This window comes from Lepus europaeus, chromosome 15 (genome assembly GCF_033115175.1).
Source record: "Lepus europaeus isolate LE1 chromosome 15, mLepTim1.pri, whole genome shotgun sequence".
Taxonomy (NCBI): Eukaryota; Metazoa; Chordata; class Mammalia; order Lagomorpha; family Leporidae; genus Lepus; species Lepus europaeus.
This window is the reverse complement of record NC_084841.1, coordinates 13,645,149-13,789,327: the sequence shown is the minus strand read 5'-3', so window position 1 is coordinate 13,789,327 and position 144,179 is coordinate 13,645,149. Positions and strand designations below refer to the sequence as shown.

Below are 144,179 nucleotides of genomic sequence, written 5' to 3'. Positions count from 1 at the left end.
CAACAATTTGTTAACTCTAGCTGGGTTGAGACATAGGCATTCATTCACGTATTCTTCCAATTCTTCTGTATCTTTGGCCTTTCTCATAACAAACATTGCAAAACAGTTACCTATATAAGTAGAACAAAGACGACCTCCTCAGTCCTGAAATCTTTCCTCCCAAAACTGCCCATGCTGTCCCATCTTCCTTTGGCCAGTTATGGCCTTCCTCTTATTGCCATCTGAATTTTTTGTAAAACTTTTCCTTCTTGCCGGCGCCGTGGCTCAACAGGCTAATCCTCCGCCTTGCGGCGCCGGCACACCGGGTTCTAGTCCCGGTCGGGGCACCGATCCTGTCCCGGTTGCCCCTCTTCCAGGCCAGCTCTCTGCTGTGGCCAGGGAGTGCAGTGGAGGATGGCCCAAGTTCTTGGGCCCTGCACCCCATGGGAGACCAGGAGAAGCACCTGGCTCCTGCCATCGGAAAAGCGCGGTGCGCCGGCCGCAGCGCGCTACCGCGGCGGCCATTGGAGGGTGAACCAACGGCAAAAGGAAGACCTTTCTCTCTGTCTCTCTCTCTCACTGTCCACTCTGCCTGTCAAAAATAATAAAAAAAAATAAATAAATAAAATAAAATAAAATAAAATAAAATAAAAAAAACTTTTCCTTCTATACTTTTTATTGCTATGTCTGCTACTCAAGCCGAGCCTTTCTTTCTTAAGAGGTACATGTGCATATAAACACACACCACAGCATTCTCTCCCAACTACACCAAGTCACAGCACAGCTGACCCTGGAAGAATCAAACAGTAAGGTGATGAAGCAGACACAAATACTCTAACTCTGGCTTTTTGGAAGAAACTGAAAATCCATTCACATTTCCCTAGAGAAAAAGTAAAGTAAAATGATATTCTCATTCACATAATTAAATTAATGTGAAATTAAAACCAAAATGAAATATTGGTCTTCATGTCAAAAGTGGTTCACAATCCATGTATGACTGGTTTCCTCTGCAGCACATTAAGTGATTTAAAAGATTAATTCTAACACATATCAGTTTCAGTGGTTATGAGGCCAGCATTAAGCAAATAAGCACACTGCCTCCAAAGATGTTGATGGTCGCAAGGCAGAGGAAAAGAACAGAGCTGTCTTGTTTTGCCACTGACTGACAGTACAACTGCTTTCCTATTCTTTGCTTCAGTTTGCAGTGTGTGGATATGTCTTTGCGCAATATTAGGAGAACTTCTCCAGGAAGTGGGGGCCTGAACTTGGCAGACATACAATCTCATATAATGTAATCTATAACACATAATCTCATCTAGAATGATAACTGTCAAGTTCCCGAACCACAAATATTCATTTCAACAATCTGCGATAATCTATCATATGCATTATAGACAGAACAGTAGCAGGCCTGTATTCCATCCCACAGTACTTTCCTCTAAAACCAGATCCATAATCAAATGCTAAGAAAATATGTGCCTTAAATCCTGCAACAAAAATGTGAATGCAAACTACTCGGGAGTAGTGTTCTGTCTGGACAGATACATGCAAATTTATTTGCATATGAAAATCGAGGTTGCTTTGCTTCCCTGCACCAGCATAGTCCTAAAACCAAGGTTAACAACCTCTTTGACTGTGAGGTTCATCAGCACATAGGAGACTCTCACAGACACTGAATGAAGTTAGCCTCAGTTGGGAGTGGGAGGTGCAGAGGGAGGCTTCCTCCAAAGAATGAAGGGTCTAGGGCCCAGGTAAGGTAGGAGATGGTAAATATCTTTGTCTCTGTTGCAGCTACCCTGCTCTGTTTTTGCACTGCAAAAGCTGCCATAAGCCATGACATTCTGGAAATGAATCGGCATGACTATGTTCAAATAAACCTGTATTTATAGACACTGAAACTTAACTTTTAGATAATTTCAACATCACACAAAATGCATTTATTCTTTAAAAAAAAATTTAAATATAAAAACCAATCTTGGTTCACCAACAATCAGGCAACAAACAACTTGCCCCATGCACCAGTCTGCAGATCCCTCATCTAGAACATTAATTTACATGCTTAAAGTCAGTCACCTGGAGGATGAGTTAAAACAGATCCATGGGTCCCAACCCAGAGTTTCTGATCCTATAGGACTGGGGTGGTCCTAACCATATGAATTTCTCATTGGTTTCCAAGTGATACACATGCTATTGAGACCTCTGTGAAGCATGGTTCCAAGACAAATCAACCAGCAGGAGAGAGGGGTTAAAAAATGCCCATGTAGGTCAAGACAAGGCTGAAATAACCATTCTGATGTCACCCAGGTAAAGCTGTGCAAAATTTGCACAGAAATTGAGGAGCCAAAAAAAATTAACACAATAGAATTTTAATAATTCACAACTACCATCTCTGCCTCAGCCTAAAATTCCTGTAGATGTCTGAGGACTTACTCAGATGAAGAATAACTCCCTCATCTCCTTCAAACATTTCCTCAAGTGATGTTTTCTCTATGAGGCAAACACCCACACACACCTGCTAACTTTGTGATCTGCCCTCACTTCCCACAGCCCACTCCCAGCCCTTTCCTGTTTCTTAACAATTATCAGCTCTAAGGCATTACCTAATTCACCTGGTTATTACGTTTACTGTTTATCATCTGTCACACCACTCCTATGTTCCTAGAAGAGAAACTTCTCTAGGAGAAAGGAAAACATGAGTTTATCTGAATCCCAAGAGTTGAAAACCATGCCTGGCATTTTTCTAAGTATTTGGATATAAATCTATGGGTCTATAAGTGATATCAAGCTATTGATAAGAAAACATAATATGACTCAAAAGCTTTGATACAACCTTTTACTTGTTCATAGTGCATCTAAAAGTCCAGGGAAAAAAAGTGTTATTTTCTATAAACTTTATAATCTGAAGTTGCAAATATAGTCTCAAGCCTCCCAAATGAGCATTAGAAAGAGCTGGGGTAGCACTCCCATTTAATCATTTCCTGTTACAGAAGTTCCATGTCCTTAACACAACAATTTCTAATTTCATGACCTATCTTAGTCTGCTTGGATTATCATAAGACAATACCATTAACTGCTTGGTTTAAGTAACAGACATTTGTTTTCTCACCATTCTGGAGGCTGGAAGCCTGAGATGAGGGTGTCAGCATGGTTAGGGTCTGTTGAGAGCCCTCTTCCTGTCTCGCAGACAACCTGATTTTCTCTAGGTATCTGCAAGGAGAGAGAGCTCATACAAGCTCCCCAGTGCCTCTTTTTATAAGGGCATGATCTCATCATGACCTCAGATAATCCTAATTACCTCTCAAAGGCACCATCTCCAAATTGGGGGATGGCCTTTCAACATTGAACTTTGATGGGGGGTTGCGGGGACAAACATTCAGCCCATAACAACTGCCTTTTCTCCTTCTATCCTACTGCCCATGGTTACCAATCCCAACAATCACCTAGCACCAGAAAGGCTCACAGCACACCAAGCCTATCACTTTCCACTGTACTCTTTTTCTAGGTGTTCTCACTTCTATGCCTGCATAGCATGAATTCCATATTTATTTATTTATAGTATCCCCTTAAATACATTCTCAACCACCAGAATCCCCTTCCATTATCCTATGTGATAGGTATTACTATCCCCATTTTATAGATAAAAGAATTGAGGTACAAAGAGAAAGTCCCAGTCAAGACTCAAACCCAGACTCCACAGCCTCCACTGCTTCTTGTTTGATTAGCACTTATCCACCTGGTCTTTCATGCGCTTGGTTTACCACTGATTACACTGCAGAGTTGTTTTAGCCAGTGCCACTCCAAGTGTGGCCAGAAGGCTTCAGCCTGCAGTGAGCTGTTCATGGTTAATCCAGGAAGAGGCAGGTTCAGAAAATGAGAGTTAACACTGAAAAACATACATTGGCAGAGTAATTGTATGTCTGTTGACTCTAGTAATAAAAATCAGTGCTTATACTGTATACATCTATTCTATCCTGTTTTTCTAGTAATTAATTTAATTGTATTTTATAGACGTTAAAGTCCAGGATGGATCTGGATATTAGAAAACAAACAAAAAGTCACCATCCTTCTTTCATAGATTTATGAAGCATTAAACAACTAAAAAAAAAAAGGTTGGTTTACTGCAGTACGTTCTAGATTCCAGTAATATTAAAAAGAGACAATGTCTCTTGTGTGATTATAGTGTTTTTAAACCAAACTGTTCAAATTCAACTGCATGGAAACTCAATCAAAGCTTTTAAAGCAAAAATATTATTAAATCTCTTTCCCAATGTTGTTTTTTCTCAACTCCTCATAACTTGCTTATGTTAAGTCCTTTCATCTTATTCTGTGAATTATCATTATAACCATATTTTCAATTCCATGAAAAATAAATTTGACTTTTTCATTTTGCCTACCAGGCTATATATATGTATATATCCCATATTTTTTCTCATTGAAATTTGAAAACTACTTATTAGAACACATGGAAAGTACACAGTCTCATCTTCCAGTTTCACTTAGATTGGAGCGTCTCAGATTTAAACATATATAACACCTGATGAGCTAGTTAAGGCACTGACCCTGGGCCCCTACAAAATTCTGATTCAGTAGTTGTGGACCAGGGCCCATCAATTTGCCTATTTAGTAGCCTCCCAAGTAGTACTCATGCCGTGGATATGTTGACCAACATAAAATGTCAAAAACATGGATTATTTTGTGAATTCAGTCAAAATATCAGTTCATTCAATAATATTGCATGGTAAATATTTTTAATATTATTTTACAATTTGGAAATGCAGTTAAAACACAAGACATTAGAGAAGGGCAAGCTCTTGAAGATGACTTATGCCAGTGATAAATTTCAGACTTTCCAGTGCAGGGCATTAGACACTGTACGTGTTTGCTAAATGTTCTCAAAGAAAAGCTGTCAGGAGTGATAGAAAGGGCATGGGGCCTAATTTAGCTCAATAAAATGATTGTGAATGGGGCTACTGATATTTGTGATCATGCCTATTTTAATCTATCCTAGCATAATGATGTAAATAAACTGTAGTTTGCCAAATAATATTTTCCCTTAAACTTGACCCTTCCTCCAATTAAAAAACATTGGCGAGAACATCTAGCATTGTTGAAAATGTCACAAACCCTCAGGTCACAACGGCAGTTCTGAGGTTTCCTGTTCTCTGTCTACCCCTTTCCCAAGCGTTTTCCCAAGGAACACCCCCGAAGACCTCCCCTCCCCTCCACTTCACACAGCCTTGCATCTGTTGGAAGTTGCTGCTAGACCACAGTGTTGCGTCCAAAATCAAGCCAAACCATCAAGAGGCGCATTAACTGTTCCAAAAGGCACACTCCTTCATCTTTGAATTACATATGATTTATACAAACATATTTCATTTTTAAAAAAACATTTCTGGGGCCTGCACGGTAGTGCCAACACCCCATGTGGACACTGGTTTGTGTCCTGGCTGCTCCACTTCCAATCCCAGCTTTGCTACGGCCTGGGAAAGCAGTAGAAGATGGCCCAAGTGCTTTGGCCCCTGCACTCCCATGGGAGACCCAGAAGAAGCTCCTGGCTCCTGGCTTTGGATTGGCCAGCTCTGGCCATTGCGCCATTTGGATAGTGAACCAGCAGAGGGAAGACTTTTCTCTCTGTCTCTCCCTCTCTCTGTCTGTAACTTTACCTCTCAAATAAATAAATAAATAACATTTTAGAAAACAAATTTTCCCACCTTGATGACCATGAGACTATAAATTACCTGCAAGGAACAGTTGTTAAGAAATGTAATAGTAAGCTACCTATAGTTCCTTCATCCTTCCCTTCTTCAGTTCCCTGCTGACTTTGCTTGGTAGTGGATGTTTTATAAACTGAGAAAGGAATTTCATTTACTTGGTTATTAACCCATCAGTCTCCATAGAAATTGATGGGAACTCTTGGAAAAGCAAAAATGACTCAAAGTTCCAATGATACCATTAAACCCCAAATGACAAATGACAATTTGTTTTAAAAGAACTTCTGGCTGTCATTAGCTTTAATATAAGGCAGTGACCCTGCATTGGAATGTTTGGGTATTGCAAAAAAAAAAAAGTAACGGCAATTTCCACTATCTCATATTGTTTGGCCAGGTAGAGCTGTTTTGTTGTCCCCAGGAGAGACTTCATTAAGAATGTACTGCACTGCATAAACATAAATGAATAGCTCTTCCTTCAGAGCTGACTCACTCTGACACAGAAGCCTAAAAAGGCCTATTCATGGTGCCATTGGTACAAACAGGTATGATCCTTTAGCCAAATGCATCATTGGCTGGAGCACTCAGTATTAATCTCAGGGTAGTAAAATTTTAGGTCAAGCAAATTAACTTTCCTCCATCTGGGTAGCACTTACTTAGTTAAATAATGAGTAACCTGAAAAGTTCATACCCCTCCAAGTCCTGTCTTCTAGTCTCATGCAACTGCCAAAGTCTTTAGAATTGAAAATGCTCCTTCTAACAGGAGAGTGAGCACAAACTCTATGTGTAAATACCCAGGTCCTCCATTAAACTGATTTAAAACTCTCCTGGGAAGCGGTTTTACCCAGACATAATCTGACACCTTTCCTAAGGAGCTGCCCATTCACGCTTATTTGTGAGGTACTATCACAGGGCAAAGTCAACTTGTGTGTCGCTTGTCATGACTCGTTCTTAAACACTCACCCTGATTCAACTGCAATAGCTGTTCAGTAGCAAGCATCTCATCTTTCCATTTGGAGGCTTCTCAGATGAATTTGATTACAGCAAACTTGACTTCCAGGAAGGTTGTTAAGCTTGGGCTTTTGTGTTTTAGGATTCTGTTGCTGTTGTTTTCAGTTTCTTATTTTCTGAAACTGTTTTGGTTTCAGTCTGGCGTTTTTTGGGTGATGCTATTCACTCTGCAGGATCCTTCAGTGATATCTGTAGGTAGCAATTCCATCTCAGAAGTCATGTGGTTAAAACACGGGGCGCCAACCCTGTCCTCACGAGGGTAACTTGGTCTCTAACTCAACCTCTAGTAACAAGTATCCTTTCTAACAATCTCCCAATGGATGTGCTGAAGTCTTCTGGATTAATTCAAGTCACCAGTTTATCATTAAAGAATATTTGACTTTGCAAGCAGGCATTTTCAGCACATATATATAAAAATACTTCAAGCATTTTACCTTAGGGCATCTCAGATTTATCATTAACCCGAGATGTCTTTTACAATCCCTCCGCTATATCCTGTATGCCCAAACAACTAAGCATCCAATTTACGCTAAGAACTCACCAGACTGCCATGCCACCATCAGCCACCCTTGCCACACCACTGTCATTTTTTCTGTGAGTTGCTGACAGTCAACAGGTTACCTTTCCATACTCTGCTGCTTCCAGATTTTATAGAAAGGGAAACTGAGGCCTAGCAGAATTAACTCATTTGCACAGTGGAACAGTCATTGTGAGTATTACAACCTAGTTCTCATTCTCACTCCACGTGTTACATAAAGGCAAAGAACTCCATCAAATATTCAGCCAAAGAGTCCATCTAGGTGGGAGGTGGCAGGGAATTGGGAGTGAATTCTACCCCTGAGGAGAGAGGAGGGGAAATTATCTGTACACAGGGATCTCCAGAAGGCTAACAGAAACATCAACAGTGTGAAAAAACCTGAATGCGTTCCAAAACTTCTTGCACCAAAGTAAATGTATCTTTTAATTCCACTTTCCATGAATTTTAGAAGTATCTTCATGTATTTATATATATACATATATATATATACATATATATCTTTTTATATAGATAGAATGGAAATAGTATTTTTAAAAATAATATGAATCTATACATGTAAATAATCTGGAACAGCATTTAAGAAAAAGTTAAAGTATTGTGAAAAATGACGAAGTATATTTCAAAAGAATATAGAAAGAGGAAAAAGTACATTCTGTATGAGAAAAAAGCAGAAACATTCCCAAAAGGGAGAAAAAACTAAGAGAGGAAAATTATTCCTATATTGGTCACATTTATACCATGACCTTTAGACTTTCTGTAAAATTCAATGCAATTTTTTTTTCACAGCAGAACAGTATGTACTCCAGAGAATGTGCCCAATCAATGTTTGTTGAATTGAATTTAAATTGCTTTTGTTTGGCAAGATTATTTCTTTTTCATCATGCTTGGAGGGAAAATTCACTAAATGGATTTTTATCCTGCCTTTCATAAATACCCTCATAGTGCTTCCCTGGTTGACTTTGCCTTTGCAAGATTACTGTGTGTTGCTTCTGTCTGTTGTCGTGGCCTTCTCTGGTCCTGTACCAACACTGCACGAAAGAGAGACCTGCCAAGTCCCCACTGTCAAATTTCAAAGACTTCTGCAATTACACCCAGGGTCTTGACACCAGCCAGCTTCTGGGAGGAGTCAGGTGAACCCTGCCCTTCATTTGGAAGACGTTGCTGTTTGCTGTTGTTCCATGTCAACCAACTCAAGCAGCGATGAGCAGAGTCCCTCCTGGGACTTCCAATTCCGTGTTCATATATTTTTGGAGTTTGCAAATGCCTTGCACATCATTAGAAACAGGAGAAACCTTCGGGGGGTTTTAATCTGTAGAACTCCTGTTGGAGAAATCAGTTGCAATCAGACCTTTCACTGATGGACAGACTTAATGACCCATTTAGGATCCTATTAGCTTTCAGGATTTTCTAAAAGGCAGAATTAAGTTTCTTGAAAACATTTACACCAATAGGTTGAACTTCATGACCTCACCACTTTGCTAAGTAAGGACTCTTATCTCAAAGGGCTTAAAATGTACGAGACCTCATTATCACACACAGGCCACAAAAGTGTACTAAGCAGACAATTTCAGGTTTGGAAAACATTTTCTTCAGGTTTCTTCTTTGTGCTTGTCACGTGATCTGGGTATGGGAAGAGGACTGGCCTGACCTGGGGGGATTTTCTCCATGGTATTTGTCTGTTCTCCACATACGTGCTTAGCAACTTTAGAATGCAAAAGAAAGACAATCCAGCCTCACCTAAAATTTACTAATGAGAAAATCAAGGCCCAGGGAGATTGAAATCCTCTCCTGAGTAAAGGATTCATAATTAGAAATGAAATCCGAAGGCTCTCAGATGATTCTTCCTTCCGCAATAACATGCTATTCTCCCACCCTGTCATTTAACTGTTCGGTTATCTGTCTCATCTTGCCAACTAGATGGCCCTTAGTTTAGTTCCAAAACTATCTAAAGAGCATAATCTCTATGACATCTGGGATGTTTAACTTTGCATGTCAATTTGATTGGGCCGATCCTGGTTTCCTCACACGACATGATCACATGAACCAATACATGGTAAAAATCTCTTTTTATGTATAAACGTATTCATTTACTTCTCTGGAAATCCCTAACTAATACAGAAGCCAAGATGCCTAATATTGAAGAAAAACAGAATTCAATACAGATCCATAAAACTATATACTTAGTGAAACAAGCCAGTCCCCAAAATACAAATAACATGTTCTCCCTGATCTGCGGTAACAAATAGAGGACCTCCAAGGTAAGCTATAGAAGTGAAATTGACACTTTTGAGATGCGATGATTTTGAACAGCCCTTGTCTTGACTATTGAGGAACAGGTTTTTTTCTTTTCATACTATTTGTTGAATGTTTTACTTAATGTGAGGTTCATCTTATGTGTATAAAGTTAATTCAAAATAGATATTTATAAAAAATAGAAATGGAAATAGGAGAGGGAGGAGGAAGAAGGGTGGGAGTGTGGGCAGGAGGGAGGGTAGGGTGGGAAGAATCACTATGTTCCTAAATTTGTATATACGAAATGCATGAAGTTTGTATACCTTAAATAAAAAGTTTCTGGCTAAAAAAAAAAAAAAAGATACTGATCCATATATTGCTTCACCAAATATGTTTTGAGCATCTATGTTTGGGTAAGGCACTGTTGTTTTTTGATTTTTGTTTTTTTAAAAGATTTATTTATTTATTTATTTGAGAGGTAGAGTTAAAGGCAGAGAGAGGGAGAGACAGAAAAAGGTCTTCTACCCACTGCTACACTTCCCAAATGGGCACAACCTGATCCAAGGCCAAGAGACAGGAGCCTCCTCCAGGTCTTCCCATGCAGGTATGGGAGCCTGAGCACTTGGGCCATCTTCTATTGTTTTCCCAGGCAGATCCAGTAGAACAGCTGGATCTGAAGAGGAGCAGCAGGGACACAAATCGGCACTCATATATGATGCCGGCACTACAGACAGAGGCTTAGTGTACTATGCCACAAGCCAGCCCCAAGGGTAAGGCACTGTTTAAGGCACTATAGTGAACACCAACAATAAAGTTCCTGGGACCGGCATTGTGGGGTAGCATGTTAAGCTGCCACCTGCAGTGCCAGCATCCTATATGGGGGCCGGTTCGATTTCCGGCTACTCCACACCCCATCCAAGCACCTGCTAATGGCCTGGGAAAGCTGTGGAGAATGGCCCAAATCCTTGGGCCCCTGCACCCACGTGGGAGACACGGAAGAAGCTCCTGGATCCTGGCTTTGGTTTGGCCTATCCCTAGCCATTGCAGCCATTTAGGGAGAGAACTAGAGTTTGGAAGACCTCTTTCTCTCTCTCTCTCTCTCTCTCTCTCTCTATCTCTCTCTCTCTCAATCTCTATCTCTCCCTCTCTCTTTCTGCGACTCCAGCTTTCAAATAAATAAAATAAATCTTCAAAAAATACCTATGCCATGATAGAATGTTACTTCTTTTTGGAATTCATTTAAATACAGCAATAATAATAATAAAAGTCTTATTTCACAGAGATTATATTCAGTTGGGATGAGTGGCAGAAGAATTATGAAACAATCTATGTCAGTTTGTAAAAAGTGCTCAAAAGACAAGCAAAAGATGAAGGGGACAAAAGGGGCAGGGGCCTGTTACAGATTGGGCAGACGTACCTTCCTGATGAGGTGACCTTTGAACTGAGACCTGAAGCAAATAAGACGAATCCAACTGCTTTTCTAATTCCACTGCGCCTGGCAGGAGGGCTGCAAGATGGAAATGCAAAGGTGTAGGAAAACAGACTTCAATTTTATTCTAGGTTTATTCTTTCTCATTACTAGGGAGATGCAATTTATGGAACATAGGTTCAGTGGCATTTAATCCATTCACAACATTGCACAACCACCACCTCTTCCTAGTTGTAGACCATTTGCATTACCCCAAAAGAAAACTCCATGCACATGAAAAATCACTTCCTGTCCATTCTTGTCAACCATCAACCTGCTTTGTGTTTCTTTTATATTTTTTAGGTTTTTATTTATTTATTTTCAAGGCAGAGTCACAGACAGAGAGAGAGACAGAGACATAGAGAAAGGTCTTCCATCCACTGGTTCACTCCCCAAATGGCCACAATGACCAGAGCCCAGCCAATCCAAGTTAGGAGCCAAGAGTTTCCTCTGAGTCTCCCACATGGGTACAGGGGCCCAAACACTTGAGCCATCTTCCACTGCTTTCCCAGGCCATTAGCAGAGAGCTGGATCTGAAGAGGAGCAGCTGGGACATGAATTGGCGCCCATATGGGATGCCAGTGGTGCAGACAGAGGCTTAGCCTACTATGCCACAGCACTGGCCCTGCTTTCTCTTTCCATGGATTTTCCTACTCAGGGTATTTCATATAAATCTTGCCATATGTGACTTTTTACTTTGGGCTTTTTTCACCCATCATAGTGTTTTCAAAGTTCATCATGTATCATTACTTCATTCCTCTTGTGGCTGAATAATACTCCATTGTATGGATATGCCCCAATATGCTTATCATTTCTTCCACTGATGAACCTTGGATTGTTTCTACCTTTTGGCCTATAAATGAGAGCCTGGTACATAAGAAGCCCTCTATAAATGATAGCTTAATAATAATTAACACTGCTAACCTAGCCAAATATAGCACTTAGAGAGCTGTCAAATCCGAAGGGTGGGAGTGCATGAGGACCAGACCATGGTGGAGAATCCAGGTCTTCCCAGCCTGCCAGCCTGCCGCTGTTCCCCCACCTCATACAGTGGTTGGAGAAACCAGCTGGAAGTCTTTCTCAGTGTTCATGTCACTTACCTTTCCATCCTAGAAAATTATCATTAGCCCCCATCTTTGTCAACAGACTTGCTCTGGGCTTGGCCCTTAAGTTACACAAACCTAGTTGTACAAAGCAAATAAAGGAGATTGTAGTGTTTCTGATTGTATAAATTGGCATTAAAGAAATCTCTAATTTATTTAACACACAACTGCTGACATCACTGCCTGAAGTAATACCTACCAAGTCTTATCCCAGCTTGTTTGCCACCCAAAGTCAACACCATTTAAAAGAACTGTGACAAAATTTCCATGTTTATCTAGAGAAAGTATCTGCTCAAACAGTCACTTGACTATCCTAGGATCACATGGGGGATGCACTGAGCTGGAAGTCAGGAGAACTTGAGATACTCTTCATTGTGTGGTGACTTTCATTTCTCACCTCCAAGTGCCCACCCCTGGCACAAATCTACTTCTCCATTATATGTGATTATTTTCCTCAGACTTGTGCGCCTTGCCTAATGTCACAAAACTTATCCTATTTATGTTTACATAAGCCATCCAAAATGGTTATGAGCTATTTGAATAACCACTTAATTAAGAGCATTTTTAGATTTCTAACATCAACTATGACTTTAAAAAAAATTCCACAATACCCTGTTCCTTTATTTATTACAATATTGGTGACAGAGAATTGTGACAATTGGAGTAACTCTGTAATTTGTGGTTCCTATCAATGCTAGTTTCATATCCTCCCAGAAGTGACAGTCTTCAGAAAGACAAGCTGTCTTCTTTTAACAAATGACACATTTCTCTTTACAGTAAGTAAGAGCCTTGTCAATGCATTTACTATTATGGTTCCTCCTCTTGTAAGAAACAATTCAAGCTGTTTTCAATTACTGAACAGATCTACCTTTCCATTGTATCATACTATAAATAGACAGAAGCTTTTAGAAAATTCTTCCCAAATGTTAAACAAGAAACACACCAACTAGGGGTCTTCATTATCCAAGAGCTGACTGACCCAGCTAAGTTGACTTCATAGCTTTGGTCAAACTCCAAATAAAACAAACACAAAAGCAGAGCAGAGAGTTTTGTTTCCACTTTCCTATTGAAGAAGTTGCATCTCAGAAAGGCTTTATGCTCCAAATACCTCAAAGTATGGAGCAGAGACTTGAATCCATGTCTTCTGATCCTGGGATCTTTCTGCTGGACACTGTGCCATCTTTCTTCATTTTACTTTATTGTGCCAACTGAAAATTCCTAAGGTGAAATAGCACGTGTACAGCAACAATCACTGTAGCAGTGTCTATGGTTAAAAAAGTAAAGTTGGTTAATTCCAGTCTTTTTTTTTTTTTTTTTTTTTTTGGACAGGCAGAGTGGACAGTAGAGGGAGACAGAGAGAAAGGTCTTCCTTTTTGCCGTTGGTTCACCCTCCAATGGCCGCCGCGGTAGGCGCGCTGCGGCCGGCGCACCGTGCTGTTCTGATGGCAGGAGCCAGGTGCTTCTCCTGATCTCCCATGGGGTGCAGGGCCCAAGCACTTGGGCCATCCTCCACTGCACTCCCTGGCCACAGCAGAGAACTGGCCTGGAAGAGGGGCAACCGGGACAGGATCGGTGCCCCAACCTGTTGAAATCTTTATACTAAATTGATCTTCTGTATATAAAGAGAATTGAAAATAAATCTTGATGCAAATGGAAGGGGAGAGGGAGCGGGAGAGGGGAGGGTTGCGGGTGGGAGGGAAGTTATGGGGAGGGAAGCCATTGTAATCCATAAGCTGTACACTGGAAATTCATATTCATTAAATAAAAGTTAAAAAAAAAAAAAGTAAAGTTGGAAGTTTCACAGTAAGGGACTGGATAGATAAATTATACCTTGTAGTCCCTAAAAACATGAGACAATTGGATGTGCCCTGCCATGGTGTGATTTCCAAGACACTAATATATTTATTTACAAATTAAATGTGATACATAGAAGCCTGTTAAGGCTCCCAAGGATGAAGGCCTCTCAACCAAGCTGTGAAGAAGAGGGTTTGCCGCCACTATACCCAGCCAGAATTCACAGTAGCTCTTCTGCCCCACCCTGCAACCCCAGTGGTGATCAGTATTGCCAAGCAGCTCTTGGCCAGAGTCTTGGTTACATACCTAGAATGAGAATCAGGTTTTTTACAAAGACAGAACCTCAAAATAGTCACTCAAGGTAGATACCATGAGGTGATAACAAGAAAGCAGTAGTCTTTAGCAAGAAGATCCTGCTGCAGGCAACAACCTAAGGCCTTAAGACTGAGCAGAGACAAGTAGATGTCAACAGGTTTCATTGAAACCACAGGGTGTGAGCAGAAGTTGGAGTCTTGGTATCCAAGAGGTGGAAGTGATGGTGGTGACCTCATGGTGACAACCAATGACTGCTCAGCTCAGAACTCAGCAAATCTACTTCCTCCCTTTTCCAGTCTGCATCATTAAACTGCATTAACATGAAATGTCTGCCACTAAGCCAACCAAAGGCTGATAAGAAGATCCCAAAATGCTATCAGCCTGAGAACTGTATCAGTTGAGGCTAAATTTGGGGTTCCTGATACATGCATCAGAAGAAGTGAAAGGAAGTTATTAGTAGAGAGATGATAATGTGACTGAAGGCAAGAACATTGCAAAGGGGTTCATATGAGACTAAAACACTTACGCATATCAATAGAAACAATTGATGCACTAAATCATGTTGTAGATAATAAATATATGCAATTGTCAATTTGAAAAATTAAATTTTAAAAAATGATAATTGTTGATTTTCCAAACAAAAATGCCAATAAAATACTTCTCATGATTGACATAATCCACTTGGATTTTCCTCTTTCTGTGATTTGATTAAATACCTGTTTCTTGTATTTAAAGACTTGACCATAATCACACTTTACTTAATCAGAATTCTACTGCTAACATCCTAAATTTATCTCAAGCTACATGTTCATAATTGAAAAACATTTAAAACCACTGATGAATACAAATTAAAGTTTTCTTTTGTTTCATTATGAATCCAACTTTTTTAAGAACAAGTTATACATCAGTCTTCTTCCCCCTAATATACCATTTGAGAAATATATCAGTAGCCAGTATTACACTACTATCAAATTATACATAGAGATGTTATAATATATTATCACACAAAAATGGTTATTATAATTAAGCTTGATGTCATACCTTAATATACATCTTTGTCCTTAATATATCTGAAAAGACACATGTAAGGAAGGTGGACAGACTCAAATCTGCAGTCCAAATTTTTCTCACAGTGTTGTTTGGCCCAGACATGTTTAGGTATGGCTCCTGGAGCACCTGAGTTGGCAACCAGTGGGCCACAGGATAAAGCAATATTAGGGAACAAGGAAGGCTGAGAGACAAAGAGAGATGAAGGCAAAGTCATGGGTGGGTAGTTCTGTATATAGATACTTTGTGTAAAGCACAATGTTACAATATGATGTGGCACCAGAATGTTCTGCTTAATGTCCCAGACTGCTCGGGGCTTTGCCCTGGTACCTGGAGATAGGAAGATCAAAGGAAGAGGAGAAAGGTACTCCGCATAACAGCATAACCAAGAACAATGAGTGTCTGGTGGGTGACATGAAAAGAAACTGACGCATGAATGGCACTGAGCAAGCATACTTTGAGCTTCTTCTTGTGATTCAGTCATCTTTACGCACATCAGATCTTTTACTGTGCACTGTAGCACAAGATGCTTTCAAGACTTCCTAAGACCTGTGGCACCATTGCAGAATGCTTGATGGGTTTCTATCAACTGCTTACAGCTGCCTCACCTGTCTCCACAATCATCACAGTCTAATCAGCCCACATCGCCTTAGTTTTCTGTTGCTATAGTGAAATACCTGAGACTGAGTTCTTTGTAAAAGAAAACAGGCTTATTGGAATCCTAAACAGCAGGGCTCTTGTGAGAGTCACCTGGCAGCAACATGGAGAGGGAGCACTTTCAAGAGGGAGAGATCACATGGATAGTGAGACATAAAGCCAAAGCAAAGGGAGAGGGCCAATAACAACCTCTGATGAGCCCCCACCTCTTAAAGGGGGACCTTCACCACACTGGGGACCAAGCTGCCAACCCATGAAACTTTGGAGGACACACTCAAGTCACAGCTAAATCATTGCATCACATTTCTCACCCACTCCCTTACTTACAGACAACTGTCCAAGCAAAGGACTGAGAACTTCTGGAGAATAGTGCTTAGACTTCTTTTATTTCTGGATCCATGTCTCATGAGTTTCCATAAGCCTGACCCCATTCTCACCTCCCCATCCTCAGGTAAGGGGGATGTCATGGTGCTAATGTGTCCACAAACCCTACAGTTTGATCTTCATAAAATATATATTGTTCACTAGTTTTAAAAGGATGGCATCTTAAACTTTTTTTTACTTTTTGATAATTCATACAAAGGGAATAAATTTCATGTATTTCATATATACAATTTTAAGAGTTTAATGAGGCCGGCACCGTGACTTAACAGGCTAATCCTCCACCTTGCAGCGCTGGCACACCAGGTTCTAGTCCCGGTTGGGGTGCCGGATTCTATCCCAGTTGCCCCCCTTCCAGACCAGCTCTCTGCTCTGGCCCAAGAAGGCAGTGGAGGATGGCCCAAGTGCTTGGGCCCTGCACCCACATGGGAGACCAGAAGTACCTGGCTCCTGGCTTTGGATCAGCACGATGCGCCAGCCGCGGTGACCATTGGAGGGTGAACCAGCGGCAAAAAGGAAGACCTTTCTCTCTGTCTCTCTCTCTCTCTCACTCTCTCACTATCCACTCCGCCTGTCCAAAAAAAAAAAAAAAAAAAGAGCTTAATGATACTTCTCTCCCTACATACCCTCCTACTCCTACTTCCACCCTTTCTCCTTCTTCTTTTCTCTTAATTTTTGCAATGATATACTTTCAATTCACTCTATAATTATAAGTTTAACCCTCTACTAAATAAAGAATTCAACAAGTAGTGAATAGAAAAAAACACTTTACCTGAAGGGTAGAGACAAGGCAATAAACAATAGTCAAATCTCAGAATGTCAATTTTGCTCATATACATTACATTTTTCATACTCTGTATATTAGCTACCACAAATCAGGGAAAACATATGATGGCTTATTTCACTAACCATAATTGTCTCCAGTTGTACCCATTTCATTGTGAAATATAGGATTTCATTCTTTTCAAAGGTTGAATAGTATTCCATCATAATTTCTTTATCCAGTCATCAGCTGATGGACATCTGGGTTGATTCCACATCTTAGCTCTTGTGAATTGAGCTGCTATAAACATGTGGGTACAGATAATTCTTCCATATGCTGCTTTTATTTCCTTTGGGTAAATTCCCAGGAGTAGAATGGCTGGATCATATAGTAAACCTATTTTCATATTTCTGAGAAATCTCCATACTGTCTTCATGATGGTTGCATTAGTTTACACTCTAACCAACAAAAACTAAAAGATAATTTTTACTGTTGGAAATGTGCATGTGTATGGCTACCAAGACACTTTAGATTATAACTGTTTACAATTTTAATTCCAAGTATGTATTTATGAAAGGCACTGTCCCAATTTGTGACTGATCCAAGATAACAAATATATTTTTCCTAATGGCTAGACTATTTTAAATTAGAACCACTTTAGAAGATCTAATTCTATTTTCATTCTTATTTCTACCCTAAGTTTATGGGAAAATGTAAATTGATTCTTCCATAAATTACCACTGACATAACAATATAGCAATAGAATTTTTTTAGACTCTGCCAGCCATAAGGACAGAGAAGAGAAGGACAGCCATGTCATTGTCATTTTCCTGTCAGCAGCATTTTGATATGATTGTTCAGTTGCATGTTAACTATTCCCTCCTACAGTGTATTCATTTTTCCAAGGACGCATAGGTACATATAAACATACATTTACAGACATGCTCTCCGTTAATTGTCACTTGTCTACCCACATGTGAACTTAAAATTATCTGAAGTGCATGTGTGAATTTGCAAGGTCCAATTTCTCTTTCCTCTTCCTATCTCTAGTAAATATGGACCTATCAGCCCCACCCTTATCTGAACCCATTATCTAGAGATAATAACCCCTCCCAAGCCTTATTAGTACTTCTCTGGGAATGCTGCCCTTTGAGAAGTTTGATTAGCAAGACAAATACAGCATGGAACTCCAGCTGTATTTGAAACACAAATAATCACCTTTTGTTTTAAATTACTATTTTTGCCAGTGAAAACAGTGACTATAATGTATGAAAACTAAAAGTATAAGTCCTCAAGGCAGTAATTTGATATCTGTTACCCTAGAGGTGAGCTTTTTGGAAAACTGAGCCATCTTGAACGCAGATATGAATGTAGACATAAGCTAGGACTTAGTATGGAAAAGTCCAGGAGATTAAGTCAGAAAGCATACCTACCATTGTATTCACTGATCCAGCTGCTGTGTAGCATGTACCAACCATAATCTGTGCTCACTACTCTTTCCCCCACTTTCAACAATTCAGAAAAATTTTCTTTCAAATAAAATGGTTGTTATATCAAGAACAAGAAGGATTTTGAGTCAGATTTAAACCAAGACACTAGTCACAAATCCACAGAAAGTCAGGATGTTGTAATATGGCAACATGAACATATTTGTAGGCTGACAGGTATCCATATGAGATTGAGATTTTTATATAGTAAAAAAATAGCAAAAAAGTGGGCTGCTCTTTTCAAAGGCCTACCATTACTAGCACTATTCATCCCCACAAGAACCCCACGGGGTGAGCACTGTTATCATCTCCATGTCACAAATGGGATTATCAACAGTTACAGACAGAGCTAGACTTTAAACCCAGTGAGTGATCCCTGCACCAAATCTGTTACCAATCACCGTGCCATCTGCTTACCTGTACAAATGAGCGAGTTTTTACCTATTCATGGTGCTTTCTGTAGGGACTTTGAAATGTGAAAATATTGCTTGTGGGACTATACTAGGATACTTCCAAGAAACAGAAGCCACGGAGATAATATAAAGATGGTAGATGATACTAATGATGGTAGGTAGATAGATCGATCGAGCTATCAGTGAATAGGAGGATGCCACCTGCTTTACTCAGTCTACAAGTTTAACTGCTAGGCTCTTCACAGATACACTTAATGTCTCATATTTTACCAGCCATCTGAGCATCCCTTAGCCCAGTCAATTGACATCAAATTAACCATCACAGACAATTTTCTTAAAAACCACTACTGATGGGAGTCTGCCTCTCTTGGAGCCCCCCATCCCCACCCCCGCTTCCTGGCTGTGGCAGGAGGTTTCTGACTTCAATAAATCTTGCTTTGCTTAAAAAAAAAAAAAAAAACCACCACTGACCTTTCCTCCAGGACTTTTTTTTTTTATTAAACTTTTATTTAATGAATATAAATTTCCAAAGTACAGCTTATGGGTTACAATGGCTTCCCCCTCCCAAAACTTCCCTCCCACCCATAACCCTCCCCTTTCCCGCTCCCTCTCCCCTTCCAATCACATCATGATTCATTTTCAATTCTCTTTATATACAGAAGATCAGTTTAGTATATATTAGGTAACGATTTTCCTCCAGGACTTTTATATACTGTCCAGCTTCCCCACCCTGAAATACAAGCACACATCAGAAGTGTCAGAGTGTTTAGGATAGGCCTTTCCACTAGGCAAAATAAGGTACAACGAGATTTGAGGATGTCTACTTCCCAAAAACTCTCTCATCACATGATCACACTGCCTAAATTGGACCATCACAAAACTTGTGGGAATAATCATATGTATGCAACTTAATGTAAATGTATCCTTTTTTTTTTTTTTTTTTGACAGGCAGAGTGGATAGTGAGAAAGAGAGAGAGAAAGGTCTTCCCTTTTGCTGCTGGTTCACCCTCCAATGGCCACTGCTGCCAGTGCATCGTGCTGATCCAAAGCCAGGAGCCAGGTGCTTCTCCTGGTCTCCCATGTGGGTGCAGGACCCAAGCACTTGGGCCATCCTCCACTGCCTTCCCGGGCCATAGCAGAGAGCTGGCCTGGAAGGGGGGCAACCGGGATAGAATCCAGCACCCCAACCGGGACTAGAACCCGGTGTGCCAGTATCTCAAGGCAGAGGATTAGCCTGTTAAGCCACGGCACCGGCCTGTAAATATATCTTTAAACTGATTTCTTCCATTCCAATTATTCCACAGCCAAGGGCACTGGAATGATGACATGTAATACAAGCGGTGTCATCTCAAAGATGATATTCTAATCACCTCCTCTTGACTTTATTGGTGAGAAAGGTATTCTTGCCCATGAGTCACGAGGATAGATATAACTTTTTTAAAGGAACCAAAAACTATCTAAATGTTTGATTTCTAAAGGATAAGTTGCCAGTGCCCTGTTAAGCCTCTATTTCAGAAAAGAACACTTTTTCCTGAAAACACAGCAGTTGCTCAAACACACATATTCTATAACCATTTCTAGAGATGGTTAATAGTGTATGAAGAAGAGAAGCTTGATTTCCACAATAATGAGAAATATATGGTTCTGAGCCTGAAAACAAACAAATGGAAAACAAAGCCTTTGTATAACACTCTCATCTCACAATTTCAGGACATGTCTCTTTTAGCTGGTAACAGCATCATCAGACACCCAGAAGCTTCACAGTGTCCACCTCCTTGGCATCCATGTCTCAGGACGATGTCAGGCAGAGGCAGGTTATTGTGGTGGGAAGAACAGACTGGGGGCGATGAGCCTAGGCTTACTTTTTTTTAAATTATTTTTAAAGGGATTGATCCTTTTAAGGAACTTGATCCTCAGAGAGCCCTGACTCCTGCCAGTTCAGATACAGAGCCAGGTCTGTCAGTAAAACCCAGTATTCAAGAGAATTTGGAAAATTTTGACCTGTCCAGGGAAGTGGTCCCATTGTTAGAATGTGTAGACATAACAATAATAATGAGATCACTGGGACTGGCACTGTGGGATAGAGGGTAAAGCCATCACCTGCAATGCTGGCATCCCATATGGGTGCTTGTTCAAGACCTGGCTGCTCCACTAATAATCCAGCTCTCTGCTACGGCCTGGGAAAGCAGTAGAAGATGCTCCAAGACTTTGGGCCTCTGCACCCACGTGGGAGATCCGAAAAAAGATTCTGGCTCTTGGCTTCGGATTGGCCCATCTCTTGGCTGTTGCGGCCATCTGAGGAGTGAACCAGCATATGGAAGATCTCTCTCTCTCTCTCTCTCTCTCTCTCTGCCTCTGCCTCTGCCTCTGCCTCTGCCTTTGCCTATCTGTAATTCTACCTTTCAAATAAACAAATAAATCTTAAAAAAAAAAAAATAATGGGATCATCTACACAGGGAGTGAGGAGGATCCAGGAATGGGCAAGAATCAGATTCTGCAGGGGTTCCCTTAAAAGATTTTGGGAAGCCTATGTTTGTTGCTGCTGGGATCCCGCCTCTGGCAATGGGCTCAGGATCAGGGTTCCCAATCTAGGAGATCAACAAGAACAGGTGAGCCTTCCTTCTGGAGAAGTGCAGTTTAGAAGGGCACAGGCTTTGGAAAATGCTTCTGATCCTTACTGTAAGTGGCGTCAAAAGGGAAACTGAGCCTTGGGACCAAGGCCATGGTGCCGCTCACTATCCTCAGTGCTGGGGTAAGGGTTCCTAAGTCCTCAAATTTTCTGTGACCAGGAATTGTCCTCTATCCTGGCATCAAAGATGAATTTCATGTGAAAATTAAGAGTTCCCAGAGGCAGATAGGGTGGGACTCCCAGGATGAGAACATAGCAGCAGCCATTCATGGAATGAACAGTATCTTCCCATTCTTACATGGAATGATCCTTGCGAGGCGCAATGATCTAGTCTTCTAAACTGGGTATGTTTATGCTCTGAATCAGAGGTTCTAAAAGGCAGGGATTAAGTTAGGATTTATTCTCCATGAAAAGATGGCTCAGGAATGAAAATTCATGCATGTCCCAACATTCTGTAAGTTCTACTTTATGTGCAAGTCTTAATGTAAGACTATTTCTATTTCATGGTCTTAGTCTGCTTTTTGTTGCTATAAAAAAATACTGAAACTTGTAAAGAAATACTGACACATATAAAGAAAAGAAGTTTCCTGAAAATGTCCTACTTAGTAATTAAGAATTTATGTCAATGGCACATGCGTTTCTTGGAATAAATATATCATTCATTTCTCCTGAAAAGAAAACAAAGGAGGCTTACTGACGCCCAGTTCTGTGTATCCAAGAGGGTGTTGCCAGCACCTGCTCAGTTAATGTTGAAGGTCTTGTGTTGCAGCACTGCAGTGGGGAAGTGGAAGAGGAAGCAAAGGTGTGCAAAGAGCAGGCACACGAGAGAGAAACAGACAAGAAGTAGATGTGCTTCGTAATAACACACTCGTGTAATAACTCATCCAAATCTGTGAGATCTAATTCAGTCTTGCAAGAACCAACCAGTGTCTCAAGAAAGACTTTAAACCATTCATGAGGATGGTTTCCCATGACCTAATAATTTCCCATTAGGCTACCCCTCTTAAAAGTCCCACTACTTCTCAAAATCATTATTTTGAGGACAAAGCTTCCAGGACATTAGCTTCGGGAAGACAAGCCACCTCTAAACTGTAGCATAATCCCATTCTTTGGGAAAAAGAAAACAATAACTCTACAAGTACTTCCAGTTACAAAAAATGTCATTTAGCTGTTTCTTTTTGGATACCAAGCAATATCCTTTCAACATGTTACCACTTAAGCCCAATAGTCATTCAAATATGAACAGCATGGCCAAGGAATAAATTTCTAATTACCAGTCAGGAAGAAATTACATACATATAACATATTTTCTGAAATAAATAACCTCCAATTATATAGAATAGTATTAATTATTTGAAGTCCTCTAAAACCTTACTACTCAATGTTTGAAGCAAGATCAGAAGCATGGACATCTCTTGGGAGATTTTCAAAAATGAAGAGTCTCCCAGCCTAGTCCAGATCTACTGAATCAGAATTTGCAGCAGTCAGGTTATTTATATGTATATTGAGAAATACTCCAGCTATATATAAGCACATTATTTCTCCCTTTAGTATACTCAAAAACAGTGAAGACCTTTTGAAAATTCATCTCTTTTTATGAAGCTCTCCATTGTAATTACCATTAGTTGTGTTTAAAGTCTTTTTTTTTTCTGACAGACAGAGTGGACAGTGAGAGAGAGAGACAGAGAGAAAGTGTTTAAATACAGTTGTTAATAGGTGGAGATGAATATGTGCAGCCAGTCTTCCCATCTCCACTCTGCACTCCCACCATCTCATAATGGTGAAAACACCCTGACACCCAGCAAATCCAATATGAGACACACAAGTGGAATGAGGAATGGTGCTAGCAGCAGCAGGGCAGCCACATGTTCAGGAAAGCATGGAGGACTGGAGAGAAGACCAAAAGCAGAAGATACACTGGGAAGAAATTGAACGCACTGAGAATTTAACTTAAGTGCATATATAGTTGAGTGTTCCATTTTACAAATAACAAAGGTCGGGGGCTGCACCACAGTGTAGCAGGTAAAGATGCCACCTGTAGTGCTGGCATCCCATATGGGCACCAGCTCAAGTCCTGGCTGCTCCACTTCAGATCCAGCTCTCTGCTGTGGTCTGAGAAAGCAGTGGAAGATGGCCCAAGTCTGTGGGCCCCCTCACCTACGTGGGAGACCTGGAAAAAGCACCAGGCTCCTGGCTTCAGATTGGCACATTTCTGGCCATTGCAGCCATTTGGGGAAAGAACCAGTGGAAGGAAGAACTTTCTCTGCCTCTGCCTCTGCCTCTCTGTAACTCTGCCCTTCAAATAAATAAATGAATCTTTATCTTCTTAAATATCTATATTTTTGTTTAAAGATTGATTGATTGATTTATCTATCTATTTATTTATTTATGTATTTGAAAAGCAGAGTTACAGAGATGCAGAGGCAGAGAGAGGGAGGGAGAGAGGTCTTCCATATGCTGGTTCACTCCCCAGATAGCCGCAACGGCCGTAGCTGGGAAGAGCCAAAGGCAAGAGCCAGGACTTTCTTCTGGGTCTTCCACATGGTACAGGGGCCCAAGGACTTGGGCCATCTTCCACTGCTTTCCCAGGCCACAGCAGAGAGCTGGATCGGAAGTAGAACAGCCAGGACTTGAGCAGGCACCCATATGGGTTACCAGCACTACAGGCAACGGCTTTACCTGCTAGGCCACAGTGCCAGCTCTGATAAATAAATCTTTAAAAGGAAAACAAAATAACAAAGATCTCTGACTCTGACCTTGTCTGCAGACTGGTGCTCAAGTAGGTTACCAGCTTCTTATGGTGGTACACTCCTTTCTGAGTCCTGCAGCTACTCAGACATCTACCCTGTCAAAAACTAACGCCCCAGGACCTCGACCTCCTAACTTCAAAGAACATGTAAGACTCTCTTCTGATTCTTCCACAAATCCAATACCATCTTAAGGAACAAAAAAGCCATAATTTAAGACATAAAAATAAAAAGGACCAAAATTTCAAACTTAATGTATCAATACATTCAATACATCAATACTGTGTCTGTCTGGTTCAACATCAACATCTTGGTCTCCTCTCACATTTGACAGTGGCGTGTAACTGGCATTAAATGTTTCATAAACAAGAATTCACACTTTCTTCAAAGAATTGGAAGATAGGGGCCGGCGCCGCGGCTCACTAGGCTAATCCTCTACCTTGCGGCGCCGGCACCCCGGGTTCTAGTCCCAGTCGGGGCACCGATCCTGTCCCGGTTGCCCCTCTTCCAGGCCAGCTCTCTGCTGTGGCCAGGGAGTGCAGTGGAGGATGGCCCAAGTCCTTGGGCCCTGCACCCCATGGGAGACCAGGAGAAGCACCTGGCTCCTGCCATCGGATCAGCGCGGTGTGCCGGCCACAGCGCGCCTACCGCGGAGGCCATTGGTGGGAGAACCAACGGCAAAAGGAAGACCTTTCCCTCTGTCTCTCTCTCTCTCACTGTCCACTCTGCCTGTCAAAAATAAAAAATAAATAATAAATAAAAAAATAAAAATAAAAAAATAAAGAATTGGAAGATAGGGCAAATATATCAGAAGAAGGACTTTGCATGAGTGAAGTTCAGCCGTGGATAGAAATGGTTGGGTAGGCATAAATATCCAACCAACAAGATGGTGGCTTCAAAAACAGCAAACCAAGGCAAATCTAGCCAGCTGTGATTTAGAGACCATTGATAGCTGCAGATGTTTCCCTAAGACTGTGATTAAGAATATCAAGCAAGCAGGGAAGGTATCACAGTAGCCTGAATTTCTCTCTAAACTTGAACTCCCAGTTTGAATGAAGATCCTACTGATGCAAATTTGTGGTCAAGAAAAAAACACTCTGTTAACTTTATAAACATACACATATTATTTTTATTGCTTTATAAATTTGATAGTTAGGCATGCTTATGTACAATAATAATTATTTCCTTATGAAAATTCAACATACAGGGCTGGTGTTGCGGCACCAGTGGGTTAAGCCGCTGCTTGAAACACCAGTATCCCATAACAGAGTGTAGGTTCAAGTCTTGGCTACTCTACTTCTGTAATTTCCCTACTAATGAGCCTGGTGAAGCAGTGGAAGATGGTCCAAGTGCTTGAGCCCCTGTCAGCCACATGGGAAACTCAGTTGGAGTTACAAGCTCTTGGTTTGGGCCTGGCCCAACCCTGACTATTATAGCCATTCAGACAAGGTGAACCAGTGGATGGAAGATTTTTTTCTTTCTTTCCCTCTCTGTCACTTTGTCTTTTAAATAAATATAATAAATCTCTTTAAAATTCTCAATATATTTGCAGCATCTTTCTGTGTGTTTCTTATAAATAAAAAATAATGTTTTTATTTACTAAAACATATTGAAAATGTGGGGATATGTACACTAGTGTGCATTTCCAGATACAAATAATGAGCATAGTATTTTTTCCATCAAGAAAGATAAAACATCATGACAAATAAAGAGAAAATTTGTAAGAAAATAATTAATAATAATTATTAGATGTTTTTAGAAAGTTAGATAAGTAAGGGTTGGCAGTGTAGCGTAGAGAGTAAAGTCGCTGCCTGCAGTGCCAGTATCCCATGTGGGCACCAGTTTGAGTCCCAGATGCTCCACTTCAAATCCAGCTCTCTGCTATGGCCCAGGAAAGCAGTGGAAGATGGCCCAAGTCCTTGGACCCTTGCACCTGTGTGGGAGACCTGGAGAAAACTCCTGGCTTTGGAATCAGCGCAGCTCTGGGCGTTGTGGCCAGTTGAGGAGTGAACCAGTGGATGGAAGACTTCTTTCTGTCTCTGATCCTCCTTCTCTCTGTGTGTAACCCTTTCAAATAAATAAATAAATCTGAAAGAAAGAAAGAAAGAAAGAAAGAAAGAAAGAAAGAAAGAAAGAAAGAAAGAAAGAAAGAAAGAAAGGAAGAAAGGAAGGAAGGAAGGAAGGAAGGAAGGAAGGAAGGAAGGAAGGAAGGAAGGAAGGAAGGGAGAAAGAAAGAAAGAAAGTTAGGTAAGAAGTAAATGCCATCTCTTCTAATCAGTCTACAGCACCCCACTGAACTTCCAGTAAGTCTTTCAGGAAAAGGCCAAAACTGAGTTTCTCAAACAGATGTCCAACTATGAAAAACTCAACAAATATTACTTTATCCAAAGAATATTAAGCAATATACAGACATTTCTAATTGCATTTACATTGTCTAAATTTAAATTGAATAACAGTGTTTTCTGCAGGATCATTACAATGCTAAATGCTCCATTATTTCCCAGTCTCTGATGAAAACTACTGGAGCACCATGGACATATATTCAGAGATAAGAAGATAGTGGAGGCGAGTCCATGCAACACCTGTGTGAAATAATAATGCTTGTCTTCAAATTGCAAGTCAGAGAATTTTTTTCAGTTGTAATATTCTAATCAGAACAAGCACTTACATCTATTCCTTTATAAACACCAGAGATCATATTTTTAATTCCTTAATAAGATATCACAAATTGTGTTGCCAAGTATAAGATGGGCCTTATTAATTGAAGGAGTTAAATATGGCCAAAAATTGGGACTGGCACTGTGGCACAGCGAGTTAAAGCCCCAGCCTACAGCGCCAGCAGCCCGTATGGATGCCAGTTCAAGTCCCGGCTGTTTCACTTCTGATCCAGCTCTATGTGAAAGACCCGGGAAAGTGTAGAAGATGGCCCAATTCCTTGGGCCCCTGCACCCACATGGGAGACCCAGAAGAAGCTCCTGTTGCAGCCACTCTCTCTCTCTTTTACTCTCTCTCTCTCTTTCTGTCTGTGTGTGTGTGTGTCTACCTCTCTCTGTAACTCTTTCAAATAAATAAAATAAATCTTTTAAAAAATGGCCAAAAATGATAGTGCAGTTTCAGTGGTTCTACGATGATCTTTACCAACAATACTAGCCCCCTCTTCAAAGTCACCTTACACTTTCCCAAACAAATACCTTCTCTATGGATCATTATCTGAAATTAGAAAACTGAGAGCCATATTTACTTAGTGTTTACCTCCTTTTAAAAGGCAATAAAGTCTGGGAGAATAAACATGAGTCATAGGAGGTAACTTGTTTGTATCTCCACAAATATTTTGCAAATTTTTGGTGAGTGTGAAACAACATTCAAGATAAGAAAATGGGGGTGTCTCTGCCCTCAAGTCACTCACAGCCCAGTGAGGGAGACCCACCAGCTCATGAGCTGATGGTGATGAGTTGAGGGTTCATACAGAGGAGCTGTGTGTGGAGAAGCTGTGTGTGAGTGACAGAGGAACAGACGTACGTGTGATTATGCTTCAGTCCTCCTGACTCAAGAAGTGCCCCAGACCGGCTAACAGTCAGGAAATCTGCAGAAGCCTACAGACACGTGTTGAGCAGCAATAACATGGTAAAGGCAGAAAATCCACAGAGGCAGGGATAGCAAAGGAAAAGAACTCCAGGCATGTTCAAAGGCACAATGGTGAGAAAAGGGTAGGCGTGAAAAAGTCCCATACGCTTGGAGCTTAGAGAATGACAGAGGGATGAAGCTGCGCATTTCCTTGAGTCTTACCAGGTTCTGTGCATTAGCTTAATTATATCATTGGATCCTGGTGACGACACTATGAGTCATTATCATGTCCATTTTGCAGTTAAGGAGGATAAAGTTTAAAGTTCAAAGAGGTTAAGTAGCTTGTCCAAAATAACCGAGTTTGTAAAATCTCAAAATCGGGCTTCAAATTGGGGAGTTTTCCAGCACCTTCTAAGTGCAGGTCATGAGTGTGAGTCAAGAATCAAAAAGGCATGGGAGGTCTTAGGAGATATTTAAGGTGACCAAACAGAGTATGCTAGCCCAAGAAGAAGTTGGGCAGGCCCACTCCACTTGGCTTGAGAACCAGTCTACTAGGCCCATAGATACAAAGTGGAGGATATCGTAGAGAAAATTAAGGGCTTCCTCCATTCTACTCATTAATATAGCACCAGGGGCAGGTGCCAGACACAGTGATGAAGATGTCACTTAGGACACCTGCATACCATAATACAATGTCTGGGTTCAAGTCCAAGCTCCATTTCTGATTCCAGCTTTCTGCCAATGCACACCCTGGGTGTCAGCAGACGATGGCTCAAATACTTGGGTCCCTGCCACCCATGTAGGAGACAGAGTGTGTTCCCGATTCCCAGTTTCTGCCTGGCCCAGCCCAAGCTGCTGTCCGCATTTGGAGAGTGAACCAGAGGATGGAAAATCTCTTTCTCTTTGCCTTTCATGTAAATGAACAAGTTTTTTAAAAAGAAAGATAGCATCAACCTCCAAGAAGTTGCTGCTCAGAGCTGTGAAGGCCCAGAATTCATCATCTACCTAGGAGCTTAGAAGGAACTCACACCCCCCACCCCCAGATCTTTAATCATTAGGTCCAGGGCTCACCTTCCTCCAAAGGACTTCTGAGCCTAATATCTATTCTCCATGTCCCTCATCTCCAATTATCACCAGTCAGCACCCAAGTGTAAGCTACCCTGGCGAGCCTGCTACTGCCATGCCATCATGCCCACACCATACTGTATCTTCTTGCCCCAGACTCTTCCAGACTTTCCTACCACCTCCCAAACAATGCCACTGTGCCCCCAAAGCTGCTGCCTCAATACAAGCAAACTCCTTTTTACCCCAACCCTCCTCTTTTAGAGCATCCGTTCAGCTCACTCTTCCCCTTATCTAAAGCCCCTGAGGCTGCTGCTTCCACAGCATCCTTCTCAGATGAGCCAAACTTCCTCCTTGCCCCCTACTGCCACGTCCAACTTTCCCGTAAAAACAACAAGGACAACAGCAAGTCTACTGTGAGGCTTCTGCCCTATGACCAGACTGTCCTCTTCTCCTGTCTATAATCACAGACTCTTGGCCATCCGGTCTTGGCCATCAACCTCCTGAGTAGCATTGCCTTCTCCATGGACAGTTTACCCCATGTTCTATGGCTTCTCAGCATTTTGACTTCCTCTTTCTAAGAATCCTGCATTCTACCTCAGACACTTTCTTCCTCAGTCACCAAAGAGATGTGCCATCCAGAACTTCTCCACTGTCGAAATTCCCAATTCCAGTTCCCTGTTCTATTTCCCCCATGGGCTTGTTCTGCTGCTATTGCCAGGACCGGTCCAAACTCCCAACACTCTTAACCCATTAACTGCCGCACTTTCTCTCAATCCAGCAATCTCTCTGTTCTTCACTTCTCTATCTTTATGCCATTCTGTGGCAACTCTATCAACAATGTTTGCCAATTCCCTAACTGCTTTTAGTTTTTGTCATGTACACCTAGAAAAATCCCATTTTGGGGTCCTTCCACCAGGTTCTCTTGATGTGTCTGCACTAAGGTAAACAAAGAATGCTGGGGGGGGGGGGCAATGTGGTGGCACAGTGTGTTAAAACCCTGGACTGAAGTGCCAGCATCCCAAATGGGCACCGGTTCTAGTCCCGGCTGCTCCTTTTCTGATCCAGCTCTCTGCTATGGTCTGGGAAAGCAGTAGAAGATGGCCCAAGTCCTTGGGCCCCTGCACCCACGTGGGAGACCCAGAAGAAGCTCCTCTCTCCTGGCTTCAGATCGACACAGCTCCAGACGTTGCAGCCAATTGGGGAGTGAACCAGCGGTTGGAAGACCTCTCTCTCTCTCTCTCTCTCTCTCTCTCTCTTTCTCTCCCTCTCTCCCTCTCTCTATAACTCTGTCTTTCAAATAAATAAAATAAATCTTTAAAAAAAACAAAGAATGCTGGGAAAGTGAAAGACTACAGCAATACCACTCATGATCAGCAGTCTCCAGTGGGCTCTCAGATGATGTTACTGCCTTACTATATTTTGGAGGAGTCAAATTTCAGGTCCTTTTCTCCATCCTCAAATCTCCTACCAAGCTATCTGCTCAGACACCAGAGGCCCTCCTCAGAGATGGGGAATATTCTTGCCTCATATTTCACATAGAAAATTAAAGTCCTAATGTGATTATCCCTAAATTTCCTTCTACCAAATGTGCAAAGCGGTCAATACCAGCAACTCTCATTTTGTCCTTTCTGTTGTATTCAAGGAGGTATCTCATTTCATCTCCAAGAGTCATCCTTCTATCTAAGCTTCAGATTCTGTCAAAACAAATCTGGTGTATTTACCACCTAAATAGCAACACCATCAGCCTGACTTTCTCTATCTTGTCTACCATTGCTGTCATCGAAGAACCCTCAACCCTCACCCTGTTGATCTCACCCTGGAAAAAGACTTCCTCACGAGGCTCCCTGAATCCACCCCAAAAGTCCCCAAGTGTTCTCCACTATGAACCTAGGATGGTCTTTGCTTTCTTTTCCGTGTGCCCATTGGTTTACAGCCCCACTGTGGTTCTCCATTATACTTAGGATCAAGTCCAGGCTTCAGCATGGCCTGCTTGGTCACATGTCAGCTACATATCCAGACTCATCTTTTCCTACTTTGCTTTTTCTCTGTGAATTCCTGCTGCTATGTTCTTCTCTCAGCACCTCAAGAATTTGTTGTTCCCTAAGCTCATAAACCCCTTGTTTATGCCATTTCTGTATCCAGAACACTTTTCCTCTCCCCAGTCTCTTTCTAGTCAGAGTTATAGTCATTCATGGAATTGGATTACCTTCCTCAAGTATAGCTTAGATTTAATCACACATGGTTGTGCGATTACTTATTTAATTATTACTAACCATTGGCTTATTCATTCTTCAACAAAGATTTATTGATCATCTACTCTCTCCTAGGCACTGGAGGCAGTATTGAATAACAACGACAAAAATCTCTGCCCTAAATAGTTTATTGTCTAGTGGAAAGACACATAGAAAAAATAAATTATTTAAGAACAAATAGGGTAGACGTTTGATCTTGTGGGTAAGACACCAGTTAAGATGCCTGTGCCCCACACTGTTGTGCCTGGGTTTGGTGTCCAGCCCTGGATTTCCAATCCAGCTTCCTGCTAATGCTGACCTTAGAAAGAAGTAGTGGTGGCTCCAACAGTTAAGTCCCTGTTGCTCATGCAGAGAGCAGGGTTGAGTTCTCAGCTCGCTACTTCAGCCAGGTCTAGTCCTAGACATTGCAGGCATTTGGGAAGTGAACCAGTAGATGAAAGATCCCTCTGTCTCTGTGTGTCATTGTTTCTCTGTCCCTCAAGTAAATTAAAAAATAGAAGAAAAAGGTAATACACCTTGATGATTCACATGATGGAGTAAATAACCAGGAATTGGGAGCAGGAGGGCAAAGTGTGTATGTGAGAGGAAGTTAGGCAGTGGCTTGACATTTAAAATAGCATGATCAGGGATGATTTCATGAAAATGTGGCATTTGAGCAGAATCAGGAGCAAGTGGGGGTATCTGGAAAAGCTCCAGGCAGAGGAACTAGAAAAGGTTGAGTACTGAAGGCAGCAAGGTGAGTGAGAGTTTATATTGGAGGAGGAGCCAGGAGGCCAATGGAGTAAAGTAGAGCAAAAGGAAGATAAAGGCAAAGATAGTAGAGGAAGTGGTGAGAGAGAGGCCTATGGAGACGCTGTGAGCAAAACCAGATACCCAGGCAAGTGTCCCCAGCATTCACAAAGGATCTCAAACCCAGAAGAGCCCCAGGCCCAGGTCTGGTTTAATGCTCCTCTCTCACCATCTGGAATGTCTTTAGGTTTTGAACAAGAGTCTGCATATTAAATAAGCACTCTTGCCTGTAGGACCCACGGGGCCACTGCTCCAGGCCACAGCTCTTCCTCACAGACAGAGAGGAGTATGGGTTCCAAGCCAAGGAGCAACAAGGTCTCGTGTATGTTTAACAAGGTCCTTCTGGCTGATTCATTGAGCAGGGTCAGTGGCAGGCGTGGGAGCAGACTTCGTAAGAAGCCTCTGGCATGAGAATCAGAATAAGAGCCTCACTGGGCCTGTGCCAGGTGGCAGGGATGTGTGGATTCAGCTCCTGGTGGACAGGTAAAGGGAACTTTCCTAACAGACAGGCTGTGGAACACAAGAAAGCAAGGCAAGGCAAGGGTGGACTCAGTGATTTAGTGTTGAGTAGCTGGAGTGCAAAGGGTCCATAAGCTGAGCCACAGAAGATTTCAGGACCAGGTTTGTCAGGGGCGGATGGCAAATGAGAGTGGTTCACTTACAAATGTGTTACACACTGAGGTGCCTGGGAATCATCCACGTGCAAGGGTCAAGAGGCAAAGTGCATTTTGGAATCTAGAGTTTCAAAAAGAGTTCTGGATTATGTTTTATGCTCGTTCTATCCCTAGCATTTGTGGGAATATAAAGCCAAACAGTTAGTAACTGCTAAATAAATATTTGGTGGGGCAGGTTAAGCCACTACTTGCTATGCCCACATCCCATATGGGAGTGTCTGTATTTGAATCCCAGCTCTGTTCCCAGTTCCAGCTTCCTACTAATTCACACCTTAGGAAGCAGCAGGTAATGGTTCAAGTAATTTGGGTCCTGCCATGTACATGGGAGATCTAGATCCAGCCCCTGGCTCCTGACTTCAGCCTGGACCAGCCTCAGCTGTTGAGGACATTTGAGAAATAAATCAGTGGACAGGAGATCTCTCTCTGTCTTTATCTCTCTTTCAAATACTGTGAACATTTAAAAATAAATAAATATTTGGTGGATGAATGAAACAATGTTGAAAACACTAGGAGAAAACCAAGATGGTAGAATAGCAGCAGGATGATCTGAATCACGCTGGGCAAAATTAATAATTAAGGAGGAGAAAAGACACATGCCTGAGATAGGGCTGTGGGAAACTCACAGCAGAAAACCCAGAACAGCAGAGGCCAGCCAGGTCCACACCGAGAGAGCGAGTGTGAAGGGGTAACGGCAGAGGCTCAGACCAGAGAGGCCAACGCCGGCTGGCAGTGCACCAGATATGATAGAAATTTCCTGATCCACGGAGCTTTGGATAGCGGTGGGAGGGAGAGGTTGGTGAACTGCTTTTGAAGTTCCACACGGGAAAACAAAGGGGGGGAGGGTAAATATTGAGGAACAGGTGGAGCGGTCAGGCACCACCCTGCCCACCTCCCTTCCCCTCCCTGTCCCCTTCCCCTACATGGACTTGTGAGGGGAGAAGTCATCTTGCCCCGTTGTTTATCTGCTTGCCTCCCGTGCCCATCAATCATGGGGGTTGCCTCACCTTACCCTTCACCCAAGAACTAGGGCCACAGCAATCCAGAATTTCTTCCCCCACCACACAGGCTGTGCAGCCAGGGGAAGCCCTGTCTATTGGAAGCTTGTAACTGCTCCCACCACCATTGAAAAGTGAGCCGGGAGCCAGTAGGAGAGGCTTCATGAACCCAAAGTAGTATCCACCCCCACCATCACCTAGAAGTTAGCCAGGATCCAGTAGGTGGGGCTCCATGCACCCAAGCATGTACCCACCCACCCCTCCACCACTAAGAAGTGAGCTGGGTGCCAGCAGACAGGGCTCTGCACACCCATTGCAACACACAGACCCATAGCAGCTCATAACAGAGGAGACCAAGCCCACAGGAAAGGTGCCACAGAAAAGCAACCAGACAAAAAAAAAAAAAAAAAAAAAAAAAAAAAAAAACCACAAATGCTGAAAGGCAAAGGAAGAACAATAAATAAGACAGAATAAGTCCCCCAAAGGAACACTGCAACACTTCAATAAGTAGAAGGGGAAGATGAAGAGATCGAGGATATGCCAGAAATTGAATTCAGAAAATTAATTGTAGGACTACTTAGAAGCAATCAGAAACAATTTCGCGAACTAAATGAAAAGTTTTCCCATGAAATTGAGATACTAAAGACAAGCCAGAATGAAATACTAGAAATGAAGAATGCAATAGATCAAACCAAACCTAAAACTAGTAGGAGAAAAGAAATAATTAAAATTAGAGAAGAAAACAACAAAATCAAAACAAAAAAAGAAAGATCAGCAAAACAAAGAGATGATTTTTAGAAAAAATAAACAAAATTGACAAACCATTGGCCCAACTAACCAAAAAAAGGAGGGAGAATATCCAATTAATAAAATCAGAGGTGAAAAAGGAAATGTAACAGACACCACAGAAATTAAAAGAATCATCAGAAATTACTGCAAAGAGCTGTACACCAACAAAACAGGAAACCTAGAAGAAATGGATAGATTCCTTGACACATAGGACCTATCTAAATTGAACCAGGAAGACACAGAAAACCTAAACAGACCAACAACCAAGACAAATTAAATCAGTAATAAAGACCCTACCAACAAAGAAAAGCCCAGGACCAGATGGCTTCACCACTGAATTCTACCAGACATTTAAAGAACTAACTCCAATTCTTCTCAAGTTATTCAAAACAACTGAAAGGGAGGGAATCCTCCCAAATTCTTTCTACAAAGCTAGCATCATCTTAATTCCTAAACCTCAAAAAGATACAACAGAGAAAGAGAACTACAGACCAGTTTCTCTGATGAACATAGATGCAAAACTTCTCAACAAAATACTAGCAACTTGAATCCAACAACATGTCAAAAAGATCATCCATTCAGACCAAGTGGGATTTATTCCTGGTATGCAGGGATGGTTCAACATTCACCAATCAATGTGACACATCACATTCACAAACTGAATAAAAACCATATCATTCTGGCTAAAAGGCCCATGAGAGTCTCACAGGCATGGAAAGCCATGACACGGTGGCAAAGACAATCTAAATGAGAGATCCTGGTGAACAAGACGCCAGCAGAAGGAACAGGCCATCAAGGAGAGAGGCACCTTTCTCTGAAGGGAGGAAGGAATCTCCACTGTGATATGGCCTTGACTAAATAAGTTCAGAGTTGGTGAATTCAAGGGGCTTCCATAGCCTAGACAGCTCATGGCAAGAGCCTCGGGTGACTGCTGACGTCATAAATAAGAGTGCCAATTGTTAAATCAACGGGAAATGTCCATACTACCAAAAGCAATTTACAGATTCAAAGCAATACCCATCAAAATACTAAAGATATTCTTCTCAAATATAGAAAAAGTGACGTTGGAATTCATATGGAAACACAAGAGACCCTGAATAGCTATAGCAATCTTATACAACAAAAACAAAGTTGGAGGCATCACAATACCAGAGCTCAAGACATACTACAGGGTAGTTATAACAAAATGACCTGGTACTGTTACAAAAATAGGTGGACAGAACAATGGAACAGAATAAAAACACCCAAAATCAATTCAAATATATACAACCAACTAATCTCCTACAAGTGAACTAAAATCAACCCCTGGAGCAGGGACAGTCTCTTCAACAAATGATGCTGGGAAAACTGGATGTCCACATGCAGAAGCATGAAGCAAGACCTTTACCTGACACCTTTCACCAAAATCCATTCAAAATGGACTTAAGACCTCAATCTATGACCTGACACCATCAAATTACTAGAGAACATTGGGGAAACCCTGTAAGACATTGGCGTAGACAAAGAGTTTCTGGAAAAGACCCCAGAGGCACAGGCAATCAAAGCCAAAATAGGCAAATGGAATTACGTCAAATTGAGAAGTTTCTGAACTGCAAAAGAAACAAAGAGCAAGGTGAAGAGATGACCAACAGAATGAGAGAAAATATTTGCAAACTATACAACTGATAAAGGATTAATAACCAGAATACATAAAGAACTCAGGAAACTCAACAACAGCAAAACAAACAATCCGGTTGAGAAATGGGCAAAGGAATTAAATAGACATTTTTCAAAAGAGGAAATCCAAATGGCCAACAGACACATGAAAAAATGCTCAGGATCACTAGCAATCAGGGAAATGCAAATCAACACCAAAATGAGCATCACCTCACCTCAGTTAGAATGGCTTTCATACAGAAATCAACAAACAAATGCTGGCGAGGATGTAGGGGAAAAGGTACCCTAATTCACTGCTGGTGGGTATGTAAACTGGTAAAACCAATATCGAAGACAGTGTGGAGATACCTCAGAGGTCTGAACATATGACCCAGCAGTCCCACTCCTGGGAATCTACCCAAGGGAAATGAAATCAGCATATGAAAGAGTTATCTGTACCTCCATGTTTATCACAGCTCAATTCACAATAGCAAAGACATGGAATCAACCCAAATGCCCATCAATTAAAGACTGGATTAAAAAAACATGATGTCCGGGCATTTGCAACAAAATGGAGGAAATCGGAAAACATCATACTTAGGGAAATAAGCCATTCTCAAAGGGACAAATTCTATATGTCCTCCCTGACATCCAGTAACTAATAGAGCACCTAAAAGGCAACATGTAGAAATGAAATTGACACTATGAGAAGCAATGATTCTGAACAGCCCTTCACTTGACTATTAAGGAACAGCTTTTTATTCTATATTTTTGGTTATCCTTTCCTTTCTTTTTTCCTCTAGATTATTTTCCTTATACAAATCATTGAACACTATGCTTAACATAGAGTTAATCATGTATGTATAAAGTTAATTGAAGACAGATCCTAGTGGGAGCCAGAGCTGTGGCACAGTGCGTTAAAGCTGCTGCCTGAAGTGCCAGCAAGCCATATGGGTGCCGGTTCTAGTCCTGGCTGCTCCTCTTCCAATCCAGCTCTCTGCTGTGGCCTGGGAAAGCAGTGGAAGATGGCCCAAGTCCTTGGGCCCCTGTACCTGCATGGGAAACCTGGCAGAATTCCTGTCTCCTGGCTTCAGATTGGCTCAGCTCCAGCCACTGTGGCCATTTGGGAAGTGAACCAGTGGATGGAAGACCCCTTCTCTCTCTCTCTCTCTCTCTGTGTGTGTGTGTGTGTGTGTCTACCTCTCTCTGTAACTCTGTCTTTCAAATAAATAAAAATAAATCTTTAAAAAATAAAACAGATCTCAGTTAAAAATAAGAGTGAGAATAAAAAAGGGAAGAGGAAGAAGTGGGGGGAGTGAGTGGAAGAAATTGCCAAGATCTTAAAGCTATAATTTTGAAGAGCATGAAGGGTGTAACTGCAGAGCAGTATAGTCCTACACACTCTCCTATGGACTCACTTCTAAGGGTACAGCTAAAGAAAATGCCATAGGACCCCAAAATCCCTTAAGCTGGCTGATAAAAATAGTAGCCTAAGTGTTATAAAAACTAAATAGGATTAAGTCCTAAAGTGACCATATAGATAGAATCAAGTGAACAAGCGATCATATAAATATGACTAAGGGTAAGGAAACAATTATAAACAGAATTAAAAAGGAGAGAAGTCTCCAACATGGGAAGCAGTCCATACAGCAGATTCACAGGAGGACAATTGCTTTAGGTAGCACTCCAATCTCAGAATCAGGCCTTAAGGCACACTGGTCAGGCTTGAAAGCCAGGAGGAGCACATGAAAGCCAAGACACTACATACAGCAAAAGACATTCTACACAAAGGACCCCTACGGGGGAGACCCTAGAGGAAAGAAGGGGCCACCCAAGAAGGATATACTTTTCTCTGAAGGGATGGGAGAACTTCCTCTTGCTTATGGCTCTGTTGATTTAGTAGAGGCAAAAGGCTTCCACAGCTGAGACAGATCACGTCAAGAGCCTTGGGCAACCACTGATGTCATACATAAGAGTGTCATCTGTTAAATAAACAACAAGAGTCACTGTGCACTAACTTCCCATGCAGGACCTCTGTCCCCAAAGAGTTGTACCATGAAACTTAATAGTAAAACTTGATCTCAAGAATCACTCCCTTTTAGTATATTAAAAGGAGGATATTATTATGTCTCATAAGTTATAGTTGAATCCAAGAGCTCACAAAAGAAGTAATATCCTTGGGTTCTTCTTTGAAGACAATTAAATTTTAAAAGGAAAGAAGGGGGAGGAAGGACAGGAAAAGAGGAAGGGAAAAAAGTGAAAGAAGCAATAACAGAGATTAGCCCTTGTATAGACAGCTGAGGAACACTTCTCTTAGTTGTTTTTTTTTTTTATTCCATTTGTTTTTTTTTTCTTTTTCTTTCTTTTTATTTTTCTTTCTCAGATAAGACAAGAGAGAGCAGGAAGTGGGGGGAGAACGTGGGGGAGAACGCGCATGGTGAGAAGAATTACTATGCACATAATGTTGTATTTATGAGACACATACAAATTAAAAATAAATTTTTTTAAAAAAAGAAGTAGCTGAGGGATCAGGACTACAGCATAGTAGGCTAAGCCTCTGGCTGTGGCATTGGCATCCTATACAGGCGATGGTTCTAGTCCTGGCTGCTCCTCTTCCAATCCAGCTTTCTGCTGAAGTCTGGGAAAGCAGTAGAAGATGCCCAAGTGCTTGGGTCCCTTCACCCACTTGAGAGACCTGGAAGAAGCTTCTGATTCCTGGCTTTGGATTGGCCCATCTCCAGCTGTTGTGGCCATTTGGGGAAGTGAACCAGCAGATGGAAGACCTCCCTCCCTCTCTCTCTCTCTCTCCCTCTCTTCCTGTAACTTTGCCTCTCAAGTAAATAAATAAATATATATATATATATATATATATATCTTTTAAAAAAGCAGCTGAAAGGTTGAGACACTTAGCAGAAGGTGGTGACTCACAGAGCTGTGCAGTGCTTCGAATAGTCTCCAAGGGGTAGGGAGGTTCTATGGTTTGAATGTCCTCTCCAAAGTTCATATTGAAATTTATTTGCCATTGTAGCAGTATTAAAGGTGATTAGGTCATGTGGACTATGTCCTTATGAATGGATTAATGCCATCACAGGGGTAGGTTAGTTATCATGAGTTCAGACCCCTTTTCTCACTCTCTTTCTCCCTCTGCTTTCCCTCTCCCTCTCTCCTCCTCTCTCCTTCCCTCTCTCCAGTACTCCCTTGCCATATAATGCCTTCTGTCATATTACGATGCAGCACAAAGGCCCTCACCACATTTGGACCTTTGATCTTTCTTCCCAACCTCCAGAACCATGAGCCAAGTAAACTTGGATTGTTCACAAAAAAAAAAAAAAAAAGAAGAAGAAGAAAGAAAAAGAAAACACTAAGGAAAGCTGATACACTTGAAAAATATTCAGAAATGCAGAAAGAAAAAAAATCAAAGTCAATATATAAAATAGAAATTTTAAAAATAAATAAATAAATCCTGGGGCCAAAGCTGTGGCCTAGCAGGTAAAGTGACCACCTGCACCAGTGACATCTCACAGGGGCTCCACTTCCCATCTAGCTCCCCGCTAAGGCACCTGGGAAAGCAAAGCAGCGGAAGACAGCCCTTCCAGCCACGTGGAGACCTGGAAGAAGCGCCTTGCTCTTGGCAAGGATAGACTCAGTTTTAGCAGTTGCAGCCATTTGGGCAGTGACCCAGCAGATGGAAGACTCTCTCTCTCTCTCTGTAAAAACTGCTGATAAAAATCAGAGTGAAGGAAAAGATAAGGATGGCCTCCTCTCTCCACGTGTTCTGGCAGGAAATTCTTGCACTTATCCTCTCTTGCCTGCCTGTTGTTCTCACAGATAAATGGTGGCAGGATGTGAGTAGATGAGTAAGTTGCAGATCAGTTCCCAGTGGATTCTGCTTCTTCTTCCTTGAAGAAATGAGGACGGAGGGTTGTGCAATGTCAGAAAGAGCAGTGCACAGTGCACTTCAAATGTTCTTTAGAGGTTTGTCTTTGCTTTAGTTCTGTCCCAAGGAAAGTCTTTGCCACAGCCTGAAGTTTGCGGAAGGCAAGCAGCAGAGAGAGAGGGAGGAGGAGGAAGGGGGGAGGGGAAACAGCAAGCAGAGGGACACTATTACTATCAAATTAATTCACTGGGGTGGACATTGTGGCACGGAAGTTTAAGCTGGCATTTGGGACACCTTCCTTCCACGTCAGAGTCCCTCTTCCACTCCCAGACCCAGCTTCCTGCCGATGTGTCTCACAAGGCAGCAGATGATGGCTCAAGTACCCGGGTCCCTGGCACGCACATGGGAGGCTTTCCTGGAGTCCCTGGCTCCCGGCTTCCGCCTGGCCTAGCCCCAGCTGTTGAGGACGTTTGGGGAGTGAACTAGCAGATAGATGATATCTCTCTCTCTCTCTCTCTCTCTCTCTCTCTCTCTCTCTCTCCTTTCTCCCCCATTCCTCTTGTTGCTCTTTCAAATAAGTAAATAAATATTTTTTAAATGAATTTGCTGAGCAACAACCAAAATGTAGTAGGAAGTTGGTGGGAAAAACAACACGCAGAGGAAACACAACAAGGAAGAGAAAAAATAAATAAAAGGTTAAAAAAAAATTGAGGGTCTGACTAGCATCAGAAATGTAATCTGATGTACTCTAATTAGTTTGTCTTGTGTGCTATTTTGGTTTAGTTGTTTTTACTACTGTGTGTCTGGTGCGTGTGTGTGTGTGGTTTATCTTGAAAAGGTAGAATTTGCTCTGAATGTCAAAGCAATTTCAGCTCCTGCAAGAGAAAGCAGCTGAATAGATAGCAAGCAAAATATAGTCTCTATTATTCTCAGCTCAAAAAAATTAAAAACAAACAAACAAACAAACCAAAAACCCAAATCTTTTTGCGGGAATTTGCATAGTAGTCAGACCTGGGTTGCAGCTGTGGGCGGCCTGGCTGGGGTTCACTCTATTCTTGGATGTCTGAGCTGACGCCGAGCAGGATGGAAGTCATTTACTGCTGCTATAGTCACTTCTTCTAATAGGGCTCACTTGTTCTAATTTCCCAAACCTATGTGCCAGGCTCTTGCAATTAGACGTGCCATCCCCTTCATGCTTCTGTCCGTGAAGTTCTGAAATGTAGTCTTCCTCTCCCATTAAAAGGATTGCTGGTTTTCAGAAGAAAGTTTGGGAGAGATTTTTTTTTTTCCCCATTTTTCTTTTCCACTCCTTTTGTTAACAAAAAGGCATGCGGCTTAGTAGTTATGATGTCACTTGAGATACCTACATCCCAAATCCGAGTACCTGGATTCAAGTTTCTGATCCAGATGCCTGCTAATGTGCATCCTGGGAAGGAGCAGGGGATGACTCAAGTAGCTGAATCCCCATCACCCCACGTGAAAGACTTAAATTGAATTCTCAGCTCCTGGCTCCTGCCTGGCCCAGTTGTAGCTGTTGTAGGCATCTGGGGAATGAACCAGTGGAGAGGAGATTTCTATGTCTTTCTCCCTTTCAAATTAAATAAATAAATAGATAGATAAAAATTTTAAAGTGGGTCATAAGTGAACATATTTTTGTCAAAGTTAAATAGGCGCCTCTCTTTCTTTGAGTAGTAATGTGATGTGCCCAACTTTCTGGTTGCATGGCTCTTAAATGCACTCCAACTGACATTAAGGACTAATTCTCTTGATTACAAGCCAAGAATCTCTGTGCCTAGTCAAACTTATTTTCTACCTGAATAAATTCATAACTTGAAAAAGCGAAAAGACAGTGAAGTTGCCAATAATGAGCCTTTCTAGTGTTTGGAACTCAGTCTTTTAATATTTCTTTTTAACCCATCAGGATATTTATATGTTTTAGAAAATAGATTTCTTTTTAAGCGTCAGTATAAATTTCTATATGCAGCACATCAGAAAAATCTGTAGACTATCAATGCTTTATTTCTATTACCAGAAGCTCTGCTTCAGAATTGTGTGAAACATAGGTAAAAATCAACTTTAGGGTGAGACTTTCCCAAAATAGGCTTTTGATTGAGGGCTATTTATTCTTACTCTCTCTATAGGCAAACTATATATTTTTAGGGGCCAGTGCTGTGACATAGTAGGTAAGGTCTCTGCCTGCCGTACTGGCATCCCATATGGGTGCCAGTTCAAGTCCTCGCTGCTCGTCTTCCAATCTAGCTCTCTGCTAATGGCCTGGGAAAGCAGTGGAAGATGGCCTAAGTCTTTGGGCCTCTGTAACCATGTGGGAGACCTGGAAGAAGCTCCAGGCTCCTGGCTTTGGATCTGTCCAGCTCCAGCCATTGCAGCCATTTGGGGAGTGAACCAGGGAGTGGAAGACCTCTCTCTTTCTCACTGTCTCTGCTTCTCTATAACTCTGCCTTTCAAATAATAAATAAATAAATCTTTTTAAAATATTTTTTTAAAAAAAAAGCAAAGAAGAACATGTTCTACATGGTTCTAAATCTTGGTATACTGATCTATATTTACATCATTTGACCCCTAACACATAGATCAGAGGGAGCTAAGGAAAAAAGGGATTTATAAATGAAAATTGAAAGTGAATTTTTTTGTGGCACAGCAGGTTAAGCTGCCACCAATAATGCCGGCATTCAATATGGATTTCAGTTCGAAATCTGCTCCACTTCCAATCCAGCTCCCTACTAATGTACTTGGGAAAGCAGCAGAAAATAGCCCAAGTGCTTGGGGAGACCCAGAGGGAGTTTCTGGCTCCTGGCTTCAGCCTGGCCCAATCCTGGCTGTTGGGCCATTTGGGGAGTGAACCAGAGGATGGAAGATCAGTCTCTCTCTCTTTCTCCACCCCCTCCCTCCTTCTATAATTCTGCCTTTCAAATAAACAAAATAAATCTTTAAAAACAACAAAAAAGTGAATTTCTCTTGACCCAGAGGTAAATACAAAACTAATTTCCAAGAAAACAAAATAGGGAATACATGTAATATTTGCCCTTGAAAGGTATATAAAGATCAAAAGTGTATATGCAATAGAAAGACTCTTTTCTATTTCAATGTGTTTAGGTACATTAAGACTTTTTAAATTATAATTATTTCCTTTTGTAGCTTTATTTAACTGTGTATGTTAAGAAAGCATACACCTTCAGAATGAAAATTATCCTTAACAAAAGGAAGCCTGAGAGATCAAGGAGGAAGGCATGAAAGCTACATTTCCCTGGACTCTGAGATTCCACACACTAATAAAATGTCTGTCATTAAAAAGACAGGAGGACAAGGTCTCAGGATAAGGAAGAGGTTTCTTTTTAAAATCAAAGACACAGTGGCCGGTGCTGTGGTGTGGTGGGTGGAGCCATTGCCTGCGGTGCCAGCATCACATGTGGGTTCCAGTTCAGGTCTCAATGCTCCACTTCCGGTCCAGCTCTCTGCTGTGGCCTGGGAGGGTAGTGGGGGATGGTCCAGGTCCTTGGGCCCTGCACCCACGTGGGAGACCCAGAGGAGGCTCCTGGCTCCTGGCTTCGGATCACTGCAGCTCCAGCCATAGCAGCCATCTGGGGAGTGAGCCGGTGGATGGAAGACCTCTCTGTGGCTCTGCCTTTCAAATAAATAAATAAATCTTTTTTTAAAAAATCAAAGACATATAACTTCTCAAAAATCTCCCTATGTAGACCCTTCTACTTACACATTAGAAGACTGGGTTAAAAAACGAAATTGTGACATCCTGGCCAAATCCTTGAACTAAATATGTAAAGTATTAGCTACTTGGCTAACCAAACCCTGGTCAACTACATATTTACTTTCCAGCCTTTTGCTAAGATCAAGTGAAGCATGTATATAAAAGCTCATCAGATGGGGCCAGCATTGTAGTATTAACAGGTTAAGCTGCCCCCTGCAATGCTGGCATCCCACAGGGGCACTGGCCGTAGAGTCCCGGATGCTCCACTTCCCATCCAGCTCCCTGTTAATGCACCTAGGTAAGCAGTAGATGGCCCAGATGCTTGGGCCCCTGCTTCCACGTGGGAGACCCAAAAGAAGCTTCTGGCTCCTGGCTTCTTTTTTTTTTAACAGGTAGAGTTATAGACAGTGAGAGGGAGACAGAGAGAAAGGTCTTCCTTCCATTGGTTCACTCCCCAAATGGCCACCATGGCTGGTACTGTGCTGATCCAAAGCCAGGCAGATACTTCTCCCTGGTCTCCCATGCAGGTGCAGGAGCCCAAGCACTTAGGCCGTCCTCCACTGCCCTCCCAGGCCACAGCAGAGAGCTGGACTGGAAGAGGAGCAACCGGGACCAGAACCTGGTGCCCATATGGGATGCTGGCACCGCAGGCAGAGGATTAACCAAGTAAGCCACAGCGTCGGCCCCTGGCTCCAGACTTCTACCTGGCCCAGTCCCAGTCATTGCTGCTATTTGGGGAGTGAACCAGCGGATGGAAGCTCTCGGTCTCCTCTTTCTCTGTAACTTGTCTATCAAATAAATAAAGAAGACTTAAAAAAAAAAAAAAAGAAAACTCATCAGAGGCATCACACAATCACTAGAATTGGATATTTTCTTAAGACCACTTTTGTTCATCCAGTTTCCATTATTGTGTAAATTAAAGCTCAAAATAACTGTTCTCTTGCCCTCCAAAATCAACGGATGGATACAACTCTGAGACTAGAGGTTACATAACAACCAAAATAGTAAAATCTAATCAACTTGATAGACTTTTTCCCCATAAATGAAACGGGACTGAAGTTTGCTATATGTAAAAGTGTCAGCTGTATAAGAATAAAGTAAGATTGGCGCCCCAAGAGCCAGCTCAGACAATGAACTGTTACAATGTTTGTCTTAGTGAAGACGCTGTTTCAATACTCTGTTTCGCATAATGAAAATTAAACTTCCAAGATATTTTATGAAAATAAACTACGTAGCAATCCAGCATTTGGCTCTGCTGGCAGCTAATAATTTGCCCAACTAGGCAGCAAACGGTCTGGATCTTGTCAGTGATGGAGAGTGGACAGCCAAGTCATTACTGCCCATAAGGAAAGCCAATGACTTTGTTGGTGCTTGCCCGTGGGGCCATCCTGGGATGCATGGCACACCCAGCTCTTGGGACCAGGTTTCAGTGACCACCACACTGGCAGCATCAGCTACTGGACAGAACCTTTGAAGTCCTGGTTCAGAACTCATAACCTTGGTAACCTTGGAAAAATTCATTTGGATTGCTATAAACTCTTCCTTGCAGTAGGCACAGAGGTACCAAACAAAATTTCAGCCTGGAACCCTTCTTTCTTCATAGTTCTGTTGCACATGTCTGAGTTAGGGAAGCAAATATGTGGTAAGTTCCCAAACAGTTCTGACTGGTGAGGTTAGCACAGCCTGTGCTTTGTTGTCCCTTCCTTGTAAATCATTCACAAGGAAGGAACAATCTAGGTGAATTCAAAATTAACCTGGGTGCCCACTATTGTTCACTTCCTGGCTGAGCCCATTATGCCTACACCTACTACATTTTCTGATGAACGTAAAAACTACATCTTAAGTTTCTTTCTTAACTATGATAAATTAAAATATCACACACACCATGGTTAGATTAAGATTCCATCTTGGCCGGCGCCGTGGCTCAATAGGATAATCCTCCACCTGCAGTGCCAGCACACCGGGTTCTAGTCCTGGTTGGGGCGCCAGATTCTGTCCCGGGTGCTCCCCTTCCAGTCCAGCTCTCTGCTGGGCCCCGGGAGTGCAGTGGAGGATGGCCCAAGTGCTTGGGCCCTGCACCTGCATGGGAGACCAGGAGGAAGCACCTGGCTCCTGGCTTTGGATCAGCACAATGCGCTGGCTGCAGCACACCGGCCATTGGGGGGTGAACCAACGGAAAAGGAAGACCTTTCTGTCTCTCTCTCTCTGTCCACTCTGCCTGTCAAAAATAAATAAATAAATAAAATTTTTTAAAAATTCCATCTTAAGTATTTTGGTGAACACACTTCTGATATTGAGTACCTAATAAAGTTAAAAAAAATATATATATATATACACATTCATATTTTAATTCTCCCTTACCTGTCCCAACAGCTATGAATATAAATAAACTGGGCAAAATGTCTCCTTTCATTTGTCCTTAAACAGCAACTTACAGTAATAAATGCTAACCCAGGAAGTGGATTTGATTATTCTAATCACCAAAGGCCAGTGAAATGTTTAATTGGGTGCAGAGGGAAACAGTGAACATACCACATATTGCTTGTACCATGCAAGAAAGGCATGGCATTTGCTGTCAGTAACTATATAAATGTCCCCTGTGGTTCTAATTTAATCTGTTTTCTCCTCTCCCAACCCCAGGTGGTTTTAGATGGGCTAAGACACATCAGTAGTAAAATGAGCACTCCCCTGCTGCTTTTCTTACCTAAAAGAGTTGCTCTGTGGTTACTATGTTTACATATTTCTCACCCACTGTGCTTTCAAGCATTAAGAGTTCAAATTTATTTCACTATAGAAACAGGAAGCCAAAATGCCAAAAGATGATCATAGACATGAATTGAACCCAACAGGTGTAACACTGGCTTAATAATTTGTTTCACCCTTCCTCCTTTACCCAGTGATATCTTGGCTGTGGGGCAGGCTACAGACCACTCGGAAGATATTTGCAAAGGACACTTTTCCTGTATTATGTAACTGTGTATGATGTAACCCACAAGAATGGAACCAGGGTCGTGTGCATCCACTGTTATCACTGAGGACCCTCAGAAAGCCGATTCCATTATAGCAGCTTTCACAGATCCCATGGAAAATTTTGTCATAGTTTTTCAAATAAGAAAAAAATTTTTTTTTATTCTGGGTAATTGACTATCACCCTCTGACATTTCCCTGATTCTAGAATAAGAAATCTTTGGAGTGGCTAAGGTCAAATTCTTTAAAAAAAAAAAAAAACTTAATATTTTGAAATATGGTTTCTAATATACAATTGGAAAAGGCCCAAATTACTACCAAGAGAGCTGAAAGATGACTGCTTCTTTTGTTAAAGACCTGATGCTCATGTCTGGTCCTTCCATAAAAGTCACTGCCAGAGCTGAATTTTTGGCTTAGCAGTTTAGGTCCTGTCCGCGATGCCTTCATCCCAGAGTGCCTTCCAGTCCTGGCTCTGCATCCATGTCCAGTTTCCTGTTAATGTGCACCCAGGAAGGCAGCTGGTGATGGCTCCAGTGGGTCCCTGCCACCCACATGGGAGATCTGCATTGAATCCCCAGTTCCTGGCTTAGGCCTAACCAGCCCAGGCTGTTAAGGGCATTTGGGGAGTAAATCTGAAAAAGGTAGGTCTCTGTATCTCTGTCTTGTCTCTACCTCTCTGCCTTTCAAATAAATGAAAACTCACAGCTCACACCAGTTCTCCACCTACAGCACAGATGGAACCTGAGCACATGGGTAATCACTCTTCAAGCTTTGGAAGAGAAATTAAGAGTTGGAGGTGACGTCACATGTGTGGGCACATATCTCACCCATCATTAATACCACCACTAGGCATTTACACAAACTACTAAATAGTTCAGAAGTCAAAGGGGCCTTCACTCAGAGCTCATAAAGTCTATGCCCTCTTGTAGGTCTGGAGAGGTTAAAAGTACATCAGAGCCAGGCAACTCATCAGTAGCAAAACCAGGACAGAAATTCAGGCACCATAAAGGCCAGTTCTGCGCTTGCTTTCACATGCAGCTGGCTCACTGTCCGCTTCAAAACACACAGGTTCCTTTTTGTGGCTCTATTCTGGATAGGATAAAAATCTAAAGGGTGAGGCAGAGAGGTTAGAAGAATGACCGGCTGGCGCTACAGCTCACTAGGCTAATCCTCCGCCATGCGGCACCGGCACACTGAGTTCTAGTCCCGGTCGGGGTGCCGGATTCAGTCCCGGTTGCCCCTCTTCCAGGCCAGCTCTCTGCTGTGGCCCGGGAGTGCAGTGGAGGATGGCCCAAATGCTTGGGCCCTGCACCCTATGGGAGACCAGGAGAAGCACCTGGCTCCTGCCTTCGGTTCAGCGCAGTGCACCGGCCGCAGCGCGCTGGCCGCGGTGGCCATTGCAGGGTGAACCAACGGCAAAGGAAGACCTTTCTCTCTGTCTCTCTCTCTCACTATCCACTCTGCCTGTCAAAAAAAAAAAAAAAAAAAGAATGACCATCAGGGGTTTTACAATTTGCAATCATAGGATGTTTCCGTAAGATTCTGTCTTTCTTCTCTCCAGCCTTCCCAATCAGATCTGTTTGTTGTCTTTTATGTATTTTTATTAAGGAAATCAGTTACACCCACACTTTTATAGGATGTGTATCCACAGTAATAAGTTTTCAGCTGAGCCTCTTCCAAGTATTTTACTCACACTGATGCAGCTCTTTTGATAAATAATGTTCAGAAAAAATTTGAGGACCCTGCAGTATACTTCTACAGCAAGTACCCCATACAGAGTTCTGCTCTCTAATGAGTTGGTTACCAAAGGGAATGGAGGAGTCAAAGAAAACCAAGAGTCTTTAGTACTTTTTAATTGTTTAACTTTATTACTGTTGCACCATTTATACAATTACATATAATTTCAATGCATCCATTGTACTTTTTTTTTTGTTTTTTTATTTTTTTTTCCATTTTCCAATGAGTGGAGTGTTGGTGTCTGTGACACAAGAATGGAAGAGAAACTGGAACTGCAATGAACGCAGACTTTTTTTTTTTTTTTTTTCATTTCCACTGACCAATAAACAGAACTACAGGTGCACCCAACCACGGACATGCATTAACTCGTCATGAGAAATCTAGGTAGGCTAAGTAGGATGAGAGGATGTTTGTTACTCCCAAAAATATCTGGAGAGGCAGAATGGAGGCTTGGCATCGAGATACATGTGGACAGCTAGGTGGGCTCTGTCTGAAAGTTGGCATTCATCCACAACGTTAAAAAAATATCAAAATAAGAAAGGCTGTAAATCAAAAAGAAACACAGAAAATACTGCTTTCATAAAGATCTGATTGCCTTGGCACAGGCCCTGCGGGCAAAACCAAACGCATCACTCGCAACTCCCACTGTAAAGGAACAGACACTCGGGTCTTGGGGCAGAGTGCCTGTAAGAGCAGTTCAGCTACAAGGATGGACTGTACTTTCAGACACTGATCTTCAGCTCCAGGACTTACTGGTAAAGTTGACTGAAGGTATAGTAGATATTTCCCCACAAAAATACTATTTGGATTCTCCCTACCCCCTCCCGCCCTTGATGGGACATCCTTATTTTTAATTTTTCCCTTGGGCAATACATATCCTTACTTCCAATTTGAAACAAGTTAGTATAGGACAGAGAGAGAGAGAGAGAGAGACAGCGAGTGAGAGAGGAGAGGGAGGGTGGAGAGGGGGAGAGCGGGGAAGAGAGAGTGAGAGGGAAGAGAGAGAAGAGAGATTGTTTCGTTAAGCGGAATTATCTTTCCCATAGGCTGTCCTTGTTCCTACTCCTTCACGGCTACGGTTTGATCCGAATTAGCAGCCGGGCCCTCGGCAGGTTTCAGCTCCTCTGCCGGGGCTGCAGGTGCCTGGGCCTTGGGTGTAGAACTAGGTGCTTCCGTGGCTGCTGGCGTCTCCTGGCTTGAGGCGGCGGCCTCAGTGCTGCTAGGTTTTGAGTCTGAAGCTGGGGCCCCGTCACTTTTCGTTTCCTGGGCGGCGGGTGCTGCGGGAGCCTCAGTCTTTTTGGGGTCCCCTTCCTCCTTGCCTGCGTCGTCCCCGGCAGGGGGCGCCGTGCCTCCCGCCCCGGCCTCGGCCGCTTTGGGGGCCTCGCCGCCGGCAGCGGGGCCGGGGCCGGCCGCGGGCTCCTGCTCGGGGGCCGGGGCGGGCGCAGGCTGCTCGTCGGCGGCCCCCTCCGTCTTCTCGGGCTCGGCCTTGGGCGCTTCCTCCGCGGCCGCGTCTTTGTCGCCTTCCTTGTCTTCGGCCTTGCCCTCGGCGTCCTGGGCGTCCTTGTCCGGCTTCTCCTCCTTGGTCTCCGTGGTCTCCGTGGGCTCGCCCGCAGCCTGGGGCTCGCTCTCCTTGGGGGTCCCCTCCTCTTCGGTCCCCGCGCCCTCGGCCTTCTTGTCTTTGTCCTTGGCCTTCTCGTCATTCACATTGTAGCCCTTCTTCTTCTTGCTCAGTTTGCCTCCCATCTTGGAGTTCTGTGGACAAACACAAGACAAGACACAGCGGGTTACTGGGGGAGTGGAAGACCGCAGGCAGGAGGCCTGTACCCCAAAAATGAGTAACGAGGGGGGCACCCTGGGAAACAAGCAGGCTGAGTACCCCTGGCCAGAAATGCTTCCCTTAGTGTTTCAGATAGTGTCGAATTCTGGGGCATCCTCATTCACCCAGTGGGGTGTCTTGGTGGTGAGACCCAAATACCCGAAATGAAATTCATGTGTGTGTTCATACACCGTATACTCCTGAGGTGTATAAACTCGCCGTACACAGTATTTCCAATAACTGTGTGCACCACACACTACAGATGCAAAACTCCCAGCTTTGAACACTGTGTACAGAATGTCCTTGGCAGCCATGTTGGGTCTGTGGCATAGCCAGTCCAGGACTTGATCGTTTTAAACACTTCTTGGACAAACAGAAAGCTGTAATAAAATGCAAACTGGAAATGACTTCAAACTTCAAATCTTTTCCAATTCAGTTATCCATAAATGTATCTGCATAAGCAAACATGTCTTCAAAGACCCCTGGCAAGTAGGAGGCAGTCTGCTTTGTTATGAAGAAGGGGCAACTCTAGGAAGCATAGCTTTTGCACTTATAGTTTGTTAGTTATATCTGACGTATTAATTTTGCCTTTCAAGGTATTTTTGGTTTAAAAAGTAGCTTCCCAGTAATATAAAATTGTTCTTCATTATCAGTTTCCTGAGTAGAATTCAAACTACATATGCCAGGTCGGTGAGCGCGACAGCCTTTTCCCTTCAAAGTAAAATCTCAGCGCTCTTGAGGCTGCTACTTTCATTCTAGCAGAAGAATCTCAGACTGTTGAATCCTGAATTTTCCTCCTCTGGGACCAAAGTATTAATCCAGGTAAATAATAAATACTGAATGTGTAAATAATGCATCTAATCCACAATCAATGCCAGACAGGCTCTGTTTTTTCTTCTCTTCAACTGTATTTTCACGGCATCATATATCAGTGACACCCACTGAACGGCTCTTTTGAGAGAAATTGGGTGTTTTTACTTGATGAAGCATAGCAGAAATCACATTTACTGTCCCCTTCCTTCTCCACACATAGGAAAGTTCAGCTGTGGGAGACAGCCTTGTCCTGGGCCCCAGAAGAGATTGCAATGTCCTTTCGTTTTATGTCAGAAGCAAAGAGCTCCCATCTGCTGGCTCACCACTCAAAGCCCAGGGACAGCCAGGGCCGGCCCAGCTCAGGGCATACTCCTGGTAGAGCTGTTGAGAACTCCTGGACCAGCCGTATTTCCTCTCTCAAAAACATGACTACCCATTCAGAAGAGAAAATGCACTCTTCACTACCTCCCTGAGATCATGATTCATGATAGTGAAATTACCCACGTTTGTCTTACTCAACAATCAGATAGAAGAGTACTATTCTTCAGTAAAAATTTATCTCACCACTTGATATGCTAATTTCCTATCTCAAAAAACAGCTAAAAACTGAAATCTCACTAAAATACTGTTCCTATTCCCAAGGAAGGTCTTTATTGTGTTACCCAAGGAAGAATTTCTCTTACATGTCTCTTTTTTTAAAAAACAGAGGCTTTCAGTGATAACCTACTTCAAACAACAGGTTCTATTTGACTTAATATTTCACTATATCTCCTGCAGAAGTTGAAGCCAACATATATGAAAAATATACAACAACATGATTTTTTCATATAAGCAATTATAAAGCAATAAGTGAAAATATAAAGAAAGGAATTAGACCAATATTTTAAAATGTAATATATAACTCTTTCCTTGAACCCTTCCATTGAATTGGCCAGTATGCATGACTGGTCTCTATCAAACATAATTTCAGCCTTGCTATTTCAAGAAATGTTATGGCACATTAGGCTGAGCTAAGTAATAGAGGACACTTAGCAAGTCTGCCTTTAAGAGCTTCTACCAATTCTATAATAGAAACCCATACACCAACTTAGAAATTCAAGACCATAAGACAAAATGCAAATGTGGTATGCCCTGTGAGCCTAACATAGGGGTGCCATTTTCTAACGCCCACAGCATGAAATTCTATATAGCTATCCCCCAGAGGTTACAAGTCATGTTGGCTTACAAAGCTACAATCTGAATTGCTAAAATTGATTTTCTGAAACACAGTTAATACTGCATTCTATTCTTTAAGTCCAGCTGGGATCCGTTTCTGGGTAGGAAGTAAACACACATAATCAAGTTATAAGTAGAAAATGTGTCTCAATCCTGCTTGTTTTGCAAACACAAGGTAAACATCCCTTGCTTTTTTGCTAATTGACCTGGGTTAGTTACACTGAGGTATCAAAGGGAGGTTAACAGAATCCAACAGAACCTTCAAAAAGCTGGGTTGTCTGATTATTTCCCAAGACCTTGTCTATACCCAGAGGTAAATTAAAATTGCAATTTAAAAACTATTAACCGTTTCTTAGGCATCAGACACAATCTTAATCCTGAACATATTACATAAGTATTTAACCTCAGCCACAGCACCAGGTGGTAGAATACCAATGGTATCCTTCCTCTTCCCATAAGGAAAGTGCAACCAACTGAATTCATGGAGTTGTACCATAAGCAAAAGGCTAAATCCAAAAAATTCAGTGAGGCACTGGAAGTCAAAGAGAATGCCATTAGGGAACTGGCAACAGGCAAAGCGCTCAGCCCAGCAACATAACCCACCCTGAGTTACAGTTACACTTGGGGTAAGACATTGAGGGGATAAGGAAGAAATTCCGGAGTCTGGCCCTCTCTACCCTGAAACATTTCATCCTCTGTTTGCGAAAGAAGCTTTGTAACAAGAACCTTAAGAAACAAGAGAGCAAGGGGCATAGAGTTTCAAGATTTCTCTCATTTGCATTACTTTTAATTTTGAAAGAAATCATTTGGGGTAGAAGATTAGGACTTTTAAGTTACACACACATAAGGACTTTAAGTTTGTAGAAAATGAATACAATGAAAAAATAATGCATAGATTTCAATTTTCTTACACAAAAAGAAATTCATCCTTTAATTCCATTTTTCCACAAACTTTCAGAGGTGCCTTCATACATGTGCATATATATTTATGTTTGGTGTGTGTATATAAATATATATATACTATATATATATAGAATACACACACACCAAACGTATATATGTATATCAACTAATCAACAAGTAATCCATCCTGGAAATCATTTAAAACTAAACCAAAGTGACAATGAAAGGGCTAAGACTGCCTTTGCACCTCTACATTTATACACAGTTAGGAAGTTCACCAGCCACTGAGTGGCACAGCAAGAAAACTGAGACCAATTCTGAATGCGCGGACCTAAGCTCTGTGTGTTTGTATTACAACCAAACACAAAATTGATCTCTTAGTCATGATATCTTAAAGTAAATTGGGGAGCTGTATGCTACAGGTTGAATATGACTTCGTCTCTGGATTCACACAGAACTTTAAACCTCAGTCATGTCAAGAGGTACTAAGAGGGTAGAAACTTAATCCAATTATGGTGTTTGGAGGTGGGGGCCCACTGGCAGGTCCTGAGGTCACTGGGTGTGTGTCTTCAGAAGACTGGTTTCACAGAGGTACTGTAAAAGCCAGAGGTCAGGCCCAGTCACTTTCTCTGCTTCCTGACACACTCCTCCACACACACTAATCCCCCAGCCACACTCTGCCATTGCCACCTATCAATTTCATAGAGGGAAACCGAAGTTGTCACCTGACCTTGGATGTGAACCTCCAAAACTGTGAGATAAATAAGCCTTTTCTGTTTATGAAGTTAGCTGCCTCGGGTATTCCATTCTAGTATCCTAAAGCAGAATCCTTCAAAATTTCAAGAAAAGTCTATGTGATAAGGCCAAAATATGGCTTGAAATAGAATAGAAATAACTAACAATAAGCAACAGCAAACAGAGATACATTTCACTGAATTTGATTTGGTATGTGTTGAAAGAGACTTTGGACTCTGGGTCATGGTTGACTCATAAGATATTGATATGAACCCCAGCTCCACCCCACACCCACCCTGAATCCTTGGACAAGTTATTTAATTCTTCCATGTGTGTGGCAGGAACTCAAGAACTTGAGCCATTATCTGTTGCTCTTGGACTTACCAAAAGAAAGATATATCAGAAGTAGAGGTGGGACTTGATCCCAGACACTCTGATACAGGGTTTTGAGCAACCCCAGTTGAGATCTAACCCACTGTGCTACCAATCCCTAGCTATATGTCATTAATCCCACTTGGCTATAAAAACTTCTAAAGAAATGTATTTAAAGTTCTGCTTTTGTGCTCCCTTCAGCAGCATATATACTAAAGTTCTGCTTTTACTGAAGAGAGGAAAGTGCTACTCTAACGCTCTGAGATGATTAAAGCAATCTTAGAAGGAAAGTGAGAAGGTAAAAGTTTAGAGAGAGGCTCTGAGGTGGTTACAGATCACAACGGCCTAGCTCTTTTTTGCATACACCTGTATGTGATCTTACATACTGTCACCACAGCAAACATTAAAAGCAAAGGTTCTTACTACTGAGAACCTAAATTTTATATGAAAATTTCTTTGGGAGAGTAAAGGCAAGAAATAATTTTAAATATTGTAATCAAGAAACTCTTAATTGGGATGAGCTCTCTACAGAGTTCTTTCAATTGTTCCTTTCACTTCAGGAGGACTGTCAGGGAACATGGAAGATGTCCCAGTGCCAGCACTGCAGTATAGTGGGTAAAGCCACAGCCTACAGTGGTACTGGTATCCTGTGTGGGCACCAGTCTCAGCTGCTCCACTTCCAATCCAGCTCCCTGTTAATGTGCCTGGGAAGGCAGCAGAAGATGGCCCAAGTCCTTGGGCCTCTGCACCCATGTAGGAAACCCGGAAGAAGCTTCTGGCTCCTGGCTCCTGGCTCCTGGTTTTGAACCACACCACCTCTCGCCATTGCTACATCTGGGGAGAGAATCACTGGCCAGAACATCTCTCTCTCTCTCTCTCTCTCTCTCTCTGCCTTTCAATAAATACATAAATATTTTTTTTTAAAAAGATGTTCCTTAGTCTTTCAAATCATCCACACTGTGATTTTGTACACAAAATCCCCAGGATATATGGAAACAAAATCACCTCTGTGCATGCCTAATTATCATGACATTGCATTAAACAATCACAATTCTCACAAACTAGAACATGATCTGGCTGCTTATAGGATCAGCTCATCTACAACCTTCCTAATATGCACTTAAAATTTCTTCTTAACTTAAAATAAACCAATCTATCAGGGTAGCCAAAAGAATTCAAATGTAGGCTTTCAGTTTGAGAATATGAAGAAGGAAGGGCAGATGACAAAATGCCATGCAGGAGCAAATCAAACAAATCAGACAGTATTTTACACTGCATCTAAAACAAGCCATCTAGCCTTGGGCATGAAGTTTGCTAAAAGTGGCAACCACGCTCGTGCTGGTGTCTGCAGTCAACGATTTGTTCTGAGTCTCCAAGCAAGTCACCTACCCTTCCAGGTCTCCAATTACCTAAAATTTCAGTAAAATGAAGATATTTAAAGTTCATCCTATCTTTTGGATGAAAGTCAATTTTATAAATGTTTACAGTACTAAACAAAATGCTCAGCATGAGAAAAGTATATTACCAATAAAGTTTTAATCTTCTGTTAATTATCATCATAAAAAAGTTTATCATCTTATACCCTATATTGACAACAACTGCTTTATGATTGGATGTTTTTGTATGTGATATCAATACATGCAAACCTTTCTTAAAGATAGAAACAAATTTTTAAAAATTAGAAGTAAAACTTTGTAGAACATCCAAATCATTACTAAAGAGTACATTTTTAAGTTTTCTATTGCATTCAAGAAAGGTTTTGAGAACAACATGTCATCCTGTATGTTGAGTCAAGATAGAACTGCACGCTTAAAACACTGCAGATAAGGTCATAACAGTCTCAGAAGTCAAGTTTCATTATCTTTGCTCAGACAGAATTTTCTCTTTTTTTAAAAGACTTATTTTATTTATTTGAAAGACAGAGTTAGAGAGAGAGGTAGAGCCAGAGAAAGATGTCTTTCATTCCACCGGTTCACTCCCCAAACGACCGCAACAGCCAGAGCTGAGCCAATCCAAATCCAGGAGCCAGGAGCTTCCTGTGGTCTCCCATGCAGGTGCAGGAGTCCAAGGACTTGGGCCACCTTCCACTGCTTTCCCAGGCCAGGAGGAGCAGCCAGGATTCTACCCAGTGCCCATATGGGATGCTGGCACTGCAGGCTGGGGCTTTAACCCACTGCGCCACAGCAGTGGCTCCACCCTTATTTTAGTTGTTGTTTTTTTTGTTTGTTTGTTTTGTTTTTTGACAGGCAGAGTGGACAGTGAGAGAGAGAGAGACAGAGAGAAAGGTCTTCCTTTTGCCATTGGTTCACCCTCCAATGGCCACCACAGCCAGCGCGCTGCGCTGATCAGAAGGCAGGAGCCAAGTGCTTCTCCTGGTCTCCCATGGGGTGCAGGGCCCAAGCACTTGCGCCATCCTCCACTGCACTCCTGGGCCACAGCAGAGAGCTGGCCTGGAAGAGGGGCAACCGGGACAGAATCCAGTGCCCCGACCGGGACTAGAACCTGGTGTGCCGGAGCCGCAAGGCGGAGGATTAGCCTAGTGAGCCGCGGCGCTGGCCCTTAATTTAGTTTTGATAGGTAGATTGTATACCAACCACTGGTCGTCCAGTTCAGCAAGACCTTCCCTATGCCCAATCTCTTTGAGCAATCGTGTTTCCTAAAATCGAAACCACTGTTTCCTTTTATACAATGTTAAGAGTAACAGCCTATGGGCATTTTTACATTATCATTTCAGATTCTGAATGTTACATGCTTGAGAAGAAAGATATATAGTACCCTGATTTGAACATTATATAATGTATACATGGGATCCCATAAATATGTGCGATTTTTAAGTATCAACTAAGATACTTTTTAATTGTGTGCAAAAAAATGATCCTTTCAAATACAGTGTAAGTCCGCCCAATGAAGGCTAATTACAATTCTCACCAAAGTAACAAAGCGTTAACATTTTGTGTTATGTAGAAATGGTCAGAAAAAGTGAAGTGATAAAGGTTCTTAGGCTCAAATTTCTAGAACAATATAACCATCTAACACTTAAAAAAAAAAAGTAACTTCTAACTTAAAATGGAAAGATAGCAGCATCATGAAACAACTGCCAAACCTGAAAAGCTAAATTAAAACTACTTCCTTGTTCTGCTCTATATTGTAAGAAATCCACTTAAATACAAGTATATGGATTCAATTCTTAGTAATTTGGGATAAATTAAGTAATGTTTCCTATCATTAAAATCCACTTACAAAACAACAAAAAAACCCTCATAAAACGTGGAAATGATCTTGCTACTGCCACCACTTCCACTACTTCACCCAGAATTAGTTCATATGGTGGACAGTGTTTCCAAGCCCTTCAGGGACACATTCAGTGAAGTAAGTCTGTGCTGTTTCACAAGACACTGATACTGAAAGCTTAGCTACATGTGGCCCTCTAACACGTATTTTTGTCTCCCAGAAACCTGCTCTCACCCACGTGCTTCTGGTGAGTAACATCATCTAAGTGATTTCTAGATCTGTTTCTTTTTGAGTCAGTGCTAAAAGTCTCAAGTACCTAACCACAGACTGCTTCGTCACCAAGAGTCTGCAAAAGATATTAAAATATTCAAGGCAGTTTAATTTGCACCTACATTAATTTTCCCAGTGGAAAAAAAAATCTATCTTGGGTTTCATGAAGAAAGGAGATTAAATTCCTGACATAAAATAAATATTAAGATAGGACATGGTCACAAAAAGGATCTAAATGTTGACCAAAACTGAAGGTTTTAGTTCTTGACTCATCGCCTTTACTTTGCTTCCACAGGTCACCAACGCTATCACGGACTCTGGGAGGAACCATTTTTTCCCCTTTGTTTTTAATTGAACCCATGCACAGAGAGCAATTTCTTCTAAGGAAAAAAAAAATGTAATTGTTCAGAAAGGCCCATATGCATCTTGCCAAAGATTCTCTAATATATTCAGAATCTTACTAAATAAGCTTTTTTAAAGAAATTCCTATGGATTACTTTTTGTCAAAATAAAAGGTTAATTCATTTTAGGGTTTACTGTAATGGAAAAGCTACGCAAACAAAACAGGACATGTCACTACATTTACAAAGCTGTCAGATGCAACAGTCTTTAAGATTTTGTTTGAAGCTCAGAGGTTTGGAAAGAGTTCCAGGCCAGTTATAGCTTTTAGTGCCAACAGTTTTGCTTTGGGGATATCAACATGAGGTCACCGTGACTCTGAATACAGTAAGAGTGAAGTACAGTGCCCTCACAAGAAAGAGAACAAGGAAGGGAGAGAAAGTCGGCTTCTCATTTTGAGTACGTCTCTCTTCACTCTCCTCCCACTGCTTTGAAAAATCTCCACCAGACGCACTCTCTTCCTGGACTCTTAGCTTAGGAAACTGGAGCCACATCTTCTATCCCTTCAGCTTCCCTTGCAGGGTGCCTTCAGAGACACACACAGTGAAAGCACCCAGCAGCACAGGATTTAAACCTTGACTCGGTTCTACCACAATGCAAAATCAATGATGATATAAATCAGCAAGCCCAATGGGACTGTTTCCCTTGATCTCCAATGATACAGGAGGGGCCCAATGCTAACAGTGAGTGAAGCCAGGGAGCTGACCTCAGTAGTTAAAAAAACACACCCACTGTGTCCTTACTGAGGACATAAGACATCTCCATCCCTGTAGAAACTGAGTTTCTAATCCCATTTCTGGTACAACGTGTAACCTAGGGCCCAGCCCTGCTGTCTGTGCATTCAAGATACAGAATGACATAGTCCTACACATCAGAATAGCATCTAATCAGCATGTGAGCTACCAAGGTTGCTGTTCCTATAATCTCCCATTGAATGTGGGGTTTCTAAGAGCTATCTTTTCTTTTCCTTTAAATGAAAACCATATTAAATAGTACAGCTGAGGGAGCGAGGGAGAAATGTTGGATCAAAAGAAGTACTGAACAGGAGAAACAACAGCATTGTCATCACCAATTTTAAGAAGATTCCAGTCCCTGGAGGCTGATCTCCAAAATATTGCACCATGAGTCTTCCAAGAAGAAGCTCTCTAGAGACCTGGGTCACCCAAACAGCTTTCCAGAGCCCTTCTGCACGTCAGTAACAAGAAAAATTATTGGCAATTAAATGTTAATGCTTCTCCCAGACCATTTAGTGAATCTTAGGTGTTCTCATCTCAAATGATCACAATCATAATTGTTCAATCATCATTTCAGGAGCACTTTGCTGATTAAGTCCTTTATTGACCACTGTCCAAATCTTTGGATAAAGAAGAGCATCACCAATTTACTGCATTGCACCTCTTCAGAAAACATAACCTTGTATAATGACCCAGCTTCCAGCCATCAACGACCTCAAAATCACATGCATTATATGCATTGCGTTCTTGCTATAATTACTAAACACTTCATGACATCCAATTCCATTTCTCGTTAGCATGTGTTCACTTGTAAATGAACAACACAGACCTGTGACAACGGAAATCCATGGTATGCACTAACTGGAGTATAAAATAAGACAAGGAAATGACATCACATGTCTCCAAGTGATCTGAAGGTTACTATATCCACTATTCCACATGCTGGAACCATTTATGTTATCTTTCTCTGCACTAAGATCTAGGCACTTCCTGCACAGGACAGTTTGAGTCACACAGAAGTCCCATCCATTGCCAAATTTCTCTTTTGAAAATGCAAATTTGGATTAATTCACCATTTCATCTAGCACCAGCAGAACAGTTCTTAAAGAGTATCAAATCAATTCAATTAAAAAGATGACTCCAAGTCTACAGCAAATTCAATATGAATATGCAATATGAATATGCAGTTTTATGGCTGGCACTGTGGTGTTGTGGGTAAAGCCACTGCCTGTATTCCTGGTACCCCATATGGGTGCCAGTTTTAGTTCCGGCTGCTCCCAATCCAGCTCTCTGCTATGGCCTGGGAAAGCAGTGGAAGATGGCCCAAAGCCTTGGGCCCCTACACCCACAAGGGAGACCCAGGGGAAGCTCCCGGCTCCTGGCTTCAGATCCGCACAGCTCCAGCCATTGCGGCCATCTGGGGAGTGAACCAGCAGATGGAAGACCTCTCTCTCTGTCTCTACCTCTCTCTGTAACTCTTTCAAATAAATAAAATAAATCTTTTCAAAAAAAAAGAAAAAGTACAAAAAAGGAACTACAGTATTATTTCTGGTTTGACTGCAGCTTCAAAACGTGATCAAGATAAGTAATCTTTTGGTTCTGTTTCCATGTCTGTCTTATAAGAATACTGCCAATGAATCAACATTTCTCAACCAAGTTTGCTGCAGTATATTAACCATGAATCCTTGGCTAAACCTTTGTACAACTAATTCTGAGCTGCAAAGCTTCAACAGTTCCATATGTCAGGCAAGCCACACTGATTTTTTCAAAGTAATTTAAAGTTACAATTGACTCATGACTTGCATCTGCAGGCAGATTCACCACCAGACAAGTTGGGTTTATAATTACCCTGGCTCAAAGAAGCCACACTACTGGTCAAATCTAGCTGAAAGCAAATTCTGGGATAAGGGAAAGACAGAAAAAGAAGAAAAAAATTTATCTTAAGGAAAAAATTTATAAAGAAACACAACACACAAAAAGTATTTTCAATAAGAACAAAGAGAAGAAACCTAAAATATTTGGTTATTTCAACAATCTCCATTTTCAACAAATGACTGACTCCTTTCTTTCAAATGGGCAAGATTGTATTCAAAAAAAGAACAAATGAAATAAACATTGTAGAGCCTATGTGTGGTTTTGGTACTCCTACCAGCACGTCACGATGATTTGCTGTCAGGTTTTGTCAAGGCTTGGTGATAATTTCCATTGTTAGACCTACTAACTGCTGTTAAGTGTCTAATTCACTCAAAGCCTCAATTCCACAATTCTACCATTACCAGCATCCAGGGGATAGGAATGTCCTCTGGGATGAAAAGTATAAATAGAGTTGTCAACTCACATATACGTTTCTTAAGTGAATCTTCTAAAACTGGTGAGTAAAAATTTAGGTAAAACAATTTAAAGACAGTTTATTCCCTTGTCACAATAAAAATGTTCAGCTCTATATAAAAAAAAAAAGGTACCACTAAACATGTACAAGACATTTTAGAGGAAAACTATACAAAGATACATACACTCATATTTTCTGCAACCCAATTTTCCCAAAGAGGTGACTGAGTTGGATCTACAAAGTCAGGAAGCTCTACAACACAAAAGAGTAGTCACAAGTCACCCTTCCACTTCTTTATGAAGCCCACACTACCTCTACAGAGTCTTTGCGGACCTCTCATCAAAAATCTAACACACAAAGTGTCCTTAATAACTTCAGATGTTGATTAGATAGGCTGGAATAGACTTGATTTTAGTAGTGAGAGATCTTTTGCAAAGGTTGTACGAAGAGTAAGACATGAGAGGGGGCCTAAGTCATGAAAATCCCTACTCTAGACTAGCAGGAGGAGACAGACAACTGAAATATAAATAAGAGTAAGTTAAGTGTCAGAAGAAAGGGAAAAATAAGATTTTTTCAGAGATGATTGGTTAGTTGACTTCAAAGAAGGTAGAGTTTGAGACAGTAAAAAAAAAAATCAAAAGTATTTATACATATTGCTCTGCCTAGAATTATTTATCCTGCAAAAACTAAAATACATAAAAGGTCAATAACTTACCCAATATCAAACAACTAATCGTTCATGGAGATATGGTATGAGCCCAGGCAGGAGATCTCTTAAACTTTATGATAAATGTTTTGAAGAGTGGATGACCATTCTACAGAGGAAGATGGGCAAGTGCAAAATGCCCGAATCAGAGAGAACAAAGACGTGCTCAGTAGAAATTACCAAAAAGCCCTGTACACATTTAGGAGGTAGGTAACAACTCTCATTTGCCTGGAGTGATGGATGTTGAAACAGAAGTCTATTAAGGTAGCTAGATGATGAAAATACCTGTTTTTAGATGGCAGAAAAGCAGCTTTTGAAGGAGAAAGGAACATTACATTTCATAAATCAAGAGAGACTTTAGGAAGTACTCTCAAGAAGTCATATTCTGCTGCAGAAAGGTTAAGAAAGATAACAACAGAGATTGTGCAATTTGACCTCGGGATGAACTGTCAAAAATTGCCTCTGCACCTTTCTCCGAAGGGCGGAAGGAACCTCCACTGTGATAGGGCCTTGACTAAATAAGGTCAGAGTTGGTGAACTCAAGAGGCTTCCATAGCCTTGACAGCTCATAGCAAGAGCCTCGGGTGATTACTGACGTCATAAATAAGAGAGTCAATTGTTAAATCAACAACGGGAGTCACTATGCACCTGCTCCCCATGTAGGATCTCTGTCCTTAATGTGTTGTACTACGAGAATTAACGGTAAAACTACTAGTCGAACAGTACTCTATATCTTGTGCGGTTGTGTGGGTGCAGTCTGTTGAAATCTTTGCTTAGTATATACTAAGTTGATCTTCTGTATATAAAGATAATTGAAAATGAAACTCGATGAAGAGTGGGATGGGAGAGGGAGTAAGAGAGGGGATGGCTGCAAGAGGGAGGAAGGTTACAGGAGAAAAAGCCACAACAATGCAAAAGCTGTACTTTTTACATTTATTAAATAAAAAACAAAAAAATTGCCTCTGATGTCTTCCTAAGTTCAGTATAAGAGCAGCAGCCAGAAGAGATCTCCACAATGGTCAACACCAAAGGTGCAGGTGAACAAAAGATAAAAGTCAAGGCAGGAACCTGAAATTTAGGCAAGATTAGGTTTTATTTGTTTATAAGAATCTGGAAGAATGAATACATACACACACACACATACACACACACACGGTGGGGAGTGGGGAGAGAATGGCACACAAAGAGTAAGAGGGGAAAATAAAGTGGAAAGGTGAAGAAGAAATAATGAAAAAGCAAGGTTATGGATTCAGAAAATCACATTAAGATCAAGCTTGATAAAGAAGGACCAAAAGAGAGAGAAAGAAGGAAATGAAGCAAATGTCAACTCCAGTGGTCCTACTTCTCAGCAACATTATTCTCTTTTAAATGCATACGCTAAACCTGGATTATTCCAGACCAAAGACTCAATAAGATCTCCATATAGCAAATGTTAATCATGTGCCTTTGAAATTATCATTTACCTTTTAGTAATTTTGGTCTTTGTCCAATTATTTATCTTCTCAGTTCTTTCATGTTACAGGATTTCTTAACTACTGGAAGGAAAGGGACACTTACTAACTAAAATGTTGAAGAACTCACCTAGTAACCACTAACCTGAAGAGCTGTTATTGTGAAACAATTCTTTTAAAAGATTTTATTCATTCAGTTTAGAAGAAGAGTTACAGACAGGGAGGGAGAGGCAGAGAGAAAGGTCTTCCACCCGCTGGTTCACTCCCAAATGCAGCCCATCCAAGGAGCCTGGAGCTTCTACTGGGTCCCCCATGACAGTGCAGGGGCCTCTGGTCATCTTCCACTTGTGTGATCTTCTACTTGGGCCATCTTCTACTGTTTTCCTAGACCATAAGCAGAGATCTTGGATGGGAAAAGGAGCAGCCAGCACACAAATCGGCACCCATATGGGATGCTGGTGCTACAAGCAGAGACTAAGCCTACTAAGCACAGTGCTGGCCCAGATCGTGAAACAAATTGAGGCACAAAAGTAAAGCAAATAGGCTTACTGCATTACAAAACAAAAGGTTTTATGAACTTCTTAGATAAAGATATGCAAGTCAGCATCTAGGCATATATTCTCAACATAAATATAGAAAAGGATTTCAATTCTTCAGAACTTCTTATTCCTTAGCTTGCAATGTTGTCTTGGTCTTTTAGATAAATCATCCATTTTGGTCATTTATCTGTGTCATCATTGTTTGACCATTTTATATTCTGTTGTACTGTGTTAGAAATTCTAGCAGTAAAACTGCTATGACCTCACTTGAACATTGACCTAAAGCCGTTCTTCAATATTTATTCAATATCTACCTGATAACTCCAGAAACAAAGATTTTATTTTATGGTTGCTAATGTATGATGGGTACTTGATAAACATTGCAAACACCACTCACACTCACCACACCATACAATTTTCAAATTACAAACCCATAAAATAAGAGTTAATACAACCATGACTATCAATTGAGTTACGTAAACTTATCTGTCAGTTAGCTATATTATTAAATTATTAAAATTATTAAATCAAATTAATATTAAATCAAATTATTAAATAATTGGACAAAGACCAAAATTACTAAAAGGTAAATGATAATTTCAAAGGCACATGATTAACATTTGCTATATAGAGATCTTATTGAGTCTTTGGCCTGGAATAATCCAGGTTTAGTGAATGCATTTAAAATGCATTTCTATAAGAAATGGCCAAGTTATGAGGCATCATCCACAATAGCAAACTCAACTCAGGAGTCATCTCACAATTAAAGTCTAGAATGCACAAATGACTGCCATAACATTTTCAATTAACATTACTACTATGAACACACTATAGAGACCAATTTTTCAAAATGTACCTCCTAAGTAATTCTGTAAGTTTTAACCAAGAAATCCTGAACCAATGGCAATGATGCCATCCTGAACACGGCAGATGATAGCAAAGCTTCTCTTTGAAAAATGAAGGTTGACTGATAGCAGACATTAGGCAGGCATCTGTTCTCCTTTAATATATCCTGCCACATGCAGCAAACACAATCAGAGACCATGTATTATTCATTCTCATCAATAGTCTAATATGCTTTTAAAGTCCACTGTACATTCACATCATTATTTATCTGCACTTAACTGGTGGTCCTTTCAAAAGCATTGGTTGCAGCATCCTACCATATGACTATATGAATCACCTGCTCTTTTAGTCAGTAAAGTGAGTACGTGAACCACAACCAGCACAGGAAACACAGCTGCTGAGATCATTTCTGAACCATTCTCTCTTCCACAGACCCAGGAAACTAATAGGTATGATGACTGCAACTAATTTAGAACACTCAAAACAGAATTCAAAATAAAGTCCAGGGAGGGAACTTGCAGTTGAGATATTTTTACCACTTATTAATGGACTAGAGAGACGATGATGGGCATGAAGCCATGACGGGCTCCCTCAACACATCCACAAAGACAGCACAGTGACTAGAGAGAAGACAGGAAACCACACATCCCAGGAATAGCTGCGATTTTATTTCTAGAACTTTCTATCTCCAAATATAAAAGGTTCACCCTTTTGATGACCACCTAAATTTTTTTTGCTGGCATCAACAGCAAATGTAGCATTATATCCAGCCCTAACACTAGCTCTTTAATAATTTCCAATGAAAACCATTCTAAAATTCTTTATATATGCTATTGATGTTTTAAAGAATGTACTTTTTCCCTTGGAGTTATATTTATTACAAATAGGATTTCAGGGGCTGGAGCTGTGGCATAGTGGGTAAAGCCACCGCCTGCAGTGCCAGCATCTCAAATGGGCACCGGTTCGAGTCCTGTCTGCTCCACTTCCAATCCAGTTCTCTGCTATGGCCTGGGAAAGCAGTGGAAGATGGCCCAAATCTTTGGGCCTCTGCACCCATGTGGGAGACCAGAGGAAGCTCCTGGCTCCTGTCTTCGGATGGGCGCAGCTCCAGCCGTTGTGGCAAACTGGGGAGTGAACCAGCAGATGGAAGACCTCTCTCTCTCTCTCTCTGCCTCTCTTTCTCTGTGTAACTCTTTCAAATAAATAATAAATAAATCTTTAAAAAAACAAATAGGATTTCAGGAAATGTTGAATAAACAAAATTAATTCATTAAGTCCACAGATGAATACTGTTTGTATGTGGTATATCCATCATCAGAACTCCACCACACTGTTGAATTCCAGCAACACAGTACAACACCCGGTGCCATTTGACATCAACCTCTCCTTAGAAATGCAAGTGTATCTTTCCCAAACTTCTTGACCAATGCTGTACCCCACTCTGTCCATGTTCACATTGCCCCCCTAGTTTTGCCTTCTTCAAATCCAAGCCTCTCGGCCATGTAATGAGGCTCTGAGCAATGAGGAAAAATCCAAGGTTAGAGTCCCAGAGTGCTGTGAGACTTAACCACACAACTGAGGATATTTCTTCTCACTAATGGAACTCCTACATCTCTCATCCCTAGACCTCACACACAATATGAACTCAATACAAATCTTCTCGATGAAAAAATGGGAATGAATAGTAATTTCAGCAACCAGAATTCAATACCAGCTGCCCCTTACTTATGATGTGACTCGGGGCAAGATCACTTCAACTTCTCTTATTTGTCAATATCATGCTAGCAAAATTTATGTACATAGGAATCATCTGAGGAGCAGGTAAAAAATGCAGATTGGGAAAGACTTTCCTTCCAGAGATGAATGAGCAGGCTAGATTGGGTCCCAAGAACCTCTGTTTTTTGTCAAGTGGACCAAGGAAAGCTGAAACAGTTTGTACAGGTGCTACTCACAGACAAATCCAGACATACAGAATCTGCAGCGACTCTGAATCAGCGAATGCTTTTGCATCATCTGTAAGCCCTAAAACATGAACAGCCTAAAGACCAGTATGATAACTGAGTCACAAAGCTAAAAAGCAGCATAAGAGAAAATCTAGCCAAGTCTAACCTGGAGGTCAGAGTACACAGACCAGTTCTAGGGAAATCGAACTAAGACACACTGCCTTTGCCATTTATTTCCTCCACAGCCACAAATAATTTGCAATGATCTGGGCTCATTTTTCCGACCAGAAGAAATTCCCCAGTGACCAACTGCCTTCCCACCCCAACTACCACTCCCCTGCCAACCCCTGCCCCCACAGTGCTCCAGCGTAGCCAGAGAGGGGGACTGTTCTCAGTGGTGGAGAACTACACCTGCCTACACCAGGCCTTAGGTGGCCTCTTCTTCCCCCGAGCTACTTTCGTCCCTGGTAGAGAAAACACAGGACAGGCATTACGTGGTCTGTAAGTCCCCTTCTTACATAATGTGAGACTTCCATTGTTCAAGGTTTGTAGCCAGCCCTCCGGGACAATGCTGTTTTCAGAAGCATCCATTTTATGTAAGTAGAGCTCACCTTTCAGAAAACAGGTTTTTCTGTTTTCATTCAAATGGAACTTTGACGGCCTGCCAATAAGTTTTGAACCCTGATCAAATACACTCCACAAAAAAGGCATATGGGCCATAGGGTCAGCAGACCACGTTCAACTACATAAACTGGGTAGGGAAGTTCACTTCAGGCAACTTAGCCCATGGGAGAAAAAAGAGGGGCATAGGCTGTTAATAGCATCCAAGGGAATATCTGCAGTGAAGTTCAGCTCCACACATGATAGGCACTCTGGGAATTTTTTTAAGATTTATTTATTTTTGAAAGTCAGAGCCACAAAGAGAAAAGAAGAGACAGAGATCTTCCACACACTGGTTCACTTCCCAAATGACCCCAACAGCCGGGGCTGGGCCACATGGAAGCCAGGAGTCAGGAGTTTCTTCCAGGTCTCCCACGTGGATGCAGGGGACCAGGCACTTGGGCCATCTTTCACTGCTTTCCCAGGTACATTAGCAGGGAGCTGGACCAGAAGTGGAGCAGCCCGATCTCACAGGCAGCAGCTTCATCAGCTATGCCACAACGCCAGCTCAGGGAATTTTCACTTACCTTCCGTATCTCAGGCCATCTAAGAGCTCATAGTAAATAACACTGAATTTCAAGATTAAGTTAAAATAAGGTGGGACAAATTACTGTACTCACAACTAGAAAACATATAGGAATTGACTTATTTATAATAATTACTTTCTTTAGCATTCAATTCCTAAGTTAGAAATTGCAGTATCTATTACATAATCTGTAGGGTTTAAGAGCAAGTAAAGGTTACAAAATCAAGTTGGTAAAAAAAAAAAATAATAATAAATGCCAATCAAGGAACTGAAAAGACTGAGCAAGCACAGCAAATATAGGCAAAGGCTGCAAGGGAAATCAAAAGAGAGAACTTGGCTTAAATATATGTGAAGTCTCAAGAGAGACTCCATTGGCCAACCTTGGAAGAGTCTTTTCCAAATTATATTTCCATTTTATTTGTTGTAGGTTGGACTGTGAGGCTCTGGCAGAGACCTATGCCCCATGCTCTCTTTGGCCTAGTTCAGCTGTTTGGGTTCTTCCCCCCCAAACCATTTTTCAATTGACCTCTCAGTAATATTTTCCTAGGAATATTTTATTTTATATTCACAGCTAGATGTGTACAATTATATACTTAAACACAAAGTAAAATAAATATTATCAGATAGTCTTCCTCAACTTTAGCATAAAATTGAGGCCAGAAACCAGCCATCACTGTTTTTTTTTCCTACAGGGTTACAGAAAGCAATTCAAAAAAATGAGATGCCCACATCCAGAAGTAGTTTTCTGGGAATTGGGGATGCACTAGGGAATATGTGATGCATGCCAAGCCAGACTGTTATCATGTGGGTATTCAGCCTGCCAACCACATGCTAAATGCCAACCCAACATGAAGAATGTAAAATCAGGGCATACAGTAACACCCAAGTCACTCTCTGTAGAAAACGAGCCAACACCATCCATTGGACATTAATTTTTCAGTGTGAATTTTTTTTTCTTTATTTGAGAGTCTGCTCTTATCTGCTCATTCACTCCCCAAATGCCTAGAATTTTGGATAAGAAAGTTCTTAAAGCCAAGAGCTGGAACTCAATCTAAGTCTCCCATGTGGGTAGCAGGGACTCAACTACTTGAAACATCATCTGCTGCCTTCCAAGGTGCTCACTAGCCGCAAGCTAGAGTCAGGAGCGGGGCCAGGACTGGAACCCAGGCACCTGATGTGGGACCTGGGTACCTTAACCAGAGTCTTAACCTGGGTACCTTAACCAGAGTCTTAATGACTGCGCCTAACACACCCTGAGCTGTGCATGTTAAATAAGCCCCTTTTGCCTCCTCATGATTGTTAGTTCATTTGTAATGTAAATAACTAGAATTATATCCATTAGGTTTGTAATAATTAGTCTTTACATAAACATTCAGTAATAATGTATATTTAATTAGACTGCATGCAGCACTCAAATCCATTTTTTTTTAATTATTATTTCAGAAGTGACACAACATCCAGCCACTGTGTTAGACACAGGGCACCCAAATGGAAATGGGTCGACTGGGACTTCCCATAGAACTTTACACCCTAGACCCTAGGAAAAATATGTCTCTTAAAATGGTCAAAGGTAATAGAGCAAATGTTAGCCTGTGAGCAGAATTCCAATGGCATGGCTGAAACAATCTTAAGAAGCCAACTACCAACTGTAATTCAATGCATTTTCCAAGAGTCAGCAGAGAAAATACATAGGCAGGGTCCCAAATCCTAATGCAACTTTCTGGGATCTTCTAAAAATGTGTTTTGCGCACTGTCTTTGAATCCAGCCAAGACCAGATCTGCTAAAACGTGGGGTGCTAGAAGTCTTGCAGATACCAAATGAGGAACAAGTGAAGTCCCAGATATCAATAATGGCATGCCTCCAGATTCACTCAGTCAGACACAAATACCTTCAGATTAACTGACCAAGTGTCCTACTAATGGCATTCCACCTAGGCCTCTCCCATGTGGCTCTCTATAGTGCCCATCTATAAATCCACTCTGCCCCCCAGATGTTGCCAGATGGAATATACCTGTGATAGCATGAGTCTTAGGCAACCCTGACATTGCAACAGGTATGTCTGAGAAATGTTATACTGTCTTAATAAGAAAGTCAGAGGCAAACATGTAATTAAGTTAAAACAGGGTGGGTGTGTTGGAGAAATATTTAACATGAAACCACTTATCTGACTAACCCAAGCTGCAAAACTCAGCCTCAGGGAAGACTCTGAACACCCCCACCCCAGCCCCTTCACACCCAGAACGAACTTTGTACCCTATGACTTCCTATGCTGTAACACAGTCAGGAGTGGTGGGTTACAAATTACAACATTTCCTGATTGACAGCAGACATCCAACATGGGGCAATGTGTTTCAAAACTTAGAGTGCCCAAGGACCAGAGGTTCCATTCAACTCTCAGACGTCAAGGAAAGCACAGAATAGAAGTTTAGAAGGTACCAGTAAGTAATGACTCAGGAGTCTGGTTTAATGGGGAAAACATTAGTGAATTTAATAGTATGAAGTGGGTAGATTATTTTACTATGTCATTCATATGAGACAAAAGGGACTAAAATAGATTAAGTTGAACCAAAAGGAAGGGGAATCTTTGTTAGAATAAAGGGACCTCTTGTGAGCAGCCTGTAGTCCTTGTGTCCCTATACCTGTCCCTCACATCTCTGCATCCACAAGATTTATTCTCCAAAATAAAGGGTTTGGGCTACTTCACCTCTAAAACTTCATGTATCTAAACCAATAATACAATAAGTCAGTACAGGAAAATTTCTATGTCCAACCACTTTTACACATTTGGAACAATGGATCCAAAATAAATAAATAAAATGCTGCTGGTAAGAATACCATTACTACATAACATAAAGGGGAAAAACTCAAAGCCATACCCCTCAGTAAGGTGGAAGACAGCAGAAGGTGAAATACAGCTACCTAAGACCACCCATAGAAGAAGGAACATTTACCAAGATAAAGATCAGTATGAGATACTGCTATTTCCTGTGGTGTCAACGGATGCAGGCTGTCCAACACGGTTTCTATCAAAATAAGGACAGCCAAGAGAAACGGGGCTGTAAGATTTACTCTCTCCATTTTCATACTGGGCCTCTTTTTTCTCACTTACGCCTGAAAGATCTCAGGATCAGAACCAGGGATTGTACACAGTAAAATCAGAGTATTCTAGGTCATGTGACAGCCATGTGGTGATGACCCAAACACCGGTTTTACAGCTGTTATCGAACTAAAATCTGAGAAGTGTGGCTTTTTGAAAATTCATTGAGCATTTCATGGCATATTGAAGAATGAGACACATTAACTGTTTTTATCAACTTATCTTTTCACTTTCTTCACACAGACTGATTCCACTTTTCAATGCTGCTTCAAAGTTCACAGAAATGCACTTAACAAGAACAAAACAAACAAAAAAACTACGCTGAAATCTAAGTCAGGCAAAATCGTCTCTCTCTGCTTGGAATCAGTGAAACTTAATTATCATAGGACATCTTAATAGATCCATAAGGATTCCTGAGGGCTAGTCTTCTTAATTCTTTTAATCAGTCTGACATCAAGAGATTGTTTGCAACAGGAAAAATATTTGATTCCCTGTCACCAGGATACCCAAGAGCAGCATGAAGGCCCACCTGTTAATGTGCACTCCTGCAGCACTGCAATACATCTAGCCTGCCCAGGAAGGAAAATGCACTTTTTCAAAGAACACAAAGGATAAATTACAATTTTTCTAGCACAAATTTGCTGTTTCAATTATAAGAACTACCAGCTAAAGGGAATAGAGAACCTGTTTATGATTCATTTACAAATTAATTATGCTCATTCCTCACAATCAGCAATGACTACACACAAAACACTGAAGTCCAGCTAGTTTGTTCTCCATCATGAGGAACAAAAAATCCTTACAGATCCAGTCAAGTTCAAATTACTAAAAATTCTCAAGTATGGTACAAATGAATATTTGCAATTTAAACACAACATAAAACTACTATTATGCAAATTTTAGTTATGATGCTTTTCTATGATAACCATTCACATATTCTGCATAACACAAACAAAAAAGAGTAGTTAATGTTGAAAGAGGTTCCTGTTCCATAAAGCCCCCCGAATGTGTCAGTCATCCTCTCATCACTGGTGAATAAAACACATCTAAATGCACTAATTCTGTGTCTAGTCAAGTTTTCTATCAGTCATAGATTCCAGCCGAAGACCCCACAGACTTCGGAGTCCACATAGATGGTGAGCAATGTGATCAACTTCTCAGCTTGGTAATCAATGGTCTCTGAGATTTAGAGAGTAGATGGTAAATTATTTTGAGAGACTAGGAAAGATCTGATTACTCAGAACTCCATCAAAACTACATCTGTTCTCCTAAGAAATATCATTACCTTTACAAAAAGATCACTTTAGAAAACCATGTTTTAAATGACTCAATACTTCTTTTAATTCTGGATATCAGAAACAATTAACTACTTTCACAATTTTGTTGGATGACTCTACTTGCTAGATTAAAGCCAGAAATTCTAGTTAGTAAACTGGGCAGCCTGCTTGTTATTGAAAATAAAGTTTTATTGGCACACAGCCATGGCCATTCAGTAACATACTGCCCATAAGGGTTTCCACACTGCAAAAGCCAAGTTGAGCACTGCCAAGAGAAACCACAGCTGGCAAAGTCCAACACAGTTGGTCCTTTAAGCAAAAGTTTCTTGACCCCTGTCTAGAGTCTTAGATGAATACTTAACCAGTGACTCAGTTCCTGTGAGCAGATGAGAGTGTGATTCAAATCTAAAAGATGCTGCAAAGATTAATCAAACTCTTTTTGGTCTGAAACAATATTATCAGTGAAGAGGAATGTCACATGGGCAGACTTTCAGACTGGGAAAGAAGATGGTCTCTTTTTTTTTTCCACTCTCTAGTCACTTGTGTATTATGCCCATCTGAGAGCAAAGACACTTGGATTCCAGTAGGAACACACCATTTGAAAGGTCAAAAACTCTGTACAAGCTATTCCCCAGGAGGCATTGGTGCTAACAGCATGGAATTCACAAAGACCAAGCCAAAAACCTTGCTTGGCTTCCAAACAAGGGCTCCATCCCTGTCTGCTCTGTGGCACAGAGAGAGGTCCCTAACTTCTTTCTGTGAATGCTTTTTCATGAGCACAAAATGAAGGTCATACATGAAACAATACAGCTAAATGAGACAATAAAGACTTAACGGGCCGCTTGACAAGACCACCAGGTGCTACAATGCCCTTGTGATTGTATCACTCCGGCCTTCTCCCAAGCTACAATACTCATCTTTGTGATGCGTTCACAGCAGTACCGTCAAGCCCCCACCTGAGCTCCCTTCCTCTATACACTACCAGAAAGGTTCATGGGGCCACCACCTTGTGCCTTCTCCCTGTGGATCATCTTGCTGTTCCCAGAAGATCCACTCACTTGAAGTTTCTCAAGCCCTATGGGATCTGCAGCCCACTGACTGCCGTTTTCTGGGCGTCAGCGTTATATACACAATGGTACATGACTGACTGAATATAGATGTCCCTGGGTATCGCAAACCCAAGATCTCCCCAGGTGAGCACATCATTACCTTTCCAGCCTACTTGAACCCACTCCTTTTCCTAAGTTTCCATTCAGGAAGCTACAGTCATCACCCACTGCCTAGCAAGAAACATGGGGGGGGTCTCTCTGAACCAACCTGCACCACCACCAAGGCTACTCGCACATTCAAGTGCTTATGTTCTTTGCTACTCAAAAATTGTTTATAGAGCCGGCATTGTGGTGCAGCGAGTTAAGCCACTTTTTTTTTTTTTTTTGACAGGCAGAGTTAGACAATGAGAGAGAGACAGAGAGACAGAGAGAAAGGTCTTCCTTCCGTTGGTTCACCCCCAAAATGGCCACTACAGCCAGTGCACTGCACCGATCTGAAGTCAGAAGCCAGGTGCTTCCTTTTGGTCTCCCATGGGGGTGCAGGGCCCAAGCACTTAGGCCATCCTCCACTGCCTTCCAGGGCCACAGCAGAGAGTTGAACTGGAAGAGGAGCAACGGGGACTAGAATTGGTACTCCAACTGGGACTAGAACCCGGGGTACTGGCGCCACAGGTGGAGGATTAGCCTAGTGAGCTACAGCACCGGCTAAGCCACCATTTGACACCAGCATCCCATATCAAAGTGCTGGTTCAGTACTGGCTACTCTGCTTCCGGTCTTGCTTCCTGTTAACAAGCCTCAGAAGGCAGTGAAAGATGGCCCAAGTGTTTGGGACCCCACCACCCACACAGGAAATCAGGATGGAGTTCCTAGTTCCTAGCTTTGGCCTAGCCCAGACCTGACTGTTGTGGCCACTCGGGGAGTGCATCAATAAATGGAAGATTTTTCTCTCTCTCTCTCCCTCTCTCTCCCTTTCTCCTCCCCTCTCTGCATTTCAAATAATTTTTTTTTAAAAAAGCAAAAATTTGTTTATGACTCCACTCTAGATGCCAGAAAACAGATGAACTAAAATGTCTCCTGAGTGGATCTCTTTCTGCACAAGTCCTTGTTTTTCCTTGCTAAGATGGCTGGAGCTTCAGCAGCTACTTTGGTCCATAGGGATAAAATGCAACCCTAAAGATGGAACTGCCACATCAGCCCTGGAACCCATGTCTGGAGTTGGAATTTTATGTAAGAGATAATTAGACTTGTCGCTCATTCAAGCCATTTCAGAATTCTGTTCTACACAGCAAAATCCAATTCTAACAGAGAGTAGATTTTTTAAACACCAAAAATCAAATTGAAACATGTTGATACATTTGGTCACGAATGATTCCTATGGACCATCTTCCAAACACAAAACTTTCTGAATTGTTAGTGTTCAGAATATGATATACCTTGAAAATATCAAGTCCACTAAATGAATCCTCCATATAAAATATGTACTGATGCTGTTATTATTACTAACGAATAGGTTAATATTTAATAGTTACTGTAAGGTCAATGCAGAAAATGCAGGAGAAGAACAGACAGAGAAAACACTTTTTATGGAGTACAAAGTTGTTACAAGGAACAAAGCGACCTTACAGTTAGGTAGAACATACCCCACTCCACATTAAAACAGAAGATGTATCTTTGTCCAGGTAGACAAAACAGCACCAGCTAGAGTCTCAGCAAGACGTAAACACAGAAAGGATCATAAAAGCACATAACAATGAAAAATTCTTAGAGATGGTCAAGTTGTGGGTTTAAGAAAAAATAATAAAGTAGAAAGGTAGAAAGCAAGCAAAAAGCATGACTGGAAATCGAATGGAGTCTAAACTGAACATTTAAAAAGGTAAAGGGCTGCATGCCGCAAGTGACTTTAAGTTAACAAATACTTATGCTGGGAAACCATGTTCGCATTAACTAAATCTGAGAGCATCTCATGGAAGTAGCAACTGCATTTGGCTTTTCAAATTCTCACCGGTTAATCACATCTATTTAGGCTTTTCCAGCCCTACAGCTAAGGGGGAAAATTCAGTGTAGAGGCCCTGAATGCTGCAATCCAAGGAGAGAAAAATTCTGACTGCAGGCATGCACAAGAGAGCAGGAGATGCTGTGTCGCAGTTGACCACATTTTCTTCTGGGTGAAAGCAAGAGAAAACCTAAGGTTGCAGGAAGACTAAACTCCACACAGGTCAGCCACAGGGAAGGTTCCTGTAGGCACTGGGTAAGGCCGTCTCAGCTCACAAGGGCCCTGGAAAGTACAAAAGTTCAACACTTCAAAAATAAAACACAATTTCCAAAATACAACAAAGACCTCCAGATTTTAATAAGTGCTTGTCTTCAGTAACAGCTATCCCAATTACCTTCAGCAACTCAGCATATTTATAATTATGCATGTTATACTGAATTTAGGAAGCAAGTATGCGTTAATATTTAATATGACATGGGCAATGTATCTCCATAATTAAGTGATGCTGGAAACCAAGAATAGTGGTATATGGGGGGTTGCAAAAGGAAAGCAAGGAGATCTACAAAGATGCACCCAATATGTGTAAGTACTAGCTACACGAAAGCACACTTGGAACCTGGTATTTTTCAAGACATAGTGGGTTGAAGAGTCATTCTGGGGGTGGATGTTTGCCCTAAGCAGTTAAGATTTCCACATCCCATGTCCAGTGTGGGCTCTAGTCCCAACTCCTGTCCTGATTCCAGTTTCTCCCTACTGTAGACCTTCAGAGGCAGCAATGATGGCTCATATAAAGTCCCTGCCATTCACCTGGGAGACCTGCACTGAGTTCCTGGTTTCAGCCTGGCTCACCCCCAGCAGTTGCAAGCATTTGGGGAGTGAACCAGTGGGTGGGAGAGCACTCTGGCACACATACTCATATTTCTCTCTCGTCTCTCTCTCTCTCATGCAATTACAATGAAAATGGCTGGTGTAAAGCCAAGTCTGTGCCTGAAACAAAAACAATCATTAAAAAAAAATCATCCTGTGCCATCTTGTTTAATGTGGGCGCCCATAACCTTGCTTGTTTGAGGACGTGGTGCCATGAGGACTGTTGGCCGGTCCTTCACATTCTATAATGGGACACAATGGCTTCCATCTGAACCTGAAAGAACACTGCCGTGTTTAAACTTGATTCTATAAATCCTCAAGTTTATGCACTGAGAACGTTCAATCAAAGAGTAAACACTGAACTTCTAATGATAATGAGTATTAAACATCACCATACCCCAGAGTAATGCATGCCCGTCAACTTGAACCAAAACAGATCCTTCTTCCTGGTCCTGCTGCAGTGGCCTCTGCTTCTAAATCAATCCAACCCAGCCCACTCCAGAAATACTACTGAACATGTATCAACATTCAGGAAAATTCTTAATTACAAAAGCCTTGCCCTGCACACAGCAACAGCCTATGATGAAAAAACAATCTCTAATGCATGACATAATTGCTTTCACATCAAACGAATAGACTGAGCTCGTGACAGAGGCTGCCCAGCTAACAGGCATTGGATGTGAACTGGGTCCTTTAATTGCAACAGTTTATAGGCACTGGGCTAAGGGTAGGTGCGAGTCTAAGGGATTGCTGCATTTGTAGCGGAAGTGAGAATTACGACAAGATATGACTGCCAGCAACCAGCTAAAATATATTCACTGGGATTCTGACGAACATGAAGCCATCTGTCCACTACCCCATATCTGAAAGATTCAAGAGTTTTGAACTCAAGTAATCATAAGCAACTGAGAATAAGACAGAGGCTGATGGGCCTGGAGATATGCCTAAAACAGTTTCATGGAGGCCTGGCATGCAGATTCGCTCTGTCTCTGATCACCAATACCCTTTTCCAGGAAAGAGGGCCACAATGCTGAAGCCACCACAACAATGTAAATATTTCCAAAGCCCTTGCAGTACTTTTATCCTGTGAGCCTCATAACATGAAGTCTACATACATGAAATTACAGATGAGGTGCCAGACATAAGGACACACCCATACTTCATTCCTGCCACGGTCATATACTGAAAGATGCACAATTTCCTAAATCTAAGAGCGCTAGGCCAGGAAAGACAGGCTTAAGCATTGGCCCAAGAAGTTCATGGCACACCAAAAACCAACTCCTAAACACCTGAACCTTTAAAAACACAAAGCATTTTTAAAAATAATTTATTTGAAAGGCAGAGCAACAAAAATAGAGGGAGAGACAGAGAGAGACCTTCTATTCACTGGCTCAGTCCTCAAACGGCCACCACCGCCAAGTCCAGGCCAGGCTGAAGTCAGGAGCCAAGAACTCCATCTGGGTCCCCCTCATGGATGGCAGGGGTCCAAGCACTTGGACCATCTTCTGCTGCCTTCCCAGGTGCATCAGCACGAAGCCATGGGGTGCCAGCATTGGAAGTGGTAGCTTAACCTGTTGTGGCACCATGCCGGCCCCATACCTTCAGACGAATCTCAACGCCAGAAAGCAGAGCATATGGGAGAGACATCCATGGGCAGGCTGGTATTCAACCAATTTCTTCCACAACTGAATGAAGACATGACAGCATTCACTGTTTTTAAGTCCTCAAGCCCAAATGAGAACACAGTAATGCAGCTGATATTTCCCAAATCAGGATGCACATCCTTTATACAGCCTTTGGGCACTTCCTCATACTCTGGGCACCTGGATCAAATGCCCAGCGCAGTGGCCAGCAGTCTGTGTGCTCAGAACCTTAATGTAAGTGTGAATCTGACATTTTGAAATTTGATTGTTATTTATAGCCCTTGTCTCTACTCTTGAAGAGCGGTGAGTTTTCTACTTACAACTCTGTTGAATTCTGTATTTAGTGGAGGGCTAAGGTTGTGATTAGAAAGTAAACTGAAAGTACTTCAATGCAAAAATAAAAAAAAAAATTAAGAAAGGAAGAAGGAGGGAAATATATGAATCCAACAATTAGAAACCTAAAGGGCTTTTGAAAAACGAACCCTGCTTTCAGAAATCCAAACCACTTTTAGAAGGTGATACAAGATCACTGGCAGGAGACGGCGTGATTTGTCATGTTCACAGCCCCAGAGGCCAGAGGGAGCAAAAATGCAATTCCTAAAAAGACATTTTACAGAAAGGCTTCTAAAACAAATTAGGAAAATAAACAGTTGGAAAACAAGCACCTCCCACCTTCAAATTTTGCCAAGTTACACATGGTGTTCTAAGTCTGGACCTTGTCACAGAGCGCAGCACTATTTCATTTCTCTAACAATGAATTCCACTTAACAAATTTTGAATTAAATAGCAATAACTGAAATAATAAACAAGATTCCATTTTAAATTGAAAGGCCCCCTCTCAAGTGTGATAGCTTGTATGGGGTTAACCCCTGGCGTGTTCCATTCTCCTCTTCCATTGAAAAAAAAAATACACTTTGAGAGGCTGCAGGTTTGGGAACCTTGCCTCTGCTCTACTAAGTATTCATGCTTTGATGAAATCCAGCCCCTCTGGCTTACCACTGTCACCATGCAGGCTCAGTTTCCAAGCTGGTTTCTAAAATCTCTACTTTTCCAGAGTCTTCTACAGGGAATATTCTATTCTTGGCAGAATAGTCCCAACTGTCCTCCATAGTCAACTCCATCCCATGGCTGGGACAAGTGGTAGCCATTGCTTCCAGCCAAAAGACCTCCAAATAACATGGAGTATGGAGCACCAGTTCATATGCTGGCTGCTCTTCTTCCAGTCCAGCTCTCTGCTTTGGCCTGGGAAAGCAGTGGGAGACGGCCCAAGCGCTTGGGCCCCTGCACCTGCGTGGGAGAACCAGAAGAAGCTCCTGGGATCAGCCTAGCTCTGGCCATTGCCACCTTTTGGGGAGTGAATAAGCTGGTAGAAGGTCTTTCTGTCTCTCCCTCTCTGTGTCTGTAACTCTCTCTCTCAAATAAATAATAAAAATCTTTTTAAAAATTAAATATAGTAGTGAACCTGTTAGTACTGATGGGCTAATGCTACTGAAACAAACTGGTATCAATAATAGTAACAAACTCCATCTGCAAAATGAGAGAAAAGATAATTTAACATAATTGATTTGATAACCACTAAAGGAAAACATGCTCTATTTTTATCACTGATATTTAAATACATTTTTAAAACTATAATTATAATATCTTCAATGTACAGTAAACAACAAATACACATTTAACACTTATACTTCTATCCTGTCCCACTTTGGTTAAAACATCCTCTAGGATCTGACAGTACATGTGATGTCACTGTGCTTGTGGGTAACTCTTAGATCCTTCCGTCTTGGGTTCCTCATATCCACACTGGGGAGTTAGTGGATGACTCCCAGGGCTCCCCTGGACTTGCCCATGGAGTTGCTAACTAGAATGCAGGTCCCCAGACACTCATGGGGAATATATCCTTGTGCTAGAATATATTTTTTCTGATTATAGACAACACTATGTTTTATTCATGCTTAAGATTCAATATAATTTTTAACCTGGACATACAAACCCAAAAAAAAGCGACACCATACAAAATCCAGTCTGCAGTTCAAGCAGATCACTCATAAGCACAAATTCAATTACACTGGCATGGGCTAAATTCCTTGTTTGGAAAAAACAAATGATGTTGGACCAATCTTTCGCCTAATTATTCTGTCCTCAAGACTTTGGGAAGGTATAATGCAGGTATTCTTATGAAGAAGGTGTAGACTGGAAATATTTTTGAAGGACAGATTGTTACTAAATTGCCTTCCAATATTTAAGAAACTAAAATATTAGTGATATCAGTGATATCTTTAATCCCAGTTTATAGCTTACAAGGTAAAGCTGTATGTGCAAAGCATTAACTTTACCCAACTTCCTAAGGTACCCACAACTTATTGCACTTAAAAAGTAGTGCCTGATGAACATCTTGGCAAGAGCTATAGTCTCTATGTTCTTGACGGGGACAAATATCCAATGAGTACCAAGGTGTAGCATGTTGGAGATACAGCCATGCACAATTAGACATGGAGCCTGGTAGCATAAAGCTTACACTGGAGGCTATTAAAGGAGATGGACAGATTCACCCACAAATAAGACAAGTTCACCAACAGGAGCACATGGTAAGATAGTTCACAAACAAGTAAGACAAATTCACAAAGAAAATAATGACAATTATAAAGGGAAAAGGAATCAGGATTAGAGTGGGGAGGGGAATGGCAGGATTAACCGCACCTTTTTCAGGGGTTACCGTGTGAATTGCTGGTTTTTACAGCAGCACGAGGTGGACATCATCAGTGTCTACTTAGATACAAGGTAAATAAAGCCAAGAAGGTTGGAGGAAGAACTGAAATCCAGCTGGGTTTATTATCATGGCCTTTCATCACCTAACAGGTGGGACTACCTAAGGCAGTATATTATAGATGTTCCAGAACATTCCCTGTCCCTTGACATGCATCATCTGCTCTGAAATCCAGAGTTTAAGAAAGGTAGACTTTTGGGGATGGACAGGCTTATGAAAACATCATTTACAAGCATGTTTTCACTCAAAAGATATTTCCTCCCTGCCCCCCAAAAAATCATTTCAAAAGAGAAAAATGCTTACCTTTTTATAATGGAGTTCATGTCTTTTTCTAGTTTTGCCTCTACTATCCAAGGATAATAGCAAGCTGAGCAAGCATGGACCATTACGAATGACATTAACTATGTTTTGTCTTTAATAATGCAAAGCATTACAACTCCTTTAAACAGATTATAGATTATTAATAGGCATAATGACATAACAAAAGCAGTTACAATCACTTAATCCCCCTTTCATTAAATGAAGTTCTGACTTGGGCATTTACTGAGACAAAGTTGTAACACTATAATGGTAACAGGTCATTATAAATTTATCCAAATGCATAGAAGGCAAAATATCAAGAAAGAAGTCTCATGTAAGGATGGACTTTAGGTGACAATGATATGTCAGTGCCAATCATTAATTTTCAACAAATATACTATTCTGGTGGGAGATGTGGACAATGGGGGAGGCAGAGGGTATATGGGCAATCTCTACCTTCTGCTTAATTCTGCTATGAACCTAAAATAGCCCTAAAAATAAAATCTATTTAAAAAGAGAGACAGAATTCACAGGGACATGCTCACTCCCACTCACTGCAGAAATGGATATGCACAAAAATTCTTATCATTCCATGTCTTTTTATTAACAACTGAGTCACTGATAAAATTTATAAGAAAAAAGGGAACAATGCATTCACTGTAGTTGATAGTAATTGCTAAAAATACTAATGGAAGGTATCAAAGAATGCCTTCTTAGTCTAAGACACTACTTAGTACAATAGCAGGATTTATTCCTTTCTTGATCACTCAAGAAGCATACAGTATGGCAGTGAAAGGACAAAGGTGTTTTCTTTAACAGATTTCCACTTAAAACATCACCCAGTTTGCTTTCTGTACAGACACAGGGTGGTTCAGTATCCCAATTAAGAGTCCTCCCACCCCAATTTAAATTAAAAAAAAAAAAAAAGTTTAAGTTTTCATCTCTGAAAACCCCAAGTTTGGTTGCTGGTACCATGCACTAGTTTGGCAGCCTAGATTTAAATCCTCCAGCCCTTGCTTGGGCCTCCATTTTGCTTTTGTGAACTGTCCCATATGCCTGACTCCTGCCCAGAATAGTCCAAGGGAACAGAGGAGGAGAAGGCATCACATCGTGAAACACCGTGACGGTTCACACTGGCTCCACACCAGCTTCTTCCTAGATCTGTGAAACCTTCAGGGCTGCCTTCATTTCCCGCAAGTGCATCTAAGTCCATAAAAAGGTGCTCACACTGAAAGCAACAAATTAAGTTTTATTGACTGGAATGCAAAACCATGAATGAGACTAAGATATCTTGGGTCACTCTGGCTCTAATATCTGTCATTTATTTCTTTATGTCCCAGTTCTCTCATTTGTTCAATGTGGTAACAATTATACATACCTCATCAAGTTGATATTATTTTAAAATGTCAATCTCTGCACAGCTTGGAGCACTGCCTGCTGGGCACACAGCAAGTGGATGTGAGTCTGTGTTCAGGAGACTAAAAGGTTCTGTTTTGCAGTCACCCTTCCCTATCCGCAAGTTCCATACCCACAGATTCAGCCGAGGGATGGCTGAGTTACAAATTTACAAGATCATGAAATGCATTAAAATGCCATTTAAAAAGTAAATCTTTGTCTATTTCATGTTCCCTATAATGATGGTTTTATGTTATCAATTTAGAATTGAAATTACATAAATCCGGTCTTCTTCTTCAGTAGGTTATCTTTGTGCATTCCTTCTGCTACAACATATAACTTACACTAGATAATTTATAGATAATAGAAATTTGTTTTTCACAGTTTTGGGGGATGAAAACCCAAGACTAAGGACAAAGTGGGGCTACGACATTCCCATCAACCTGTTTTACAAGAGTACTAACCCCATTCATGAAGGTGCAGCTCTTGATGTAATCACCTCCCCAAAGGGACCCACATTTTTTTTTTTAAGATTTTTTATTTATTTATTTGACAGGTATAGTTACAGACAGACAGAGAGAGAGAGAGAGAGAGAGAGAGAGACAGAGAGACAGAGAGAAAGGTCCTCCCTCCGTTGGTTCACTCCCCAAATGGCCACCACGGCTGGCACTGCGCCGATCCAAAGCCAGGAGCCAGGTGCTTCCTCCTGGTCTCCCATGTGGGGACCCACATCTTAATACTATCACATTGGGTATCAGGTAATGACACAGGAGTTTTGGAAAAACACACAAAACCAAAACACATTCATTCAAATGGATTTTAAAATTACATCTCTAGAATCAGTTCTAACTACAGAAGCATAGACCAATGAAGAGAAACAGTAAATTTTACCACATTTCCAAACACTATACTACGGTGGTGACCAATAAACAGGATCTTCACCTAATAAAACTTCACTGATTTTAGGGGGAATCCACACTAGGAGTTTCACTAAGGTAAGTCTGTATTTTTAACGATGAAAGGATGTTATTAGATGCAAATATGCCTTACATCTTAACTCCTCATTGGATCCTAATTAGAATCAGTTTTACTTGGTAAGGCCCTGGAAGAAAGAGAACCCAAGATGTCCTACAGGATTGGTGGCCTTGGCTACCTGAATACAGCCTTCAGGACTCCAGGGGGTGGTCAACAGCTATTATCAAAGACACAACCTCTGCTACAGGTATAACACTGACCCATTTTATTTGGACCTTGAGTTCAGTGGTCTCAGAAATGATTTTCCACAGTGAATGAGAGGACTTTTCACATTTGCCGAACTTTGTTTCAGAAGGAGCTACAGGATAGCATTTAGTGAAGTGCTGGCTGACTTCAGGCAAGGGAAAGAGGTGTGCTGCTGTATTTTCCAGTTCAATTTCACATTCTATTGGATGAACCAAGCTACACACACTTCATACCTGACTAAAAGGAGCACTAAACCAATTCTCCTATCCACCTATCAGAAACCTCAGGAGTTCTCACTTGAGTGCAAAAGCAGTAATGTGAAAAGTTTACCAAAGATAACCAACAGAAAATGGACAACGAATAAATGACACTCAGAAAGAAATTTCCACGTGCTCTTTGTTAACTCATGAATACTCAAATACAAATCAAAATGAGTCATATCATTTCTGATATACATCAGATAATTATCAGAGATTATGAACAGCTCATGGTGCTGGAAAGGACGACACACTGGAGACAGAAGAGGTGGCAGGAGGTGAAGAGGAAAAGGTGAGCAGGCTCAACTTGCGCTGCTGTGGCTGCATGTCAAGACATCCAGGTGCGACTATGCGGGGGCCAGGTAAGCATTTTGATCCCCGCTTTCCTGGGTTCAAGCAAGCACTTGTATCAAACACTCAATACAGAATATTAAAGGTTTCTCTGCATTGTTCTGAAGCTTGACATTAGTCTCCATTAACACCTAACTACATGTCTCATCAAATAAACATAAAATTATTTCCATGATAAACATCAGTAGGTGTTACTTGAAAGGAGGAGGAGGGAAGCCCAGGCTTCTTCCGTTCCTTTGAAGTTTTATTTTGGTTTCAATAAAAACTCGGGTAGCCAGCAGTGCAGACAGGGATGTCTCAAGACACTGACCATTTTTCCTGCATAGTAAGAGGGCCAAGAGGATGAGAAGAACCAAACGAATCTGTAAAGAGTATAAGGAGCCCAGTGCTGCACTGAAAACGGGGAGCAGTTTAAACACAGGAAAAAGAATAGCAAGGCAGTCAGGTAATAGAACAAGTACCATTCACAAAAATACCCGGAGGTGCAAACAAGCTGAAGGGTGAGCACGCGTACACCAACCCAGAAGAGAAAGCGTGACTGCAAACAGGGAGAAACAAGAATCCCTCAGATAAGGCCTCCTAATGCCACACTCTGCTTCACTCTGGCTTTGTGACATAAGGAACTACAGGTCGCCTGACTGTAGACAGCAGTGTCAGAAGATACCCACCTGCACTGGGTTAGAGAACTTGCTTAAGCACTGCATTGCCAAAGACTGATATCTGCAAGGTTTGCAAGTCCAACCACCAATCTCAGCCGTTTGTCTTCTTCACAACAAAGCTGTTCAAGTCATTCAGGCTGTGAGGAGCCCCCTGGGCTGCGTGTTGATTCAGACAAGCTCCCCAGATGAGCTCAAGGAGCGTTCCTCAGGACCCTACCTGCACAGCCTTATCAGTTTTCCTTCCAACACCACCAGAAGGGATTTTTTTTTTTTTTGACAGGCAGAGTGGACAGTGAGAGAGACAGACAGAAAGGTCTTCCTTTTCCATTGGTTCACCCCCAATGGCCACTCCGGTGGCGCGCTGCGGCCAGCACACCGCGCTGATCTGAAGCCAGGAGCCAGGTGCTTCTACTGGTCTCTCATGCGGGTGCAGGGCCCAAGCACTTGGGCCATCCTCCACTGAACTCCCGGGCCACAGCAGAGAGCTGGACTGGAAGAGGAGCAACCAGGACAGAATCCGGCCCCCGACCGGGACTAGAACCCGGTGTTCCGGTGCCGCAGGCGGAGGATTAACCTATTGAGCCGTGGCGCCGGCCAGAAGGGATTCTTGGTTATTTACTGCAGTGTGGGCTGAAAGATTCCATTAGCGAGCTTTCAGGGTACACAGAAAAATTCCAGCGTTTGAAATTTCCAGGGGAATTACACAGTAGTACAAGTAGCTCTTTTTGATGTGCAGAATTGAGTTTTATTTCAATCAAGACTACCAACTAAGAATTCTTAAGCTATGAATCTAATTAAAAGAGAGCATGATTCACCACATTTGAACCATTCAACTGGTAGACATGAAGACCTTGATATAAATCTTCCATTCCTATTAGTATTTTGGCAACAATCACATATAAAGCAGACCCTTAGAACTTACTCTCAGGACATCACCAGAAGAGAATACCCAGAGTGAACACTTCATTCCCATTTGTCCACCAGGAAAATGCATCTCTGACGATCTACCGGAGATCCCCACAATTCACCACTGATGTCAACAGATGGAGTAGTAAATCGTTTTTGCTTTTCTCTCTCCATAGTAGAATAAGATTAATGCACTAATTCATATTGAGCAAATACCCTATTACCAGTTACCGTCTGAAGTTCTAAGGAAACAAAAATCAGGCAGGCAGGAATCCTACACCCAAAGAGTTTCCTTGTGAGGTCAATCATCCTTGGATGTGACACCACCATCCCATTTGGGCGCCGCTTCATGTCCCAGCTGCTCTGCTTCTGATCCAGCTCCCTGATAATGCGCCTGGGAAAGTAGCAAAAGATGGTCCAAGTACATGGGCCCCTGAACCTATGTGGAAGACCCAGATAAAGCTCCTGGCTCCTGGCTTCAGCCTAGCCCAGCCCTAGCTGTTAGGAAGTGAACCAGCAGATGGAAGAACTCTCTCTCTCTCTCTCTCTCGCTCTCTCTCTCTCTAATTCTGACTTTCAAGTAAATAAATGAATCTTTAAAAAAAAAAAAGATTTGAAGGATCTTGCAAACTAACCTGAAGGCGGGAGGCCCAGCAAATCTTTCCGTTTCTCAAACTTTAGGGTCTGCCTGACCACAGTTCAGACTGTCTGGAGGGAACACCAGATGGAGACATTGTACCGAGACCTGGGATTCAAAGCCCATTCTTACCATGTTTTAAGAACCAGCTCCTTTAGAGTTTCTCTTCATTTATAATCCCAAATCACTGGGTTGAAAGAAAAGCTTAAGATATGTAAATACATTTTCTTCCATCTAGTAATTAAAACCTTTGGATTAAACATACTGGCTCCTGAATTCTCCCATATTCTCTAAAGTGGTATTTACATAAAACTTTTTAAATAACAGGCAATTGCATTGTATATCCCTGGCTTAGACAGTAAAAAGAAGTAAGTCTACTGACAGAGAGCAGCAGAAAAGTGAGAAGAGTTGATGACTGAGCCAAGCAGTTCATGTGATGACTTTGCAGCTGACGTCTCTACCCATCTACTTACAGCCCAATGCATGCCTCACTGTAAGTAAGGCTGGACCTGATTGCCTTCACCAACTCTAAGATGCTTAAAGGAAGTTAACAGGTCCTTGCACCTCCCAGCTCCATCAGTCACAAATATTAATTCTGCAATATTGTAATGTACTTTGTATCATCCTAGCTCTAATTTAATTAAATAGATACAGCTCATGTCAGCTGCTCCTTCATGTAAAATAAAAACACTTTTTGGGATGAGCATTGTAGTGCAGTGGATAAAGCCACTGTCTGCAATGCCAGCATCCCATAAGGGCGCCAGTTCATGTCCTGGCTGCTCCACTTCCAATCCAGCTTCCTGTCAATGGCCTAGGTGTTTGGGTCCCTGCCACCCATGTGGAAGGCCCAGATGAAGCTTCTGGCTGCTGGTTTTGGCCTGGCCCAGCTGCAGCCATTGTGGCCATCTGAGGAGTGAACCAGCAGATAGGAGATCTCTCTCTTTAAATTAATTAATCAATTGAAAAAAAAAAAAACACTTCTCAAACTAATCAGAAAGCATCCTAGTGCTACTTGAAGATTTTTTAAAAGCTTAGAAATATGCTTACAAACAATGGAATTATCATGAAACCAATACTTGCATCTTTTTAAAAAAATATTTAAAACAGATATATGTGTGTGTGTGTGTGTGTGTCTTCACGCCACTGGAGATCAGTGAAATATGCACCTGTGGTTGCAGAGGGCTCAGGCTGTTTTCTCAGAATGTTTTCTCGAGTTGGAAGACACGGAACTAAACATGTATTCCAATCATGCCTTGGGCTTCCTCATTGTGGCCACAGTAGATTTTCTGTTTATATTCCCCTATTTTAAAACCAAAATGACATCATCACCATCACCAGCAAGTCACATCTGAAGGTTAAAAAAAGGAAGAAAATCGGAGCCAGCATCGCAGTACAGTGAGTAAAGCTGCCACCTGCGATGCTGGCCTCCAATATGGGCTCCACTTTGTGTCCCGGCTGCTCCACTTCCAGTCCAGCTCCCTGCTAATGGCCTGGGAAAGCAGCAGAGGATGGCCCAAGTACGTGGACCTCAGCCAGCCAGCCACCCATGTGGGAGACCCAGACGAAGCACTTGGCTCCTGGATCCTGCCTTCAGCCTGGCCCAGCCCTGGTGGTTGCAATGGAAGATCTGTCTCTCCTCTCTCTCTTCCTCTATGTAACTTTGACTTTCAAATAAATAAGTCAATCTTAAAAAGGAGGGAAAAGTGGGAGGGAATCATCTGCACGGAAACACATGTCAAATGTGTATGAATTACCCAGGTACTCATTTGTGCTACAAACTATTGCTCAGCCATCAACACATGTCATTCCAGCTAATCACGTATTACAAGGATGTAATCTACAACATGACCCCAGGCTTCCACATAAGGCATGAAGCTCAATATGTAGAAATCAGGAGGCAGCATAATGAGTCTGGGATGCTAACCAATGCTTAAGATAAAAATTTAATTGCAAAGAGCTCTCACTGCCCTTTCTATTCAACCACCAGTGAAATCAAACTGATTTGACCCAGTGGATTAGATGATCCATACCTGTGCTCTTTTCTTTTTTTTTTTTTTAAAGATTTCTTTGTTTGGTGGCCGGCGCCGTGGCTCAACAGGCTAATCCTCTGCCTAGCGGCGCTGACACACTGGATTCTAGTCCCGGTCCGGGCGCTGGATTCTGTCCCGGTTGTCCCTCTTCCAGGCCAGCTCTCTGCTGTGGCCCGGGAGTGCAGTGGAGGATGGCCCAAATGCTTGGGCCCTGCACCCCATGGGAGACCAGGCTAAGCACCTGGCTCCTGCCTTCGGATCAGTGCGGTGCGCTGGCTGCAACGCGCCAACCGCGGCGGCCATTGGAGGGTGAACCAACGGCAAAGGAAGACCTTTCTCTCTTGTCTCTCTCTCACACTGTCCACTCTGCCTGTCAAAAATAAAAAAAATAAAAAAAGATTTATTTGTTTGAAAGAATAACAGGAGGGGGAGGAGGACAGAGATCTTCCATTTGTGGGTTCACTCCCCTGATGGCTGCAACGGCCAGGGTTGGGCCAGGCCTAAGTCAAGCCAAAGCCAGAAGCCAGAAGCTTTATGCAGGTCGCCCTGTAGAAGGCAGGGATCCAAGCACTTGGGCCACTCTCTGCCGCTTTCTCGGGCCATTAGCAGAGAGCTGAATCGGAAGTGGAGCAGCTGGGGCATGAACAAGCAGTCACAGGCAGTGGCTTTACTAGCTATACCACAAAGCTGCCTCCCTATGGATTACTATAGAAATCAATTTCATCTTTGGAAAAAAGACACAATTTGAATTTACTAAGCATTTCATCAACAGGAATCGTCTTAAGAAAATGAGGCCTGGGGCAGGCATGTTGGTATAGTTAAGACACTCTTTGGGATGCTTACATCTCATATCAGAGTGCCTGATTCAAATCCCAGATATCCCTCACTTCCAATCCAGCTTCCTGGTAATGCACCCAGGAGGCAATAGATGTGCCTGGATTCCTGCCACCTATGTGGGAGACATGGAGTTTCTGGGTGCTGGTTTTGGCCTGGTCCAGCCTTGTCTGTTGTGGACATTTGGGGAGTGAACCAACAGATAGAAGATAACTCACTCTCTTCTGCACTGTTCCTTCAGTCACTCAAATAAATAAATAAATATTTTTTAAAAGAAAGAGGAAATGAGGCGCTGACTTGATGAGAGATCTTAGGAGGACAAAACATTTATCTCTGAGAATCTTGGTTAGAACCAAGACCAATGACACTTGGGAGTAAGATTGGAAGGTGAATGCTGACCACTCATCCAGGAGTATGTGAAAACGGAGAAGGGGGAGAAAATCACAAACGTCTTAACTGGGCTCTCTCCCACCAAAACAAAAACAAAAACACTGCGATGTTCATTGAAGGTTGATTACAAGCCGGTTCCTGGAAGTGGAAGTAAAGCAAAAGACACCATTCTAAAACGCACCCTGTTGGTCCAGCAGGAGGTCACTTGACCATGACACATGCTCTTCCGTGCATCCAGTCCTTTACTGGACTGCAGGCTCGGTGACCTCACAGAACTCAGAACACAGAATCAGAGCTAAATGAATTCTTAATTCATTAGGTTTATAATTGATAAATCCATAAAGATTTCAAATCACATGCTCATCTAGCATATGATACTCCTGACTTCACAAAGGCTGTAAGGCTGTTACTAAAACATATTGGTTAAGTGGCTCAATAATGATTGATCTGAAGCAGACCGACGACATTCAATGATTTGGAAGAGCAAATCATTGGAAGGGCTGGCAAGAACTACCATCAGTCCCAGCTTTGACTCACTGTGTTGTTTTTCTGAGAAGTTTCCACAGTGTAACACCATTTGCTTCCCACACATAATATAAAATTTCATTCTTCCATTTGAGATTCTACCTTAGGAGGCCCAGATGCATGAACCATCAGTTCTAATTGCCTGTAATGTCTCAGGGCTCCAGAACAATTACTACTAAGGTTACTGCCTGGAAACAGAATAATTACACTAATTGGAATTCATCAACTATTCATCTTCATAGTAAGCAGAACTGATGCAGTGAAACTTGGTGTCCATATATGGAAGTCACGTCAGCTGCCAAAGGCAACTGTTAGAAGTCATGTGCTCCCCAAGAATATGATATACTGTGCACCAACTTCTGCACTGAACCAATACAGAGCACTTGGTATACATCAAACACTGTTACAAAGCACTGCTACGGGTCAACAAAACCCCCACATCCCTGCCTTCTAGGGGTTTAACCTAAGAATAGAGGCAGTAAACAGTCAGCAGCTTATTAAGTGCAGGGACAAAACTGCCAATGCCATGACACGGGTCCTCTTTGGGAAAGAGTAACTTCCACAGCAGGAAGAAAAATACTCCAGGCTGAACTAGGAGTAACTCGGGAGGAGGCATGAGCCTGGGACATGCGGAGCACAGAAAAGCCGCTGGTGTGACTGTGACTGAACAAGACTGAGCAGATGAGAAAACAATACGAAAGGAGGGTGGAGGGGAAGACGCAGAACCAACGTGCAGGACGCCTTACAGATCAGCCAAGGACCCTGAACTTCATTCTAGATGGAACAGAGAGGAATGGCATGCTTGGACTTAAGAGAGTATTAAGGCAGTGATGCAGGACAAGGACAGAAGCTTCAGTTAAATTCATGACTTAGAACAGAGGGAAACAGACATACGTGAGACAAACTCTGTGGCCCAGGAAAGGTCACAGAGAACACTTTGGGGAGAAACGTGCAGTTTTCTGGCCTGATGGAAGAAGATGCACACTTAGAGAGACCATTTTCAACACCAGGTTGAAAACAGGTATTGCATAAAGACAATATTTCATAATTCTATAATAACTCATATCACATGTTTTATGCAGATTGTTAAGTAAAAATTTTTTATGAAACGTATTAAACATCATCAACCATTTTAGGGCCAGTGGTTTGTCTATCTAGTTAAGTTAAATTTTTACATTCTGGGCCAACACTGTGGCATAGCGGGTTGAGCCTCTGCCTGTAGTGCCAGCATCCCATTTGGGCACCAGTTCAAGTCCTGGCAGCTCCACTTCTGATCCAGCTCCCTGCTAATGGCCTAGGAAATCAGCAGAAGATGGCCCAAGTGCTTGGGTCACTACACCTATGTGGGAGACCCAGAACAAGCTCCTGTATCCTGGCTTCCGATTCCCCCCAGCTCCAGCCATTGTGGCCATTTGGGGAGTGGACAAACAGATGGAAGACATCTCTCTGTGTCTCTCACTATCTGTAACTCTACCTCTCAAATAAATAAATAAATCTTTAAAAATAAATAAATTTTTATATTCAGTTTCACTGTGGAGTAATGAAGTAACAGTTCTACAAGTACTACCATAGTTAGCACAGCATGAAGAGACTTGAAATTTGAAGAAAGCAACAACTGAATTGCTTCAGAGCATCCCCAAAAGTTGTAATTTGCTTTTTCAAAAGATCCCCGCAAAAGTGTTAAATGTCAGTTTCCCCACATCCACATGTGTTGAGAATGTCCCTCCAGGAAAAACCCTTTGAGTATTATTACCTACTGCTTGGAAAGGCCCCAAACCTCATTAGTCTTGATTTTTGTGGTCATTAAGCATCTCATCGTTCCTGGCACTCTTACTTCCTGTCCTCAGTGTTGCACTACATCATAAACCTCTCCAAGGGCCAACCACTCTTGCTATTATTAATGTCCCTGTCTTCTAATGGCTTGAGCCCCAAGTTTCTATCCAATAAAACTGGCCTCTCAATAAAATTTTGTCTGGTGAATCCTTACCAATAAGCAGAGCTGCTAGGATAGGGTTTAAAACAGGCCTGCATGTCTAGTCAACTCTTCCAATTAGAAGGATTCTATCAGCACCACTGTTGGCAGATTTTAAAATTCATTTCCCCAGAGTTAATTCCATTCTAATTTAGAACATTTCTTTATATTATATGCACTAAGCATATCTACCTCTCTTTCTCTAATAACTCTCTTAAAATAGTTGAACACGTAGATAGCCAAATGGGAAAGTCTTCAGGCAGAAGGAAAGCATCATAGCACTCATACAGTGTCCAAGTGAAAAACAGCCTCACTGTGCAACAGTCTCCCAAGGTGGCAGGTACCTAGAGCACTGTATTGAGGATTCTGATGCCTCCTTCATGTGCTCTTGTTCACGCTGAGTACAAGGGAACTGGACCTTCCTTTGCCATCCTCGGGAGGATAGAGCCACAAAAACCTGACTTTTGGATCTTGTGCCAGGCTCTATGTCTCCCAGTGATGCGGATTTTCCAGAAATTAACATCTCTGTATCACACTTATCAAAGCAGGACGCTTATGGTTACCTCACCTGGCTTCATGAAGGCTAAACCAAAGCTCTGAAGTTGTCAACTCTGCCTTCTCTCTGCTTCTTGAGAGCAGGGGCCAGTGAAGCAGCATTTTGTTGAGTTTCATTTTGTTTCCTAATATTTAACAGGGATTATCATGTGCTCAACTGCACCCCCCAAAATTCTTATGTTGAAGCCCTAACCCCTAGGGCCCCAGAATGTGACTGCATTTACAGGTGGGATCTTAAAACGGGAAGTTAAAAAATGAGGCTGACTAGTGTCCTAATAGGAAGACACCAGAGATTCACACACACACACACACACACACACAGGGCTTGGAGACTTCAAAGAAACAAAATCTGCTGAACTTCATCCTGGACCTCAGCCTTCCGAACTGTAAAAATCTATTTCTGGGGTGGGTTTTTAGCCTGGAGTTAAGACACCAGTTCAGATGTCGCATCCAACATGGAGGGTCTGGGTTCAAAGCCAGGCTCTGTCCCGGACTCCAGCTTCCTGCTAATACAGACTGTGGGAGGCAGCAAGAACATCTTAAGTGATCGTGTCCCTGCAACCCCCGCGGGCAACCTGGAAGGAGTTCCTGGACCCCACGTTTAGGTCAGGCTACAGCCAGAGGGTATGTGGAGTGAACAGCAGACGGGAGCACACACGCGCAGGCTTGCTTGCTCAAAATTTAAAAAAAGAAAGCAAGCAGGTACCTGTTATTTAAGGCATGGAAGCTGGAATCTCTCCCGCTCCCATGCCTGCAAGTGCGTCTCCCACCTTCCCTTCCCTGCCTCCCGTGGCTCCTTGTTCTCCCGCGTAAACGAGGCCACTGCTGACCTAGAACAATGCAGCTCTGCTTCTGGTATGGTACTTACCAGCAACAGTGACCACACAGGGGAATCTAGACACTCCCAGGAACAGAAAGGAAGGGAAGTCCCAGGAACACAGCTGCAAAGGCACCAACCTCGACCTTCCCTTAAGGGCAGCCATTTCCCTCTTTACAGAAGGACTTCACAAATGTCAAAATTTAACAGAAACGCAACTGTTCACACAGAGACCTTCTTTCCAGACTGGAACTGTGGAATTAGCTAGGGAGGTTGTTCAATGTGTTATCAGAGCTAGACTTAAATGGAAATGCATCCCCAACCAACTAAACCTCACACTAACCAAGGTGCCTATAAGTGTTCTGAAGCAGTGGGTCTGTCTCTTGCCTATTTCTCCACCAGGTGAACTATGCAAACAACTATTGACATGCCAGGGCCTGCTGGTTTGCCTGGCTGTGTGTTGCTAACATTAACTACTGTCTTAACACCCCAAGGGTGTTTTTTTTAAAGCTCTATCTCCTCCATTTCTCACCATCTTCCTACAGGAATTGCACCCAACTCAAAACTGCCTTCAGTTTCTTTCCCTTGCCTTAGAAGCAGCGGTTAACATTTTTGCAGTATTACATCATGCCGGACTCCTTTGCCCTTTATCTGGGGTTCCTGCCTGGCTCATTCCAGAAGTGACAGAGGCTCCTCTTTGGGTGGTGTGCCTAGCCCATGGGATTAACACACAGAGGAGGCCCCCAACTAGTGGCTCCTGTCCTAATCTGCCCACTGTCCCCTCTGGCCACCAATTTCTTCTCTCCTTAACAGGGAAGTTGTTGCTGGAAACAAAGGTACAATCAAAGAATCTGTTGCTTACCAACAGCATTGAGGTTGAAATTTCAGCAAAGCTGTTAGTGTAAAGGGATCATTAATATGACTTTTGGTGAGGTAGGGAGATGTGAAACCTGTTGACTTTTACATTTGCCTTTTTGTTAAATTTTTGGCATTCAGAGCTGGCATTAAATTAAACAATGTATCTCAGAAGCACTGACAGAACTCCTTTCCCATAAGAGTCCATTCCATGTAAAACCGTGAGTCTTACCTTGAGATCTCTTGTTAAAATCCCACTGTAGAGCTACTTCTCTGCATGTGCAGGAGGTTGAGTTCTAGAATGTGCCTCCCCCCTGCCACCCACACAGAAGGGTTTGGTGCAGACAAACTCAGAGCTAAGCTCTGGATGGCAGAAACAAAACCAGTTAGAACAGAAAGACAGAGGTGAATGGTGTACGCTATGAACATTGTGTTTTTCTGTTTTTATCTCTTCCACCAATGTAAATGAGATTTTTCATCAGTCAACCACTGAGGTTGGATGAGGTGCAAGCCTGAGGAGGAAACGCACACCTGAAAAACCAACACCCACCTGGTCTTGACAGCTTTTTGCAGTGCACGGGTGCAAACACTTGTTGCTATTTGAACAAATACTAACGTTTCTGAAACCAGGCTTCTAAAGTCCGACTGGGTGATTCCTAGGAAATCAGACCTTGAGGTTACTGTGGAGAGCCTCTGTTGTCAATAGAGTGGCACTTCCCACCCCCTTCACCAAGGCCCACAAGCCTCTGTCACCGATTGTCACAGAGATTCTTAGGAAAATGAGTCATTCAGAGAAGATTCCAGGAACCTTATCTAATCAGAGGAAAGCCTTTAGCAAATACCTAACTGGTCCCTAGCTCTCCCAGTCTTTTCCCTAAACAGTAGGATGAAGGAGAAGAAGCCATGTCAGATCCGCCCACTTGGAAATCAGATTCTAGGTTTTCCTTTTCTCTAATCATCTGAAATATGCCTAAGAAAACACAGTTGAGTTTGTCCACTACTGAAACGGCTGAGAGCATTTGTAAAAGTCAAAGTCAGTCAACGTTCCTATGGCCCCTGCATTCTCCAGGGCAAGCTTAAAGCAGCTGAGGCACAGAACTCAACTGAAGATTCAAGAGTTGAGGGTTTCTTCTTAATATCCTTAGGAAACGGTGCCATTCGCTCTGTTAGTACATGGTTACAGTTATTCTCTTTTGATACATTATTTCCCCAATTACCTCCTGTTACTACTTAAGTTGGCTCTTGTATTAGTCTATGTGGTAACAGTGTTTTGAATGGACTGTCAATGGGAAAATAAAGTGGGTCTTTTCAAAAATCACCATACCCAGCAAACCAGGAAACTTGTAATTCAGGAAGTCCAACCAGGAGAAGCTTTTCTCTAGCATCTATTTCCTCAAAAGCATAAAAAGTAGCTTTCATTTGAGTTTATTTTAAAATATATCCATTTCTGAATTCATCTAATAATCAAAACCATTATGAAAATTGGGAAGTCATTTGTTGCAGATTTTCTGGGAAAAAATATAAATTCATCAAAGCTCCACTTCACTGAAGCTTCTAAATAGGTCATTTTAAATACAAGATGAATTACTAAATAAACGTTTAAAAAAAAAAAAAGAAATACAAGATGAAAACTGCATCCAACCTAAAACTAAACTCAACAGAGTTTATCCACAAACAAATGCTTATAAACAGTTTCGATTGCGAACATCAGTTTCAAACATTCCAATACCGAGCTTTACAAAGTGTGTCAGTAACTAAGAACTGAAGTTCCCTACTTTAGGGACTACTTTGGAAACTGACAGCTCTTTTAAGTCCTCTAAACCAGCCCAAATACTACAAATGGTAACTCTAAAGAAAAGGGATTAAACTCCTGTTTTATACAGCTCTCAAGCCAGTAAGCCAGATAACACTAGTACTCAGCACAGAAGTCCTCTGGAGCCATCACCTGTCCACAGCAGTGGGCACAGGGACCTCCCAAGAGGCTCCTGAGCATTTCTGGGGCAGAATTTTGACTGTTCCAGTTGCTCTGCAGCCCCAAAACCTCAAGTTCTTTTCAATCCTGTACCCACCATCACATGTTCCTAACCCTGCACCACCACCGCCCATTATGCAACAAAGACACAACGCTAAAATGCAGTTTTTTGAGGAAAGTCACTTGAGTGTCTTTGTCATTTCAAAGTGAAGGCTGGCAGGTGGAGAGAGCAGTGGCAGGCAGTAACTGGGGACTTCCCATGAGAACATGAATGAAAAGGCAGAACAGCTTCCCTTCGAGGGGGATGGCAAGACAGGCATAAGATTGGACTGGATTTTCAAAAACTGGTACCAGGGGAAAGACTGGGGGGAATTTTTTAAAATGTCCAGGCTTCTCTCTGCCCCTCTCAGAAGGGAGGGGTAGCAGGAACAAGGTTTTCTTGAAAAATAACCTGGGTTTCTGCTCAGCCACTAAGCCAGCTCATAGGCCTGTAGCAAGCCACTAACTGATCTAAGACCCTTTTGCGTTCCCAAATAAGTATCTTTCACTCTGGGCTTTGAAACATCTTGCTATAATGACACAAGTATTCAAAAGGGACTGAGACTGCCGTAAGTTAACAAACTTACAACTCGGTTTATTTCTAAACAGGCAACCCTAACTACATAGCTGGAAATGGATCTACCTAGTACCTGAGTAGTATCGCAAAAGCAGAAATACAGGTGAGGCATTTGGGATATTATTTCCAACACTGAAGAGTAAGGAGGAACCAAAAAAGAGGCCAAACAAGTCCACATCCACGGATAGCCCTTAATCGCAGAAAATCATCATCATCATCATCATCATCGACTAGAGGAGGTGCCACTTAAGGATACTCCCACGTTCACTATGACAAAAAGCACCTCGGACCCATACATAACCTAGTATGCTTTTAACTATTACATATTCAAATTTTACACCGTATCTTTTCCATCATTTTTATTGAAGAACTTACTACCACCTTCTCTAAATAAATATTAAAGATATTAATATGCTAAAAGATCACCATGTATCCTCAAGGGCCCAGATTACATAAGATAAAATGGTCAAGGCTTATAGAATGTATATGAATGCAGCATTAGTGAATGGAATAGGTTGAAAGCTAACACACATGAATTCAAATGTTACCACTTCCTGTTAGCTCTAAGATTTTAGGTACATTATTTAACCCTCTCTTTTCCATTTACTTACAGGTAAAATATATTTCACAATTTAATTGAGACAATAAAGTTCAATAATAACCTTTATAAGACATAAAGGTCAACTGTGTCCATTTTCATCATTTAATTCTCCCAAATTAAGTTATTACTTCCCTTCTGAATCTGTAAGATTTAAAAACTTATTTTAAGAAATTATTTAAAATAATTTTTCTATAATAAGAATGACTTTAACTTTGCTAAAGAGCAAAATCAATTGTCCAGAGGACAAAATTAAATCATTTGGGCAAATCCCTGAATTAAATACCCGAAATGTTAAGACCAATTCCAGGACTGATCCACCCCAAATATCTGAAATTCCAAAGAACTTTCTTTTTGTTTTGAAAAGGCCCTGTGACTAAGGTCTCCTTGGGGATAATTACTTCCAAAAATTTATCAACTGGTGACAACACCTTTGCATTCCTAAAGACTACAAGCAGCAAGTTTATTCCTAATATGGAGTTAAGTAAGAATGTGGGAAAGAAAACAACACCGTGTGTGTACGTGCTCGTGTGTGTGTGTGTGTGTGTGTATGGCCAAGTTGGAATGTCACTAGATAACACATAACATAAAATTTGAAATATCTAAATTGGTTTATCACTCTTATTACTAATGATTGAGAGATTTCTTTCAAATGCTAATGAATGCACCTCCATTCAGGACACAAGAAAGCCAAGTATTTTCAAGAATCTTAATGAGTTTTGTCTATTCCCAAGGTCATACAACTAATGGAGTCCAGGGCTCAACAGATCAGAACAGTGAGCCTTTCTTTCTCTAAAGGTCTCTGAAGTCCCAAGGACTATTCACCTTCTTTTTCTTTTCATTTAAAACAATAGTCATAGGGCTGGCACTGTGGCATGGTGGGCTAAGGCCCAGTCTGCATTGCCAGCTTCCCCTATGGGTGCCAGTTCAAGTCCCAGCTGCTCCTCTTCTGATCCAGCTCTATGGTATGGCCTGGGAAACCAACAGAAGATGGCTCAAGTGCTTGGGCCCCAGCATCCACGTGGGTGACCCAGAAGAAGCTCCTGGCTCCTAGCTTCAGACTGGCTCTGCTCCAGCCAGCCGTTTTGGGGAGTAAACCAGCAGATGGAAGACCTTTCTGTCTCTACCTCTGTCTGTCTGTAACGCTATCTCTCAAATAAATAATTAATTTTAAAAAAAAAATAGTCATTCAAGAGGCAGACTGAGAATGTGTTAATCTTCTACTCACTGTGGGCTTATGAAAAATAGTACAAGTGTTCTGACAACATAGTCAAGGTATCACAGCTACTCCTGGAGGATTTTTCTAAATAACAGAACTCATAATTCCTACCAACCACTGTGTAAGGCACCACCATTGGTCTGCCTTGCAGTGATCATTTGGTTGAAACAAGCTTGTGAAAAGCTGTATACATACCGGAGTAGAGGAAACTGGAATTCTTATCACTTTAATGGTGAATGTGATTTATAAAGATACACTGAGTATGTATGAGGCATTATCCTAAGTGCTTGACAATTTCACTTAATTCTTACAATAACCTTGTATTACATTCCTTGTTTTATAGGTAAGGATCGGAGCACAGAAGAACTAAGAAATTTGCCACGTCTTATACAGTCAGTAAATGGCTGAAACAGGATTCCACTTGTGAATCTGGCTCCAAAGTCCGATCAACCAACCTAACCCTACAAAGCTGGCTTCCTAAATACTATACTCCCTATAGAATGGACAAACAATTGCCAAAATAAACATTCCAAATAGACGCTATAAGAAATATGAAATTGAGTCCTTGCTTCCTCATCCAAAATGAGTCAATAAAGTTTTGAAAATGTTCAACCGATAAGGGGGAGATCTTGTGAACATTTTGCCTTCCCCACCGGACACCATTTTCCTATATTATCCTGAAATGTTTCCTTATGCCCTGGTTTCTATTTCTAAATCTCTAAAGCTTTCAGGAATGTCTTCCTGGACTTCCAAGCCAGCTCAGTTGCAACTTCTCAGCACTGAGGGCCCTGGCTGGTTGAACAAAAACCTCTGCTTCCCCAGGATTTGTACTTAAATCCTTAAGGTGCAGAGAAATAAACAGTCTGGCATTCTCTGCCACCCATTTCATCCCATTTCTGACTTGCGCAGGGAAAAAGAGAATTCTGTTTTAATCATAGCTTCTTAGGCTTGTGTCTCCTCAGGATCACTTAACTATGTTCTGTTGAGAATGACTCGGCATGGCCATCTTTTCTCTTGAGAAAGCGCACCAGACCATTCTCCAGCGACACTTACCTAGAGGTCTGCCTTCACAGCTGTGGAGGGAATGGCACGTAACAAAAGCCTTCCTTGGACAGGCTGGCAAAGGCCATGGTTTTAAAAGATTACCCCTATCTTTTCTTAAAAGAATTTAAACGCCACCTCTTGAGTTAGTAAGCGGCCCCGGGAAACTCAAGGAGGGTGGCCACGTTGACATCACACAACCCCTTTCTGGGTGAATTCCCACACAGCACCTCCCAGAATTTCAAACACATTTATACAAAAGGACAAACACTTGAGCACCTCTAAAATTAAGATTTGCCTGAATATCCCTGAAGTTTTCAGGTCTGTATTAATTATCCTGGCATAAAAATACAGCTCCACATCCAGAAATTAGTGATGTCAATCACACTGACCCTGCTGAAAAACACAGGCTGAAAGGCTGAGCCGCCCTTAAGAACCAGCCACGGTACTTGTTCAACTTCAGACAGTATGTGTGGTCCTTATTATAACCTGAAAATAGGAATTACTATCCCATTTTACAAGCGAGAGAAATGGAATTCAGCAAGAATTGATGTCATTCCCCATGATGCCCTGGGAAATCTCCCTCCACCACAAACCTCCCCAACACATAAAGAATATTTTTTCTTTGAAAAATTTCTAACTATTGAAACATCACAGTTATTTCCTGATATTTGTCCACCATCATTAAGTTAAAGAGTAAAACTCATATTGATCGGATTATCTAACACCTTAATAGACAGCATAAATTGTAAAGGATTAGATGAATTTTTAAAAACTAGGAAAAAATGACAAAGATTAGGCACATATTCCTCAGGAATAAGAATGTTCCATTTGTCTCTATAACAATATACCTAGGGCTTTTCCCTTAGCAGTTGCCTGGGTTCTACTTTACCAGCTAAGACACTCAATGAGAAGATAAAGAAGGTGTGAAATGAGTAGGTAAAAACTACTTAAGCAGGATAAACACTTAAACAAATCAAAGCATTTCTTTCAACAGAATCAGATACCAGAGGAAACTGCTTTTTGGTAAATCATAGTTTACAAGTCTTTTATGGGTATTTTTAAAAATAATTTACAAGAAAAATAAGACAGAAAAATTTTATTAATTATTTAGTAAGCATTGTTTATCCCTGCCTTTAAAGTTGAGTAATGCTTAAAATACGTGAACAACTTAGCTTAAGATACTCAATGCAGTCCGTTTATCTTGGGGGAACAGTGGGAGAAGTTGAAAATGAGCTTATCAGTAAACTAGGTAGGCTTTTTCTTTTCAGTACATATTTAGAACAGCAGAAATTAATTATTTCCCAAAGATCAACTAGGTTAATGTCATGAATAAGATTTTATTTTATGGTATATGTGTATATAGGTATATGTATGTCTTAATTACTTTTAGAAATTATTTTTTGATTCTGCTAATTTTTTTACAAAATTATCATTAATAACACAATCATCCATTTCACAGTAATCAAATCATAAGTTTTTCTCCGATGTCACAATTCTCTTATCTTGACCATGGAATGTTTGAAATAATTGTCCTTAATGTGAAACTTAAAACTAAAGAGACAGCAAATAGCACATATTAGACCACAATATGGCTTGTTCTGATATATCCAGGTGATTTCTAAAGGTTAAGGAGCCTAACTGCTTAGGGCTTTTCTATTGGATATTTACAATAGGGTGAGATGAGGCGAGCAAAGATTCTCTTCTGCACGTCACAATGGCTGCCTGAATACCAGCTAAAGAACAGAAATGACACTGTCCATATAATCACTGTTGGTACATTGCATCCAAAGCTCAATTAAAAGTCTTTGGCGAAAGACCAGCAGGCCAAAGGAATAAGGCAAGTCACAATAATTTTGTAATTCAACTTAAAAATTATCTTGTTCAAAATCCTAAGAGTCATTGAAGTGTGTGTGTGTGTGTATGCTATTGATATTGGGCTATATTCCAACATATCCCCCCCACCACCCAAAAAAAGATCACCACCTAAAGGAAAAGAAAAAAGAAAAAGTATAAAGATGGCCTTTTAAACCAAAGAAGCCACTAAACGCCGAGTAGAGGGTATAACCCACATAAGCTGGAAGGCAGCCACACACAGCGGCCTTAACAAGTATAGGCCCTGATACACAAAACGTGGTCATTGTCAATATCGGATTTTTATGAGAAGGGATACGAGATGATTTCCATTTGCTGCCATGTGTTCTTCCACAAGGATGTACCTGAGGACAAATTCTTTTCAACAAAACCAACCACTGCAAAAATAAAACACTTAGCTGGTATTTCATAGATGTGGTTAAATCCCCTTATGAGTGGTGAAAATAAGGTAGCCCTCCCTCCCCCCCCAAAAAAAAATCTCAAGGACTATCACTTGGAAAATCAATCATTTGAAAGAAAATTATCCTTCAAAGGTATTTCATGGCTTTTGCCAGGTTTGGGGGTGGAGGGAGAAGAGGAAGGCAGCGTGAACTCTACCTACCACCTCCTCCCCCGTGCTTGCATGGCTGTCTCCCCAGGCTGAACGAGGTAAGGAGTGAAAAGAAAAGAGAAAGGGATCCTGGCCAGGTAACCATTTTCTAGCTCTGGATTTTGTAAGCCATCTTGTTCACAGGAATGCCAAGATGTCTTCATTTTTCCCAAGGAGCGTCACCAGGGGCAACACCCACTGTCAGTCTGAGACCAATGCCCCTTCATCAAATGACCAACAACAAAGATGTGCCAGGCAAACGGTGGCTTGATGCAAATGAAGAAAGCCAACATCCCCGCAGAGGTGTGTTACAAGAAAAAGAACAATGGACAGTATCAGAAAGAAAGAAAAAAAAAAAAAGCAGTGTGCGGCTAAAAAAAATTATTGAATCCACAATTTGTCCTCATCAGAAAACGGCTACTCTTATTTTTGGTCAATAGAAATCCATCAGAAAGCAAAAGATGAACTCCTAGAAATGAAGAAACGGACACACAGGGGAGACACTGTCATTTGTGGGCAGGGTTTCTCTCCACATTTAGGGCAAACGCCTTTGTTCCTCAGCTCGCGAGGGGAGCGGGTGGGTGGATGATGGGGAGATCAGACCGGGCTGCCGGGCCTTCCACACCCTGCTCTGCGGCGCATGCGCGAGGCCAAGACAAAGGAATAGGTAATTACAGACCCGATTCATTCATTTTGCCCGCAGTACTGGGGGGTGTGTGCGCCCAGGCTGGAATCCTGGGGTCTTGGAGAGGGGAGGCAGGTTCCACACCCCCGTAACAGAAGACGACCTCGAGGCCAGTGTGTGCTCCTCGCCGCCCCCACCCCTGCACAAGTGCCAGTGCGGGGACAGAGGTGTGTCAACCCCGCACCGCGTACGCCAAAAACGCACCCATGTGCGCTGCGCTCATTTCTGCACAGCGAAAATCAGTGGGGCCAGCGCTGTCCACCCAGCTCCCTTCGAGGCGGAACTGTCTCTGGGGAAGCAGATAAGGAGCCCTGCCAAGCGTTCGATGAATATTCATGAAAAGAATGCGGTTCCCAACCACGCATTCTGGGTGCAAGCGGTTCCGTGGGTTCTGCAATTTTTATTTTTCTGAGCGGTGGGGGTGGGGCTGAGGGGGCTGGGGAGAGGGCCAGGGAGGGGCAGTAGGGACTGGACGTCGGGTTTCAGCCTTGGAGCTGGAGGCACAATCTGTTGGCCCCCGCCCCCCACCCCCAAGCCCGGGCTCCAGGCGGGGCTGGGCGCGCACTGGGCGCGCGCTGTCAGGGTCAAGCTCACGCTCCCGGGAGGGGCCGCGGCTGGAGGCGCCCAGCGCCTTCTCCCAAACGAAGGCTCGAAACCAGAAAACGCCGCGGGGCAGCTCGCGGGGAGCAGGCGGGCGATTCGGACACGTACGCGCGGGCGGGCTGGATCTGCTGGGGATGTGCTGCTGGACGCACGTTGTCCCGTGCGCCTCGTGGCCGAGGGCTGCCCCATCCTGGACCCAGGAGGCCCGCGGGGGAAGGGAACCCAACCCCCATCCTCCGGATCGGGCCAGGCTTGCCGTCTTCTTTCTCCCCTCACCCTCGCCCCGCCCCGGCCTCTCCATCTTCTGCCGCTGCGCCCCTCGCGCCGGGCGCTTTCTTCCCGGCCGTGGATGGCCCCGGGGACGGCCACGTTCCCTCCAGCCCTCAAAGCCGAGCTTGCTGGACTCCCGCGCGCTCCAAGGCGTTCGCATTGGGCGGTTTCCTCCCTCCACCAGCAGCCCCCCCTCCCCTCCGAAACTCCGCTCCCTCACCCCACCGGCCCCCTCGGCCTCCCCACCCGACGAGTGAACCCCGTTCCTGAAGGGCGACCTGGCCCCAGACTGGGGGGCTGCGGCCCGCCGCGCCGCCGTCGAACCCGGCCCCATCGCCCCAGCTGCTCGCCGCGCGCGGGAGAGCCCGGGAGCTCCGGGGTGGGGCGCGCAGGCCCCGGGGCCGCGGCGGTGAGGGCTCACCGGGCGCGCCTCCTTACCGGCTCTGGGTGCCTGTGCCGCCCCTGGTGAGCGCGGTGCCGCCGAGGGCCCGGTCGCTGGCTTCGTCCACCCGGTGCCTGGCCGCTGGCAGAGGCTCTCTCCCGGCTCGACGGCGCAGCCCGGAGCGAGGAGCGAGCTTGGAGCGCTGCCGCCGCCGCCTCGCCGCTGCTGCTACTGCCGCCGCCGCCGCCGCCGCAGCCTCTGCACCGCTCGCGCTCCCCCTCCCCTTCCGCCCAGCGCCCTCCCCCGCGCCCGCCCAGCCTCCCCGCGCTCGCCGACCCCGCCCGCCGCTCGCCCCTCCCCTCCGACCGCGCCCCGCCCGTCGCCCCCAGCCCCGCGGTCCGCGCGCCCGCGCCCCGCGCCTCGCCCTGCCCGCCCCTCCTGCGGGGTCCTCGGCCCGTCTCCCCTCGCTGCCCTCAGAGCAGGACCTGGCGCTCTCCCGCGCCCCCGCCTCTGCCCCCTCCCCCACTCTCTCGCCCCTCTTTTTGGAGCTGTGACGAGGAGCGCCGGAGCTCTCGCTCCCGCTACTTCAGGGGCTGCGACGAACGACGCCCCCCAGCTCCGGCTGCGGTGACAGCAGCCGCCTTCGACGGAGGAGAGAGTCCGAGAGCAGGGAGCGCCCTGGGCGCGTCGGGACAGAAGCCTGTGGGGTTCGGGCTGCGCGCTGAGGACCACACGCGCACCTCGGGCGGCGCCTGCAAGCGCGGGGCCGAGCCCCTGGGGCGGCGGGCTGGACGCGCGGCGCCGCCCCTCCGAGGATGCTAAGGGGGCTTCAGAGAGGAAGGAGGGCAGAGAAGAGCCCGAGGAATGGGGCCGTCGACCCTCTGATGTCTGCGCTCGCACGCGGGCCACCAGGTCTCTCGGAAACGCATGGCTCCAGGCTGCGCCACAGCCGAGCCCGGGGCCCTGGGGAACAGCGAGGCGCAAAGTCGCCGCCGGGGTTGGGAGATAGGGCCCCTGGCGCACCTGTTGGCAGGAGGGAAATGGAAAATAAAATAAATAGTAATAATTAATAACGTGACATCGATGACAACCGTGGCTCTTTCATTAGACAAAAGCCAGTTTTACCTTCCCGCAAAAACCCCATGCGGACCATGGGACGTTTTATTTGCTGCACTTGGGCGCCCTCTGGCTGTGCCCGCCTTGCCCGTCTACACCACAGCAGAGAAAACCGAGTGCCTTTCAGATCATTCTCCAGGAAGGGTCTGCACCCTGCAGACCTGGGCGTGGATGCGGGGCAGGGCTGCCCTCCGGATTCGGGGGACGAAATGTAACCTTAGGAGGGCGGCAGCCGCCCACCGTAAGCGCGTCGTATTCAACGGCGGAAAGGTAAGTGCATTTTCGCTTCACAGGAAAATAAACTTACCAGAACTTCACTCCATTTAAATTAAGTGAGGTGACAACGGCAACCCAATAACTACACCCGCAGGTCTGCAGTGGAACACGGAGGGCAAGCTGAACACGTTTTTGCAGTTTATCAGAGGCTGTGTCGTTACATCAAGGCATGCAAGCTGGGCATCTCCCATTGTAACCAAAGAGGGCTCAGAGAAAGGGGAGGGGGGATTGTTTGTTTTCCCTTTTGGCCATTGAGATGAAGTAAGAAATAACCATAATGTCAGAACAGGGAAGCCAATTATGAATAAGGTTGCCTCCAAAGCATTTTGTTAGTTGCAACATTTTTCCCCCTCTCATAACCAGGACAACATCAATGAAGCTGAATATTGGGGGTGGGATAATTTTTTTCCATAGGGTGCTGTGCTGTGCATTGTAGGATGTTTGGTGTCATTGCTAACCTCCGCTAGTGACCAGTAGCATGCTACACACACACACACACACACACACAGCATTGCCACCACCACCACCAGCAGCATGGCCACCAGTTCTAACAACCAAAAATGTCTCCAGTTATGCCAAATGTCGCCTTGGAGGCAAAATCTCTCCAAGTCGAAATGACAGGGTTGTACAAAGATTAACCTTTACGAGTGAGCCTTTAGGTTTTTATTCTCTGGAAATAAATGAATATTTGTCATTTTCTGCTCAAGACATTCAGGGAGTCTGTTAGAGGAGTTGAGCAGTTAATCATTTAGCGTTCAGAGTTTTGTTCTCTGTGATCTTCCAGACATGTAAATAATCTCAAAACTATTAAATATATGCTCCTATTGTGTTTGCACAGTAAACCTGTAGGTGCTCTCCTCTTTGTATATTCGCTTTTTCTAGAAAACAAAAAAGACATCAAAATTTATGTTCAATATCTTCAGTGCTTCTGGGTAAATTTTCATGATGGAGAAAACCAGCCTTTCAAAGGTGTGGTTGGAATACAGATCACAGGTTACTATAGAAACTGGAGGCAAAAGCTTGCTGGTCCACTCATTTGCATCTTCCATCAGATTTAGTTGTTCTCTTAAAAGGTTTTCCAAAAAAAAAAAAAAATGAAATTCTTTAATGAAATAATAATGCAACTGACTGGCAATACTCTTACTCCTAAAAATAGAAGCTTTTCCAGAATTTGTAGACATGTAGTAAATGGTAGCCAAAATGTTACAACTCATTGCAACTGCAAGACTATGTAAAATTCAATTGGGTGATGCTTTTAGACTCATTTTTAATTGTTCATCTAACATGCCACACTCTTAGAGGGCATGCTCCTGGAAAAAAAAAATCTAAGACACATCCTTAGGGAATTAGCGAATAAGCATGTGAAGCTCTGGAGTTTAGAGAACTGTTAACATTGACCGTTGTGGATGTCATGTAGCTGTTTGGATTATAGACTAATGAACTTGGGAGCATATGTTAGGGTACAATTTCTCACAAATTTAATTAGCTTTCACCATTACATTCATGAGAAGGAGAGAGCTTCACTCACCAAAGGAAATGAATGTTTTCAGTAAACAAAGCTGGACTTTGTGGATTATAATCTGAATTCCATTGTCATGTTTAATTGCCTGCATAATTTATGAAAATATTTATCAAAAAGATAAATTATCTCATGGTTTAATTCTTGCAAAAGGACTTACCATGGAATTACTTGAAATATAATGGATTCATTGTCAGTTGACAAAAGCTTCCATGTGTGTGCTGCTCTTCAAAATACACCTGCTGTGTCAGCACAGACCTCATGTCACCACCAACCTCACTGAGGTCTCCCCTCCTCCCACTCAGGCCTAGCATCGTTCTCAGCTCCCCATCCTTTCCTCCTAAATGGTTAAACAAGGGTTAATATCTCAAATAAAGGGCGGGTACAGTGGGAAGAATCACTATGTTCCTAAAATTATATTTATGAAATGCAAGAAGTTTGTATACCCTAAATAAAAGGTGTCTGGGGAAAAAGAATAAAATGGAAAGAAAACTTTAAAAGAAATGTAGAGCAACATGGATAAAGCAAAAGCACGGTGACAGTGGTGTCCCCAGTGTTACCAGCAGCCACCTTTGCTGGACAGCTTTTTGGATGGTTGCCACTGATGCCTACTGAATTAGCCCAAACCTTCAGAGACTCATTTAGAGAAGTTAAAAGTAAATTCTGCTCCACTGTTAAGTTTTGGGTGCAGGGTTTGTTTGCCACATCTCTTCCACAAACTGAAAGCAAAAAGGCCATACAGTCAGGAATAAAAACATATGGGTTTTTTTTTTTTCCCTTGAACAGGAACAATCCAAAAAGATGGCGAGTAAGGGTCACTGGGTGACATGGTCACAGGCTTTTGCGGTAATGGCACAGCAAAGGAAGGATGGAAGATGAAGGAAAATACACAGAAGTCAGTATTTCCCTCCCCCCACCTCCAATGCCATTATTACAATCTCACCCTGCACATAGTGTAAGGATTCCCTTTGTTTAAATCAGGGGTCCCCAGTGGGGCTGGGGACTGTCTTGCTCCCCAGAAGACATCTGGCAATTCCTGGAGTTAGTCTTGGCTGTTCCTGCTAGAGGGATGGGGTGGGGAGGTGTTGTGAGCATTTAGTGGGTAGCTGCCAGGGATGCTGCTGAACCACCTGCTATGTACAGGACACAGACCCTCAGCAGATCATTGTCCACTCCACCATGTCGGTGACGAGGAGGCCGCGACACCCTGCTTTATAGGAGCATGACGTTGTGACCAGTTGGAAAAGACTTGGTTTTTTAAGAGCCTGGCTGTGGAGGAAGCCGCCCCAGCTGAGGTTCAGGGTGTCTTCAGCAGGACAGCAGGCGTGGTTTCTGGCAGATTTCCCTTTTAACAGGGGCCTGCAGGGTACATAACCTTTGCTGACTCCCTCATCCCCTGGAACAGGAAAGCCACGACGGCTGCAAGAGCGGTGCCAAAGACTAAAATCCAGGATTTTGAATCCCATTCCCCATTCCTATCCAGCCGGAAGAAGAAGGCTTAACCTCAGTTCCCCTTTTCCCCTTCCTCTTCATGCACTGTAAAAGGGTACCTGGGAAGCCTGAGCAAACTGCTGTTTGCTATGAAGCACTAGACTTGAAACAGAAGGCCGGCCTGGCCTTGGCGCCACACTAGGAACATCTGCCCAGGATGGAAGCAGACTAAACAAACTTTCGGTTGCCTGCATGTTCCTCTCTCCTCACTCCCTTCTCCCTTGCTGAGCCTATACCTGTCCTCTCGGTCCAAAGCACTTTTCTACTCCCCAGCATTTTCTACTGAGAAAATGCATAAAACTATGGTAAAAAGTATATGTGCCTCATTAGTCATCGAGGGCTTTTTCTAGATTACCTGTCTGTACAGACCCCAGGCGAAGTTTAAATTCAGGGACCTCAGTATTTCTTTGGTCAGATCACCCACTAAACCTATCAGTGGACAAGTTACTTTACTATGGTGTAAAGAATGTGGAACAATAAGTCACGTGACCCTGCTTTTGAATAAATGAGACTGCCAGGCTCCGTGTTGAATTGTGTGAGCATTAAATCTTGCTCTCACTAACTGCATCTACTCTTAGATCAGCCTCTACTGGTAAGTAAAATATTTTATTTAAAAAAAAAAAAGATTTCTTTAAAAGGCAGAGTGACAGATCTCCCATTCTCTGGTTCACTCCCCATGGCCAGCAACAGCCAGGGCTAGGTCAGGCTAAAGCCAGGAGCCAGGAACTCTACCTGTGTCTGCATGTGGGTGGCAGGGGCCCAAGCAGTTGGATTGTCATCTTCTGCCTTCCTTAGTGCATTAGCAGGGAGCTGGATTGGAAGTGGAGCAGCCAGGACACAAATCAGCTCTCAGCTATGTGATACCAGGGTTGCAAGCAGTAACTTAACCCACTGCACCAAAATGCTGGCCCTAAAATATTTTACTTTAACTCCAATGCAAGGAATGGTGCCCATAATAAATTAGCGAATGTGAGAACAAGATGCTAAGCAGACTACAATGGATGCATTTGTTATCATTTAGATGCTGCTTTGTGTCCTGTCCAGATTCCAGCATCTACCTAAACCTGTGCTTCTGATAGAATCTCTAAGGCTTCTGAACAGTTGCAAAAACTCTCTTACTTCTCAGACCTAGGAATCCCCTGCACAGCTAAGCTCAACCCAGTATCATGGAGAGTGATCTCTCTCCAGATAACAAAGGTAAGAAATGAGAGAGCACAAACTAAAGTGTATTAAAAAAGAAATCTGGTATAAACAGTTGAAGGGGTCAAAAAAAAAAAAAGTAAACTAAGAAGCAAGCCAACTGCTGTGTCTGTTGTTTTAAGGGGAACCCAATGCCATGCATAAAAATGACACAGATAATCACAGTGATGGGCCAGGACACACCGAGAAAATCACAGCTACCATCTTGAAGAATCCATATTTCTGGGAGACTTGGGAGGGAAAAGAAAATCAATTTCATTGTAGTTAAGATATTAAAAATCAAACACAAGGGAAGGTGTCACAATTTCTTAGGCACCTAAAGCAAACTGCTGGACAGTAGGAATAGTACTGATGCATTTACATTAGAAATTAACACATGGGAAAATGCCTGCAGGGGTTGACCCCAGAATGCTAACCGTGGATCCCACTGGGAATGGGTGCTATATCAGAGGCAGGGTAGAAGGCAGCTTAGCTTTCTCGTACTCCGTTATAAAATTCTATGTTGAACGAATGTTTCTGCAGTGCCCATTTATCACCGTGGTAATCAGAATCTACAATTAGGGATGTTTCTGAGGACCTGCTCAAGGCTGAGGGATCACTTCTGGGAGGCAGGCGTCCAGTCAGTGTTCCCTGGGCTGCACTTCCACTTCTTGGATTTCTGCTACTTCACTTTTCAATGACTGGCCCCATTGAGAGGGAGAAGATGGCCTCGATGCTGCCACTTTCCTTTTGGCTTTGTCCCCTTGTCTCCACTCACTCTCCCCTCAGAGTGAACAGCAAACTGTTCCACTCCCACGTCTCTGGGTGCACAGGTCAGTCCAGTGCAGTGCCGGAGATCTCTCCCCTCTGGCTGTCCTCATGTTGAGGTAGTTGGTCAAATGAGGAACAAGAAGATTGGGGGCTACAGTTAGCCGCCCCCCCTAACCCTGGTATATGTGAACTCACTTTTGCATCAACGGACCCATATCACACACACCAAGTTCCACTTTCTACGTGACATTAACTATTGTTTGTTTCTGAACGAACTTCTATTATATAGCCTTACTGCTAAATCAAAATCAGTTAATCATTTTGTCTTCTGCTAGAGGCCAATTATCTTCCCTTGTACTTTTTACACCTAATATTGCTGCTATGACAGCTTTAAGCACTGCAGTTTTCACTTTGTGAGAGATTACATCAGCTTAAGTTTGTAGAAATGGGTCCATGAATCAATAGTGTGCAGGTGTTAATGGTTTTGTCCTCCAATAACTTGAAACAAATGCAGTGCAGCCAAAAGAACCTGCCTCCCCAGAGCTCTAACAACACCATCTTTCCTTAGGTACAGAATGGTTGTATGTTGCATATATTTACTTACTGATAACATTAGACTGTTTTCCCAAGGTTGGTTCACTGTTTGGGTATTGCCTGGTGTAGCAATCTCGGTCTCTTATGGAAGTTCTGTGAATAAGAGCCTTGTGTCAATCCTCTTCATCATGCTCTCAATGGGAAAATGTATTCTGTTTTTGTAGAGCCTTTCTCGTTGACACTTGTTTACCTCCACTGGAAAATGACCAGGAAGATGGCAGGTAAAGTGAACAAACCTGGCTGTCAGATAGCAATGGGGTGAAGGCTTTGCCTCCACTTTCTAGTTCTGTGAGTTTGAACAAGTTTACTCACCTCTTGTAGCATTCATCTTTTCTTCTAGTAAATAGTAATATTACCTGCTTCCTTGGGTGGTTCTGATTATATACTGAAATGTGTGCCGAGTTCTGAGCCGATTCACAAAACACACTGAGAACATGTGTCCTAATGAAGGTGATTGTGCAGCACAGCTCAGAGGACCATTCAGGAAAGGAGAGAGAACAAAAGCTAAGCACCGAGTCGGGGAGGACTGAAGGCAAACGTAACTGGGGAGCGCGAAGAAGGTCTCTGTGTCCGCATGAGGAATACGGCCGTCTGCTCCCTGGTACCCAAGACTAACTTAAATAAATACATACATATTTAGCTGTCAGTAGCTACTAAAAGGAATCGGTCTCCCTGTGTCAGGAAGGACAAATCTTCTAGAAATCCACACTGAGAGGGCTGTATTGATGCATTCTTTTGGGCAAAAGATACTGAATTTTTAAAAATTTATTTATTTAAAGTTAAAGGGACACATAGAAGAAGAAGAGATAGAAGGTGATCTCCCATCTGCTGGTTCACTTCCCAAATGTCTGATTTAGTTAGGGCTGAGCCAGGTTTAAGGCAGCAGCCAGGAACTCCATCCTGGTCACCCACATGGGTGGCCATCCTCTCCTACCCCACTCCCCAGGTGCATTAACAGGAAGTGGAATCAGAAGCAGAGCAACTGGGACGCCAACCAGCACCGTAACATGGCATGCAGGCGTCGCCAGCAGGAGTTTAACACACCGGGCTGCAATACCGGTGCCAGGATACTGAATTTCTTCACGGGAAAAATTTTTTAGTGAAGACATTTATTAGAAATACAGAAACTCTCTGACAGGACCATTTATTTTATCAACCTCCAAGCTGCAGAAACTCTCAGTTCCACTAAGGCACTAAGGCATTTTATCTGGGCAGGTGATCTCTTGTTGCTCACATAGGCAACTTTGTGCTGGAGGCCATTAGGAAACTCCTGGCAGGTGGAGGGGCAGCGACCCTCTCCTTGGATGGTGCCATCATTTCCACTGGGGCCACAAAGTCTCTGCAAAATGGACTTCCCCAGTCTGTTGCTGCCCCTCTTGAGTCTCAAGCAGAGCTTTTCAAACCTGGGGACCCCCAATTCCTGGGGGTTTAGGGAAGGATGTTGGGAGTTCTTGGCTGCCAACCCCCTCAACCCCAGACCCAAAATTCTCTGTACTAAATCGCATACATTTATGTTCACATTGTGAACATAAATTGAAATGTTAAAGAATATCTCATAATTATGTAAAATTTGTATGTGTCAATTAAAAATTAAAACATTTTAACATAATGATGTCCTACTAAAACCAGCCCTAAACTATAATAAAGTGAGTTTGAAGCTTTCTTTCAGAAAAATCGAATTCCTTGAATATAAATTACCTTATTTACCTTAGAATTATATTCAAGGTCAACAAATATATAAGTAAAAGAAGCTCTCTAATGTTTTTAACAATTTGTCTACAGAATTTCATGTGACTATTTTTATATTCTCAGATCATTATCTTTTCATTAAAATAACCCTCTGCACGTTCTTTTATGTATTCAAACCCATTCAGTTTGGTTTTTTCATACACTGAAAATATTTATGATCATCTGCCACATAAGGTGATAAAAATTTGAGTTTAATCCCAATTTCCATTAATAAGGGCTCACACTGCATTCTGATGTTTATTTAACTTCATGTGTCTCACATTTTCCCCACAGTCAAAATATAGCATGAAAAATCTAAACTGGAATTATCTCCTTATGGAGAAGCAAAGGATGGGAAAAGAAAGCAAGAAAAGCCACCAACTAGAAGAGACTCAGAGATAACTCATGCTAGGGGAAGCACAGCAAATACCAGAGTCAGTGCAGGAAATCTTTCTGAAAAGAACACTTTAAGCTACTACACATCAGAAAGTTTTTCCTTCAAGATATACGATATCAAATGAATCTGAAATAAATTGGTGAAGATCTGTTTTCACTTAGATTAATTTTTAGAGATTGCAGTTTATAATTTCTAGTCTGTGTTTATTTTTTATGCCATCATTAAATGTTGAGAATCCTTTAAGGGTTTAAGTCTAATTCAAATCTATAATTCAGTTGAAAACATAATGTTTTAACAGGCTGTCTTTCTGAATCACTCTTTGACATACTGTCAAAGAATCCATATTGTCCAGAAATACACAGCTCCAGAGCCTCCATATCCAGAGTAAATTATGACAATCAATCAATATCAAGTCATCAGAGCATTCTCTCTGTGGACAAAATTTCTTTGTGATACTATACCCCAGTTACTGCAGCCAATTAATCCAATCTCACCCCGATCATCATCTCCAGTGTAGTCATCTGCATGGAGTCATCTCGAATATATATATATATATATATATATATATATAATCATCGTCTCCAGTGTAGTCCAATTCCCTCATTTCACAAATCAGGAATCTAAGTCACGTTAAGGTTAAACAATTTCCCTCAAGTGCTTAACATGATTCTCCAGTCAATTCAATGTCCTTCCTTACTTCTGTTTTCAAAATAGCAGATTACCCACAGCCCAGAGCACGGCAGGGGTGACAATCACTGCCAACAACTCCTAGACATACACAAGCTAAACGCATTTATAGGGCAAGTACTGAATGCTGGGGTCCAGCAATCAAAGCAGATGAGCTTCTGGTGGGCACGAAGGATAAAAAGAACAAGGCCCCTTCGGGCAGTGATTGCTAAGAATGCAGTGGGTGGAAGAGCAGCTCTGAGCCCCTAGGACTTGCTGGAGAGAGAGAAAGCACTCAACCATGTTTTGTGCTGAGAGATGAAGACAGAAGGGGACCAGGGGCCTGGGTGCAGTGTGTGGCCTGGGGAAGAGGTGACAGAGCAGGCCCTGGGTTACGGTGCATGGAGTAGAGATGCAGACAGTGCATACACACAATTCTTTTGAGAAGTTTTACCATGACAGAACCCTGAGAAATTCAGAATTAGCTAGAGAGGATTTCTGAATAGAGAAAGTTGTTGTTTAATGAAGGACACTACAGCATGGGTGCAAGGGGGAGGGAGCGATGATGATAGAGAAAGAGGGGACAATACAGACGCAAAGTCCTTGAGACCTTAAGAAGGTCTAGAGAATAGAGAAAGGGAAGGGCTGACTCTTATAGAAGCGGTATGTTTTGCCCACCTGTAGCAGGAAGAATCGTGGGGAAGACAGGCACACATGTAGGTAGGGTATTAAGTTGATAGGTTGACGAAGGTGGACCATCTCTAAATATTCACTCACAGACATAAGATCTTATGCTATAACATGTTAGTTCTGGAAGGCTGTGGAATTTTGTCCATTACATTCACTGTTGCAGGCTCCGTGCCCAGGACACAGCTGGAGTACTTCAGGCACTCAGTGAATATTAAAGGCAAGGTACTGCCATGCATTTGTCTTGCCAAACTGGTTTTCCATATGACCACAAGGTGGCAGGCTTGTCCAAGAAAACTCAATGTCACATGGTTTGTCTGATTTCTATAGAGTAATAAATATTAAGTCCAGAGAAATGATGACTTTTTCCATGAATGTTCTAATAAACTGGATAACGAATTACAGCAGTAGAATGTGCATGTACCTGTTTGTCTTGTGACAGACAAGACTTCATGTAACCATAGGAAAAGAATTAAATGCAAGGATGGGGTAGGCACCCAAGGACTTCACATGTGCTTCCAGTCATGTGAATTATTTCCTCTTTACAATTATTTGCCCTTAAAAAATACTTCCTGTCTCTCAGCTATGTCTCACATTCAGCAAATGTCAAAGTCATATGATGAACGGAAACCACTAGAAAACTCCCAAAGTGAAGCGCGATCCTGAGAGCACGTAGCACATCTGAAGTCTGGATTTTAGAACCTGTATTGCATTTCCATAAATAATACTAGCCTGGCCCCTTTGAAAAGAGGTCTCTTTGAGTTACTCCTCATAGATATTATCTTAATGTTTTAATTTGCTTTTCCAATTCTGCCTTGGCATAATAACATACTGGTGAAAATACTTTTCTCTGATTAGGAAAGTAGCATACAGGATTCGATCCTAACTCCTCTGCAAGATCAAGTTGTCGGCACAGTGTTTTTGTTTTATTTTGCTGTGCTTGTGTTTTAATCAGACAAAATATCTCCCAGATATTCAAGTCAACTGCTGTCTTATGGGGTTTGAGAATTGGTCGGCATCTTTCCCTTTCTTCGTTTTCCCATCTGTAACATGCAGATGATAATAATATCTGCTGTGGAGTGGATTACCCAAAACAGGTGTCGCCCCTCCTTGGTGGACAATTGTATTTCCTCTTCCATTAATATCAGATGTGGTCATGTGGATTGAGACACACCTCCAGGTAATGAGATGGGTCCTCCCTCCACGGAGGTCAGGAGTAACCATATGACTTGCTTTGGCCACTGAATCAAGGGGAGACATAACATGTGCCACTTCTGGGTAGAAGTTTAAGAACCAGGCTATGGTTCCCCATCTCTCCTTTCTCTTTACCTTGAGTCAGCCAATATCTACCCAGGTGCTTCCCCATCCATCTTCTGGGCTCCTAGAAATACAGTCGTACCACGGGCATATCATGCGGGTGGAGAGGTAAGGTGAATGTGGTGCACATCTGAGATTAGGGGGCTGGTTTTCATTGTAACAAAACTTGATGTTAGTTGACTGATAGGGGCCAGCGCTGTGGCACATTGGATTAACGCCCTGGCTTAAGGAGGCGGCATCCCATATGGGTGCCAGTTTGAGACCTGGCTGCTCCATTTCCCATCCAGCTCTGTGCTGTGGCCTGGGAAAGCAGTACAAGACGACCCAAATCCTTGGGCCCCTGCACCCGTGTGGGTGATCCAGAAGAGGCTCCTGGCTCCTGGCTCCTGGCTTCGGATCGATATGGCTCTGGCCGTTGCAGCCAGTTGGAAAGTGAACCAGCGGATGGAGGCTCGCTCTCTCTGTCTCTCTCTGCCTCTCCTCTCTCTGTGTAATTCTGACTTTTAAATAAATAAATAAATCTTTTTTTAAAAAGTTGACTGATAGGATATTTTATATGGTGACTATAAGTGAGCTGACATCTATAAAAGACTTAATCCTTTGTGTGGTATATCCTGAGCAATGAATACATGTTATTATTATCAGTATCCTTGACCGGCGCCACGGCTCACCTGGCTAATCCTCCGCCTACGGCACAGGTACCCCAGGTTCTAGTCCCAGTTGGGGCGCCGGATTCTGTCTCGGTCGCTCCTCTTCCAGTCCAGCTCTCTGCTGTGGCCCAGGAAGGCAGTGGAGGATGGCCCAGGTCCGTGGGCCCTGCACTTGCATGGGAGACCAGGAAGAAGCACCTGGCTCCTGGCTTTGGATTGGCGCAGTGCGCCGGCCGCAACACTCCGGCCGCAGCAGCCATGGAGGGGGTGAACCAAAGGAAAAGGAAGACCTTTCTCTCTGTCTCTCTCTCTCACTGTCCACTCTGCCTGTCAAAAAAAAAAAAAATTCGTATCCTCAATCATTATCCATGCACTCATTTTATCTGTCAAGCTGATGATAAAAATATTTAAACTTTGTTTAATGTCCCTTCTTAGCTTTTGACATCATTCAGGGGTTTAAAATGACATTTAGATTCCATTAAAGAGGCCAAGGCATTCTGGAAACACATGGAAAGCAATGAAAAATGCAGATTATTAAGAGCTATCCATGGGATACATATACTCAAGGATATTTATGGGTCAATTAGTATTAATGTTCCTGATGCCGTCACTCAGCCATTGCGGCCTCTGCTGTTCAGAAGCTACACATCTCTTTGACTGCTAAATACAAGCAATAAGAAATGTAAACTGAGATACTCTAATTTTTAAAATTCAATTCTAGTGAATAATCTTATTTTTCCACTTATGAGAGTGAGTTCTTGGTATCTAAGGAAAACACACATTCTTCTACCCATGTTAGGGCAGAGTAACAAAGCAAGGCCTAAGTGGGGCTGGATTAGAACTATTTTACAATGCTTTTGTTATCTCTGTGAGATGCATTTTAGTATTCCAAAGAATTCCAAATTTACTTTCAAGCTGATGTGACAAAGTGTTGGTAACACAATTTTGTATGATTGGATGCGTCCAACAAACTGCTCAGGTGCCCTGGATTCGGACCTGCAGTTCTCATTGATTCTTTCAGCCGAGAACAAGCATCACAGACTCGACCCCATGAGTCAGATCACAGAACGCCCTCACCTGCCCTTGAATGAAAACGATAATAGCTTTCTACTGTAATTGTTTCAGTAGAACTTGAAAGCCAATTGGGCTACAGAACCTAAGAAAGGTCCAGGAAATACTCAAAGGTTCCAGGGGTTCTCCCCCTACTGTGCAACAGAGGCAACCACGGCTCCCTGACTCCCAGCCTTAACTGGAAATGTGCCAGAGAAACTGACTGCAAGAGGCGCCAGACTAATGGTTACTGAAGAGTAGCAGAGAGGAGAGAGGGTGAGGCACACACCTGCTAACGAGGGGAGGAACTGAAGTCAGGCTGCTGATGACACCTGTTCATCCCATTTCCTACAACTTGAACCAGGAAGACTGAAGCCAGGAAAATCCTTGCCCTCAACAGATTAGAGGCTTCTCTGGGGACCTGACTCCCTTATGAAAAGGCCAACTAGGGGCCAGTGCTGTGGCGCAGCGGGTTGACACCCTGGCCTGGAGTGCTGGCATCCCACCGGTTTGAGTCCCAGCTGCTCCACTTCCAATCCAGCTCTCTGCTATGGCCTGGGAAAGCAGTGGAGGATGGCCCAAGTCTTTGGGCCCCTGCACCCATGTGGGGGACCTAGAAGAAGCTCCTGCCTTCAATTGGCACAGCTCTGGCCGTTGCGGCCAATTGGGGAATGAACCATCGGATGGAAAACCTCTCTCTCTCTCTCTCTCTCTCTCTCTCTCTCTCTGCTGCTCCTCTCTCTATGTAACTGTGACTTTCAAATAAAAATAAATCTTAAAAAAAAGAAAAAGCCAACTGACCCCTCATCAAAATTTGTTTGACACCTACTGTGAAGCCCACTTGTCCACAAGCTTTGCCCACAGACCTGGAGTTTGCATCTTGCTTTTAAGCATCTTAGTCTTCATTACAAAAGGACAACCAAGGATCATCAGGTATTTGAGAGAACTGGCAACGTGAACTAGAGATGGGTGATAAGAAAGAAGAATTAAGAAGGACTCTGAAGTAAACTGATGAGCAAGAACTGGAGATGCATACCCAACACCAGCACCCTCAGAGCCATTAATTACAAAAGAGAATGTGTTCAATAAGAATAGGAAGATAGGAAAGCAAGCATCAAGGAGCAAGAGAAATTCCTTAGGAATTACAAACATTCTATAACCCAGATATAAATTTAATAAATGGTTAGAAAGACTATAAAAAATAGAAAACAAGGCAGAAGAGAAGAGAGGGGCGACCACTGAAGGCATTGTGATGGCCACATTGCACACTGGAATACCTGAGATCCAGTGCCACCTCTGCTTCAACCCAGATTCCTGCTAATGTGCCTAGGAAGGCAGAAGACGATGGCTCAAGTATTTGGGTTCCTGCCAACCATGTGGGATATCCAGGCAGAGTTCCTGGCTCCTGGCTATTACCTGGCCCAGCCCTGGCTATTGCTCATTTGAGAAGTAAACTAGCAGGCCTGTGCAGCAGCTCAATAGGCTAATCCTATGCCTGCGGCGCTGGCACACCGGGTTCTAGTCCCAGTCGGGGTGCCGGATTCTGTCCCGGTTGTCCCTCTTCCAGGCCAGCTCTCTGCTATGGCCCGGGAAGGCAGTGGAGGATGGCCCAAGTGCTTGGGCCCTGCACCCACATGGGAGACCAGGAGAAGCACCTGGCTCCTGGCTTCGGATCAGCGCGGTGCGCTGACCGCAGTGCACTGGCCACAGCGGCCATTGGAGGGTGAACCAACAGCAAAAGGAAGACCTTTCCCTTTCTCTCTGTCTCTCTCTCTCTCTCACTGTCCACTCTGCCTGTCAAAAAAAAAAAAAAGTAAACTAGCAGATAGAAGATCTCTCTATCTGTCTCCATCTCTGTATCAGTCTTTATCTCCTGTTACTTTATGTTTTAAACAAATAACTCTTTAAAAAATATTAAAATTCAAACCAAAAAGTGCAAAATTTCTGAAATTTGAGAAAAAAAAATTATCAAAGAGAAAAATAGAAAATTTTCCACAGGACTGAGGATCACACACACTGAGAGTCATGCATGAAAATGATCCCAGCAGAGCACAGCGTTATGAAATTTCTGAAGCTCGGAGATGAAGAGAAGATGCCGCAGTTTCCCAAAGAGGAAACAGATAGAATCAGGAATCAGAATGGCAATGCCAGACGTAAGAAGATAAGACTTTAAAATTCTAAAGGAATATTGTTCTCCAGCTGGGATTCCGTGTGCAGCCAATCTATTCATCAGAAGGAAGGGTAAAATAGACATTTTCAGACTTTTAAGGGCCTCATCAGAATGAAAGTCAAAACCAAGAGGGGGTGACAAGGTCCAAAATGAGTAACACCAGGGAGCATCAAAGAAAGGTCCTAGTAGACCATCAGTGCTGCCAACCCAGATGCCAGTGGTCCAGATCAGAGCAGGTGAACACAGCTCACCAGACTTTCTCCCAGCAGAAATTGAACCAAGAGATTATACAGTGCATTTGAGAATTTGGAAAATATTACCAACACATACTCAGATATAAGACATGATCACAGGGGCCAGTGTTATGGCCGCCTGCGATGCCAGCATCCCATGTGGGCACTGAATCCTGTCCCAGCTGCTCCACTTCTGATCCAGCTCCCTGCTAATGTCCCTGGGAAAGCAGCAGAAGATGGCCCAAATGCTTGGGTCCCTGAACCCATGTGGGAGAGCTGGAAGAAACTCCTCGTTCCTGGCTTTGGTATGGCCCAGCCCTGGCCATTGTGGCCATTTGGAAAGTGAAGCAGCAGATGGAAGATTCTGTGTGTGTGTGTATGTGTGTTGCCCTCTCTCTAACTCTGCCTTTCAAATAAGTAAAATAGATCTTTTAAAAAAAAGACATAATCATAGTTTTAGGGACAGTAAAACAAATGAGAAAGACAAGTTGGCCGTGGCTCAGTAGGCTAATCCTCCGCCTTGCGGCGCCGGCACACCGGGTTCTAGTCCCGGTCGGGGCACCGATCCTGTCCCGGTTGCCCCTCTTCCAAGCCAGCTCTCTGCTGTGGCCAGGGAGTGCAGTGGAGGATGGCCCAAGTGCTTGGGCCCTGCACCCGCATGGGAGACCAGGAGAAGCACCTGGCTCCTGCCATCGGATCAGCGCGGTGCGCCAGCTGCAGCGCGCCTACCGCGGCGGCCATTGGAGAGTGAACCAACGGCAAAAGGAAGACCTTTCTCTCTGTCTCTCTCTACTGTCCACTCTGCCTGTCAAAAAAAGGAGACAAGTTGATAGAAAGAAACTGTACAAGTACACCCTGCTTGGCTCAGCAGCATATCCTATTTGTATAGTCATAACAACATAAATCCTGATGAATAACAACAGATTATAATATTTTAGGAAAATGCGAGAGTTGAAAGGAGGAAAGAGGAGTTTGGAGGGGGGAATATCGGAACACTTTATACTCATATCTCATAACAGAAATTTGGCTGGTAATGTCTACAAGTGATGATTCAAGAACTACAGAAAGACTGGTAAAATATGGCAGAACTTTGCAGGAGAACCAACTGAAAATTGAAGGGAAACCCCCCTTAGAAAGGAAGAAAAGGTGGGGAGGAATGCGTAGGGGAATGGTGTTTGTTTTTTTTTTTTTTTAATAAAATGATTGATTTAATTATTTGAAAGTAAGAGTTACACAGAGAGAAAAGGAGAGGTAGAGAGAGAGAGGTCTTCCATCCATTCACTCCCCACCTGGCCGCAACAGCCGGAGCTGCGCTGATCTGAAGCCAGGAGCCATGCTGATCTGAAGCCAGGAGCCAGGAGCTTCCTCTAGGTCTCCCATGTGAGTGCAGGGGCCCAAGAACTTGGGCCGTTTTCCACTGCTTTTCAAGGCCATAGCAGAGAGCTGGACCAAAAGTGGAGTAGCCGGGACTCAAACCAGTATCCATATGGGATGCTGGCACTGTAGGCAGTGGCTTTACCTGCTACACCACAGTGCCAGGCCCTAGGGAAAGGTGTTTTGCATTGCAAGCTTCTGTGTAGTAATGGCATTTTAAATGTGTACATACTATCTTGAGTTTTTGAAGTTAATTCTTTTTTTAAAATAATGATAAAACACAGGCTCATCATTAAGGAAATACCAGTTCAGTCAGGGAGATAAGATACAAGTATATAAAAATAGAATGAGAATAATAAAAATAACAGTTAAAGAAGAAAACAGAAGATAAGTCACCAGGCAATGTGAGTAATTGCCAAAAGAGTATTTCACAGAGCAAAGAGGAGAACTGCTGAGGTCACGTGGGAAGACTTTTTGGGGAGGTGAGATTTGACCAGGGTTATTTTGCAAAGGCAGATTCATTGGGGGGGGGGGGTGGAGGCCAAGGCATTCTGTGGAGGCAAAAATAAGACACACTGTGGGTGGGAAAGGGCAGTAAGAAAACCCTTTAGGTGGAGGACTAACTGCTTCTGTCCAGGCTGGGTCCTGTAGGAGCCATCTGACCATCCAACCAGGAAAAGCTACTGGAGCCCTGGCTTGAGTCTTAGAAGCCAGGCCAAAAAAGTGCAGACTTTATCTGTAGATGGTGGTCCCCCAGGAGATGCACATCTACCCTGAAGTTGGACAAAACAGGAGATAGCAAGAGCATATTCCAACACCAGACATGGACACGGTCACTATGTCCACATTCAACGTATGTCAAACAAACAATGAATGCACATGTTTACCCTAAAGGGATGGACACATGGGGCTCCTCCCCACTTCTTCACTACCTATTCATGGTCACATGTTGCAATGCAGATGGCTTCTGTTCTATCTTAATTAACCCTTGATAAAGGGACAAGCGTCTTTGGGGCCAGCGCTGTGGCATAGCGGGTAAAGCCTCTGCCTGCAGTGCCAGTATCCCATATGGGCATTGGTTCAAGTCCCAGCTGCTCCACTTCCGATCCATCTCTCTGCTATGACCTGGGAAAGCAGTAGAAGATGGTCCAAGTGCTTGGGCTCCTGCACCCATGTGGGAGACCTAGAAGAAGCTTCTGGCTCCTGGCTTTGGATCAGCCCAGCTCCAGCCTCTGTGGCCATTTGGAGAGTGAACCAGTGGATGGAAAACATCTTTCTCTCTATGTCTGCCTCTGCCTCTCTGTAACTCTCCCTTTCAGCTAAATAAATAAATATTTTTAAAAAAGAGAGACACAGTGTCTTTTTTATTTTTTATTATTATTTTTTATTTTTTTATTTTTATTTTTTATTTTTGACAGGCAGAGTGGAAAGTGAGAGAGAGACAGAGAGAAAGGTCTTCCTTTTGCCGTTGGTTCACCCTCCAATGGCCGCCGCGGTAGGCGCGCTGCGGCCGGCGCACCGCGCTGATCCGATGGCAGGAGCCAGGTGCTTCTCCTGGTCTCCCATGGGGTGCAGGGCCCAAGCACTTGGGCCATCCTCCACTGCACTCCCTGGCCACAACAGAGAGCTGGCCTGGAAGAGGGGCAACCGGGACAGGATCGGTGCCCTGACCGGGACTAAAACCCGGTGTGCCGGCGCCGCAAGGCGGAGGATTAGCCTACTGAGCCGCGGCGCCGGCCACAGTGTCTTTTTTAAAAAAAGATTTATTTATTTATTTGAAAGTCAGAGTTACACGGAGAGAGAAGGAGAGGCAGAGAGAGAGACAGAGAGAGAGGTCTTCCACCTGCTGGTTTACTCCCCAACTGGCCACAACAGCCAGCACTCAGCCAATCCTAAGCCAGGAGCCAGGAACTCTTTCCAGGTCTCCCATGCAGGTGCAGGAGCCCAAGGACTTGGGCCATCCCCCAGTGCTTTCCTGGGCCATAGCAGAGAGCTGGATTGGAAGTAGAGCACCCAGGGCATGAACCGGCACCCATATGGGATGCTGGCACTGCAGGCGGTGGCTTTACCCAAATCACCACAGTGCTGGCCCCCCTACAAGTGTCTTTAAAAGAGTCTAGGAGGGGCAGTTTCATGGTACAGGGTGTTAAGCTACTGCCGGCAATGTGGGCTTCCCATAGGAGCACTGGTTCAAGTTCTAGATGCTCCACTTCCGATCCAGCTCCCTGATAATTCACATGGGAAAACAGTGGAAATTGGCTCAGGTAGGAGCCCCTACCACCCTACCACCCAAACTTGGATGGAGTTCAGGCTCCTGGCTTCAACCTGGCCCAGTCCTGGCTATTGTATCCATGTGGGGACTGAATCAGTAGATGAAAGATCTCTCTCTCTCTCTCTCTCTCTCTCTCTCTGTCCCTCCCTCTCCCTCACTCATATCCCTTTCCCTTTCCCTCTCCCTCTCTACCACCCTTTCTCTGTAACTTCGATTTTCAAATAAATATACATCTTAAAAAGAAAAACAAGACTCCAGGAAATCAATGGCAGATTGAACCCAGTACAAATGAAGAAAAGCAGACAAGCAACAAGGAAATAAGCAGAGGACTCAATGTGCACCTTTACACAACATGAAAACAACCGCAATCAAATCACCTCTGACGAAAAAAATGGATTAGATGTTTAAAATTACCAGAAAGATGCATTATAATGAGGATTTGCACCCATTGTTTATAGGATTTATTTATTTATTTATTTTTCCCCAGAAACATTTTATACAAACTTCATGCATTTCATAAATACAACTTTAGGAACATAGCGATTCTTCCCATTCCTTGTTTCCATGCCTTCAGGAATTCCTAAGACCTGTATGTTGGGTCATTTGATAGTATCCCACATAGCTCCCAACAGTGTTTTTTAGTTTTCTAATTTCTTCTCTTTTTGGTCTGATTGTAAAATTTCCAGAGATTGGTTTTCTAAGTTGGATATTCTTTCTTCTGCCTCATCAAGTGTTGTTAAGGCTTTCCACAGCATTTTTTATTTGATCTACTGAATTCTTCATTTTCAATATTTCATTTTGATTTCTCTTTAAAAATCTAAGTTTCATGGGAAACATGTTCATTCATGTCATGTATGGATTTCTTTAATTCATGGGTTTGCTTCTGATTACTTTTAAATAATCTTACAATCAATTTTTTTAATTCTGTATCCAGCATTTCTTCAATCTCTTGGTTTTCACATTCTAGTATTCAAGTGTTGCTGTGTTCTTTTGGAGGTATCATCTTATCTTCCTTATATAGAATCCATCCTATTTGAGTTTAAACACATTCTTAAAACATTTTTGATTGCATTCTTTTACCATGTAACATGATTAGTATAATAATATTTGCAGATTATTCATATGATACATAATTTTTTTTTCACTGAGTGTGCAGAATCAAGAACTTCAAGGCTTCTGCTGCAGCTTATGGGAACTTCTAGATGTCTGGGAACTGCAGAAGGTTGTGTTCAAAATTTCATGAGAGAGAAAAGACTTAGTCATGTGGGATGGTCCCATGAATATTTCCAGGGTGCTTGTATGAAGCAACAATGAGCTGAATGAGATTAATCGGTCAACCTTTGAATTGAGATGATGGAATACAAGGGGGAACTACTACAAAGGACCAAGGAATGAGATGGGGCCATTGGTTTAATAAAGGGTGGTCCTTATCATTGTGCTCCCTGTAAAACCCAGCTATCAACAACATCAGCATGGCGATTAATATTAGCTTTGTGCCTACTTCATTCCTTGAGCGCACATAATTCTCCTTAAAACTCTAAGTGTGGGGCCAGTGCTGTAGCGCAGTAGGTTAATCCTCCACCTGCAGAGCTGGCATCCTATACATGCGCCAGTCCCAGTCTCAGCTACTCCACTTCTGATCTAGTTCTCTGCTATGGCCTGGGAAAGCAGTAGAAGATGGCCCAAGTGTTTGGGCCCCTGCACCCACATGGAAGACCCAGAAGAAGCTCTTGGCTCCTGGCTTTGGATCAGCTCAACTCCAGCCATGGCCACCATTTGGGGAGTGAACCAGCAGATAGAAGAACTCTCTCTGTGTTTCTCCCTCTCTCTGTAACTCTACTTCTCAAATATATAAAATATAAAAAAAAAAAACCTCTATTTCCAGTATCACCTAAAGTATTCATCTAGGTGCACTTGCTTGATGCCCTTAGCACAAGGAAGTAACAAGGTTATAAAAATTCAGCCCCTCCCATTTTTAAGGACTTTTCACACTAGTGTGATGTTTAAATCATAAGCATATAAACAATCATGAACACTTTTAACGCTCTCATCTTGTCTCAGGCGTTGTTCTCAGAACTTTCCAAATATCATCTCATTTAATCCTCGCCAAAAAACTTAATGAGAAAGTATAATTATTGGATCCATTTACAAATGTGTAAGTTGGGGCCCAGAGCATATAAATAACTTGATAAAGATGGATTCCAAATCAAGAAATTTCCATTGGTTGAACTCTTTACTTAATACAGAGTTATTCATAGGTGTTTACTTTCAATTGAAACTAGATCCCAGTAAAAGATAAGAATGGGAATAAGAGAGGGAAGAGATGTACAGTTCAGCACACATTCTCATGGACTTACCCCTAAGGGTAAAGCTAAAAACTTGGCATGAGACTCCAAATCCCATTAATCTGAGTGGTACTAATGCCATCTTACATGTTAAAGTGATCATATTAAGTGTGTAATTGATCATATAGATAGGATTAAATGTCACAGGGATCACATAAATAAGACCAAGTGTCTGGTAATAACAGTAGATAGAATTAAAAAGGAGAGAATGATCCTACATGGGAAGCAGGCCACTTAACAGAATCATAGAATGACAAATGCCCTAAACTGCACTCTGACCTCAGAGTCAGCCCTTAAGGCATTTGGATCTGACTGAAAAGCCCATGAGAGCATTTCATCCATGGAAAGTCAAGACACTGTGTCAAAAAATGACCTAAATGAAGGATCTCTGTGAATGAGATCCCAGTGGAAAGAAGGGGCCACCAAAGAAGCATGTACTTTTCTCTGAAGGGAAGAGAGAACTTCCATTTTGCTTATGGCCCTGTCTAAATACTCACAGAGTTTGTGGACTCAGAAGGCTTCTGTAGCCTTGGCAGCTCATGACAAGAGCCTTGGGTAATCATTGACGTCATAAATAAGAGTGTCAGTTGTTAAATCAACAACAGGAGTCACTGTGCACTTATTTCCCATGTAGGACTTCTGCCCTTAATGAGTTGTACTATGAGAATTAACAGTTAAACTAGTTTTCAAATAGTACTCTATACTCTGTGTGTCTGTGTGGGTGCAAACTATTGAAATCTTTACTTAGTATAGAGTTGGTCTTCTGTATATAAAGATAATTAAAAATGAATCTTAATAAAGAATGGGATTGGAGAAAGAGCAGGAGGTGGGACAGGAGTTGGGGTGGGAGGGTGGGTATGGGGGGAAGGACAGCTGTATTCCTAAAGCTGTATCTATGAAATCTGTTTTCCTTAAATAAAAGCTTTCTAAAAAAGAAAAGAAAGAGAAAGAAAGAAGTTGGGCTCCAAATTGCACACTGACTGATGAAAGAATAGAATTAGTGTAATTGCTCAAAAACACTTTGAAATAATTCACGTTTCCTTTTGATATGTCAAATATCCAATTCTTTTTTTTTTTTTTTTTTTTGGACAGGCAGAGTGGACAGTAGAGGGAGACAGAGAGAAAGGTCTTCCTTTTGCCATTGGTTCACCCTCCAATGGCCGCCGCAGTAGGCACGCTGCGGCCAGCGCACCGCGCTGTTCCGATGGCAGGAGCCAGGTGCTTATCCTGGCCTCCCATGGGGTGCAGGGCCCAAGCACTTGGGCCATCCTCCTCTGCACTCCCTGGCCACAACAGAGAGCTGGCCTGGAAGAGGGGCAACCGGGACAGGATCAGTGCCCCGACCGGGACTAGAACCTGGTGTGCCAGCGCCGCAAGTCAGAGGATTAGCCTACTGAGCCACGGCGCCGGCTCAAATATCCAATTCTAAGAAGTTTTCCAACCTTTTGTTCCAAAATTTATGAGTTAGACATAAACCAATTTATTTCCTGTTGACTGGCAAAGATACAATATTTCTAATTCTAGACACAGCTCAAAAATTGGCAAATCAAATGTAATGAACAGAATATATAAAAGACAGAAATAACAGTTGGAAAATACCATTAAGTAAGGGGATAGTGACTCACTGACATTTCTAGAAAATGTGTTTAAAATAAGCTTAGAGGGGCTGGCACTGTGGCATAGTGGGTAAAGCTGCCACCTGCAGTGCTAACATCTCATATGGCACTGATTTGATTCCTGGTTGCTCCTTTTCTGATCCAGCTCTCTCATATGGCCTGGGAAAGCAATGTAAGATGACCCAAGTCCTTAAGCCCCAACATGGGAGGCCCAGAAGAAGCTGCCTCCTGGCTTTGGATCACCCCAGCTCCGGCCTTTGCAGACATTTGGGAAGTGAACCAGCGAATGGAAGAGTGACACACTCTCTCTCTCTCTCTCTGCCTCTCTAATCAATAAACCTTTAAGAAAAAAAGAAAGAAAAGAAAATTGGCTTAGTATATTACAGACTCAGTGTTCTATAGCTGCTAGGACACATTCCCGCAAATTTAATAACTTAAAATAACAGACATTGACTTTCGCCCAGCTCTGGAGACAGAAGTCCAAAATCAAAGTGTAGGCAGGGCGGTGCTGCCTACAGAAGCCCTAAGGGAGCATCTTCCCTGTCTCTTCTAGCTTCTTGGAGCTGTCAACATTTCCAATACTTGTCAGCATTCCCTGCTTGTGGCCGCATCACTCCGTTCGCTTCCTCTACTTTCACATCACCTCCTTGGTGTGTCTTTTCCTTGTGCGTCTCTCCTAAGGACATGTCATAGATTTAGAACCCACCAGGATATCTCCAGGGGATTTCTTCATCTCCATATCTTTTTTTTTTTTTTACAGGCAGAGTGGATAGTGAGAGAGAGAGACAGAGAGAAAGGTCTTCCTTTTTGCCGTTGGTTCACTCTCCAATGGCCGATGCGGCCGGCGCATCTCGCTGATCCGAAGCCAGGAGCCAGGTGCTTCTCCTGGTCTCCCATGCGGGTGCAGGGCCCAAGCACTTGGGCCATTCTCCACTGCCTTCCCGGGCCATAGCAGAGAGCTGGCCTGGAAGAGGGGCAACCGGGATAGAATACGGTGCCCCAACCAGGACTAGAATCTGGTGTGCCGGCGCTGCAAGGCAGAGGATTAGCCTGTTAAGCCACGGCGCCGGCCTATCTCCATATCTTTAAGTTACTTATATCCAAATGCAAGGCAGCACTGCTCATGTTCTGTCTTCTAGGATTAAATGTATCTTTTTGGGAGGATCATCACTCTATCCACTGTGGAGACCCTATCCTACACCAGCAAACTGACTGAAATAGTTGAATAACTGAAATACACAACTTATTCCAATGAGAAATTCAAACAAGTATGAAGTGAGATGCATTGGCTTTCATAGCCATTCATCCATTCATTCTATGAATGTAGAAATCATTTAAATGATCAACAGCAATCAGATGCTGGAATATTGTGGTCCATGCAAAAACAGAATTAAATTTGGGAGGAAAAAAAAGTCTTTGTAAAACAAGGCCTTAAAAAAAAGGATAAGTTGGCACCGTGGCTCAATAGGCTAATCCTCCACCTTGCAGCACCGGCACACCGGGTTCTAGTCCCGGTTGGGGTGCCGGATTCTGTCCCGGTTGCCTCTCTTCCAGTCCAGCTCTCTGCTGTGGTCTGAGAAGGCAGTGAAGGATGGCCCAATTACTTGGGCCCTGTACCCGAATGGGAGACCAGGAGAAGCGCCTGGCTCCTGGCTTCGGATCAGCACGGTGCGCCTGCCACAGTGCATCGGCCGCAGTGCCCATTGTGGGGTGAACCAACGGAAAAGGAAGACCTTTCTCTCTGTCTCTCTCTCTCTCACTGTCCACTCTGCCTGTCCAAAAAAAAAAAAAAAAAAAGAAAGAAAGAAAAGAAAAGAAAGGATACACAATTTGAGCCTGAATAAGAGAAAGCTTGGAAAATCATAGTGCAAGGGCAAGTGCAGTGGGTGAAGGTTTCCAAGAAGGAACATTGGCTTTTCTTCATCTCAAAGCAGGAGTGGGGATGCTAAGAGGTGAACACTGCATCTCGGGGCCTGGGGTGAGGTCTGAGGCTGTGCACCCCTGTGTCTCAGAGGACTGAGATGTGACCCTGGGTATCAGACGACCACAGCCCACTGCACCCACCGTCTGAGCTGCATGTCTCTATTTTGGGCGGCAGCAGTGGGCTGTGTGGACCCTCCAGGGTACTGCTGGCCCCTCCAAACACAATGTCAGCAAACCCCTGCATGCCCCTTGTCTCTTGGAGGCTAATTAGAGACTTTGGGGGGAAAAAGCAGCCAGACAACTCTCTGCCCAATCCAGCTCCACAGCACTGATTCTTAGGGTCTGTAAATTTCCTATTTGAGAGCTGCATTCCTGAGTATTGGAATGCAGTGTCCAGGGAGGCTTTGGAATCCCTCCTCAGAGGCCCAGAAAGTGAGGGCCCGTTTCCTCCTGTCCACAGTGATTTATGGACAGTTCTGCCCTGGACCACAGGAAGCAGCTCCCATCAGTCCTGGCTTCCCCAGTACCTCTGAGGTCTGAGAGTGTCATTTACCCTCCACAGCAAACAAGTCCTATGACTCAGGAGAGAAAAATCTCTCTCCTAGTCCAGCTCCTTCCACAACAATGTCATCCTGGGTCTTGATTTCAAAGCAATAGCTCAGAGGAGCTCTCTCCGAATCACATCATGGAACATGAAGTTCAGGGGCAAAGTTCTCACACCAATCTCCAAATCCCAGGCCAGGGGCCAGCACTGTGTCCTAGCTCGCACACACGCACAGGTGCCTACATGTATACACGTGTTCTTTTTCTGGGAAGACATGGCTTTTCTTACAAAATTATCTTACCTTTTGTATTAACTTGTTCCATCTTTTCAGATGGTGACTGGTGGTGGTAGTTAGTTATTCACTAATTTATTTCTAATGCCATTATTTGGAAGTGACTTTTTTTAAAAAGGATTTTTTTTTTAATTTATTTGAAAGGCACAGTTAACAGAGAGGGAGAGCCAGAGAGAGAGAGAGCTTCTGTCCACTTGTTCACTTGCCAAATGGCCACAATGGCCAGGGCTGGGCCAAGCCCAAATCAGGAGCCTGGAACTCCATTCAGGTCTCCCACGTGGGTAGCAGGGCCCCAAGTATTTGGCCATCTTGTGCTGCTTTCCCAGGCACTTTAGCAAGGACTTTAATCAGAAGTGGAGTAGTTGGGATTTGCATCAGTGCACATATGGGATGCTGGTGTCACAGGCCATGGCTTAACCTGCTGTGCCAGAATGCTGGTCCCAAAAGCAAGTTTTAAGTTTTTAAAGTTTCAAACCTCCTCCATTAAAAGCTTTCCTTATCTGTTTGTGGGCTTGCAAAATCTCAAAGTCTGGGAACCTGGACAGTAACTTTATAATCACTTTTGAAAAGTCTCAGAGGGGACGGCACTGTGGCTCACTTGGTTAATCCTCCGCCTTGCAGCGCCAGCATCCCATATGGGCCCCGGGTTCTAGTCCCAGTTGCTCCTCTTCCAATCCAGCTCTCTGCTGTGGCCCAGGAGGGCAGTGGAGGATGGCCCAAGTCCTTGGGGCCCTGCACCCACATGGGAGACCAGGAAGAAGCACCTGGCTCCTGGCTTCGGATTGGCATAGCGCCAGCTGTAGCAGCCATTTGGGGAGTGAACCAATGGAGGGAAGACCTTTCTCTCTGTATTTCTCTCTCAATGTCTATAACTCTACCTGTCAAAAAAAAAAGTCTCAGGACCCTGCCAAAGCTATGCCCCACACAGGACAATCCTGGCTGGGATCCTTTCGCTCTGCTGCCATGTACTTTCCCAGAAGCTACTGTGCAAGGAACTGAGGCGAGGACCTTCACCTCCATCCCTCTCACTGACCCAGTGAGAACATTTCCCGCCCGTTCTTAGCTGAATGTGGTGGGGATAAAGTCACCGGCAGGACCTCCGTGCAGAGCAGCAGGAAAGTGGCGTTTCTCCGAACATCTGCCAGTCCCTTTACCCCCCCACCCCCCCCACACACACACACTGGCCATAAGCCCTCTAGCACCACATAGATGTCAAACTCTCACTGATTATATTAACCCCCTTTTCTCCTTCAAACTCTTCTCTCACCAGATGAGGATGTGTGTAGAAAACCATGTATGAACAATTCAAGGATTATACACAATTTGGTCATGTATTGAAATGAATCTTAATTGGGGAAAAATACAGATCTCTATACAACGAGTGCTTAAATTACGTTTTATAAAAATAAGCCCTGAGAATCATGTATAGCATAAAATTGGCCACAAGGGGGCACTGCAGTAAAAGCACCCAGGAATGGCCTCAAAACACTTAACTTGTGTAAACTCGGATTATTTTATTGATACTGTCCAAAGTGAATTGTTTAAGCAGAATGACAGGCCACTGTTTTTTTTTTTTTTCCCCAGATATGATTAGGCAAAACTTGCACAAGGCACATTTTGCTGAAGGGAAAAAAATCTCTTTTCTGGCAGCAGAAGCTAAAAAGTAGCTGACTCTGGCATCTAGAACTGGCCGTGCACTAAGGTCAATACTATGTGCTCAGGAAATCTGAACCCACACAAGAATGTGGACCAAGACGGCCGGGCCAGAGATAACACGGAGGTCTTGTAAGCGTCAGCCTTGGTTTGCTCTGCTCAGCTGAAACTGTTCTCTTGTCTCCTCCGCCCCCAACCCCATCTCCCATGCTGATAGTAACACACAGAAGAGAGAGGGCTCATGGCAGCCTTCAAATAAGATGTAAGAGTGAGGACATTGAATTTCATGCTGCATCTGCTGTCACCAGCTGGCTGCAGCTGAGTGCAGGCACAATGGCATCCCAGGGATCCCTGTGTGCTGCACAAGGTTAGCTGGTGCCTCCTTTGCGGCTGGAGCAAATGAAAAGAGCAGGCAAGAGGCGACAAGCATGCTTTGTTCCCGTTTTTGAAGCAGTTGACTTTTTTTTCCCCTTTGACCTAATCATTTTTAAAAAGCATTTTATTTATTAAAAATGGAAATAAGATAAATTTGAGGGGCTGCCAAGAGAAATTTCCCCAAAGGTCCCATCGTGGCACCTACAACACACTGTGGGCACCTCAACCTCTTGCTCTCTAAGCCTGCCCTGTTAAGCTGACCTCCAGGAGGTCCTATCCACAAAAAATATGCCAGTTTCCGGGCTGCAGGACAAAATGAGGATTTCTTTTTTTTTTTTACTTGCTCACTGTGATGGGTTGAATTGTGCCCTCTCCCCCAAAACCATGTTGAAATGCTAAGTCCCCCTTGCATGTCAAGGTGACTTCATTTGGAAAGAGGGGCTTTGCAGATAGAACCGAGTGATTCTCAATCTGCTCTGTCTTCAAGGAGAGGAACTCTGGATAGAGGTGCATCAAACGGTCATCACAGAACCATGGAGGCACAGGTGGGGGTGGAGTGTCCAGAGGAACACGAGCAGTGCTGAAGGGCAGGGTCCGCAGGGCAGGGAAGGGCGAGGGCAGCCTCCTCCCTCGGAGCTCCCAGAAGAGACCAGCCCTGCCCACCTGTGACTTCCGCCTCCCAGCCTCTGCACCTGTGAGAAAGTAAATGTCTGCTGTGCCCAGTGTGTGATGTTTGTTCCAGCAACCCTAGGACACTGATATACCCCAACTGAGAAGAGGCAGGCATAATCCTGGGAACACCGTGGAGATACATCACCGAGAAAGCACATGGCTTTAAAGATTTTTCTTTTTCTTCCTTTCTCCCTTTTTCCCCTGTCTTCCCAGCCCCAACATTCTAACTTTCCTAAAAATATTGTTTTATTTATCTCTAAATGCATAGCGCTTCATGACTCCCGGAGACCCATCCACTTTTTTTTCCGAGTGCATTTTTAGTTCTCTGCAAATAGCTAAAAACTTCACAATCCAGCCAGCATTTGTAAAACACTTGAGTTTGTGGAATCGAATTTGTAAAACCTTGAGTTGCTGAAAGTATTTGCTACAAACATTCCCTTATTTCTCATGACAGCTTAAAAAGAAAAGAAAGCCAGTTATTTTCAGCCTCAGGAAACACAAAGGTTAAGCATTTTGTCCTAAGCCACACCATCTTTCAGTAGAGAACAAGCTTGGAAGACAGATCTCCCAACTCCCTATAGAGCTGCTTTACAATGTCATCCAACTGTATTTTATTCTCAATTATCCATCTGTAAGAGAAGAAGGAACAAATCCTCAAAAATGATGATCAATCAATTGTTGCCTTTCAAAGGACACACATTTGGCACAGCTGTTAAGACATTGCTTGGGATGCCTGCAACCCTACTGGAGAGCCTGAGTTCCAGTCCTAGCTCTGCTTCCAGTTGTAGCTTCCTGCTAGTGTGCACTCTGGAAGGCAGTGGTTGGTGCTTAGGTTCCTGCCACTCACTTATGTGGGAACTTCTCAAGTTCTGAGATCCTAGTCCTGGCTGTTGCCAGCAACTGGAGAGTGAACCAGCAGATGGAAAATCTCTTTCTCTCTCTCTCTCTCTCTTTCTCTCTCCCTCCCCCCCCCCACCTCTCTAGCTGCACATGTCACTGGGGCACACATCTTAGCTTATTCTGACCTCCTCTGTATGCCACTGTCATTCAGGAAGCCTTAGACAGCCACATACTGAATCCTTCTGCCACCACCACTCTGCCTAAGATGGATGCCTTTTAAAGATCTTTCCTGAGCCAAAACAAAATCCCTAGCAACAACCTCCTTGGATAGCAAAAATCCCTTACCTGTGCTGAGCTTCAGCAGAGTTCAAACAGACTGCTGAAAGTACGAAAGAAAAATTAAAGGGAAATCAAAGAAAATCCTGGAAGCCTAAAACAAAGCCAAGTTTGTTCCTCAGCCTGCACATTCTCCTGGACTCTTGAACCAAGCTCCAGGCTGACACTCAACGCAGGTGCTGAAGACCCCTTGTGACCTCCTTGCTTCCAAGATACTGAGGCATTGCTGCAGCAAACATGTCACTTCGCCTCCTTGCTAAACTCATATCCCTAGAAAACTCACCCCAATAATGGATGTCACGGATAAATCTCCAAGTGATTGAGTGATGGTCAGCCTCTCCACCTGAGCTGTGGAGGGCCTGGGCAGTAGGAATGGTGTAGCCCTATAAATACCCTTATACTGGAGGAATTATGGAACACATGGGTACAGTGAAAGCAAACACTCTGACCAACGTCCAACAGTTCCAGGCCAGGGCTGCAGATGGCAAGGATCTAACGAACTGCAAGGAAGTGACACAGGCAAGGAGAAGACAGTTGGGTGAGGGGGACACCCAGACAAGGAGGTGGGCTCCACAAAGCAGGACAGGCACACAGTGGAGAAGCCTGTCCCGGCAGCGAGGGAACAGGAACATGTGTGTAGTTCCAAAGGACACTGCCATTTCCCTAGATGATGGTGAATTTGGGAAGGAAAGCAAGCAGGACAAATCTGATCACAGTAAACGTGCATCAGGTTAGGCCAGAAAGATGCTAAAGACTCAACACAGATCTCATTTCATCCACAGCGTCCTATGCAGAGGGAAGCACTGCTATCCTCTGTAAGCGAACAAGTCTCTGCAGTTAAGGAACTTGGCCAAGGCCACACAGATGAGCACAGAATCAAAATTAGAGCCTGGGTCAATGGATGTTGCAGCCAAGGCAGTTAACTTCTATCTGAATGTAGACACTCACACACACACACACACACACTTCATGTCTCAATGAAAATGGAGAGGCAGAAGGGAGCAGTTACCAGGATGTCACAGAGTGGACAGTGAGGATGAAGGTGTGGGGAGGAAAATCATAGACTAGGAAATACTCAAGAGAGGGACTTTTTTCAAAAAGAGAAAGAGTAACCGTTTGCAAATGATCACGGAGTGTTAATGCAATGCTGAGTCTCCAGCCCAGCAGGTGCTATGTGGAAGATAAGAAGCCAGGGTGTTGTGGAGAGAGAAGGATTTCAGGGAGGGTGGCTGTTCTCTGAAGACTGCAGACACGGAAGAGATTATCCACCAAGGAATCATGACCCCAGACAACACAATGGAACCAGTTGGTATGGGAGGAAAGGAGTGGCAGAGTCCACGGGAAGGACCCACGGGGCAGCAAAGGAGACATTACCAGAGGGCCAGGCTCCTCGGTGACGACAGGATGACAGGCCACGTGGAACTTGCCGGTCTCCAGGGTCCCCACACGTGTCCTGTTGTTCTCCTGTCCTCTGAGCTGCCAAGGCACTGGGACGCTTGGCCCGTGGTCAGCTGTCACCACACCAGGTGGAATCTTTGGGGCCACAGGTAAGATGGAGGAGGAAGGAGCTGTGCTGGGCGCTGCTGGCGGCTGGGAGCTGCCTGGCCTTGCAGGAGTATTAGCTGGTCTAGGAAGCTTACTCTGGCATGACAAGGGAAGTCAATAATCTCCTAAAGGGACATTCCTCCTTGTGCCCTGGAAAAGGTGACACAGAATAATTTGCTTTACGCATCATGATATGTGCTGCCTGTTGGGAAGTGGTGAGATGAGGCACTCCCCCAGAGGAGCAAGACCTGTGGGAATTAAAATGTTTCAGGACCCAAAGCTCTATCTGTGGCCCCAGGTGCAGCAGGAATTATGTGGCAACCATGTGAGTAATCGCAAACTCACCACTTCCAGGCTGCTTTTCTAATCTTCCACCCTCTTCTTCGGTCATATTTCTATTTGGAAAACTCTCCACCAGGCACAAGCTGTGTCATAGACTTGCCCAACCATCTTGTACTCCTGCCATCCTGGACCCCTGCAGGGCTGGATCGTTAAAACAATTTCTGAGTTCCAGAAAAACACTTTAAAAAAAAAAGCCTCCTAGGAAATTGGTTTGAACTTACTGTAATTTCTGTTTCTGTTTAGTATTCTGTGAAGACTCCTTCAAGCTGAGAACAGTCCAGTGCTACAGTCATAATCATTTCTGTTTCCTCTTTCTTCTTTTCATTAGGAAAAGTTCCGAACATGCACAAGAGTATGGAGGGAAGAACAAAGATGCTCTATGGATCCATCACCCAGAGTCAACATTTGGTAGTCATCAACTCATGTTCACACTATTCAGTAGAAGATAGCAATCAAGGGAGGGAGGAAGAGGAGAAGAAATAAAAGAAAAGAGAAACATCAAAACATGTTGTACAAAATTAGAGCATGTTCCCTGTTCCCTGCGTATTTTCCCTGACTTTGGAACCCATGTTAGAACAGTTCTCAGTACAAATTACATAGAATTGGTTTGGCAAAACTCCTCCTAGATTTTGAATTTCAATTACGATTTCAAGGAAATCATTACAAACCTTGTTAAGAGAGGACTCTGTCGCATTGCAGCTTACTCTTCTGAATGGGACTCTAAAACAAAACCGATTATTTATGCCAAGCTCACAATTTATTTCTTGGGGATTTTTAACCACATGCAGCAAATTCCAGTAAGAAGCTTAAAACATTTTCCCAGCTAAAGAAATACTTGGGGGGGGGGGGGGGGTACAAACAACATTTGATTTCTGAAAATTCCAGCCAAGTCGTGGAATTCCACATTTCAGATGGCTTAAAGCAGAACCCATAATGGGTTATCATTTTAGGTTAAACCGATGGAGACAATTCCAGAGGGAGTCAGAACTGGCCCCTAAGTAGACAGGAGAAACATCAACCAATCTGTTGGGAGCTTAGCATATAATTTCTTCTCTCTCTCTCTCTCTCTCTCTCTCTCTCTCTCTCTCTCTCTCTCTCTCTCTCTCTTTCTCCCTTTCTCTCTCTCTCTCCATCTCCCCTCCCTCTCCCTCTCTCTTCCTCTCCCTCTTTCTAAAGCATGACTGATTGAGAACAGGAGAATATCTGGCATCAGTATTAACAGTCACACAGCCTCTTGCCCCAGTCCTGTTTCTGTTAGCAGGTGAAAGGGAAAGGAAAAACAGGAGCAGTGGGTACCAATTTTAGCTCAAGATCTAGACCATGTCATTTATTACACAGTCATCTGAAACTGCCCATTGTGGGATTTGGTGAACTTAAGTGACTGCCCCAAAATACTGACCACGTCTACATGCAGCAAACAGGGCTTGGCGAGACATTCAGCAAGCAGGGTCTGAGATCTCGGCCAGCAGCATCTCCACCTCCACGTGGAATCCTCAGTAGAATAACACACTTACGGCAGACACATCTCTGAAATGACTGCGGGTACACAGAGGAAGGGTGTGTGCATAGCTTTCACGTGCACACACACCATACATTCCCCACACACACACCAAACACAAACGGAAATGAGGTGAGCCAGTCTCAAAGGGCCTGGATGCCCGGTGGGGGTGGAGGTAGGGGCAACAACTGCTTCTTCACCTTGCCCTCAAAGGCAAGTCAGATATCCAGGGGTAGAACAGCTTCCTCAAGGTCTGCATTCCCCTGGGACAAACTCCCATTCCTGGCCATTTGCAAAAGCACAAGAGCAAAAACACCATCCTGTGGAGAGTTAGTGGCCTGGGCTTTGTCCCCACTGCATCAGGAATGAGCAGTACTTTAGGTCGAGGGCCTCACTTTCTTCCAATCTGACATAAAGAGAGGAGGTAGAACAGATAATTTCTGAAGGTCTTCAGACAGCTCTGCATTCACAATAAATCCTAACACACAGTAGGGTCTTGCATCAGCCGGCATGAATTCAAATCTCAGCACTACGCATCTAAGCTCTGTGACTACAGGAATGCCATCTGACTTCTCTAGACAGGAAATCCACAGCACAGGTTCTTACAAAGACTGTAGTCTTTGAACATCTAGACTTGAGGCATAGCTCATGATGCTAAACCTTCCCTCCTATAATGCTATGGTTTTAAACACCGCGAAATCGGAGAAGTTTGCCTGTCTGCAACACTACTAGATAATTTAGCCTAAAATATTTTCTACTGGGGCTAGCTCTGTGGCCTAGCGGGTAAATCCTCCTCCTGCAGTGCCAGCATCCTATATGGGCACTGGTTTGAGTCACAGCTGCTCCACTTCTGTTCCAGCTCTCTGCTATTGTCTGGGAAAGCTGTAGAAGATGGCCCAAGTCCTTGGGCCCCTGTACCTGTGTAGGAAACCTGGTAGAAGCTCCTGGCTCCTGGCTTCGGATTGGCCCAGCTCTGGCAGTTGCAGCCATTTGGGACTGAACCAGCGGATGGAAGACTCTTTCTCTGTCTCTCTGTCACTCTGACTTTCAAATAAATAAATAAATTTTTAAAAGAGTATTTCCATTATAGCTCATTACGCACTAAAGCACAGAAAGAATGCACTTTTACATCAAACCTCATACAAGTATTGCATACTCCATGCCTTATGTGAGAAATTTTAGGAAGCTTTTCCTCCTTTTGTTCCAAGTCACTTAGAAACAAAAGAAATGGTGCAAGTGACATTAAGTTGGGAAAGTGAAATCTCGACAAAGTTTATATTACTAATTGAATTAAGTTTTCTAGCAGATCAAGGATGAATAACTGAGTTCAGCAAAATATTTCCTTTGATCTCAAGGTTTTCTACTTCAAAGTCTACCCAGGAGGGTCAGGCAGGCAGCTGCCAGTAGTCAGTTCCTGCTTTCTCTGCAATGAAAGGCTCCCAGGGAAGAGGGAATTGCAAAGAGTCTGCTCCCAAGCTGTGTGAGTGCCTGCCACAGTTGGCCCTGTGCAGGCCTGATGCTGGTATGAGGTGTCCCTGAGAAACACCAATGAGTCAGAATGTGTGAGTGCAAGGCTTGAGTCTGTCCCTTAGCCACACCCCATGAGAAAGTCCCTTGACATCAGCCTTCACATTCTCCAATGAGATATGGGACAACACCCAATGTATTTATCTCATTGGTTTGATAAAAACACAAAGCTATTTCTTTGAATACACCAAATGCAGAAGGAAAATTAAGGAATAAAGTTCCAGAGGGATGCTCAAGTAATTTCCTTTTACTCCCAGGACGAGTTTTTCCACTCTTGCCTCTGTGGTGTGGGAGCTCAGTAACTCCTTGCTGGATGAGTGAAGGGGAGAATGAAGACTGCCATGAGGGATGGCCCAGGGATTGTCTGTCATTGTACTCCTACTTCTTGTTCCCTCCTCTTGGATGACCCCATTATTTTGCCATTGTAGCCCTGCCTCCACTGAATTTTAAGTTGGAACAACACAAAAATACTGGTGTCAGGGAGAGCAAAGGGTAATGGGAAAGGTGGGGATGGGAGAGAAGAGCCTCCTTGGAGCAAGTCATGGTAATGGAAGAAGGCTAACTGTATCACCTTCGAGTGGGAGCCTGTCCTGTCTCCCAACTCAATGTATCTCATGCTACCTGAGACAAGTGGTCTCAGCACGACAACCTTAAGTCCACATTTGCCTCTGACTGAATGCACTGAACATTCATGTATTTCCAAATTTTCATAAGCCTGGACAGGCAGGCCTTCGTCTCACCACAAATACAACTTCAAGTCATCCCAAATTCTTAGTCATAAAAGGGAGAGTTAAGTGCTGGGGAAACCCAGACACTGACTACATGTTGAGAATATAATGAGTAACCAGAGTGCAAACTCTAGGACTGTGCCCCACAGCCTTCTAGAGAAGTGTCAAAAGTCTCCCTCTACCTTTGAGCTTCAGATTCCTACAATAGTTATTTCAGAGTCAGAAAACAGGCAAATGCTCAAAGGCTGAGTTTTGCTGTTTTGCTCTGGGCTGGTGCACGGATGGAACCCCCCTGTCGCCTTCAGTGTTGCAACATCAATGTCTGCCTGCCTTTGATGGGTTGCTCTTTGACACTGGAACGGTTTCCCAATCCATGTCTGCAGTAAATCAGAGTGCAGAAGAGGAGTGATTTGGTTGGGTGCTCTGGATGAAAGAGACACATTCAAAGGAACTGGATGTTGGAGCGGGTATTTTGCCTAGTGGTTAGGACCCCCATGTCCCACTTTGGAGTGCCTGGATTGATAGCCAGCTCCTGACTCTGGCTTCCTGCTAATACAGATCCTTAGAGCAGCAGTGCTGGCTCAAGTAATTGGATTCCTGCCACCCACGTGGGAGACCTGATAGGATTCCTGGCTCCAGGCTTTGACCCAACCCTACCATTGCATACATTTAGGGAGTGAACTAGCAGATGAGATCTCTCTTCCTCTCCCTCTCCCTCTCCCTCTCCCTCTCCCTCTCCCTCTCCCTCTCCCTCTCTGTCTCCCACCCTCTTCCTCTCTCTCCCCTTCTCAAATTCAAAAAGAAAAAGATATTGGCATCTCTTAGGATCTTTGAAGCTGTAAATCACAGGAATCCCAGTCTAAAGCAGCTTGGAACACAAGGGTGTGCATAAACCTCACACAAGAAGTCTAGAGCCAGGTGACTCCAGAGCTTGCAGCTTCTCCACCATCCTCTTGGTTCTAGAAAGGAAGTACAGGTTGCTGCAGTGAGGAACACGGCCTGTGCCATTGGTCTTTGGAAGTTCAAGTCCCAGCTTTGTGCATCTTTCCTGTGGGATTTTTCACAGGTTACTTCACCTCTCTGTGCTTCTGTTTTCTCCTCTATAAATTGAAAATAACAACAGTTTCTCCCACGATTTTTGTCAGCATAAAATTCACTCATACATGCAAACTGCCCAGCCAGGCCTGGCATGAAATAAGCACTATATAAGAATTGATTCTTGGGGCTCCCTAAGATGTTCTTCCAAGTGATTCCCAAAGTGTGTTCCCTGTGCTAGCGGAATCAGAACCATCAGGGCACTTGTCCCTGTCCGTCTGAGAGACTCTGAAGATGGGAACTGGCCAGAGGTGTGCTGGTAGAAGCGTTTAACAAGTGGCTCTCTGGGGAGCAAGAGGTCTAGGCTGCTAACTCTCCTGGCTTAACATCTCTCACCAGCAGTGATTTCATGGCAGCAGTGTGATGTGGCTGAACACAGCCGGGAAAATACGTGCACAGCAGCTCTCCGGAGCTGGTAATAGGAGCCTGCTCCCACATGTGACCAGCCCAGCAATCTGTGTTTTACCACGACTTCCAGATGACTCTGATGTACGGTCAGATTTGCAAACCGTTGCTCCATCCGATTCCCAAAGAGCTTATTCATCCAATTCCCAGGGCGGAAGCATGCAGACAGCCTGGGATTTGACACTCTGCCACTTCCTGACCTTAGTCAAATGTCTGATATATAATTCAGCAGGACTACACGTTGGTTGTTATTCCTCTTACTCCACTGCCTTCCTGCCACACTCAACCAAACACCTTCTCAGAAACATGAAGGAGCCCTACAGACTCTTATGTTCCCTAGGTGAGCCAAGCTTGTTCCCATCGTTGCCACATTTTGCAGATGTAGTGCTTTGCCAAGGGCTCTAGCTTATTTTACATGTGCCTCTCAGTGATGATGTGGAGTGGAATATGGCTCTGACTGCCCCATTTTATACAGTGGCAACAAAAATAGGCAACATCAGTGTGGTAATTCACGGCCTTATTACAATGCTAGGGTGAGGTCCAGGATGTAGGCAGGCTGGAGGATCGTTTTTGTCCATTAGTAACTAAAATTACTTAGGTCAGAATCAAGTAGCTGGGTTCCTGTGTGTAAGGGAAACTCATCTTTGGAGAAGACAGCATGATAAACTTGAATTCTAATGAGATCTTTTTAAAAATGATTTATTTTATGTATTTGAAAGTCAGAGTTACAGAGAGAGGGAGACACACACACACACACACACAGATCTTACATCCACTTGTTTACTCTCCAAATGGCCACAACAGTCAGGGCTGGGCCAGGCTGAAGCCAGGAGCCAGGAGTTTCATCTGGGTCTTCCATGGGGGTTCAGGGGCCCCAAGACTTGGGTTATCTTCCACTGCTTTCCTAGTCACATTAGCAAGGAGCTGGATCGGATGTGGAGCAGCCGCACTGGTTCCTATATGGTATACCAGTGCTGGAGGTGTTGGCTTTATCTGCCATGCCACAGCACTGATCCCAAGAATCAATTTTTTAAAAAGATTTATTTATTTACTTGAAAGTCAGAGTTACACACAGAGAGAAGGAGAGGCAGAGAGAGAGAGAGAGAGAGAGAGAGAGAGAGAGAGTTCTTCTATCCACTGTTTTACTCCCCAATTGGCCACAATGGCTGAAGCTGTGCTGATCTGAAGCCAGGAGCCAGGAGCTTCTTCCAGGTCTCCCACATGGGTGTAGGGGCTCAAGGACTTGGGCCATCTTGCACTGCTTTCCCAGGCCATAGCAGAGAGCTGGATCAGAAATGGAGCAGCCAGGACTTGAACCAGAGCCCATATGGGATGCCAGCACCGCAGGCAGCAGCTCTACCCACTATGCAGCAGTGCCGGCCCCTAGAAGAAGTATCTGAATGACATCCTTTTGTTTGTGCTTTTTTTCAATCCTCTGGATGACAGTCATGACTCGAACCGGCACCCATGTGGAACGCCAGCACTGTAGGTGGCGGCTTTACCCACTACTACCAGCTACAGTCCTAGTCATCCCATGTATTCAACCTCACTGAATCCTCCCAACAACCCCAGGCAGTGGATTCTGATACTATAGTTGAGGCCAAAGCACAGAGCAGTCAAATGACTTCCTCAAACATGGGTTGCTGGGCCAGTCATATGCTGGGGCAGGCACCTCCTATCAGCTCAGGAGAACTTCCTCCCTATGTAGTGGAGTCACCAAGATGTGAACATGAGCAGTCTGGCTCCAAAGCTCATGAATTTAGCTGCTGTGCCACAAATCACACATAAGCTCTGACTGTAGTTCTGCCAAATATAAATCTAGTTGCACTCTCCTTGAAAGAAGAAAAAAAGAAGTTCAGAGAAAGCACACAGAAAAGAACATTTGGATTTGTTTGCCCTAACTGGACTCTCAGAAAAATAGAGAACTTTTCATTCCCTCTTATCGCCTTTCCTATACCACTGTGAATGTGCAGAAGATCATGTCAATGACTAGTTGATGTGAAAATCACTCTTCCAGAGCAGGGATTGGTAAATTTTTTCTGTAAAGTACAAGAGAGTGAATATTTTAGACTTTGCAGGCCATGCAGTCATCATTACAACTACTCAACTCCACATTTGTAGTTTAAAAGTAGCCATAGACAATTCATGACATGACCGTGGATATGTCTCAGTATAATTTTCTTTATAAAAATAGGCATTAGGTCCTCATGTTGTGAGCCGTAATTTGATGACTTGTCCTAGATTCATCTAGAAGTTATTCTTTATTCCTCAGTAACTAGCAAAAACTGTGCCTTCATTAAATTTGGGCAGAACTTTACAAAAATAAAACAAAGCACCAGTATATCCGAGCAATCACTTAGCAGATACCTATGGGCACCTGCTCCAAAGACGTTTCATTTCTCTAGTTCTTATCTGGGTGCAGAAGGTCTACCTTGGAATTAGATTACAACAGTGGGCTCACTTGGTTGGACAATCACGATGCCAAGGAAAAAGTCTACAGATCTAAAGCTCAGCGTAGCATTAGTCTTCTCGGCCAACAAGGCAACAAGACAGACAGAGAATCATGATCACATTTGATCACCTCAACTATATATTGACTATCCCAGAACCAAATCAGAGTGCAACTTATAAATAAGCAGGATAATATTTTCCATTTGGTAACCAAACACCATGCCAAAGAACGTGATGATGGTCTGTAAGGGATTTGAAAGCAGACAGATTCATCAGACTGCCACAATTGTGTAAATGCTCTATAACTTTCCCCCTAGGCCCTACCTGTTCTCCCAGCCTCCGCAGCCTCTGTTTACCAATCACTGTTCCTGATTAGCTTTCTTAATGTGCATCCTTTTGAGCTCATAGTCAGTCCTCTCCGGTCA

General features: G+C 43.1%; 1 protein-coding gene across 2 annotated transcripts; it reads right to left on the bottom strand.

Moving 5' to 3' along the window:
• Positions 1–48,452: 48,452 nt before the first annotated feature.
• BASP1 (brain abundant membrane attached signal protein 1) lies at positions 48,453–136,461 on the bottom strand. Of its 2 annotated transcripts, XM_062211978.1 has the most exons (3): positions 136,272–136,461; positions 136,054–136,191; positions 48,453–50,092 (listed from the first exon to the last, which is right to left on the bottom strand). In XM_062211978.1, exon 3 carries the CDS (start codon positions 50,081–50,083, stop codon positions 49,400–49,402), a length of 684 nt encoding a protein of 227 aa, XP_062067962.1. In that variant the 5' UTR covers positions 50,084–50,092; positions 136,054–136,191; positions 136,272–136,461; the 3' UTR covers positions 48,453–49,399. The 2 variants fall into 2 exon arrangements, with proteins under 2 accessions (XP_062067962.1, XP_062067961.1); XM_062211977.1 differs by lacking the exons at positions 136,054–136,191; positions 136,272–136,461 and adding an exon at positions 104,134–104,298.
• Positions 136,462–144,179: the final 7,718 nt, after the last annotated feature.

Bases quoted from the DNA above. Each gene is read 5' to 3' on its own strand.
- BASP1 (XM_062211978.1), bottom strand. From the start codon at position 50,083: ATGGGAGGCAAACTGAGCAAGAAGAAGAAGGGCTACAATGTGAATGAC.